Source organism: Ochotona princeps, chromosome 11 (assembly GCF_030435755.1).
Source record: "Ochotona princeps isolate mOchPri1 chromosome 11, mOchPri1.hap1, whole genome shotgun sequence".
NCBI lineage: Eukaryota > Metazoa > Chordata > Mammalia > Lagomorpha > Ochotonidae > Ochotona > Ochotona princeps.
In genome coordinates, this window is record NC_080842.1 from 32,063,385 (window position 1) to 32,207,563 (window position 144,179).

A 144,179-nucleotide genomic window follows, 5' to 3' on the forward strand; every position below is an offset into this window, starting at 1 on the left:
CCGCGTGGGTGCAGAGTCCTAAGGCTTTGGGCCATCCTTGGCCACTTTACCAGGCCACAAGCAGGGAGCTGCATGGGTAGTGGAGCAATTTGAACATGAACCAGAGCCCCAGTGGGAACCCAGTGCATGCAAGGCAAGGACTTTAGCCGCTAGGCTCTTATGCCAGGCTCCATGCTAAATCTTAAGTAATTTCCTACTCTAAGTCCATTTCGTCTTCCATAAAGTAGAATTGCCATGAGGATTAAATGAACTAAAATATTATAAATTTTCACAGTGATCAGTAGTAAATACTACTCTTCTGAAATTTAAAATGTGACATAATGTACCATTATCAATAAAATCAAATATTTATAGTTCCCTAATATACATAAAATACTATGTTCTCTACTAGAGCTAAAAAGCAATTAAGGCCATCTTTAAACTGGATTAGGACCTGCCAAACAGAGAAAGAAGGGAAGCTCTTGCTCCTAGGGGTGTACATACAAGACCAACTAGTTCCGATTTTCCTTATTTTGAGTTTGAGTGCTGGAGAATTTCAACACCAATAATTCTATGGATCCAGTTTTTAAAAGACAGGATAAAGCATTTAGCAAATTTGTGAAATTCTCTTTGCTATCTTTAGAAAAAGAAATACATATTAAAAAAAAAATCGAGTGTGATCAATTCACTTAAGATCCCTAGGGATTGATTATTGAGATGAATGATTAGGCTAGTGATTAAGATGTCTATGTCTGATATCAGAGTACCTGGATTCAGTGCCTGGTTCTGGCTCCTGACCCCAGCTTTCTGCTAATGCACACTCCGGGAGACCATGGTGATGGTTCAAGCGATTGTGTTCCTGCCACCAAGTGCAAGGCTTGTACTGAGTTTCCACCACACAGCTCCAGGTTAGACCAGGCGTGGTTGATACTTGAAAAGTGACTCAGAAAAAAGGAACAGTTATCCTGTGTCTTTGTGTCAGAAATAAAGGGAGAAGCAAAGAGCAAAGCCAGGAAGGAAGGGAAGAAGGAAAGATAAAAACCTGATAGGAATAACAAGCAAGAAGGGGAGAAACAAGACAGCAGAATAGGGTAAGGATACATTTAAACAGATGGAGAATCACAAGCCAGGGTGAAGCAGAGAGGCTGTGATCCCGGGAAGCAAGAGAGGACAAGCCTACAGCAGAGGGACAGCTGGAGACAGGGAGGCAGTAGGAATAGCAGGGGGATGTTGCAGTGACTAGATACCCCAACAGTGCTCAGCGATCAGTGATAGGAACTCCCCCAGAGGCCAAGTGGGAAGAGGAATTTCCCAGGAGTGCAGGAGGTGAACCCAGGCACAGAACTGCCCATCCTGCTGCTTTGCTACATTTGACCATGAGCAGTGTGGCAGAACCCCAGCAGGTGAGTGCAGAAACACGGTGCATTTCACAGCTCAGACCCCAACCAGTGCCACATTGGTTGTCATTTTGTGAACTGAAGAAAAGCTTGTGGGGCTGGAGGGACAGCAGTGAGCTGTATATGCACTAAGTCAGGAGCAAGCTCATTTTTGGCTCAGTGCATTGCACCAGTCCCACAGGGGAAACAGTGTCAACCTGGCATGCAAACAGGTCCAGGTAGCCCTCACACCTAACAGCAGCAGGTTCCAACGACACTGGCGCCGCTGATTTAGGACAGCTGTTGTCTCCCTAATCCTGCACACTGCTCCAACCAGGCATTGGAGAAAGGCTGTGCAGGCAACAGTTCGGTCACATCACAGGATTACAGGGGGTGGACAGTGTGAGCCAGGAGCTGGGACTAGAGAAACCATGATGGAAGCCTAACACAAGATCTAGGGACTGAATGAAATTCACTGCAGAGTGGCACAAGTTGCTGCAACTGAAGAACCTGGTACTGAATGTAATCAGTAAAATCGATCTGTAGATCTAGGGGCAAGGCAGATTAGAAGCTGGCCCTTAGGAGAAGAATCGGCTAACCAGATTTGCAATGACCAAGAACAAAGAAGAGACAGAGGCACCATAAATACTACCACTGCCTCCCCCACAAAAGAGCAAAAGCCTTTGTCAACCTCAGAGTAAACTGAGAAAGACATTGTGAAAATGGGAGATAAAGAATTAAAAAAAAAATGTCATAAAGCTTCTTAACAACAGTGAGAAGAACATTCAGAAGTCCAAGGAATTTAAGAAATGTTACACAGGAAATAGCAACAATGAGTCAAATGAAAGCTGATATATTACAAATGAAGGGCACAATGGAGCAAATCAAAAATTCAGAGCAAAGCCTCAATAATAGAATAAAGTCAGGCAAAAGAAAACCTCAGAATCGGAAGACATTTTCTTCGGCAATGGGGAAACAATTAAAAAGCTGGAAGTGGAACAGAGTCAAGTGAAAAAAGTATTCAAAAATTAAGGGACACTATTGAAAGGTCAAGTATCAAAGTCAAGGGAGTTCCAGAAGGCACAGAAAGAGAAGCTAGATCTTAAAATGTCTCCAATGAAATAATAAAGGAAAACTTCCTTAATTTGGAGAAAGAACTGGGAAACCGGAGGGGCACAGAACTGCCAACAGGGTTGACCAAAAGTGATCTTGACCAGGACATGCGATAATCAAGCTCTCTTCAGTTGAACACAGGGAAAAGATTCTTAAATATGTATGTGGAAGAAATCAATCACAAAAAGGATCCATTGAACAAGAAGGGCCCACCTTACTAGTTTCTTATTCTGTGTTTTTTTTTAATCTCCAGTTTTACTTGTTTTTTCTATCTTGCTTTTCCTTGCTAGTTTGGCCAAAATGTTCTTTTATTCATCTTCCTAAAAATGACTCTTGTTGCAATTTGTAGTTTTTAGCTTCAATGCTATTTATTTTGCTGTGATTTTTATTATTTATTGCTTCCAGCTGATTTTCTTTTTTAATAAGTCCTTGATGCATTATTAGAACACTTATTTGAGATATTTCTAGTTTTCATAAGCACCTTATATCATGAATGTCCCCCTCCCAATACTGTTCTTAGCTATATGAATCACTTCTTCCCTCGAAACATCCTATACTATCATCATTTTTTAAAAATCTAACAATATTGCACTGTTTCTCTTTTTCCTGTGATTCCTTTGATGTGTAATAGTTTGAAGAGAGTAACTCCTAGAATTTTGAGGCACACATGCTTTTTATGCCTGCATTTCTTTGTAGGATCAATTCCACTACAGCTGAGCCATTTCTTTAAGATTTATTTATTTTTATTGAAAAGGCAGATTTACAGAGAAAGAGAAAAAAAGATCAGTGATCATTTCACTCCCCAAATGTCACAATGCCAGACATAAGCCAATCCAAAGCCAGGAGCCAGGAGCCAGGAGCTTCTTCCTAGTCTCCCATGTGGACACAGGATCCCAGGGCTTTGGGCCATCTTCCCTTGTTTTCCCAGGTGATGAGCAGTGAACTGGATGGGAAGTTGAGTAGCCATGATATGAACCAGCACCCATATGGGATCCTGGCACCTACACAGCATACATTCAATGGGGCCATCACACCAGACCCTAACTGAGCCATTTTTAATATGAGAGGAAAAGTGAATTTTCTCTTTGGAGTAGTGTATACACTGAAACAGGGAACTCTCTAGGACACATCTAAAGCACCCTTCTATTCCTTTTGACCACTGAGATCACATCTCCTCCTCATGGAGAGTTGTGATGTACCAATAAGAGGAATATATGATTAGAACCAATTTGGAGGGAGATAGGATATAATTGGGTTCAAGACCCTATTATCCTGTGGAAACAAGTGAGTGCCAACAGCTTTTGGCATTATGAAAATAGTTTTTGGGTGTCTATACAATGCTTTATAATCCAAGTGCTCTCACACCAATTTAAAAAAGAGTAGAAAAATGCACACATCACTAAAGCTAAAAACATACTGGAATTTTTATAGTGGTTTGGTTTCATGAGAAGCTCTGGATAATTTTTTAAAATAGTATTGCCATTCTCTCAGGTAACATAAGAAATGGTTTCATGCAACGGACAACGTCCCCCAATACTATCATAGCATGTTCAGATGACACTGAAGTTACATATTGTTTCTTGTAATGTCATCACATGACAACCCACAGTTGAAGTTGCTCATTCATAGCGTTTATGCTGCTGGGTTGATCTGAACAAGGACCTCTCCCACACCTCCAGCATCAGCTCCAGAGACTTAGAAGGAGTCAGGGACAGGAAGCACGACTTTGGGCAGGACACATTTGGAGAAGGAGGAATTGAAAAACTGAAGTGGCCAAAATAAAAGATGTGAAACTGTTAGCGACTGGAAGAAACTTGTTCTCTGAGTTAAATTTAGCAAACACAACATCTGACTTTATGGCTTAAATTGCAAAGAACAGAACTGTAAATTGCAACTTTTAAAACATCTGTGTGAGAGAATTGTACAAAAATATTATTATGAGGTATCTCCACTGACAAAATACTGTATCCTCATGATCCCCAAGATAGTATTTTTATTTTTATTTTTTTCTGTTCTGAAAGTCGTGTTGGTGAGAGTAATGGATCTACTGGGATGCATTTGTCTTGGGAGAAGTCAAGGTTGAAATTATACCGGTGAACAAGGCAGATCTCGGATGTTACTTAGGTTTTAATTGAAGGAATTATACTGACGCTTTTAGTTAGACTTGTATAGGGGGAAAAATGCAATATCTTTTTCTCACCTATTACAAGGTTTATTTTTGGCATCTTTGTAATAGAACAAAAATTAGCAAGAGTAAATTCATTTAACCAAAGCTTTTTGTGACATAGACGCCTTTAGAAATGCAAATGCATGACTCAGGAGAAACTGTCTATTCTTACGATTAGGTTCGATGAAAACTGCGCAGTCATGTAGAAGTGTGATTGGACAAAAAGGATATAATCCAGTGGTAATACACAAGGAGAAACTTGGCGGCCTATTTGTTCAGGTTGTTTTATGAGGTTGTGTTTTTATTCTTCTCTGTGGACAGAAAAGTACCTAATCCATAGAATGCTCACATCTGAAGATGGAGAGTTATTTTTATGGCTTCAAAGTAGAAAGGTAAGGAAAGAACAGTGATCTTTGTGCCTATGCCATATTTGGAGGTATTGCATTCTGAGCCCTGAGATCATTTTTTGGAAATATTAAATTTTTAAGGTTTTTAAATTATTGGAAACAATCACCTAAAACTTGTGCAGGAACAAATTGTGAACTAATGCAGTCCAGGTCGGCTTAACTTGAACTGGTTAAGAAATAGTTCCTATTGGTGTTACTGAAGATCTATGCCAACCCACTCATAAGTATAACAGATTTTATTAATCACTGAAGAGGTGGGCGCTGCCCAGGTGGCAAAAGCCTGGTATTTATCTTGTCCTATCAATCAATAATCGAACAAAAGAGCTTTATTTGGGAGTCTTAAGCATTCTAATTCCAGTTACATAGACTCAGATGATGAACAGAGTGTTCTGAAGAGAGAGCAGAGGGCAGGGGTTTAAGGAGGCATACGTTATATTGAAAGAATTGTGATTGATGGCAGCATGCATCAAGGCCTATGAGGTAACATCTGACTGGTGAAGCTGCAGTTGCAGGCAACTCTGAGCCAGCCACGGTGTAGGCCATGAGGTGACCGCTAGTCTCCATTTAGAATATTTTCTCTCTGGTTAAAGTGATTCCATCTTGGGTAGAATTTTCCATAATTCAAAGTCCTGGACTATAAGTTCATTTATATCATTCACCATCAGAAGTTTCTCTCCTGGCTCTTTTTCTCTGTTATTTAGCTTCTTCCCTTTTTTCCAAAGTCCTTTTCAATAGTAGAAGAATACATTCCCTCTCTTCATTCATAGCTGCTTCTTGGTTCCTCTGAAGTCCCAAGCTGACAACTCCAGCATTCATAAATGTGATTCCTGTATAGAAATGGCTCAAAGAAGGAATGCTGAACCAAATATTAGAATAATACTTTCTGCTCTGTGATTGTATTTAAAGGAAGCAATCATTTTGAAAATCATTGGGATGGAAAACACAACTCCTCCGAAGTGCATCTCTCTTCATCTTTAACAAGCAAATGAGACATCTTATGCCCACTTTACAGATGATGGTTCTAAAGTAATAAAACATCAGGCAATTTCCTCCAGCTCCATAGAGAGTATCTGATGAGATTTCTTCTGGGTAAGAGTGGAGTTGGCAGTTCTGCTTTTGCTTCAGGGGCTGGTAGTGTAGCACATCAGACTAACCTGATGCTTGCTGTGCCAGCATCTCATACGGTCACCAGTTCAAGTCCCAGTTGCTCCACATCTGATTCAGCTCCCTGCTAGCGCCTTGGATTGCAACATTGGCTGACCTCAGGTCCTTGGACCCCTGCAGCAATGGAGCTGCCCACGCCAGCTGAGTGGACGAATGTGCAGGTCCACGTGGGGGTGGCTCTGCATCCTCACAGATGAGTGAGATCCGGCTGGGAACTTTGTCTGCAGGAATGTGGTGTAGACTGCAAATGTATGCTTTCTGCAGCCTTTGGTATAGTTTATTCAAGCACTAACATAGTTTTTAGTAAGTAAGTTTTTTTTTGGTTGCCAAACTAAAAAAAAAAAAAATCAGGCAATTTCCTCAAGATGATTCTGTGGGTAGAATCTATAAAAGTGTCAGTTTTATGGCCTCCTGCACATATGTGTCTCACAATACCGTCTATGCTAACAAAACCAAGATGAGTTTTCTGAGCATCGATATTGCAATTTTAAATTTGATATACCCTGTGTTATTTCTTAAAAATCTTTCTCCTTATCAAGATGATATGTTCTTCCAGGTCCTTCAAAATCTCTATGAATCTCCCCTCGGTACCCAAGATTAACAGCAAATCACCACACTTCATGCTTTCAGGATTCGTATATAGCTGTGTGAATGAGAGGGTAAAACCACCTTCTGTAGCTCTTAGGATAATTTAGTGAACAGAGTTAATTGATCTTGGCCCATGATCATTAACATCTAACTCCAGAGGACTTTGAAACTACCAATCCAATGTTCATATTTCATCAAGTTTTACCAACCTGTCACCAAAAGGTGAATCCTAATTATCCAGTAACAACTTCTCTGTGATAATCTCACATATGTTCATACAAAAGCCATCTGTACTGGGTTATATTAATTTACTTTAACATCTTTCCCTAGCATGCAATCCACAGAGTGAGATGCCTAGATTATCACACTGTGATTATCAAAATAATGCTTATGTTTTCTCTAATTAGTATGCTGCTACCAGCCAGAGGACATGTAACACAGTTGATGGAAAATAAATATGTGTTGAGCAAAATATGAATTAACACAGAAAAGCACAACCAGCTATAGATTTCAACATTATCACCTAGAGATACTAATAAGTATTGAGTTATAATAGCTAATCAATTAATCTATCATTAATGATTAAATTTAAAAGTCCATCAAAAGCCAGTCAAAATCTTTGATCAACTCTGCAGGAAAGAAATAAATATTTCTTTGAGTAACTTTCTTTCTTAAAACAAATAACAATAATAACAAAACCCTCACAACATCTCGCTCTTAATCTGGTCACTTCTCCCAGACTAAAATTTTAATTTTAGCCGTATTTTAAAATTTTACCTGTAGGCTTCTTGTACATGAACGTTTGTCAGTATGTCTCTCTCATAGGGAGATTTTATTACGTATTTTCTCCTTTATTCAACAGGGCAACTAACAACAGCTTGACCACTGAGATGGACCATAACATTCATGCAAATGAGATATCAAAAACTTATCCTTTACAACAACCTTGCATTTTTCCCCTTTTAAAAATTCTCTATTTATTTGTTTCCATTTTGTTTGAAAGGCAGAGAGAGAGAGAGAGAGAGAGAGATCACATACCTATAAATCCACTTCCCAAATCCTCGTAACAGCCAGGGCTGGACTCAGCTAAGCCTGAAACCTGACACTTGGTCCATATCTCCCACATGGATAACAGGGTTTCAAACACTTGAGCCATCAACTGCTGTGTTCCCAGGGCGTATTTTAGGTGGTTGGAAGCAGTGCCAAAAACCAAACCACAAATTCAGACTGGGGATGCTGCACCAAATGTCCACCCTTCCATCTCATTTTCTAAAAAAAATGAAAATAAAAAGAAAATGTCAAGTAGGCATTCATACATGCCATCCACAGCATGTGCAGTAAGGCATACTCTCCAATGTCACTGTCTTTCTCCACCAGGGTGGCCAGCTCTTTCCAGGGGCTCTCTGGGATAGCATTCCTCTCTGAAGACAACTCAGGACAAAGCAACCGTAGTAGGATTCTGACCCTGATCATGCTTATCAAGGAGTTCAATACTAGAAGAGACATCCCTGATGCAGGGATCAATTCTGCTTCCACGCACTTCTGTGGAGAAGGCACGTGCTACTCTCTTCCTTCCCACAGAGATAACTTCTCAGTCAGCCTCATCCCTACATCTGTTTTTTTAAGCACAGATGGAGGCCAATTGTTCTGCTGCCTCATATCATCACAGTGTCTGCAAGTACATCATTCCAATAGGCAACACTGAGAGCAAACATTTGGATACACTCAGAGAAGGTGAATTTACAATAGCTAATCAACAACTTGTGGCCAATGGCAGAGACTAACGAGCTCAAGAGCAGGACCTTGTGGTAGGATGAAGATCTGACTGCCTTTGAAAAAGAAAAAGAAAGAAAATTGTTAAGAGTCTGCAAGGAAAAATTGTTGCATTATATGGCCTCAGTGGCCCATTACAGCAGCTCAAGACATATGGGTAACACATCAAGCGCTCAAACAACTGGTCTCCAAATGTGTCCTCTCGGTAGAAACTGTGACTCAGAAAACTTCAGCTTTATGTGCATCTTTGAAAATAGATTCATGTTATCATCTTGAAGTGGAACATCAGAAACATATCAATTTTATGTCTCTCACTTACGTAGAGTTCAAAGTATTGCACCAGTTCTGTTTCTCTGCTGTAAAAGAAGACTAATACAGGGTGACCCTGAGGTTTCCCTACATGAAGTAAACTTGAAGGTTAGGGGTTTAAATTTGGCTCATGAACTAGATATTCTTGTTAACTAATCATTTTGTCGAGTTGGAGTTGCTTGCTTTTGGAAGATAAACTACTACAGCGTTAACACTAAAATATGTCAAAAATCTGTCATTTTCAATGACAATAAAAATCACATTGAGAAGGCACTCTGCTTCTGGGTTTGCAGACAAGGTTGGCTATATAGCACATGAAACAGATCTGTGAAATTCATCAAGGAAAATCAGATAAGCAATGATAAAAGAAGAGTCATTCAAAATCATTAATTGTTTTATTAGATATTAATCAAAAAAGCTTCAGACCCCTGTACTGGTAATCAAAGTATCCACTTTTTACTTTAATTTTTAAACTGTATTTATTAATTTTAAATGCAGAGAAAAGGAGAGATATCAAGAAGCAGAGAAAGACAGACCTTCCACCTGCTAATTCACTCTACAGGGAGCTGCAACAGTCAGGACTAAGGCCAGGAAGAAGCCAGGGACTCCATTCTACTCTCCCACATGGGTGGACAGAGGCCCAGGTGCCTGGACCATTCTCAGCTGTTTTCTCCCAAGAATTAGAATGGAGCTGGTTCCAAAGCAAAACAGCCAAGACTAGTCTTGGCACTTAGATATGAGGTGCAGGTGTCACAAGCAGTAGTTTGTATCTCTGTGTCACAATGCCAGCTCATGGCTGTTTTATACTTTTTTAACATCAAATGTGAGAGTGGGCTTTTAGTGTGGTGGTCGAGACACCATGCTGAACACTCACATCCCATCTGGGAGTACCTGAGTTCAAGTCTCGGTTCCACTCTTAATTTCAGCTTTCTGCCAGTGTACACCCCAGGAGGTAGCAGGTGATGAATCATGGGTTAAGTCCCAGCCACACATGTGGGAGACTCAGGTTGAGTTATAGGTTCCTGGGTTTGGCTTTACCCAGCCCAGATGCTGCAAGCATGTGGAGAGTTAGTCAACAGAGTTTTCTGTCTCTATCTCTTTTCCTTTCAAATGAAAAAAAAAAAAAAATGAATGAAAAGACAAAAGATTCTCTTTGTAAATGTGCAGTTATCTGTTGAAGCTGCTTTAATCTTCTAAGATAATGAATTAAATGTGGTGTTTTCACATAGCTATTTGCAAAACAGTCCTAAACCAGGTATGGGAACCAGAAGACCTATATGCCAGGTCAACAGAAATGGCAAAGTTACCCCAATCTGATCTCTAAAAAGCTCTCTCTCTCTCTCTCCCTGTCTCTCTCTCTCTCTCTCTCTCTCTTTCTCTCTCTCTTTCAAAACTGAAATGCTTTCCCACTTGGAGCAAACCTGAATCTTTTTAAATCTAATTAAATAAAAGAAAGGGGAAATGGCTATATTTTAGTGAATAAGACTGTTAAACAGAATTCTAGCCCTAATAATGTCCTTTGCTCAGTTCCTTCATTTCTTTAACAATGTTCTACTACCAAAGAATGGCAATCAAATTAAAATTTAAAAAAGCAAAAAACAGGAGAGGGAATTGAAATAGCTGCACTTAAGGCAATAGGATTTTTAAACAGTAGAAAGGAATCACCTGGGAAATATTATATCCTTGTCAGAATCTTGGGATCACAAAGGAAGTTCTATAAAAGAGCCTATAGAGAACATGGACAAAGAATTGGAATAACATATGGTGAGTGCATGCGAGGAATCACTTGGTCTTCTCAGATAACTACTGTCATTTTATGTACACAGGCAGAAACAAAAGTAACAAGAGATTGGCTGACATGCAAAATGCCTTTATTACAAAGTTGTAATATTTGGCAAACCACTTAATCACCTTTCTGGTATTGGGTTTGAGTATTTTACTTCAGAAATATTTTTCTGCTTTCTTAAATCTTTGGTGTAAAGAGAAACCAAAGAAAAAGAAAAGACAAGCAGAAATCCACAAACTAGATCAGTAATGATACAAAGATGAACAAGATCTAGCCTGCATACCAAGGAATTCATATTTACAATCAGGAGAAAATATTGCAGATGGAGACAAATTAAGCATCCTAAAGACTAACACAGATATACACGTAAAAACAGTAAAGGCAGATAATAAGTATGTCTCTTGAGGGATGCCAGAATTCTCACAGTGTTTTAGCAGTAATAGCAATTTACAAAGAAAAATGCAGATGTGGCTATCCAGCCTGGGAGAACCGTCCTAAAGCCTGCGTCTGCAGGAGGAAACTGTCGAACAGAAGGGTGTGAATCACATTAAAAACGCTAATAAAGGAGAGGTTGCATACTCCACAAGCAATCCTAGCTAAGGTAGTGATTTTTCCTACTTCCACATGAATCACAGTCCCTTAGAACAGAGCACCTTGTTCAAGCAGATCGCTGCACTCAACGGTTCAGTTTCTGAGAGTCTTGCTGGAGGCCCAAAAGTCAGCTTTGCAAACTAATTTCCAGGAAATGTTGATTCTCCTGAGCAAGAGACGCTCCTGGAAAACACTGGAATCAGAGATTTGATTTTCATCCCAGGAGCAATGCAGAGATGAAAGCAAACTCTATGGGAAAAATACCCTTCTTTTTGTCTTCAAGTGAGAGTGATGGAATATGGGTAACAACAACAAAAACAAAAAGAAGAAACTACAATTTGCAACAGAGTGGTCCCAACTAGAAACCATTATGCTCGGTAAAATAAGACAATCAAAAAATTACAAGTATTTTTTAGACACTGGAGTAGCTTAGAGAATAGAAAGCTTGGATTAGATTTACAATAAAGCATTGTTTCTTAGTAAAAAAGAGTGTCCCTCAATGGGAGAAAATAAACCTAGCTGTAATCGGAAACTGCAGGAGAGCTTGGAGGAAAAAAAAGTGGACGAACAAAGTGTGGCTGTAGTCTTAAGATATATGGCAAGGAAAATAACTTAATGTAATGGTTGGATTAGAAGTACTGCTCCTGTGGCTCCATTGGTCTTGCAGCTCCTCTGGGCTAAGGAATCCACTGTAAGACTGCCTGAGCCTCCTCAGTGCCCTTCAATTCCAGGCATTGCCACAAAGAATCCTGCACCAGGACTCACAATCCCACATCCTCCTCCCTCAGACTTGGGAACCGTCTTTGTATTCCCGAGGCGCATTTGTTCGCTTATATTTTTTCAAGACACTCTATCTCTGTCTTCAAGTTACACCCCATCCTTTTCCTGCTTCCTTCAAATCCTCTAAATTCTCTGAAGGCTGAGGCTTTGCAGAAATAAAAGACAGAATGATTTATAAGCCAGTTCCACTTTTGGTCCTGCCTTTAAATTGCTTAAGACTAGAGGTGGACAGAAAGAAAGCAAAAATATGGTGGAAAGAGTAGAAATACAAACACACTTGTACACACACACACACACACACACACACACACACACCATATGCCAAGCACAAATACCACACATTTTACACCTATCAACTCATTTCATTCCCCATCCAGCCATAGACAATAGTATTATCTCCATATTATAACTAAGAAAACTGAAATGTGTCCCATGTTTATTAAAACAGTACATGGTAGAACTAAGAATTCAGCCAAAAATCTCACTCCAAAGTTTAATTAATGACTTTACTAACCTCCACCAAACGATGATGTTTCTTTCCAGAGATCGAATGATACAGACCTTTATATACATTAATTGAAACGTCAAAAGCCTCAGAAAGATCATTATTCCTTTTATTTATATTAATAAAAATCTTAAAGAAATGAATTAGTTTTGGTTCTCAAGAAAATAACATATAAAATAAAATGTAATATGACATCATGGATGGGTATTTGGCTCCAGGATTCAAATGCCGCTTGCAATGCTCACATCTCACTTAGGAGTAAGTGAGTTCAAGTCCTGCCTCTGCTTCTGATGTTAGCCTTCTGTCAAAGCACATCCTGCGAGGCAGAGGTGCTGCTGAAGCACTCGAGTCCCTGTCCATTGAGACCTGGATTCATTTCTAGGCTCCTTGTTTCTGCCCGGCCCAGCCCTGAGAAATAAACCAAAGGATAGATCACTTTCTCTCTGTCTTGTTCTCTCTATGCCTTTCAAATAAATTAGCTCAATAAAAAATATATATAGTATCAGTAGTTTTAAAAATTATTTTCTTAAATTTAAACATTTTGGTGGTTGGGTGAATATTTACATCTTTCTAAAAATAGGTAAGGCATTGCCTATAACTAGAAAATAATGAACAGTAATTCCCACCTATAAATAGCTCTTGGGATTCCTTGTTGAGTCCCACACAGTTAGCCAGTGCTCAGAGGGCCAGACGTCACATGAGAGGCAAACAAACTCTCCTGGGAAAGAAGGTTTTAAAGCCAAGAAACGTGATTATTTTGACATGAGTGCTATTCAATTTTAGAGATACTATAAACTATGCTATGGATTCACAGTGTAGGAGGACAGTCAGTCTGTTAGCTTCTTCAAAAGTTAGAAGATATTGGGAAAGCAGAGTATGATGATCTTAGAGAAAAAAATTTGAAAATATACATCATTCTTTTCAACCAGTAGTGCTAGAACAACTGGACTTCTACATGGAAAAATAAAATAAAACAAAACTTACATACAAATCATATATCCATCTCAAGATAATTGAAAATATCATAGAATAAAAAGAAAGAAAATTATAAAATTTCTAGAAGGTAACATAGGAGAAAATATACATGACCTGGCAATGACTTTTTACGCAGGCTGTCAAAGGCAGCATCTATGAAAGAATTGGTAAGCTGATCTCAAAGATTTTTATTCTGTGAAATATATTGTCAAGAGGATCAAAAGTTAAGCCATAGACCTAGAAAGGATATTTGCAAAGCACATATCCAATAAAGATCTGCTGCACCAATTTAGGAAATATTCTTAAAATTCAAAACTATGAAAGCAAAGAAGTGAATGAAAAAATAGACAAAAACTTTCCGATGTCATAGAAGTAACAGAGATTTTATAGAGGAGAATAGTAAATACCAGAGGCTGAGGATAGTGGAACGGAGCTGGTGGCTGGAGAAAAGGCGGTTGGAAAGGAGCACCATGGCCTGCGTTGTGGAACAGTAGGTTAAGTCACCACCTTTAACCAGCATCAAATATGAGTACCTACGGCTCTATTTCCAATCCAGATCCTTGCTAACGTGCTTAACAAAACAGCACAAGATAGCTTGATTCCTCAGACATCTGCATTTATGTGAGAGACCCAGAAAGAGTACATGGCTTCTGACTCAGTTCTGGCCCAGCCCAGGCCATTGTGGTTTCTTGGTAGTGAACCTGTAGAAAGAGATTCTCTGTCCTTCCCTGTTTCTGTGTAACTCCGACTTCCAAGTAAGTTTTTAAAAATCAAAAGGAGGAATAGCTTTCTTAAAGGTTTAATTATTCATTGATTTGACTGCTTACGAAGGACTATATTATTATAATAATATGGGGAAAATCAGTCGAGACATGGGAATGTATGTGGGGGCAGGAAATCCCAGACCTTACGGAATTGTGCCATAAAATTCAAAAATTTTAAAAATAAAAGAAAAAAAAGAAAGGTATTAAGACAGACACAAAAAGATCTTCTATCTGCTGGTTGATTTCCCAGTGGCCACAGTGGCTGGAGCAAAGCTAGGATCAGCTGTTCCATACAGGTGGAACCGGATCTCCCACACGGTCGAAGGAACTGAAGTACTTGACACATTATCCACTGCTTCTCAGGTGCATTGGCAGGAAACAGATTTGAAGCAGAGCAGTCAAGAGTCAAACTGGCACTCCCATATGAGATGCAGGTAGGTATTCCAAGCAGAAACTTGACTGGCTGTACCGCAATGCCAACCCCAGGATATAATGTTTAATGTTCTATAACACAATAGGGTAACTGAGAGCAAAAACTGTGTACTTTAAAACTATCTCAGAGAGGATTTTTTTCATGTGCTGAATACAAAGAAACTATTTTAAATGTTTGCATTACCCTATTCTGGTCGTTACACAATGTATACATGTATTAAAACATGCCATACTCAATGAACATATACACTTCGGTGTCAATTAGAAATAACATACGTATGTTTTTAGGTGAACCAAATCTTGACATATCTCCAAAGATAAGCATATAAAAGTGCCCAGATTGTATATAATTTTTCGACAAACTGAAAACATTCTTACCATAAAATCCAGCAATTTTGCTTCTTGGCATTTCAAGCAGTTTAATCTATTGCCATCTAAAAACTTAAACACATGTGTGTATAAGAGCTTTATTAATGATTGTTCAAACCTGACAGCAACTGAATGCCTTTCAGTAGGTTGCTGGATAAATAAGCTGAAATATCCATATAAAGGGATATTATTTGGTACTAAAAGGAAATAAGCCATCGAGCATAAAAAGACATGGAAAAATTTAAATGCATACATGAAGTTAAATCAATCAGTCCAGAGATGCTTTATGCTTTATACTGTATGACTCCAAATATATGTCGTTTTGGAAGAGTCAAAATCAAGGAAACAGTACAAGATCAGCTCTTGCCAAGGCACAGGTGAGAGAGGATAAATGAGTGAAAGCACAGAGATGATGAAAGTATCTTTTGTGATGCTGTAGTAAAAAATGCATGCCATTTGTACATACATTTGCCCACACTCGCAGAATATAACACATGGAGAGTAATTCTTACTGTAAACTAATGATGATGATAGATCAAAGTAGACTCATCAGTTGTGTATGTACTACTTTGATGAAGGGTGTTAACAGTCAAAGAGCTGCACATGATGTGGGCCAAAGTATGTATATATTAAAATGCAAAGTGATGGAAAAGAATGAGTGAGAGGGAGAAATTTTCCATCCACCAATTTACTTCCAAAATGACCCAAACAGCTGGGCTTGGTCCAAACTGAAGACATGAGCCACAAATTTTGTCTTGATTTCTCAAATGGGTGACAGAGATTCAAGTAATTAAGCACCTTTAGCTACTTTCCCAGGGGACCTGGTACAGATGTGGAGCAGCTTGAACCAGCTTTCTAATCTAATGTGGGACAATGGTGTTATCAAGTGGCAACCTGACCCTCTGGACTGCAGAGGGAACAATTTTGCTATCCCTTTCTCAATCTGCTATGAATCTAAAACAGCTCTTTAAAAAACTAAACTGGTTGGGTTTTTTAAAATTATCCTTATTGGAAAGACAGATTTACAGAGAGGAGGAGAAGCAGAAAGTTAGTCCACCTTCTGGTTTACTTCATTTAAGGAATAAACAAGCAATGGCTTGAGCTGAGCTGATCCAAAGCTGGGAATCAGGAGCCTCTTCTGGGTCTCCCACATGGGTGCAGGGTCTCAACAACTTGTGCCATCCTCTGCTGCTTTTCCAGGTCATAAAAAAGCAGCTTGGTCAGAAGTGGAGCAGCTGGGATACAAACTAGTGTCCATATGGAATGCCAGCAGTGCTTGTGTGTGAAGGATTAGGCTATTGTGCCAACACGTCAGCCCCACCAAAAGTGTTTAATCTCAATAACCAGATTTTTTTTAAAGATTTTATTATTATTGGAAAGCCGTATATACAGAGAGGAGGAGAGACAGAGAGGAAGATCTTCCATCCAATGTTTCACTCCCCAAGTGAGCCACAACGGGCCGGTGCACGCCGATCCGATGCCAATAACCAGATTTTTATAAAAAAAAAAAACTTATCCCTTTTGATTAGTAATTCTGAGTATTTAACTGTGACCATCTTTGATGTGTCAACTTGCTAGACTACAGTTTCTAAAACTTAAGCAGGTGTCTCTATGACTGTGATTATGCCTGTAAACAGCTTACTCTAAGGTGGTTTTCTGAGATAACCTGAATGAATCTGAAGGGCTTGAACGCAGAGCCAGCCATGCTGGAAGAAATGCTGCCTGAACAGCAGTTTCAGCCTGTGCCCCACAGTGTTACGCTGTCTTTCCTGACCCCCGTCCTTACAGATGTCACACTCTAGTCCGCCATCCAGTCCTACCAGCCAGTTCCTTGCAATAAATCTCTTCAAGCACTAGAGTGCTTGAACTCTAAAAATTCTAACTAAAGGAAATAACCAGAAGTTGTGAAGGAGCTCCAGGTAGTATGATACTCCATTAGAGCATTTGTATAACAACTCAAGTATCCAATATTACAGCATTAACTACAGTTATTGTGGAATCGTCATTTGATGGTTCTTAAAGTTATGTTTATGTTTCTGTGTTTAATTCTAAGTTTAAAATATCTAGGATATAAACTGTCTGGAGAGTCATAGTAATGACTCTAATGTCTCTCTGTCTCTCTCTCACACACACACACACACACTCACTCACCAAAAAAAGTCATAGAACAAAACATGTATTAGGAGAGTTATCTTGGGGAAATATAACTGCTTATTATACCTTAAGCAAAAACAAATAAGTCAAACTTCATTTTTAAAAAGACTTATTGATTTTAATTTGAAAGGCAAATTTACAGAGCAAAGAGAGACAGAGCTCTTCTATCTGCTGGTCACTCACTCCCCAAATGGCCTAAACAGCTGGAGCTGGGCAGGACTAAAGCCAGGAGTCAGGAGCTTCTTCCGGGGCTACTACATGGATGAAGGGACACAAAGACTTGGAGCATCTTCCGCTACTTTCCCAGGCATATTAGCAGGGAGCTGGACCAGAAACAAAGCATCCAGAACTCACACTGGCACCCATATGGGATGTCGGTGCTGCAGGCAGAGGCTCATTCTGCATTTGAGGGAATGAATCAGCAATGACAACATGCTTTCTCAGTCTCATAAAAAAAAATCCACAGCTTCTGTTAGTACTGCACATTCTTTGAGGACACTCCCAAACACATATAACTTTCAGACTTTTGCTTTTAAATTCATTGCTGATTTTTTTTTCAAAGAAACTTCATGGTTAAAGATTTTACATAGTGAAAATGCATCTCTATATAATGTATAAACATAAATAATTCTGTAATTATAATTATATAAAAGCATATAATTCTTATCTTTATAATTTATGTATTTATAAGTATATAAACTCAATATAAATCATATATTAATACATAATTCTATTCTATTATATATAATTATATTACAATGTATTACATATTATAACTGTAATAATTACAATAGTATATTATAATTATAATGTAATAGATTGTGATGATATATAATACATTATAATTATACCATATAATCATATATGAACATATATACACTTTATAAACATAATTTGCCTATTGATGTAATTAGATTTTATAGAAATATATAATTTTATATGATTATGTATCATATGATTCTAATTATAAGCAAGCAAGTTTATTGAGCTACTCCAGAATAAGGACATAAATAAAATGAAGCTAAATATCATTATAAAGGAACATACGATTATTATATTTTTATTTGGATCTAATGCTTAACTACTTGCCTTTATTCAAGCCATATATTGTAATACTTAGAGTAACCAGTAAATGCTTAATATTAGTAGCACAATAACTCAGATAAATGAATACATAAAAACAAAAATAAGATAGTTAATATGATTCTGCTTGGTAGTAGCAGTAGTTACAATAGGCATATATTTCGATACATATGTATCTTGTTTTATGCAAAACATGTTTTCACCACCCTTTCTCTTTCATTACAACCCATTTGTGTTCTGACAAGTCTTTGCTTATTATCGAAATCCATTTCCCTCCTTTTCTAAGCTGCCTTTGTTTATCAAGATATTGTCAGAAACTTAGTTAGATTCAGAGAGAATAAGAACTAGACTACTTAAGTTCAATCACTGTAAGATGTTCATCTAAACAAGGTACAAAATGAACTTTCTAACTTGCAGAATTTGTCCAACAAGGATAAAAACTAAACAATATCTTTTAGTTCTAGCTGCCACACTGCTTTTTTGATAGCCACACCTTATATCTAAAGCAAATACTTCAACAGAAACCACTGCATTTAACAAGAATTATGCTGTATCACTTTCCATATTTATGCATACGTTTATTATTGACGTATGTCTACATATGCATTGCAATATTGAATATCCAATAGCTCTAATTGACAAACATATATTTTAAAATCACAAGAACTTGGATGCCAGATATAAGGCCGCTGTTTTATATCCGAATAATGAATTTTGTTTGTTTGTGTCTCCAGATCATGGAGTGTATGGGTTCTCAGAAATGCAAGGAGTGAAGCTGGGAAGATTCTGAGATCATCCAGCAGGGTGTGGGCTAGTAGTGCCCTGACATGCTTCTGTGCTGCTCCCTCCCCCAGCGCTCTGGGAGGGCACCAGCTCCTTTGAAGAAGCATCCTGGGAAGGTGCACTCTACCCAGCATCCTTGACTCTATGAAAAACCACCATTATAATTTCATACAGAGATTTTGGAAGAAGTCAATAAACAATGGCAATGTGCTGTGGGCCCATGAGCTAGTTAGAGGAAACGTGGAGTGCTCATGAAGGGTTGATGACAATTCTGGATCCTCTCCTTGAAGCCATCTGTTTCTGCTTATACTCAGTGGTTCATCTGTTATTCATTCAGCAAAGTTTATTAGTGGCCTGACATATTCAAACAGTTGGATTTTTGAAACAATATAAAAAGTTAATAACATATTCAATGGTTAGCCAAGATTTAGGGATGATTTCTTATTTTATATATATATATATATATATTTATTTATATTATATATACGTGTGTTATACAAACATATACATACATACACACACATATAGACTATAATAGCAACCACCTTACTAATTGTGGACTTTTTGTGTTGGGTCTTACTATCAATAATAATGTTAGTGACTATTCAACTCTTGACCAGAATTCTTGTGTTCTAAAGGCATCAGTACAGTGTTTTACAATAAACATGGGCCTTTACCCTGGAGCATCAGGTTGACCCACTCATACATAAATCATTACTATTATGTTAAAGCAATAAAGTTATTTCATTAAATAGAATGAAACATTCACATGAATTTCTAAAACAAAACAATTGTACAACTTTAGGCTATACACCCTTAAGGATTTAGTGCCACACTAGGACTCTTTTTAACCACTTTTCATTTGCTCATTCATTCTAAAATGGAACACCAGAAGAACAATACATGAAAATCAAAAATTAGCAAATTGAACTTTATTTATTTATTTATTTATTTATTTATTTATTTATTTATTTATTTTTTAAAGATTTTATTGTTATTGGAAAGCCAGATATAGAGAGGAGGAGAGACAGAGAGGAAGATCTTCCGTCCGATGATTCACTCCCCAAGTGAGCCGCAACAGGCTGGTACACGCCAATCCGATGCCGGGACCAGGAGCCTCTTCCAGGTCTCCCACGTGGGTGCAGGGTCCCAAAGCTTTGGGCCATCCTCAACTGCTTTCCCAGGCCACAAGCAGGGAGCTGAATGGGAAGTGGAGCTGCCGGGATTAGAACCGGCGCCCATATGGGATCCCGGGGCTTTCAAGGCGAGGACTTTAGCCGCTAGGCCATGCCACCGGGCCCGCAAATTGAACTTTATTAAGATAAAACGCTTTGTCCTTTCAAAATGACATTAAGAAAATTAAATAACAAGCTAAAAACTGGAAGAAAATATTCATAAATACTTACATCAGCCAAAAGGCTCATATCACAAATATATAACAATTTAATAACAAAACAAATCAAAATGTAGCAAAAAGATTTACAGACTCTTTAAAAAGGAAATAAATATTTGTTTCTTTACTTGAAAGACAGGGATACAGAACGAAAGAGGGAGAGACGAAGAGATCTTCCCTTGGTTGGTTCACTGCTCAGGTGGCCACAGTGGCCGAGGCTGGGTCAGGCTGAAGCCAGGAATCGCATGCATCAAGTACCTGGGCCGTCTTCCGCTGTTTTACCAGATCGTTAGCAGGGAGGTGAATTGCAACCGGAGCAGCTTGGACACAAATGAGTGCCCGTAATGAATGCTGGCATCACATGCAATGGCTTTACCTGTTACACCACAATGCCAGGAGCTGATACTCATCAGAAATGAATATGAATAGCCTGAGAGCAATTTAGCATTAATAGGCAATGAAAATGTGCTCGACACCACTAGTCATCAGAGAAATACAAATGAATACTACAATGTAAAAACACCAGTTACCAGAATGTGATTAAAATTTAAAAGACCAACCAAATTTTAAAATTCAAAAGAATTGATGAACATTATGGTCTGAACATGTCTCCCCAACATTCATATGCTGATCTTAATCACCAAAGTGATAAAAATTAGAGTTGGGTCCCTCGGGAGGTGGTGAAACCCTGAGGGTTCCACTCTTGTGAGAGGCATTAATGACTAGAAAGTTGAAGGAAGTGCCCTAGTCCCTTCAGACCTGCCATCCCTTGTGCTTTGTGAAGAAACACCCAGACGCAACTGAAGACGCAAAGGGCGAACCTTCACCAGGTACAAGGTTTCTGCACATGATGTTGGGCTTCTGGGGTACCGGACTGTGAGAAATAAACTTTTATTATTTTTAAGTCTATTCTGTATTTAATAGATCAACACAAACAAAGACCAATTGGCACAGAGAAGCAGGGTTCTACCACAACTAATACCTAAACATGTGGAAATGGCTGTGGAACTTGGTAATGAAAGTCTGAAAGCATTTGAGGTCTATGCCAAACAAAGCCTGCATTACTGTGAATGGAGCTTCGGTAGCAATTCTGGCAAAAGCCAGAGGAGCTGCACAGAGACCCTAAGTCTTCTTTGGAGCTTATCTGAGTGGTTAGAATGTTAGCAGAAAAAATGGATAGAAAAGGCAATCCTGATGAGACTTTATAAAAAGTGAGGTATGAGGAACACTGGAGGAGGAGAGGTCATCCCTATTTCAAAAATGGCAAAGAATTTATTAACTACAGCTGTGCTCAGTGATTTGCGGGAGCCATAATCTAAGAGTGACAAAGTCAAATATTTGGTGGAAAAAATATCTGGTGGCACTGAGGGTGCTGCTTAGTTTCTCTTTGTTTATAGTGAAATTATACAAGAGGTAATAGGGATAATGCTTGGCTAACAGCTCAGGTGCGAGTGTCTTTTATCACAGTGTCTAGACTGCAGTAGATATGGGATTCGACTTACTTAGGATCTGTTCGCTTTCTTATTCTTTCTTCACTTTCCAGTGAGAATGTCTATCCTAAGCGCACGCTACCACTGTATTTTGGAATCACATGACTTGTTTAGCTTTATAGGTTTGCACTGGAGTCTACTTGATGAGGTCACATTTAGAGAAGATTCTGGACCTTTGAGTTGGTGCTGGAAGAAATCAAGATTCTGAGGTTATTACATTTGAACAAATGTATTTTGCAGGTGATCACGACAAGGGTTTTGGAGCACCGATATAAAATAGACTGCTATGGTCTGAGTGAGTCTCCTAATTGTTCATGTGTTGAAACTCAATTGCTAGTAAAATAGTACTGAGAAGGGAGAGCTATAGGAGCTGTTCAGGTCATGAGGGATCCACTTTTGTGATGGGATTAATTTGTTCTACCCATTCTTTTTCCTTAGCCATGTAAGGATGTAGTATTTGACCCTTTTGCTCTTCTACCTTTATAGACTCTCTAAAAAACACATAAACAGGGCACTGCACAATAGCGCAATGGCTAAAGCGTAAAGCCTTGCATGTGCCGGGATCCCATATGGGTGCTGGTTCTAATCCCGGCAGCCCCTCTTCCCATGCAGCCCACTGCCTGTGGTCTTGGGACCCTGCACCCACATGACAGACCTGGAAGAGCTCCTGGTTCCTGGCTTCTGATTGACTCAGCTCCAGCTGTTGCAGCCACTTGGGGAGTGAATCATCACATGCAAGATCTTCCTCTCTGTCTCCCCTCCTCTCTGTATGTCTGACTTTCCAATAAAAATAAATAAATCTTAAAAAGAAATATACCTACACTGTCATGTCACACATAAAGAACAGAAAGCTGGAGTTGAGACTACAACTGAAGGGCTATATTATTGTAAAATATAGGGGACAATGGGGAGGAGGGAGGTTATGGGCAAAATGATAGGAAAATGGAAACCCTAACCATACAAAACTGTAAAATGAAAACTAAGAATTAAAATAGTTTTAAAAAACCATCTAAGATAGTGGATATGCCAAGTAACTGGGCCAATACAATGAATGTAAGTTTCCTATATGTTGTAGGTTTGTATTTTTCTCATTTAGAAATAAATGACCATATTTAAAATGTTTTTAAAGTTATCTTGGGGGCCCAGCACAGTAGCCTAGTGGCCAAGGTCCTTGCCTTGCATGTGCCAGGATCCCATATGGGCGCCGGTTCTAATCCCGGCAGCTCCACTTCCCATCCAGCTCCCTGCTTGTGGCCTGGGAAAGCAGCAGAGGATGGCCCAAAGCCTTGGGATACTGCGCCAGTGTGGGAGACCTGGAAGAGGCTCCTGGCTCCTAGATTCAGATCAGATTGGCTCTGGCCATTGTGGCCACCTGGGGAGTGAATGAGTGAATGGAAGATCTTCCTCTCTATCTCTTCTCCCCTCTGTATATCTGACTTTGCAATAAAAAATAAATCTTTTTTAAAAAGTTATCTTGTGCAAAGATTTGTATACTAATGTTCATAGAAGTTTAATTTCTAATAAAATTATTCAGTTCTAATAATCAAATGTCAACAAAGTTAAAGAATAAATAAATTATTGGACATTCCTTTGTGAAATATCATTGGAAAGCAAAAAAGCATTGTCCCTTGCACCAACAGGTGTAAATCTCAACATCACTCTGAGCACACACTAAATGGTTTCATTCATATACATTTCTAGAAAATGAAAAATAATTGCAGTGATAGGCCTACTGATTGCCTGGCCTATTGATTGCCAGGCCTACTGATTGCCTGGAGCATGAAAAATGGGTCTAGCACAGTAGCCTAGTGCTTAAAGTTCTCGCCTTGCACACACCAGGATCCCATGTGGGCTCTGCTTCTAATCCCAGCAGCCTTTGCTTCCCATCCAGCTCCCTGCTTGTGGCCTAGGAAAACAGTCGAGGACGGCCCAAGAGACCCTACACCCAGGTGGAAGACCCAGAGGAGGGGCCAGGCTCCTGGCTTCAGATCAGCTCAGCTCCGGCCATTGAGGTCACTTGGGGAGTGAATCAGCAGATGGAAGATCTTCTTCTCTGTTTCTCTTCCTCTTTGTATATCTGACTTTCCAATAAAAAATAAAATAAATCTTCTGAAAAAAGCATGAAAATGTGCAAGGAATCACGATTGTGGTTATGGAGCCAAAACTGATCACACTTTATACTTTAAATATCTAAAGTTGGAGTATACCTAATGAAGTCATTTTTTTAAAAGACTGCAAATTTAAATCCTATTGACTGAAAGAACTATAGTGCTATTTACAGAAATAAGGGGTAGGGATAGGGACAGGAGAACACTCAGTTTTCTTGGTGGAAAATTTATTTCCCATTATAAACATTATGCTTTGAGATTGATTGGTATACTCTGTGCAGGTATTGAAATATTGCACTCTACTTCATAAAATGTGCATCATAAAAACTTAAAGTATACAATAATTTTCAAAAGCAAATTTCATAAAACATTAACACATTTTTGAGTTGGAGGTGGACGTCTTCAGCAGATGAAGAGAAATCTGAATCCAGGGAATTTGAAAGACTTCAGAATTTAGGGGAAGCACTTGGCACCATTCCTTCCTGAGGTTTAAAAAACGTGCACAGCTGAGTGAACTTATCAGAAAGGAATTTGAAAAGATAAGTACAAATACTGGAATGTACAGTGAAGAGGGAAAAGGAAACAGTTGTTAAGAAACTGGCACATACAGAAGACCAATGGGAAAACAAGGAGAGCACGTTACGTCCTGAGCCACGGCTAAGTAGGAGGCACAGAGGTCCCACCTCAGTGACTTAACTGGATGTCAGCGAAGATGAGACCTGACCAGCAGACAGCGTGTTCGTTGCTAGAAAGTCAGCAATAGTTCCCCTAGGAAATTGCAAGCAGATAAAAAGCCATTCCAAAATACAGTTAATCTCAATATTATTTATAACCACCCCCCAAAATAAGCAGCAGTAGAAATGTCTGAGAAGAAATATCTTTAATACATAAGGGAGGGAATAAATTGTGCCGTATTTCACCATGGAATACTTTATAGCACTTAAAACATTAAGAATTTTTCACGAGATGGGATGCTATGGTGACAAATAGGAGTATGAACTCTGTGTGTGTGTGTACTGTGAGTATGTATATTCACGGCTTGTGTGTGTGTGCACTCACAAGCTTGCAAGTGTACTCTACACTTAATAGCACATAGAAGGGCCTGCCATAGTGGCCTGTGGATAAAGTCCTCTCCTCGCAAGTGCTGGGATCCCATATGGATGCTGGTTTGTGTTCCACAGGACCCGCTCCCCATCCAGCTCCCTGCCTGTGGCCTGGGAGAGCAATGAAGGACAGTACAGGCCCTGCTTCCTTGCACCCGTGTGGAAGACCCTGAAGAAGCCCCTGGCTCCTAACTTTGGATCAGCTCATCTCTGGCTGTTGTAGCCACTTGGAGAGTGAAATCATCGGATGAGAGATCTTCTTCTCTGTCATTCCTTCTCTCTATATATCTACTTTTCCAATAAAAATGAATAATCTCTTAAAAAAAGAAATAATACACAGAAAAGTGAATGTGAGGGGAAAAAGAGAAAATAATACTAATGTTTGCCATGAATCATCAGCTTTCAGATGATTGTTTCATTCATCTTGTTTTCTGTAATAAATGTTACAAAGATCTTATCTTCTTGATATACCATTAAGTCATTATTTCTAATACAAATATTTGACAGAACCACAGTTATCTAAAGTTGGTTTGATAATTTTGGTTTGGTCATTTTCAGTCAGCAAAATGTTACAGCAAAGAAAAGTTTTTTGAAAACTATGTATAAAACATGTCTTCTCACACCCCAGAGTCACTGCTAGGATACATTTACAGGCTTTTAGAATGCTATTCTGTACAAGGCAATACCCCACATTGTGAATTATTTATAGACATGATTTGAACAACTACACTTTCATTACCGCTGGATAGGAAGTTTTCCTTATTTCCTTGTGATCAATAGGTCTCCAAATCCTGGCATGTCCAATTATTTCCTTCTTTTCAGAATATTTGTTACACTGGGTCAGATTTTAGTGGAATGAGCATTTTAAGCTTACAATGCATGTGAATCACCTCATGTTCACTTTCTGTATCTAAGAACCATTTCTCCATGTGTAATAATAATCTGTGACACACTATTTATCTCCCCCTCCCAGAACCCAACACTTCTTCGTAGTGCCCTTCCACAAAACCAGGGCTTTCACGGTTTCCTATGCAAACTCAAAGAGGAGATACCCAATCTTTCACTGGACCATGCTCTCAACAGCCTCTCTTAAATGCAACCAAATTCCAATAGACAAAGGAAATGGACACAAATGAATTGTCAGGTCATGCTTTAAGCATCTAGAGGACTATCTTTAGCCAAACGAAACATGCAAGGCATCGATGGTAACTCCCTACCACATTGTCTCATTAAACTTCTGCATTGCATTTCTTCACAATATTTATCAATATTTGGAATTAGCAGTGATTTTTCCATTATATTCCATTAAATAGTACTATGAGCATTAATGCTCATTTAAGTGTGAGACTTCAGAATTTTTCTAATGAGTCCTCCCCAGGTACTGAAACGCCAACACATAAAAAATATACTCCTAAAAATTACGCTCTAAAAAATGCCTAAACCTATAAATGCTGACTAAACACTGACTTGTTTTAGGGGTTTTCTTGCATAATTTTCAATCTTTTTTTGCAAATTTTTCTCAGCAATACATTAACTGTTACTCCGTCATGTGTTAATGCAGTTTCTGTCTTTCCCGAAAGGACTATAAAGTTGCAAGGCTTTTAGATTTAAGACATGGATATAAATATTCGTCCCAGGTGTTTCTAAATCACCTTCCACAATCTCAAACAATGCAATGCTTGAATAGCTCTTGCAAAATGTTCTAAATTGTACTCTGTGTTTGTACCAAGTTATGTTACATTCAGAATTAATGTATAAAATAAAGCAAAGCCTGCTGACATATTTATTTTCTGGATAGTTCTGTCATATGAACTTTATAATCATATTTGAAAATCCAGCTGCAAAAAGGTATACATACCAGATAAATGACCATTGAACATTTGCCAAACCACAAAACTGAAGTCTATATGGCAAAGAAAAACTCTACCAATGTCATTGCAGTTCATTCTTTTATATTAGAACCCCCAATTAACCACCTAATTTTTGTCAGTATCAAGATACCAATCTTTTACACTCATTAAAAAAGATGTTACATTTTTCTGAAAATATGCCCTAAGTTGATTTATTTTCTGTCTTTTAAAAGTCTTGTCTTAAATGTTTCTATAAAAACAAATGTCGTCTGTGCCCAATGTAATTGGTTTTCCATTTTCAGTATATTCAAAGAACTCTGTCCTCAGAAGGAAATGTAGGCTAAATGTCCTACTTACCGTTAGCACACAGGTTAGTTAAAATGAACTGTCTCCATGTGTTCCAGACCTCAGTTCCGGGAAGGAAGTATGTTCAATTATCAGCATATTACCCCTTCAAGCAGGAACAAAATTGAGTTGATTACTCTAAAATGCATTGCTTGCTCCAGAGTCTATGGATATGTTCAATTTGAAGGCTCACTGTGATTCTAGTCATATGTACTTGAACAAGCATCTGAACCAGAAGAGTACCTAGTCATGATTAATGCATACTTTGCTTGCTATCTTTGGCAGTGCAAATGTGAAGTATATAAAATATCTGCTGCTCTGAGGCACAAACCATTCAGGAGGCTGTCTTCCTCTTTAGCCATGCTCATTAAAAAATTAAAATAAACTTTATTTGATGAAAATGATATGAAAAAAACCTGTATGTTAGCAATTGAGGAATAAATAGATGCAAAGAATGGAGCCAATACATAGAGGCCTATCACTTATGCCCATAGAAATGCATTTTACAAGACGTGGTTGATGTACTTAACAGAAGGCATGCAGCATTTTGTCAGTGTTTCTAATTCAAACAAGTGAATGTTAACCCTATTCTTTCCCCATTGTTTCCAATCCCACTCCCTCCCCTTACTCTATTTAAAGGATTTACCTTAGAATATATCATCAACACAAGCAAAAGGATCTTAGGTACCAGAAACTTACTGGCTTCATGTTTGTATGCAACTTTACCTTATCCAGGATGTTCCCTACTGGTTTCAGTGCTTGAACATAGGTTAATTCCTCCCTCCCTTGGCAAATGCTTATCTTTTTCATCATAATGAATTATAACATATAACATGTGTAGGCTAGTACTTTTATAACGAATTTTTCTCATATAGAAAATTGGTGAGCTTCTGGACTAAGTGGATGAACTCCACTAAAACATCAGCGTAAAGCAAGACTGGGAAGCTATGGACTTAAAAAGTAAAAAAAAAAAAAAAATCAATGCAGGAGAGAGACTAGGGGAAACTCAACAGTGAAAGGAATGAAAAAGATTGAGAGCAGCCAAGACTGGAAGAAGCGACAGAGTTCTCCATGTGAAATCATGCTTGGAATAAAGTAGAGTGAAAAACCTAGTTTCAGGATAAGAAACTAGCAATTCTAGCAGTGCCACAGTGATATTTCCTCTTCTTCTGTAATGCACAGTCCACGCATAATGCCAAGACTAAACTCAGGGAACAAAAACGTCTATATTTTACTAATATCAGAATACTTTAAAATGTTTGTGGGAAAATAGAATTTAAAAAAAGCTTTCCTCTAGTGGAAAAAATTCTGAGCTTTAAGCATTTTTAATTTTTAACATGCATTTCCCACAACTCTTAAAAATATCCATGCATGCAGATCCTAGCACAAATTACTAAAATGTCCAGTATTTTTCCTATGTAGTGAGAAGTAATACATGTAAGAGTCATACTTTAATAAAAAAATAAATACAACAAATAGAATGATTTATGTACTAATTAGCAGAGATTTAACCACAACAACATTCCATTGTGATCAATGTACATCTTAAGAAAAACTCATAAAAGTATGATTTTTACGGATATAAATTCACCAACAGAAAATAAGTGCCTTAACCATTATGTAACCTAAAGATCTATCATATGTTAATACATACCATAAAAGATTTATATAGAGAAATGCTTATTGTGGCAATTTTTATACTAAGGAACTTTACAGCCAGGAAAATACACAATAGTGAAACGATTTAAAAAATTACGATTTTATGGCTGGCACATTGAAAATAAAATTTTTGTTAAACTTCTAGGAGACAATATTTTGTAGCTATTGAATTCCTAATATTGTATCTAAAACCACATTTAATGGTGTGGAAATCGGTCATGTTTCCCTTAAAGGAAATAAAAACTACACTATAACATCCACTTACAATAATCTTACAACCCATACAAGAGCCACTTACATAGAGAGAAAAGCTAAAAATAAGTTACACCAAATTGTTAACAAAGATTATTTCTGGAACAACTTGCTCTTCACACTTCACAAATGTTTTCAAATGAAGATGAGCATGTCACTTTGAATATATTGACATTGCTTGCATTACAAATTATAAACATTTTCATAATAAAACATTTAAAGTGTTGTATACTCTTAGTTGTTTTAACAGAAATATGAGAGTTGAAACTATAATAAGTATTCTTATCTTAAAAATGTGGGTTTACATTTTCTTTTTGACCTAAGGGTAACGGATGTTATTTGTAACTCATCCAAACTCATCTCTAAAAAATATAACAAGACAGTTCAGTAGTCTATTTTTACCATAAATCTATCTTGAGTAAGAATGAAGATAACCTGAAGGTTACATATTCATTAGTTAAAAAAAAAACAAAAAACCTGAATCCGAGAACAGCAAATTCAAACAGTCTTACCCTTACTCTAAAGCTAAAAAAAAAAAGTCTTGGACTACCTTTTGAACTTTTTCCTTTGGTTTCTCAGAACATAACATTTTTAGTTCTCATAAGTAAACCACGTTCTTAAAGCTATAAAGTGTGAGAACATTGTTCTGGAAGCAAAACATTATCGCTAAACTACCAAATATATTTTAACATTGACTATTTTATAACTTCTATGGCTTTGAAGATATATCAAAACAATGTTAAAACATATGTCTCCTTTAGTTTTTACAACTTAAAATAACTAAAACTATACTAAGAGGAGAAAGGCTAACAACTTCTGAAAATACTTAATGACTAACTCATGGTAAAATGTGTGAATTTTTTTTTTATGTGTGTGTGTTTTAGCAAAGTGCTGCCCTGTAATATTTTCCCTAGTCATTCTGATTCATCTTCCTAATAAAACGACAAAGTAGATCAGCGTAACTCTGCACCTTAGACTTGGATGCTAATGGTTTGTTGTAACGTTCTCTGTATAAATTTAGATTAAAAATATTTCAGTTTACAAAATAAAAGACAATTCTAGCATGAGCGTTGTGGCATGGCAAGTTAAGCGGCCACTTCTAATGCTGGCATCTCCCTGATAGAGCGCTGGTTAGAGACCTGGCTTCTGTCGGATCCAGCACCGAGAGGCACAGAAAGGTGGCTTCAGAATTCCTGATGTGGTTCCTGGCTCCTGGCTCTGGCCTGAGCCAGTTGTGGCTATTACAGGCATTTGAAAGTGAATCAGTGGATGAAAACTCTTTCTCCACTACCTTCCTTTCAAATAAATAAATAAATAAATAAATGTTTAAAAAACAGAACTAATTTTCTAGCCCTCAATTCTCTGGCTAAAATGAACCAGGTGACATCTCTTTGAAAAGAAGTCCTATTAGATATCAGACACCATAGTATGTAGCGTGAAAAATAATGCTATTTACCTTGAGTCCTCCTTTCCCTCCAGACACGCTAATGGTTCCTTAACAAACGCCCATGCTTCTACAGTCAGCTTTAAGATTTAATTATAGAGACAGAAAGAGACTCTTTTATTCACTGGTTCACTCCAATAATGGCCACAATGGCTGGATTGGGGATGGGGCTAGCAGAAGCCAGGAGTCTGAAATTCCTTCCAGGTACCCGTATGGGTGACAGGGGCCCAAGTCCTTGGGCCAGCTTCCGCTGCTCTTCCAATCACATAGCAGGGAGTTGATTTGGAAGTGAGCATCCAGAACTGGAACCAGCATTCATACAGGATGCTGGTGCTACAGATAGTAGCTTAACTTGCTCTTCCACAATGCTGGGCCCCTTCTCATCCTTTTCTAGTTCACCCTAAATGCCAGTAGAGCAATCTATGCAAAGTGAAATTGTCTCCACCAAAGCATACCACTGTCACAAGGCCAATGCTAACCTAAGAAGACTACATTCTCAGTCTCATTCCTCAGCATGCACTGTGAACATGTGTAACAGAATGGCAAGGTCAGAGGCTGTCTAAAATGTGAGCCACCTCTTCCACACTGGTGTTAGCGCACAGGTCTGACTACAATACACTTTTGTGCTGAAATGACTCAACAGCAACAATTCGGCTGTGTTGTCCCATCCCTTCCTTCTTAGTGGGATTTCTGGGTTCTGCCATGCCTATTGTTTCCCTTCCTCATCAGATTGATGAACCAATAAATTCCCTTCTATGTTTAAGCTAACTCAAAATTTCTGCCACCTATTTGGCAACAGACGCAGAATGCTACGTATGCCGAAGTATCTGTCAGCCAAAGAGCTGCTGTCAGTGAAAAAAACAATTCATGAGATTGTTCTTTCTAAGCTGCAATTGAAGCATTTAAATTTTAAAGTAAAAACCACTTTCCTTTTATAATTTATGCATTCACAAAACTATTTCCCCATCCAAGTGTTATAATGATTTCTACCAATGATTCTGCAATTTCATATAATCATCCGAACATAGTTTAGAAATGTAAACTGAGTTTGCAGGTGCATTGCTATTGCTGCTCATGTATCTTGTTTTCATTTCTATTTTCATATTTATGGCTTTAATCCACCTGAAACTGCAAATAACGTAAGACAAGACTCTAAAAATCATTTTCCTCATATGAACAATTCCTAGAACTATTTGCCGAATAATCCACCCTTTCTCTAATTAGCAATACAATATTCATCATTTATCATTTATTTTTGAGAATGTTGATTTATGTGCAACACAGAGAGAGAGGTGGGGGAGGGGGCATCATTTATTCCCAAAATGCCCACCCAAGCCAGAAATTGGCCAGGTTGGAGCCAGTGGAGTCTGAAAGTGTCTCCTTTGTAAGTGGCAGAGATTCAGCCACTTGAGCCATCAACAGGGATGGTCTAACCCCCAACACCAGACAGATTAGAGAGATAATGGTGCTTTAGTTCAATGCACCTGCAGCGTGTGAGCAATCACTCAGCATGCAGGAAAACCTCTGGTGGTCTTGGGAACACTAAACTGGGGAGGGTGGAAGGCAGACTTTTTAAGATTTATTTACGTAATTTTTCTGTTGGAAAGGCAGCTCTACAGAGAGCGGAGGCAGAAAGATCTTCCATCTGCTGGTTCACTCCCCACGTGGCCACAACAACAGGGGCTAAGCCCATCTGAAGCCAGTAGATTCCTCCGGGTCTCCCAGGAAGTTGCAGGGTCCCAAGACTGGCCCATCCTCTACTGCTTTCCCAGGCCACAAGAAGGGAGCTGGATGGAAATGCAGCAGCCAGGATATGAATCAGTGCTCATATGGGATCCCAGCACATGCAACGTAAAGATTTAGCCTCTAGGCTACTGCGTTGGGCTGAAAGCAGACTTTCAAGTATTAGAGTGTGGGGTACCCCTGTTCCAGTAAAATGACTGATTTTTTTTGACTAATTGTGCGTAGAACTAAAATCCTCAGGGTTGAATACTTGATTCTCCCTGTTAAGGAGGGTCATTTGGCTATAGAACCTTATGCATGGATGTAGACTGGAGAGGAAATTTTGTGATTAGGCCATTTGAGGCCTTCTCAATTCTACCAGATGTCAAAGCAGCAGAGAATACTGAACCATTACATTTGGCTTTACATCATACATAGCTACTAAAATATTGATGAGATCAAGTGTTGGGTAGGGCACAGCAATAGAAATCTCCATACATTGATAATGACTAAAGCAAAACAGTATAGTGACTTTGGAAAACCAGTTTGGCAGTTGCTCATAAAGTTATACACATCACCATTGACCCAGCGTTCTCACTCCAAGAAATTTACCCAGAAAAGTGAAAATGTGTATTCAAAATATATTTTCCAAAACATCTAATTTTCATTGGAATGGAATAGCAACAGCATGAAAAGGATAGGAGTAAGAGGGGAGAGAAACAGGGATAGACAGAAATTTTTTATTCTGCATTGACTCCCCCCACCCCCCGCCCCAGTGGCCACAACAGCCAAGCCTGGGCCAGGATGAAGCCAGGAGCCCTGGATTTTTCAGAGGCCCAAGCACTCAGAACGCCTTCCATGATCATCTCAAGCATGCTGGCAGGAAGTTGAAATCAGAAGCATGACAGCTGGAACTTGTGCTGGTGCTGTAACATGGAATATTGGCATAACCAGCAGCTGCTTAACTTGCCATATGGCAACACTGCTTCCTTTCAAAATCTTGTGTTCCCTCTTTGTTTTATGCAAGATAGATAAACAGAGAAAGACTGACAGAAACACCAAGATTTCCCATCTGCTGGTTTAGTCCCCAAAAGCCCAGAAGCTGGGAACTTATCCAGGTCTTCTGTGTGAGAGGCAAGGACCCAGGAGCTACTGGAGTTATCTCCTGGCGGTTTTTAGAGTGCACATTGGCAGGAAACTGCAAGCAGGAGCAGAAACAGGATTAGAATGCAGGCCCTGTAACAGGGCTGTTGGAATCCCAAAGGGTATCTTAACTGCTTCACAAGCCCATCCCCAAAGCCTCGCATTCCAGGGTTCAAGCCGCTTTTATCCATGATACCCCCAAGCCAGAAATCACCAACCCAAGAAGCAGTGAATTGTGGCATAGTAACACAATGCAAAACTACACACACACATGCACACACACAACCCGACTGCATCCAACAACAGATATGACTCTCATAAACACTATACTAAATGGAAACCAGACACAAAAAACTAAATACATGTTAATATTAAATTCTGGAAATGGTGGGCAGCTTCTTGAGGTCAAGGACAGTGGAAGATAATTGATTAAAAAGACCATACTCCGTTATCTTGAAAATGGCGTGGACACATGAATCTATACCTCAAAGTGGTAACTTTTATTATATATGTTATACCACAATTAAGGTGAGGGGAAAAAAAAAAACGTGAGGGAAAACAATCCCTGAAGGCCTTAGGTTGCATTCCCAAAAATATCTCAAAAATATATCTCTCAGAATGTTAACACTAAATGAGTTGAAGAGCTCTATCAAATGGTTTATTAATGAACTACACTCCAAGTACAAAACAGCAAAGCTAAAAGGATGGACCTACAAGTTAGGACCTATTCCAAAATAGTTAGCCTTCTCCTCAGTCTGACTTCCAAGGCCTTCCAACTTCCCTACCTGAATGAAATGTGATTCTCTTTTTAAAGCCAATCTTTAACACAAAATTTACACCCGCTGAATAATCCCTCTGCTCTTCATTTTAAAACACCGAATTTAACATTTTACAGTTTAAGATTAAAAAGCAAAAGAAAATGAATGTTTTATTAGTGACTGAGTGGACTTCAAAAGGAAAAAGACACACAGTCTTACACAGTCTCCATTCCTGCAACTGTTAGAAATAAATCGAAACCATGGTAAAGTTCACATTGAATCTTTTAAATGTCCTAATAAGAAAAAAAGTTTGCACGCTCTCATGGTGCTGCTACTCAGTACTGTAGTGATTTTCCAGAATGTTTTTTTGTTTGAGCAGTATAAAACATTTGTTATTTTCATTACATATGTTAACACTTAAGTGATAGAAAAAGGAAAGTTTTAATTTTGTGCTTTAAAGTTCCTCCAATCTCCCTCTACATCTGTCAGTTTCAAAGGAAGGAACTAGACAAACCTGGGGAACGTTAAAAATAAATAAAAATTAAAGCTATGAAGTTACCTGAACTCCAAAAGGGCTGTAGTCTATAAAACTGACAAGGTTCTTTAGTCTTTAATGTTTCCCCAGTGCCTATCAGTTATATAAAGCTGTGAGTAATAAACAGCATAAAACATAGCTCCAAAGCCCCTGAAGTCTTATTTTTAGGGAATATACTGTATGTTGAAAACGTCACGTTCAAAATGGTAAAAAAACAAAAAACAAAAAAAAACTACTCTTTCCAACTTAACAGTCCTTAGCGCTTTACCTCCAATTTTCACACTGTTAATGTTAAATTTTTTTCAACCTTTTCTTAGTAATTTCCCTTATGCATCTTTTACAGTACTCTGCTCTGATCTCAATCCATTCTTGTTCCGATGATAGTGCAGCCAGGACAACACCCTGTGGCTAGTACATGACATTTTATATCCAGCTGATGCAAGAGTTAAGGGACAGAGTTAGCGAAAATTCCAGTCAACTAAGGATGAATTATTCCACTACAGATCATCTCTGGCTTCCCTGCCTGATCTATTCAAGGTTTTCAAGCTAATTTAACTGTCACAAATTACAAAATTATCTGAAAAATTTTCTCTACTGTTTCTAGAAGATAGAATAATCAGAATAATTTAAAAGATAGAATAATTTGGCCACCCCTCCAATGACTTTAATGAAATCAAATTTGCTTTATTTTTACAAAGACTATCTTGTCAAAATAGCATAGGGTAATTATTTGTAAGTATAAATGTGTGTGTGTGGTATTTTGAGTGATTTTATTCCCTTCCCTTCCAAAGTTACAGATGTAAGAAAATGTGGATTTTAATTTTCCACTTGATTACATACCTATGAAATGCTTTATTTCCAATAAATTTATATTGCTAGCGATATAAATTACACTAGAAATGTTTAAAAATCGCATTTTACATATATTTACACTAGATAGAGAAGATAGAAAGAGACAAAGAGACTTACCTTATCTTCTTTCTTCTATAATAAAACTTAAAAAAATGTTTTCAAGATGTGTAATGTTTCATAGGAAATCACTTTACCAGAAGAGAGAAAAACCGGTGTGTGAACCACCAGGTGGCGCTATCATTCTATGCCAGCCTTGGAGCTAACACTAGCAGCATCCTCTTGAAATTTACACGTGTGTATTTCTGATAATTTGAAATCAAAGCTAAAAGGATTCATTAATTTTGGAACTATTTAATGAAACTTTTAAATCCACAGTTCTATGATTCTGTTTGCCTACGCAAAGTCCAATTTCTGAACATCTATTAGTATACTAAAAATGTTTTCCTAAAAGTTAATACTTCTCATAAGTTAAAGCTTTACATTTGTCATTGAAAACTTACATAATATATATTATAAAGAAAAGGATAAATAGGGTAGAATCGATGACTTATACACTAAAAAAATCTTTCCTTAAAATAACAAAATACTCAGATTTTTCACAGTGAGCCCTTCTAATCTACTTTGAAATACAAGGAAAAAAAATCACATCCTTAACTTTCTGAGTTAACTGAAAAAAAAATGTTACTGCCTTTTACTGAGCATAAAATGCTGTATTTTGTTTTATTTAATTTTCAGTGAACATTTTTAACTTTTCATTACAACTTATTCGCAGTACAGATGGCAAGACAGTATGCATGAGAGCCTCCTGGGTACAATATGCAAGTCTGTTGGAGTGTTTCCAACAGGATGTAAACCATGGCCCTCGAGCCTGTACTTTAAAAAACATATTACTTAGCACACTGCCAACAAATGTCAACATAAAAATACAGTGCTGTAATGATTTCACTCTGTAAAAGAAATGTACTAGGGTGTAAGTTTTTTCTAAGAAAGGTGAAACAGAAAATAGCAATGTAATCACAGCTCAAAAAAATGAAACTATTTATTCATTAAGAAATGAAGAAACTCTAAGAAAGGGAATTCAAATTATTAACCAAACAGTATATTAAAAATTTAAAGGGAATTCTCAAATATACAACATGTACAATAGCAAAATTTTAGAGAAGTTCATGCAGAAAATACTATAGCTAGTGATTTGGGCATTTCAGCAACTCTGCAGTCTCTTCAAACCTGAAACAGAATAAATGAAAACTCTATCAAGAAAATACTAATAAGATCTGTTGCTGAAATTACATTTTTGTGTCTAAAATATTTTTGGATATCTTATTTGTGGGTGAAATTGTGATTACTAAACATAAGCACAGTATGGTCAGGGAGGAAGACCAACTAAAGCCAAACACAAGTTTTTAATTCTTGCAGTGCAAAGTATTTTAGCATGTTTAAAACTTCAAAGAAGGATACTATAGTTTTTAAAAGTTTGTGTAACAGTCTTACGTGATTTTATTTTGGGCTTCCTTTGAGCCTCTCTTTAAAAAATCATGTACAATGTTATTTGTCCTAGATAAAAATATCACTTTTAGTATTATCAATAACTCAGTGAAAAGACAAGCAATGTTTTAATAATACTGAAAATTTCTTCAAATCACCCATCTACGTTATTTAATATTTTGATATACCAATTATGAAATTCTACAATAGTTCTGATTAACTACCAACCAATATATCTTTGCACTCTTTAATTCACAATTAATTACATTAACAATATTTTACATCACTTGTTGGAAATCAAAACAGTGACTCATCTTACAAACATAACTGTAGGTGGATTTATTGTCCACTGGAGTCCTAAAGGAAATTCCACACGTGATTGAGAGCCCTTTCAGGTCTGAAACACACATGTACATTTTATATACTGCAATCCAATACAATTCCCTGCAGAGAAATGAAGTTCTGTTGCCCCTTTCTGTTACTTACATTTTTTTCATCCTTTCCATTTTCTGGATTGTTGTTTCCTTTAATTTAAAAAGCAACAAATTTAGGAGATTTCTTAAAGTAAACCATCATCAAAGATGGACCATGAATACAAAAATAGTCTGAAACATTGCATTAATTACTGTTCATCCATCACTAATGATTTCTGAGATTTATACAGTTGCGCTATTTCTCTGGCCAATGTGTAGACAGCTAAAACCAACAGCTGCTTATTTTCCTGACCTCAGAGAGGAAGTTATCTCAGCAGCTGACGTTTTCTTACCTCTGAAAAGTCCTTTAACCCGCAGTAGTTCACAGTCGAGGCTCTGGGAGTGGAGTCTGAAGATGCTGTGCTGTAACCAGAGGACAGAGGGACATGGGCTTGCCCTTCCATTTTGTTTTTCTTATCTGTGAAGAAATGGTTAGGTTAGCTTTTCTATTCACAGCAATGACACCCACCTAAAACTTGTTTACAAATGGAAGAAAAATATTATTTTAATATGTCTGCTGACATACATAAAGCATGAGATTCTGGCATTTTTTAAAGAGACCACAAAAACATTATAAAAAGCCACATAATTGTTTGATAACAATCACTGAATAAATAGGAAAGGGAGTAAGGTGGATATTTTCAAATAACAAGTGTCAATTAATTTGTCATGATGCTTTTACTTAGTAATGTTTAAACATTTCACAATTTGTTTAACTATTATTCTATGGCAAATGCCAGCTATTATTAGAACTGAATATATAAGCATTTTCAAACAAAACAGCCCTTTCTAAGTTGCCACATATAGAAAGAAAAAAACAAAAAAAATTTAAAACCCACACAGACTTATCTAAGCAAATGAAATCCGCATTTTAGGTATCCTGGTATTACTAATTTAACAAAATGACAGTCCATCTTGCCTATTAGATACAGGACCTCATGGATAAGATATGTTCTTGTCAAATTGCTCTAAGCTCTACACTTAAGTTAGAGTAATGACAAAGACTGAATTTTTCTTGCTCATATTTTGTATCTAAGCACTGGATTTAAAAGAAAAAAAAGCCATTCTCCCAAAGGAAAGTGTTTTTGTCATCACATTCATCTGATTCACATGTACTTGATTCACTGGAATATTTCTCTGTTTCTGCGTGTTTCAAAAAATCTGTGAAATACAGGACTTGATAAACATTTTCAAGGCAGGAAAAACCCAAGCTGCTTCTTTGAGAGTTATAACTTTCAGATACAGAAAAATTACCATTTGAAAATTTGACAAGTTTTGATTTTTATTGGTATGGCTAAAAATTGATAAAAAAGGTATTAAATATATAGAAAAAAAAAAAAGAGTACAGTGGCAGATAAGACGAGGCACACAGGGGCCAGTCGTGTCTGGACCAGCTAGTCCTCTGCCTCAGAGTGCCAGCATCCGACCTGGGCACCAGTTCGTGTGGTGGCTGCTCCACTTCCATCCAGCCTACCCAATTCCACTCAACCAGGGAACAAAGTAAAAGAGCACATCAAGAAGCTCATGGAAAAGTGGAATTAAGATGTATGTTTAAAACTGTCTGAAATCCATGCATGGCTGTATCAGAACTAATACTTCCATGAACCTTTTTAAGACCCTTCATTTTAATACACATGGAATGAACCACTAGAAAACTCATCCCAGGGAGCCACACGCTGTCTTTTGTGTAGTTTTCTTTCCACCTGCTCCATGCCTGTTTTTCTGTACAGAACTGCTTTCTTTCCTTAATCATTAGCATGAATTTGAGCAAACCGACTGGTCAATCTCAAGCCTGAACATTCAAGTCAAAATATCAAAAGACCAAGTTTTGCAAATAACAGGCATTCAGAGTTTTTTTTCCCAGTGTTTGAATATCTGAGCCTTGCTATCACAGACATTGGACACAGGAACAGAGGCATACTTTCTCTCTGCTGGACAGACCATAAGACAAAGCTTTCTCTCTCCAGGCTCTTGGGGTTGAACTTTGTTGAACAAATGCATGAATGATACATAGAAAAAAGCCGGGCCCGGCGGCGTGGCCTAGCGGCTAAAGTCCTCGCCTTGAAAGCCCCGGGATCCCATATGGGCGCCAGTTCTAATCCCGGCAGCTCCACTTCCCATCCAGCTCCCTGCTTGTGGCCTGGGAAAGCAGTTGAGGACGGCCCAATGCATTGGGACCCTGCACCCGCGTGGGAGACCCGGAAGAGGTTCCAGGTTCCCGGCTTCGGATCGGCGCGTACCGGCCCGTTGCGGCTCACTTGGGGAGTGAATCATCGGATGGAAGATCTTCCTCTCTGTCTCTCCTCCTCTCTGTATATCTGGCTGTAATAAAATGAATAAATCTTTAAAAAAAAAAAAAAAGAAAAAAGCCAACATCCTATCAATTTCTCAATTCACAATCTATAATAAATTTAATACATGAGGCAACACCTCAAATACTTAGAATAAGTAATTGGAAGTGTTTCATGTACAATACCAACGTGTGCACTATGAGAAACCATCAGAACCAGTTTCCTGAATTCAAATCTACTGTGGCAATACCAACAGCCCATTCTGGAGTGCCAGTTTGTGTCCCATTTGTTCCACTTTTATTCATCTCCTTGCCAAAGGACCTGCCAAAGCAGTGCAAAATAGCCCAAGTGCTTGGAACCCTGCCATGCACGGAGGAGACCTGAATGGTGCTGTAGACTCCTGGTTTTGAACTGGCCCAAGCCCACACTGTTTTGGTCATGTACAGGGTGACTCAGCAGACAGATTTCTGTCTTTCCATCTTGTCACTCTGTGTTTCAAATGAAATAAACATATATGTATTTATTGTACTGTTCAATAACTGAGTGAAGTTGATATTATTGCTTAATCTCATTGTCCCTTCATTCATCATCTGTAACACAGGGATAACAATAGTACTTACCACTCATGGTTGCTATGAGAACAAAATGAGTTAACCCAGTTAGAACAGTGCCAGATAAACAATGAGCACTATACTGTATTGTTACTATTACCGTTGTAATGGAAGTAAAAGCTGAAAGATTTAACGACGTTCAGTGTCCACAGATATTTAACTTCATGGTGAATCCTGAATTGGACATATGATTTAATATACATGGGACAAACTGTAGTCCTTTTCTTTTACAAAAATGCAAGAATCCAAAGAACAAAAACTTGGTTCACTTTCAATATGGCTTCAATGTTGGGCTGGGTCAGGATGAAACCAGGTCTTCCAGGTAGGTGGCAGGGGCCCAAGTACTTGTGCCATCCTCCACTGCTTTCCCACCCAAAAAAAAGTAGGGAGCTAAATTAAAAGTGAAGCAGTTGGAATTCAAACTGGCACCTATACAAGATACTGGAGCTGCACACGGCAGCAGCCAGCCCCAAAAGTCAGCAATTTGAAACAGTAGAATTTATTCACCTTCAATAAAACACATAAACTCATTTCTTGACCAAGCCTTGAGTTTAGCAATCTGTAGGGTCAACATTTTCTTTGCTCTAGGAGGAAAGTAACTTACTTCTAAAAATTAAGTCTTGAGTATTAAAACAACCAAGTAGCTTTACAAATTTTCTTAAATAACGTTGTATTTTGTATCCAATACTAGTGCCATCAATAACTTACCAGGATTCATGCTACTGGTAGAAGCATGGTCCTCATTTATTTCATTAAGCTCTATGTAGTTATCATTCTGGAATAATACAGTTACATATTTAGAATGATATAAAAAAATCTTGTTTCCTATGCTTATCACCAAGCAAAACATAAACATTTAAATATTTTAATCATGTTGTCTATGCAGTAATACATATAAAATTAGTATGTATAAGAAATATTTTTATGATACTAACACACTACCTACTGTGCTAACGAGGCACATTAAGAAATAACCCATTAATTATAGCAGCAGACAGTAGGCTTCCTGAAGCCAACGTTTTCACTCTCCAATAAGACAAACCACAAATACAAATTCTGAATACATGAAACAGATTTCCAAAATTTGAAAAAGTTAACAGCAAATTTATTATTTTTACAGATTAAGAGTAGACTGAAGGAAATGAGTAATAAGTGAAAGGAAGGGTCATTATTTTGATTGTTTTCCCTCTGCAAAATTTTCACTTTTCTACCTTGTGAAAATAGATGCCATTTGTACTTTTTAAAAAAATACATAAAATAGGGGCAGATATCCAGTCTGGCGGTGAGGACACTAATTAAGACATTCACTTCCCAAGTCAGTACCTGGGTTTGAACCTCAGCTCTGTTCCTGCTTTTAGCTTCCTGATAATCCAGACCCTCAGAGACGGCAGTTCTCCCAAGCAATGGGGTTCCTGCCACATTCCTATGAGATCCAGAGATTCCCGACTCCCAGCTTCAGCATGTCAGGCACTGGCTACATTGGACACTGGGGTGAGATGATTGGGCTTTCTCAACGTGTGTGTGTGTGTGTGTGTGTGTGTGCGTGTGTGTGTTTACCTCGCAAATAAATATACAAATACTTAGTAAATCATATAAAAATCAAAATTTTTATCAGCAAAATCAAATATATTCTCATTTGGCATACTAGCAAGCAGTATCAACAGCTTTAAAATCTCAATTTATAGCAATACATAAATATTCTCATATGTAAGAAATCACCTTTTAAATATGGAAGCAGAGAGTAAGTTGTTTGAATCTACCAACCTCACTTTCTGAGAAGAAAAGAAAGACTATCCTTTCGGACTACCTTATTTGATGAACAGAAAATACTCACAACAATACAATCTATGTTCATACAAGATTTCATTCTAACAAAATATTTCCTATCCAATTATTCTCGTAATTGGTATTCCCAAGAGAATAAAAAGACATGTTTTATTTTATATTATATAAATGTCAAGGAAAGAAAAATACCTTTTTTGATAAAAGCATTTCTGTTTCAAGAAGAGTGACGCGACTTAGGAGGTTAATCCAGGTCTTTTCATTTACCATCACTTTTCCTTTCATTTTTTCTTCTAAATAGTCTAACCTGTTCTCCAAGAAAGTAAGTTTCTTAAGCTTTTCTTGGCATTCAGCAAGCATAGTCTGTAGTACAGTAATCTCAGGAGTAATATTTATATCCTAAAATTATTAGAGATTAGAAATATTATTACACAAACCAAAACTCTAAAATCAGTGTGTTCTTATTTGTACTGTGTTATTTCGAACTGGGAGCATCAGGATCAGAACTGCTGTCTGAGGAGGTAGACCGCCTGCACCCTAAACCAGTTCATCTGTATAACACACAGTCGTCATGTTTCCATTTCTTCATCGACACAAAAGACACAACAAGTGATAACAGAATTACCTACTTCACACTGCTTTATAGAGTAAATGAATTTACATCATGCTTTTAAATAATTCTAGGTAATACAATAAAACTGCCACTAACTAGATTCTTGTAATAACAGCCAGCACAAAGCTAAGACCAAAACGATACTTCGTTAGAACAGTGAGATTGCTCAATGGGCCTTCCAGCAGCTATCTGGGCTTTTTATAAATGTACAGAACTCCTAAGACAGCGAGAGGCTAGGAAAAGATTTAGTAGAAACAGTGAGGCTTGACATAGAAGTATTACAGAGTCCAACTAAATAAGGAATAGTACAAATCACATTCTGATAAGAAAGGATAACATGAAAAGCTATGAAGTATTAATCCTTTTCATTCCAAGTTCAGGAACGGGTGGCAGAGAACATTCACTACGCAAAGCCATATATCTACCAATTACTACTGGTAGCTTTATCTTATCCAGTGCCTTACACAAAAGCAGCAAATGGATATGCTGAACTGTATTAAGTAAGATTCACTGGTTCTTTTGTAATAACATAGATAACACATCATGGCTAGTGACTCTAAAGGCTAGAAATATTCCAAAGCCTCTATGATGAAATAATCAGGTATACAAAGTAAGAAATCCTAGCTTCTGTTTAGAAAGTTCAAAATTCTTACTTGCTGCTCAGCCTTGACTTCAGGGTCCTTTACTTCAGGAATGTCTATTTCAGTAGTATTTATGTCATTCACATCAAATGTTTCTTTAACCTCTGTCACTGTACTTGATGCATCTTCAGGAATTTCAACATTATCTTCATCATACAGATGACGGATCACCACCACTTTTTTCTGCATAGAGAAAAAAAATGTATCAAGTGCTCTAATGCCTTCATGTTTTTATTTTAAACACACACAGAAATTCTGGAAATGAGCATCAGGGCTGGACCAGACCAAAACTAGGAGCCAGGTGCTTTATTCATTTCTGTTGGTGGCAGTCCAAGAACGGGGGCATCTCCTGCTGCTCTTCCCAATGCATGAACCGGGAGGTGGACGGGAAAAGGAGCAGGCAGAATTGCAACTAGAAATCATATGGGATTTCTGCATTGAAGGCAGTAGTTTAATGTATTATGCCGCAATGCCAGCCCCCATAAACTATTAATAGTAAAACCACTTATACATTACTATAACTTGTGGTTATGATTTTAAAACACTTTTATATTTTAAAAATATTGCTTTATTTGTTTAACGATGTCTAAGATTTGTTTCAAAATATTCTAGTTTATGAAGGAAGAGATGTAGGGAAAAGTGGTTGCAATGAAGATGAAATCAGAGCAGCAGAGCTGATAAATTGCTGAATATGCATGTAAGATTTTTTAAGTGACATATTTTACAATCAAAAGTTGTTTTTTAAAAAGATCATCAAGAACAGGTTTTATGAGTAGCACTCATTACAATTTTTCTTTATTAAACAAACCACAACATATTAGACCTTCAACCAACAATTAAACTTAACAATAACAAAAGATAATCATGGCAAAAAGGTACTAGTCCATTAAATTAAGTACTACTCCTAATAAGGTGTGAACTTATATAAGTCTCTTCTACTTATTTCCTTTTCTACAAGCAGTATGCATACGCAGTTTCTAGAAAAAAATGACTTGTTTATTTGTAAGATAGTTAAAGAAGGTTGGAGAAGACACAGAAAGAAATCTTCAATCTATTGATTCATTTTCTAAAATGGCCACAACAGCCAGAACTGGGCCACCTCAAAGGCAAAATCTGGGAGCTTCTTCCTGGTCTCTCACGTGGGAGGCATGAACCCAAGCAGTGGGCCATCCTCTGCTGCCTTCCCAGGCACATTAGCAAGGAGCTAGATTAGAAGTGGAGCAACCAGGACTCGAGCTGGTGCCCACATGAGATGCTGGCATTGCAGGCACAATGCTGATTCTGCATAATTACACCCTAATTATTCAGTATTCCATCCTTTAATCTTAAAGTATTTTCCTCAGAGGGAAGACAGTTGAAATATATGTATCATTATAAAATAACATTTGGCTCAAACCACTCTGGGAGTTGAAAAATTTGTACCTATAACTTTACTAGACCCATTTAACCACAGGTGCTCAAAGCACACAAAAGAAGTAGAGACGATATCTATGCACAGATAATATTCAAAACACTAACCCAAAATGAGATTCCACGTTTAGGGACTGTTAGTCATTACATAATTTAAATTATTGACTATGGCAATATGAACATACATAAATGGAGCATCATTAGCTTATTACTAATAGTATACTCCTCACATGCCCCCAAGGTTTAGAACACCAGATATATATTAGGAATAAATATAGATAACTATAGAATAATCTTAAATTACCACTATTTTAGCTGGGAAATGAGCCAAAATTAGAAATCATAAACAAAAAGAGAAAGCTTATTATTCACTTTCTTCTTATAACTTTATGAATGTTCCCCAAAATATATATAGTATATGCTATTAGAAATCTCAATATATTAATGTCTGACTAGAAAGTTTTACCACTTACTAGAAATTATATATTAGATTAACTAGATAGATAACTTCTAAAAATATATTCACATTCATTTTTACATTCATACCTTTCCTGAAGTCAGAAACTTGCCAGTAATATCAACACCAACAGGTTCTTCAGATGTTTTCTCACTGCTTGAAGAAGGTTCTGACTTAAAAACAATTTTCTCTCTTTGTTGTGATGGAGCCTAAAAAAAGAGTTGCTAGACATAGTTTTGAGTAAAAGCATCATGTATATTTTAGTTTGATTATCATAAAATATTTTGAGATATAATGAGTAAATAATGAAGCTATCTTTCAAAAAAAAAGATTTACTTGTTTTTATTGGAATGTCAGATTTATAGAGAGGAGACAGATAGAATCATCCGTCTGCTGGTTCACTTCCTGAAGCTGAGCCAATCTGAAGTCAAGAGTTTCTTCTGGGTCTTCATGCGGGTGCAGGGTCCCAAGGTTTTGGGTCATGCTCGACTACTTTCCCAGGCCACAGGCAGGGAAATGGATGGGAAATGGAGCAGTCGGGATACGATCTGGTGCCCACATGGGATCCCAATGCAAGTAAGGGGAGGACTTCAGCCACTAAGCTACTGTGCTGGGCTGGAAGTTATCTTTAAAAAAAAAAAAAACTGATTTAGTTTTATTAAAAGAGACAGGGAAAAAGTCAGTGAAAGACAAAAAGAGATCTTCTATTTGCATTCACTCTTCAAATGCCTGCTATCTGTTCCGGACTGGGCCAGGCCAAAATCAAGTGCTTAGTACTCAATCTAAGCTAGCAGGAACCCACATACTTGAATTTACCTGCTGCTTCCCATGGTGAAATCAGAAACTGAGCCAAGACCTGAACCCAGGAATCCTGATACTGAATGCAGATGACTTACCAATGGCATCCTAACCACAAAACCAAATGTCCTCCCAACTACATAATTTTTAAAAACTGACAAGTAATGAAAATTTGTTAGGTTTGAACTGTTAGTTTAGGACTGGCATTTTGAAGTCATAGTTATGTAAAGCTCAGTAACTAAACATCAATCTTTATAAGATTATCCAAACATGAATAATTCAGCAATTGTACTATGCAAATAATTTACAATCTAGGGCACCGATTTTACACACACACAATAATAAGTTAGCATTAAAACCTATCCATTCTGGGCCCAGTGTCGTAGCATAGTGACTAAAGTCCTCACCTTGCATGCCTGGGTGGGATCCCATATGGGGGCACCTGTTATGTCCCAGCTGCTCCACTTCCCTTGCAGCTCCCTGGCTGTGGCCTGGGAAAGATGAGGAAACTTCAAAGCCTCGGGTCCCTGCACCCATGTGGGAGACCTGGAAGAAGCTCCTAGCTCCTGGCTTCGAATCAGCTCAGCTCTGGGTACTGCGGTCACTTGGGGAGTGAATCAACAGGCGGAAGATCTTCCTCTCTGTCTCCCCTCCCATCTATATATATGACTTTGCAATAAAAATAAAACTTTAAAAAAACAAACCATTATTTCTTTCCCTTCTCTCTATTGTAGTTCCCTTCTCTCTATTGTCTTTCAAATAAAGAAAACATATATCTAAAAAAAATTTATAAAAGTACCTTCTGCTGACCACTCAACTCCTTGTGCTTTTTCATAACAAAATTCAAAATATCACAAGTTATTTGGATTTTCCATTCAGCAAATCCACACTGGATGAACTGCTTTTTTGTCAGAATTGGTTTATAGTTAAATTGATCACGAAGAAGCTGTAATGAGGAAAGGGACAGATGTAATAATTAGGAGCATTTTCTTTCTAAAATCCAAAACAGTAAGTAGTCATCTGGTCAGGAGAGCAATGGCTACCTTTGAGAGGAGAATCAAGCCATTAGCTAAAGACAGTGCTGGTTTGAGACATAACCAGGTAGAAGAGGTATCCAGGAAGAAACAAGGAGCTAGAGATGTTCCACAGAAGAGATAGCTGTCCAGAGAGATGAAAACATAATATTCAATGATCACAGGAAAATCAAATATCCTCAGTTAGTAGAAAAACTCATTTGCGCTGCAAAATATGCCATCTGTTCAGAAAAATAATAATTTATTCTTCCTGCATTACATGAATTTTAGACAAGTCAGTGAGCTCCTCAGCCACTTCGCACTTGAAAACAGAAACACTAGCTTCTGCTGGTTTCAAAACTGTACTGTTTCTAACCCTGTAATTTCTGAGCAGTGCCTCTTCACCCTCCGCTTTCTAGGATTAGAGGTAAAGTACAGGAATATTTAATACAGAAACCACATCGAACAGTCTCTCTCAACAAATGTACTTGGATTAGACAAGCAGTCTTTATCGTTAAAAAAAGAAAATGGTACAAATTAATATTGCTTTCCTGAACTATACCATTTTAAAGACAAAGACTCTTCTTTCCCTACTTAAGATCATTGTCACAAATCTCATACTTTAGTGATATCAGTATCCTTATTTTTAAGAAAAAGAGTTTATATATATATATATGAATGTGTCAAAATGTTAAAACTCTAAATGTTAAAAATACAGTTATGGAAAAAGCTGTGGTTCACAGCAAAAATTGATGATTTTTTTTAAAATTAAATAAAATTACATTCAACACACACACACACATATACATATATATATATACATACGAACTACAAGGGTAGACAAACGGCACAGTCTGAGACCTCAATGAACACAATACCTCAAACTTTCAGTTACTTCTTAAAATGTAATTAACTCATAACTCAATGAACCACAATTTGCATTGAATCTAATCACATTTATTCCCAATTTCTGTCAACATATCGAATTTACTAACATTTGATAGAAAAGGAACAAATGACAGCCATTGAGAACTATTTACCAGCTATCTTTAGAGTAAGAAACATTCACTACACAAAGCGTAACTGCATCTTGACTTCAACAGGAATCCCACTTAAACGCCATAACAGCATGTGAACACACTGTGGACTTCCCTCAGCTGTATCTACACTCACGCACTGCACAATGCTGTACTGATGAAGACCATGCATGTGACAGACTGCATACAGGAAGATGACCTCAAAAGATAGTAATGAAGCAGAAAAACGTCTGTTGCCTCCTACTTCCACTGCATCATTTTTACGGTTAAACACTTTGTTTTATAAATGCTATAGTACTGAGCCCAGTAACATGTTACACAGATGCGCAGCCTAGAAGCAAACAAATATACTACACAGCCCAGGCCGGTCATACTTAAAGCTCCTAAGTCATACATAAGCTCACTGCATCATGTGTACCCAGTGAGAAAATGGCCAATGATACATTTCTCAGAAATGTTAAGTAATGTATAACTACATGTAAGGAGTGATTACTATTACTAAACATTTTCTTTTTTAAATGACAGTAACATCTAAAATATTTGTGTCATAAACTCCAAATACCTTATAGACAGTATCTACAAAGCGCACGTCATTCTTTGCTATGAGTTCTACATTGGAATCCATCAGGAGTTCCGTTACATAAGGTGAGTACGAGGTAAGGGAATAGCTGATGATGGGCAAAGAAGCTGCTGCATCTCCTTTCATCAAACTGTTAGGGAAAAAGAAAAAGACTTTTACTGAGTATAATCCCACAAAGCTGGAACATGCAGGAAATACTAGAAATGATGTAACTTATAACTAAGCACTACAGCCATAATAATTAGGGGATACACAACCGTCCAGATTCCATCTCCCACCCAGAAGCCAGCCTGATCAAATTATGAAATACTGTTGCATATCTGTTCTACAACTTCTCACAGTTCTCTAATACCAACAGTCTATTTGCCACAATATTAATTGATTTTTCTAAAGTTTAATCTCTCATCTTCTAATAAAACAAAATGCTTTGCCTTTCAAAAAACTGCTATCTCTTTTGTTTTCCAGCACATATTGGAAAAGGTAAATGTAGCACATTTACATTACACATGAGAAATGCCAGGATGGAAAAAGCACGTACTGTCATGAAGGGAAGTCATCTATTCCAAGTGTCTTTCACTTACATTTAAAGCCTGCGCCTTCTTTGCTAAACGGACTTCTTACATTGGAAACGTATCTGCATCATTTCTACTGAACTAATATCAATCTTTCCTGAAGCACCTGGCACAGCTCAAACCTTCAGTGAAGCCCTTGTGATCTTTCCAATCCATATTTCTCTCTCAGGGAACTCAATATGTGATGTTTCACACTTTTTTTTAAGATTTATTTTTATTTACTTGAAATTAGTTACAGGAAAAGGAGGAGCCACACACACAAGAGGAAACAACCTACATATGGAATTCAGTGCAGGGGCACTGTATGTGCACACATGTGTACGTGACAGGCAGAGGAATATCTGAGTCTGTGGAAGAAGCAGTAGACCCAGCAGATGATACTCCATTACAGAATAATCTGAACACGACTGTTCTTGATGGAATCATTAGAAAATTAGACGTTTAAACATCACACTCTGAAAACAGGAGAATATTGGCTATTGCAAGCTATTCCAAGCATCTTGTTAAAACGTGCAACAAAAAGCATATTGTTAAACCTTAAAATGTGTTAAAAAGTAGTAAGCAGAAAATGTGGCTACATAAACTATCTAAATCTTTGTAAGTTTTACATAATCAAAATGTTCACGTTTTGGGAAAATAGGACAATTAGCTTATACAACAGGATACATTTGTTTCCCTCCTTCTGCTTTTCATATATACTCTAATAACAGTAACAAGAAATAAATTTTGTCCTTACTGTGTGAGTTATCCTTCTAGCTTCAGCGCTCTCTTGAGGGTACTTCTTCCTAGTCTATTATTAGATTAACCCACTCTTACATGTAAAGACTATGACTATTATTTGAGGATTTACTTGGAGTTGGTTTATTAGTTTTACTCTACTACTTGAATCTAACCTACACATGTCCCTTCTAAGCCATTCATTTAACAAATGTTTCATCAGCTCTTAATATGTGCCAGGCACAACTTTCGATTTAGGAATAATAAGGCAATGGACAAAACAAAGTCTGAGAATTTAGCTTATATTCTGATGGGGAAACAGGTAATCAATTAATCAAGGAAAATAGGGAAGAACAGGTGCTGTGAAGAAGCATAAGTATTAGGAGATAAATAGAAATATATTAGATTGCATCATTATAGAAGAGGGCTTTGCTACTTTATTCTACAATAGTAAACAGGTCATAGTTAGAAAATGAAGTTTCAAACTGGGATGTGTTAAATGGAACAGTTCAATAACAATCCTCAAGCATGGTGGTGGCTGCCATAAGCAACTGCTTAATCAGAATTTCTCTCATCAAAAAGAAAATGTTTAAATGTATAAATAGCCAATCAATTGAATATCTTTGAAAGGGTAGTAGTTTATGTAACTAATGAAAGCAACTTTATACCCAGTTTAAAAGTTATACAGAGATGGTGCCTTGTTTCAATACATGCTTTTATGAAATTGTTTTACATCTCTTTAGTTGAAATAGTTCATTGATTCATATTTAGAAACAAATTCCTATAATTCCCTCTTTCACAAATAGCTGAATCATTTCAAAGTAAACTTAAGTAGGACCTAAATAAAAACTATTTTTCTTTATGTACTTTTCTCGTGTCAAATGTTATTTTAAGCTATTAGCAAAAATTTTGATGTTATAACTTACCCTGCAGAATCCACCTCGTTAGGATAATTTAGTGTGCGTAATACTTGCTCTAGGTTCCGTAAGCTTCTTTTTAAGTCACCTGGTGCCATTTTAACATTGGATGCAGCTCCAACTCTTTAAATATTCTAGCTTTTCACCTTAAAATAAAAATCCACGAAACTGATAAGAATGTATTTTCTTATTTTTGTGAGATCTACTTATTTGAAAGGCATTTACACAGTGAACAAGAGAAAGAAAGGGAGAGAATCATTCAGTTTACTCCCTAAATGGCTACAGTGGCCATTCTCCCAGGCCTTTCCCCTAATTTATATTTTCTACTGGCCAAGGACCACACTGTACCTACTACAGATCCCTGAATGTGAGGTGAGGTTCTCCTTCCAAGAGTTTGCTTCATAGTCATGTTCCTACAATATGTCTTAACAACATGCTCATAAATACTTTATTTTTCAATAGTTAAGTAAAACTTTGGGAAAACAACACGTTGAAATAAATTTGAATAAAGACTATTTTGAATGCTTGTCAAGGCTACGTTCTACAATCATGAAGGAAAACAAAAAAACAGATTTGGCAAAGATTCACTCACAATTTCCAAGACTCTCATCTCAGTTACTAGTCATATACTTTTACTTAAAAATAAAAATGGGCGAGTTATAAAATGAAGGGTCCACCAGCTCAAATATGACAAATAAATATATGCATTACCTTCATTTCTATTTTTCTAAACATGACTAAAATTAAATAATTAAAACTCATTCATGCCCACTAGAAGAAAGAGACCTTAAATAGATTCCACATGACACAAGAGGTACCAAGAAATTTTAGAAAATGAAAAATGAGTGAGTGATAACTAAGACAGTAGAACTTAAACAGATCAATCCCATCTTTGTATGTGAGAGGAAATCAGCAGAAACAAAATAGGTTCACAAATGAGGAACAACTGATTTCTTTTGAAAGGATGAAAAGGCTAAGTAAGGCTAGAAAGAATGAAATGGCGTGATTACTTAGAAGTTTACCAAAGGGGTTGCAAATGGCCAGGGAAGTGCAGAGCAAATTGGTGCACATACATAAGTAAATCTTTAACAAAATCTATATCAGGGGCTGGCATGGTGACACAGCAAGCTAAGCCTCCACCTGTAATGCTGGCATCCCATATTGGCACCAGTTCTAGGTTCCAGTCCCAGCTGCTCCACTTCCAATCCAGTTCCCTGTTGGAGGCCTGGGAAAGCAGTGGAGGATGGCCCAAAGCCTTTGCCCCCTGCACTCACATGGGAGACCTGGAAGAAGCTTCTGGTTTCTGGCTTCGGCTTCTGAACAGCCCAAATCTGGCCATTGTGGCTATTTGGGAAATGAACCAGTAGATAAAAGTTCTTTCTCTCTCTCTCTCTCTCTCTCTCTCTCTCTCTTACTCTCTCTTTCTCCCTTTCTTTCTGTCTCTCCCTGTCTATAACTCTTCCTTTCCAATAAAAATAAATCTTTGGGGGAAAAAAGTCACAGACAGGCATCAATACCAACAACAAAAAAATCTATATCAGTATGAAAAGTAGAGATAAATACAAAATTTAAATTTAATGTTTGCTAGTTACATGATTAAGGCATAAAACACAGTACAATTTCAAGATGAATTATATAATACAGATGCTCTTATACTTGAGAGTTACGTCCAAATATACCTATTATGAATTGAAAATGTATTTAATGGAAAACGCACTTTACACTCCAATAAACCCACCCTGATGTTGAAAACTCTTAAGTCAAATATCATGTACCCATATGCTCCTTGACATATATTACAACTTTACAATCCTACTGCGAAACTTAAAAACCTAAGTCAAACCATTAAGTGAAGATTGTATTCTCATTAACACAGGAAAAACATTAAAAGCCAAAACAAGACTGAAAAAAAAAAAACCACAAAAAAGCTATGCAAATTTAAAACGAGGCAGAAGAGTGGTTAAAATGTTGCTCAGGAAAACCATATCTCCTATTGGAATGCCTGGTTAGTGTTGACTCAATTTCTGATACAGTTTCTTAACTGGGGCCTCTGAAAGACCCAGACTCAATTTCTGGCTCCTGACTTTAGCTGGGCCCTCAGAGTGGCAGGGACATGGGCAGAGAAACAGTGGATGGATACCTCTGTCTCCGTCTTTCAAACAGAATGAAAATGCACATTCACATATTCACTCACACACACACACACACACACACACACACATACACACATGCCAAAGATTGTTCCCGTTCATCAAAAGCCAAGATCAATGTATATGTTCTTCATAAGAAACTCACTTCATATATAAAGGCATGTTTAAATTAAAAGTTAATGGATACAGAAAAATATGATAGCAGTGACAAACTAGAGTAGAAGCTGAAATAGTTTCAACTGGAAAACCATTGTGCATAGTGAACTAAGCTAATCCCCAAAGCACAAAAACCATATATTCTTTCTGATTGAAGACAGCCATCAATGCAAGGTACAGAATAGATACAGTTAAGTATATACATCTACTCTCAAATATGAACTGTATAATGGAGACTAGCATACTGAAAAGTAAAGATATTGCAGTACATGTCTTTACTATTGAATAAAAGTGAGACTTCCAATGAAACATTTAACCTACCTTTACAAGATGATACTAGATTTTCTACCTTTGTCTCTACCTACTGTGCCATGATACATTTAAATAACAGAAAAGTTGAATTTATTTTACTAAACTATACTGTTGTGATCATTTGGGGAATAATGGCAGGAGCAGAAAACAGGAGGTGAGAGGGAGACAGGAATCCGTATACCTATAAAACTGCTTCAAGGAAGACAATAATTTTAAAAATTGAGTATCAAAACTTCATAAAACTAAATTTGGGGGCCAATGGTGTCGCTCAGCAAGTAACATCAACATTCCACTTCTTTCAAAGATTGATTTACTTGTGTGAAAAGTAGAATTACACAGAGAAAGAGGAAGAGATAGAGATCTTCCACCCATGAGTTGGGATGGGTTGAAGCCAGGAGCTTCTTGCAGGTCTCCTACAACGATGCAGCGGCCCATGGCCTTAGTCCACCATTTTCTGTTTACCCAGCCAGGCATATTAGCAAGGAGATGGAACAGAAATGGGGCTGGGACAAGAACCAGTGCCATATGGGATTGGTGTAGTTTTATTGGCTACACTACAGTGTAGTAGAAATTTCATCTCTTCCAACAGACTTCCTTTAGTCTTTCCAGACGTATAATCTATCTACCCAGCACATGTACTTTCATTTTATGCAGTTCATTGTGGTAGGTTTTTCTATGTCCTGAAACACAGTTCAGTGTCTCTTACATTATTTCTGTTCTGGTAATGGAGTTTCCGACAAACACATTCCTGAAACATATCTTTTTCAGTATCACCAGAACACACATTTCGAAGAATGCACCTGTTAGTGATCCCAAGAGCTAGAATGGGTGTAGGACAGGACATATTAGGCCGCAGCCCCACCAGGTCACACAGCAGCCTGGTGTGGGGGTAGGCCAGGCCGGGCTAGGCTGTAGCACCAATCAGCTGAAACGAGTGCAGGCCAATTGGGCTGGACCACGGTCCACATTGGTGAGTGCCAGGACTGGGGAATGGCCATGTCAGTCTGGCAGCAGCACCCACCGGCACAGGAGCAATCTGGGGCTGGGAACAGGCCTGTTAGGGGAACCTGGGTAATTCCCAAGCTGCATACAGCTCCCACTGATGAGAACAAGCCAGGACTGGGAGCAGACTAGATGAGGCTGAGCTGCAGCACCTGTTGTAGGGTCTGGGAGCAGGCTAGCAGGGTCAGTCCCCAACGCACACTGGCACAAGCTGAGAGTCAGAACAGGGTACAGGCCAGGCCAGGAGGAACTGTAACACCTACCAGTTCACAGGAGAGCTTGGGTAGGCCAGGCTGGGCTAGGCTGCTAAACCCACAGCTGAAAGCTGAGACTAGGGGCAGACTGGGCTAAGCCAGGCTGTGGCACCTGCTAGCAAATGCTGAGACTAGGGATGGTCACCTCAGATTGGGCCGCAGTACCTGCTGGCACATGAAAGACCTGGGGCTAGCAGTAGGCATGGTAAGTGAATCTCAGGGACTCCCTTGCTGGACAGCTGCTTCCACTGGTGAGCAAAAGAGCTGGGACTGAGGGCAGGCCAGGCTGGGTTAGGCTGCTGCACCCACTGTTGAGCACGAAAGCCACAATGGGTCAGGGCCAGCTGGGTTGAGCCACAATATCAGCTGGCATGTACTGGGACTGGCTGTAAGCTATGTCAGGATGGACCACAACAACACTTGGCAAGCACAAGATCCAAGGCTGGGAACATGTCTGGAGTGGAAACGTGGGCATTCCCATGCTAGGCTGTACCTTCTGTTGGTGAGTACAAGAACCAGGGCTGGGGTCAGGCCAAGCTGGGCATGGTGACAGCATGTGTCAGCACACTGGTGGGCCAGGTCTGGGGCAGGTTGGGCTGAAATAAGCTGTAGTACCCATGGGTGTGCACAAGAGCCAGATGGGATATTGGCTGAGCAACTAGGCCACAACACCGCTGGTATGTGTGACGACCAGATCTGCGGTGGGTTGGCTGGACTGGGCAGTAGCACCTGTCAGTTCATGTAATATACGGGACTGGGGGTGGAACTAACCAAGCAGTTGCACCCACCAGATTGTGTTGGCTGGTACAGGAGATGGACTAAACCTGACCCTACACTGGCTGGCACACAATCCAGGTGAGGTTTCTTGGGGGACTCTGCCACTAGACTGCAGGTCTCAGACCCTGGCCACAGTAAAAACCACAAGATGTATGGACCAACCTTGGAAAGCATGTATGGGGACTGGGCCTCCTCAGTTGCTGATGCCTGTGTCGTGGATAGCATGTCTAGATGCACACAGGGGAAATCATGTCCCCTCAAATAGGCCAGCAGGGTACATCAACTGCCTCATCAGAGAATGGAAAACAGAGCAGATTGGACAATTCTCCCAGCCAAGTTTTGCATCATGTATCTGGGTCCACTGTCATCCAATAAACTTGGGAAAGATTTTCTCAAGCTTGGAGCAACACAACCAACAACTTCTAAGAACTATCACAACCACACAAGCAACATCCTCGAATACCCTTCCCCCTATGGGGGTCTCTAAGGGATGGACAAATGACCATCCCAACCCTGGGGCACTGATAAGTTTGACAACAAGGTGTGATTCTCTCCCCTTCCTTCTCTGCAGACACAGGAGGGAGAAACAAAACTGAAACAGGTGACCCCCCCACTCTAATCAGAGGCCCACATGGATGTGCATCCCTCTAATCTACGTAAAAAATGTTAAAATGAAAATTAAATATTTAAAAAGTACAACCTGGATCTGGAGGTGATGGAAGTAACTGACAGAGCACACTCAAAATGGAGTTATTAAAATATGACTATGGGGGCCAACATGACTCAATGGACTAATCCTTTCCCTGCAAGCGCCAGGATCTCCTATGGGCACTGGTTCATGTCCCTGCTGTTCTACCTTTCCAGCTCCCTGATTTGGGCCGAGAAAGCAGTAGAGGATGACCCAAAGCCTTGGGACCCTGTACCCACATGGGAGACCCAAGAGAATCTGACTCCTGGCTTCAGATCAGCTCAGCTCCAGCCACTGTGGCCATTTGGGGAGTGAGCCAACAGGTGGAAGATCTTTTCTCTGTCTCCTCTCCATAAACCTGGTCTGCGTTTCTAACAAAAATAAATATTTTTTAAAAATGAATATTGGGAAAAAATCTACTGCTATACACTTTCACTGAAGACTTTAGTAAGTCCATTACAGAGTTGAAAAACACTAAAATCAGGATATTAAAAGAAACAAACCTAAAAAGTTTAACAGTACTTCCAGATATTAAAACAATGGGGAGGGGCTGAATAAAGGTAAGTATAGAGCTCAGTAGGACTGCTATGCTCACTTGTAAAACCACTGAAAGGTCTAAAGACAACTTTAGTACAATCTGCAATAGTCTTAATTCCTGAATTTTCACAGTCAGGGAAAGTCTGCAGGCCTTGGGGAAAAGACGTGAACACATTGTGAAGACGTAAGCTCGGAAATCCGCTAGGAACCGGGTCGGTCTGTGATTTCCCAATCCTATCACAATCCGATGCCAAGGACACCTCCTACAATTCTTCCTCCTTCATCCTTACTAACAGCATAGGCCAGCGAGGCACCTCTCGGGCTCCCCTCCCCTCTCGACTTGCAAGAGGATAAAAGGCCCTCCTTCTTGTTCGCTCCTGCCAGAGCCTTACCAAGGGCAGCGGGTGGAGGAGGCTATGCCCAGGCGCCGCCTCACCTGCTCCCCGGGCTCCCCTCACCTGCTCCCCGGGCTCCCTCACCTGCTCGCCAGGCTCCCTCACCTGCTCCCCGGGCTCCCCGTCGGCTGCTCTGGAACCCGGGCCCCGGCCGGCGTCCCCACCGTTGGGAGCCCGCGCTCAGCCCGGCCGCTCGCGCCGACCGTTTGTAAAGGGAACCCTGCGATCTCCGGAGCGCTCCGTGATTCCTCGCCGCAGATTCCACACCACGCTCCTCCCGAATCCTGAGGACAGTGAGACCGAGTAGAGGATCATCTCAATGGTTCTTCAATGCCACTTTGATTTTTAGAGATGGATGCAATATGGATGTTCAAAATATCTCGGGCGGCATGGATAAGCGTGAAGAATCTGTAGCGAATCGTCAACGTCTGGAACAAAAAATGCTTCCTTGGCCGCGGCCAGAAACCGGACGTCACTTCCGGCAACAATAGGAAACGTCAAAGCCGGGGGAGTCGGCTGCTGTGTCCGCCGCGGCTTCCAGGGCCGTGGGCGCCGAGGGCTGGAGCGCGGTTCTCGCCGGCTGGCCGCCCCAGGGCCGCGGGGCAGTGCCCGCAGGCTCCTCTATGGCCCAGGCACCAGTTCCCGGCTGAACCGCTTTCTCCTTTGGCACCGGGCCCCCGCGCAGAGGCCGGTTCGTCGCGGCGGCGGTGGAGGTCGCAGGTCTCTCAGGTACGAGCCTCAGCCCAGCGCTTCCAGAACTCTTAGCTGCTTTGCGGGTGTGGACTCCCGACTTTCCCACTGGGAAAACAGAAATGCACAGCCCACACCTGCCGGAGTGTGACCCCGATGACGGCGCCGAGCGTCCGGAGTGGCTGCAGGGCTGGCATGGCGCGGCGGGAAGGGTTCGTGTCTCTCCCTCATCCGGCCCATTGCAGTTGGATGCAGGTCGCTCTGGGACCCCAGGCTGGGACCCGGCGTCATCCTAAAAGAAAGCGGCCAGAGGGGCCAGAGGCTTTCCTTTCAGGTAGCCGGGCAGGCGGGTGCTCAGGCTCATGGATCTCTGCTTCTTGCCAGTAATCCCGAATGTGAAAGTTCAAAGTTGGAAGCATGGCAGACTGCCGGTCGCTGCACTGGGCTTTGGGGGGAGGCACTTTGCGTTTCTCTGGTTTCTGTGACGTCAGTAAGCTCTTACCCAGCAGGTGATCCTGTTGTTCAGGTGCACAGCCACTTCTGACATGGGGGAGGGGGGTCCCTCTCCTGCTCCCCACCGTGGAAATGGTTCGTAAAAATAGAGCAAGTCTACAAATAGAGTTAAGTTTTGTATTTCCAGATTTGGGTCAAACTTTGTCGTTTTCAGCCTGCAAAACTGTTTGTTGAAACACTTCTGGGCTGATGAATTCTCTGCTGCTTCCCAAAGGCACGTTAGCAGGGAGCTAGTGGGAAGAGGGGCAGCCCGGACCCCAGCAGGCTCCCAGCTGGGGGACCCCCAGCCCCCCCGCCTCCGTGTTTGAGACTACCTAAGCACAAGTTAATGGCTGCGATTAACTAAAAAAAAATTTTTTTTCTTTGTTTTTATTTTATTTTATTTTTTTAATTATTTATTATTTTAATTCATTAATTACATTGTATTATGTGACACAGTTACATAGGTACTTGGGTTCTCCCCACCCCTCCCCAAACCCTCCCACCATGGTGGATTCCTCCACCTTGTTGCATAACCACAGTTCAAGTTCAGTTGAGATTCCCCCATTGCAAGCATATACCAAACATAGAGTCCAGCATCTTATTGTCCAGTCAAGTTCAACGGCTTCTTAGGTATACCCTCTCTGGTCTGAAGACAGAGCCAGCAGAGTATCATCCCAGTCAATTGAAAGCTCCAACATACCATCAGCAAAAATTTACATCATTATGGAATTAATTGACATAGTAATGAGTAACCAATATGTTAAAAGTAAATGCGAGTTCTTCACCACCTTCTGTGACCACCTCATTGACATTTCAATTTTAGTTTATACACAACATACATTTTTAAAAATACATCCATGAAAAGTGCAGTCAGACAATAAAACATGCCAGATTGTTAAAAAAAAAAAAAAAAAAAAAAAACTTAGACTAGCATTGTCTCTTTCAGAAGTTTCTATCTTTTGGGTGTCCCTCGGCAGAGCCTGTCACATCTGGTGATTGTGTTTGTCTTGCTTGCTCACTGCCGTTTTGTGTTTGAAACTGAATCAAAAAAATTAATTACAAGTGAAGCGTCTTTTAAAGGAGACCAGTAGAGCAGTGGCTGCAGATAAGCACAGGACGCAGGCCTCTGATGGCCTTTCTCGTGGTGGCTCAGCAGGGATGACACAGGTGTGTTTTGGAAGTGTATCTTGGCTGTCTCCTGACCATTATGAGGGGCAGGTCAGGCCTCATTTCTGTCTCAACACACTTCACATTGTTACCACGGCTTTTGACAGCAAAGCGTATATAACCTTATTGGAAACTCGTCAGACTGGCTGGTGACACTGTTTGGCTGTGACCCAGTGCTTGCCTGAGCTTCTTTCGGCTTTGAAAGATGTTGTAAATCCTTATCTGTGGGTTAAAGGTTCAAATTTACCTCTTGTTCCTCCAGTACTTAGCACCAACCTGCATTCTGAAATTGTAAATTTAACTCTCAGATGGGGACTCTCGAAGATATACATACGTCATGGGTAGTGCATTACAGCCAACTAATACAGTTTGGGGCCCTTAAATGTATATAAACACTAAAAAAGGTGCTGGAGAAAATAACACAGTTGAAGTGCTCATGTTTGCAAAACGTTTCATGGTAGTAACTTACAGATTAAGCTGAAATGTTAGTCATTGTATTTAACTTAGACTTGATGGAAAATATTTTGTGTTTATAGTGTTTGTCCTACCTGCCTTCCTCATTTCACAACATAAAAACAGTAAGGTCATCACAGCGTATTGAATTAGTCATCCAGACTTATGGCTTTATAATCCATTGCATAAGTAACTATTAATGTACAGCTATCGCTTTTTTTAATATCTTGGTTCATATTTGGAAACTGTGACCATCTCATTAAATGTCATGTAATCACCCAAAATCATTTCTGCTAGGAAGTGTCCATATAACTCACTGCTTTTGCATTCAGTTATGTTACCTAAGCAATGCTTTTATATATTTTCATGAAAGATACCTATTTCCAGAAATTATCTTCCCTGCTTATTTTTCTCCTTTCCCATTTTGTTTCTTGAAAATTTGCTATAGATTCTGTAAGAAGCTGGAACATGCATTGCTGAATTCAGTAAATTTATATCATATTTCAGGAAAGTACTTTAGTGATGGAGAGGTAATATTGTTTGTAGCTCCCAGTTTAGGCAGTGGGCTTATAGAGTTTAACTCTGTATGTGTGTTTATTATTCACGGATGCTACACTGGATCTTATAAGCTGTTTTATGAGGGAAATGGCCTGATCTAATAAAGCCAAGCTTGGAGAGACTCCAGCAGTTCGTTCTGGGTAGTGATTTATGCAAATCATGATCTTGGTAGGAAAAGAGATGGCAAAATAGGAAAAGCAGATTGTAAATACAAGTATACACGCAGCCCTATCTGCATCGCCAGTTTGGTATTTTTATTGTTGTTGTTTAGGATTCACCCCCTCTTTTATTTTTATGGAAATGTAGAATTGTTTCTCCATTTTAAAAAAAGATGTATGTATTTATTTGAAAGGCAGAGTAACAGGGGAGAGAATTGTCTTCTCTTTGCTGATTTGCTCTCCATGTCATGTCAACAGCCTGAATCCGAGAACCTGCAGCTCCATCTCCGTATGCTTTGTGGTTGGCGTCTGTGCAGGCCCTGGCTGGGTTCACTGCTTCTTTCTTAGTGCCTTAGCAGGGAGCTGGACTGTCTAATGTGGAGAGGGATGAGAGGGTCTCTGCCTTCACAAGTGATGCTGACATTCCAGGCCACAGATTGAGCCACTATGCCACAATCCTAGCCCACCAACCCAGTCACTTACATAACTGAAACTATACCTGTTAAACAATAACACCCTTTGCCCCATCTCCACCCCCAATTCACTGGCCCTGGTAGTTGTCACCATTCTGCGTCCAGTCTCTGTGATTTAGATGACTTTGATATCAAATTCAAGTGGGATCATATATTATTTGTTGTGTTGCAAATAGTTATTGTCCTTGTAATGTCCTCAGGATTCATCCAAGTCACAGGATATCTTAAAATGTTCTGGGGTTTCGAAGTTGCATAACATCTCATGCTGTTTATGTACCACATTATGCTCATTGATTCATACATTCATGAACACTTGCGGCATCACTTTAGCTATTGTAAGTAATACTTCTATGAAACATCTCTTCCAGACCATGCTTCAGTTCTTTTGGATCTATACCAAGAAGTAGGGATTTTCTAGACAATATGGTATTTGACTTTAAAAAAAAAAAACACTTTTTTTTTTTTCGGAGTGACCGTATCATTTTGCATTCCCACAAACAGCAGACAAAAGTTGTAAAAGCTCAGGGTCAGTGTTGTGGCATCGTGAGTTGAGCTTCCAAATGTAACACTTCACGTCACAATGGTGATTCAAGTCTAGCTCTTCCAGACTCGGATCCAGCTTCCTGCTGATGCATCCTGGAGGCGGGAGATGATGGCCCAAGTGCTTGTGCCCCTGCCAGCCACATGAGAGATTGATGGAGTTGAGTTCTTGGCTGCTGCCTTCTGTCTGCCTCAGCCCTGGCTTTGCAGCCATTTGAGGAGTGAATCAGAAGAGTTCACATTCTCTGTCTACCTCGAGCTTTCCCTTTCTTGTCATTCTACCTTTCAAATGAATAAATCTTAGGAAGAGTTCTAATTTCTCCACTTCCTCATCAATACTTGTTATTTTCCCTCTCTCTCTCTCTCCCTCCCTCTCCCTCTCCCTCTCCCTCTCCCTCTTCCCTTTCCTCTCTCCCTCCCCTTCCCTCTGTCCCCCTCCCCTTCCTTCTCTCTCCTCTCTCTCCCACTTCCTCCTCCTTTGATAGATGCCACCATAGTGTGAGATTGTAACACTGTAATTTCGTTTTATATTTCACCGATCTTTAGTATTAAGAGTAATGTACAATGGAATTGAGATTTTTTGATAGCTCTTTAATTTTAAATTAGTATTTCACAAATTGAATATTATTTGCATATGCAATTCTAAGAACGCAATGATATTTCTTGGGATTGAGATTTTGCGTACTGCTTGGATGGTGCTGAAATAATAATAGTGAATTTTCCAATTCGTGAATGTGTGATGTGTTTATTTTTCTTCATTCATTACTTTGAGCAGTACTTTTTACCTTTCTTTTGTCTCCTTGATTAATTCATCAATTAATTCATTAACTGATTAATTCATACGTTTTGTTTTTTGGATGCTATTGTGAGTGGAATTGTTTTCTTAATTTCCTTTGCAGATGGCTCTGTTGGTTTATGTCCTGCTATTTCGTTGAGTTCATTTATTAGTTCTAAAGGACTTTTTTGTGGAATCTCTAAGGGTTTCTTTCCATAAAATCACAGCATCTGTGAACAGAGATAATTTTATTTCTTTCTAATTTGGATATCTTCTATTTTTCTTTCTCTTACCTGCATATTCTTGGAACTGTTGCAGTTTATAACTAAGAGAGACCCTGAAGATCCTAAGCCCTTGTTTTACAAGTCAGGAAACTACAACATCAAAATGTAAATGGTTTGCCCAGTGCACTTAAGTAGCTAAAGCAGTCTGAGTCAAATTTCTATATTCTGTTCATCTCTTTTGACCACCAGCTGTCATCTCATCCCGCTTCTAAATACCTTTCTGCTTCAGACTGCCCTCATTATTTCTTTTAAAGGCAGTTCAGTGAGCTTTATCCTTTCTGTTTTGTTTTTGCTTCTGCAGTGCCCATGGGATGGCCATTTTGGTTGGTGGCCATGGAAGCATGATGAGAGTGTTAGCTGCCACATGCTGCCATGGTGGCTGCTGTTTACAGTCATGCTGAGTGACTGGTAGAACGAAGGAATTCGAAATAATGCTGGAGAGAAGTATGTTAACTATACTTTGTATATAAATCATAATAGACTGCTTATCTTGAGAGCTTGTTTGGAGGTTCTAGCAGGGGAGCGCAGCTACTCGTATACCCTTGACCAAAGACCGGTCCTCCTCTCGCGGGGATGGTCATCCTGTTCGAGCCGGCGCGCAGCTTGGGGAGGGACGCACATGGAGCGGTGAGGGAGGATGGGGACACCCGCCTAGCCAGCCGGATCAGCCGGATCAACCCTGGCGATCAATGGGGTGACAGATGTCGCAGCCAGATCGCCCTCACATCCTAGACTGCATATCTTGCAAAATAAATGAGAATAAGCCTAAAATTCTCAGTTTGTTTCCTGTGTTTAAATAGTGCATCTTAATTTTTGTGTTTATTTAGATAGCATTTTATTGACACTCATTATAATATGAAATAAAAGAGCAGGGAAAAACCCTGCAGAAAACAAAGTAAAATTGTAAGTCTTTTCGAATTAAAAAAAAGAGAGGTGGGGACAACTATAAAGGGTATGCCTTTTAGTAGCAAACCGGCTCTTGCAGGACCAGATCTTTAAATTTAATGAGTAGGTGCTTTTTTTATGTGTTTAAGTGTACCTTGTGACCTCTGAGTACTTAGCTATTTCCCTTTTCTTCTAGAAAGACCTCCTTGTGGACTCACCCTTCTTTCATTTTCCTACAGTTGTTGCCTTTAAATTTTAGGAGTGTGATTGGTTATCACATTTTTTTCCTTTTCTTTTTAAAATTTCTGTATGCAGCCTGTTCTAAACTACTTTGGTGGTCTTTTCTTTTGGAAATGGAGAAATAAAAGCTGCCCTGCCACTCTGATTCTAAATCTCTCATAGAACACGTTTTCTCCCACTCTTCCACTTTCTTTAGGAACAGAATAATATTACGAGAGATCCTAAATGAAAAAAAAAAAAAAAAAAACCTAGTTGTTCTCTACTTGAAAAACATTGAACATTTCTAAAAATATATAAGTAAGTGAATATCCTTAAGTCTTAATAGAATTTCTGCTGTAGGATAAACTATTTTGTACATTTAGAGCTTTATTTAAGATAGAACATTTATTTATAAATTCCATCCTTTGGAGTTTGGGCAAGATAAACATTAAAGGAAGCCATTTATAATGTGTATTTAAATGAGGCCATTTATGTATCTCTTTCATACAGTTTATTTAACATTGTTTGCTCACAAAGAACTTTGTAGATTTGATTTGCTTCAAACAAAGGTAGTTAAAAACCTCTATACTTCGCTATTTTCCCATATCTAGTTTCTGTAAACCTTAGTGGTATAGAGATAATAGATTATTATATGAATACATGACTGTATGTTAGAATTAAAAGATGTTTATTTTGGTGTGTAAACATTTTGAAATCCATGCAAGGTTTTTTTTGAGTGCTTACTACTATGAAAGTACTGAAAGTTTTAATAAAGGTGCTCTTTTATTATACAAATATTTTACTGTTTAATTACATATGGACATTTTGAGTAAACTGCTTAATATTTTACTAATAGACTTCATGTTTGATACAGCAACAACTATTAATAATTTCTATCTTTTGTGGAAATGTATCCTTTTCTAAAAAGGAAACAAAACATTACAAATATAGTAAAACTAACATCATTTCTGCAAAATTAGCCATCCATGCAATTATATAGTATAAATGTCACTTCATTCTAATAAGCCTTAATAAATTATTAACCTCTATAATTGTTGTGATTAATGTTTATAATGTTTTCTAGACAGTTTCTTTTTACTGTGCTTCAACAGATTTGTTTAGACAAAACTGAGAAGCAGAACCTCAGAATACTATTTGAAATACCTTAATATCACAGCAAGTGATTACAAGGTAAGAGCTTCAGAAATCATACTCTACAAGTGCGAAGAAATTGCTGTGTGTTTCTCTCAAGCAGACAGCATAGCACTTACTATGTAGGAAGTTGGGCATTTTTCAGCATAGTATGATTAGAGTTATTTGAAAATATTTTTGAAAAATAAATTGTTGCATCTAAATATTAGAACTATAATATTTAAGCAATCCAAATCAGTGCACAATAGCTTATGTATTTGTTTAAGGTGTAATTATGCCAATTTTCTAATTAATTCACTTAGTATTACATTTTTAGACCAAGTAAGAGACACACAAATATCAGTATTCTTTGTGCTTCAACCTAATCCAATCATCTGGCGTTCTGCATAGTCAAAACAGCGTTATGGGATCCTTATTGATACACGTTTGTGTTCCTTGATTGTATCTTCTTTTGATCTTTTTGGTGAAATCTGAAGTCAAGAGATAATTTATAGGTTGTATATTTCTAACAGTTATTTGAATTTCTAAAATTTAAAATAGCTGCTATTTGTCTAGTGACACTAAATTTGCTTTGTCTTTAGTCATCCTCATTAGAATTGTTCTCCAGTTCTTTTAATAAAAAAATAACCTTTTTAGATACTTTTATACCATAAAAAGCACCTATTTTAAATGTACAGTTCCCTATTTTTTTTTTCAGATCATTGTAGATACACATTGAGTTGAACAAAATTTACACCGGGATCTCTACTGCGGTTTGCCTATTTGCCCCGTGACCTTCTCCAGAACAGTAGCGTTATATCACGGCCAGAACGCTGGGCTTGGTGCGAACACTCAGCCAGCCGGCTGCAGTTTTCTTGTTACATAATATGCATGCACATGTGAATGCAGTTCTGTGCAGGTGTCCATACCCAGCCCCACAGTCAGGATACTGACCAGGTATGACCGCTTATGACACAAAATCCACGTTACTGCCCTTTTGTAACTTCACTTCCCTCTGTCCTGGTTAACGTGGAATATCTGACAATGTGCATATTTGTCATTCGTATATCTTCACTCTTGAAGTAGCTTTTGCTCCTTTTTTTTTTAAATTATATTGCTTGGTTTCTTATTGTTACGTTTTAAGAATTATTTATATGTTTTAGATACTTACCCTTTGCAAGATGAGTGCTGTCCAGGTAATTTGCTCAGTCTACTGTCTGCTTTAATCAGCTAAATTTTTCGTTTTGATGAGATCTACTCAAGTTTCATTTAATTTAGTTTTTTTATTGATGATTACCGTTTATTCAGTCAACAAACATTCACTAAGCAATCTTTATCTTCAAGATACTATGTTTGATATAGGATTGTTCATTTAACCTATTAAGTGGGATTAATTCCTTGTGCTTTTACAGTTAGTGTAGTAAGCTCCAAAATTATCATTATTATTATTATCTTAATGATTGGGTGAATGGAAAATGTTTTTTTCTTATTAATTGACAGATACTTTTTGTGATGCTTCAAAGGACCTTTTACTTATTTAATCATGCCATGAACTTTTGGATTTATTTCTAGAAATATGTTACTAATGATTAAAAAGTATAATACAGTGGTAATACTTAACTGCCTAAAAAGTATCTCTGTTATCAGTAACTGTTGACTAAATACTTACCTTATTAGCCAAAATGTATCCTATATATATAGAATAGCAAAATTACTCATTGATATTTTTGTGTGCCAGAAAAAAATGGCATAAATGGCATATCTAAAAATTTATAGGTCTTAAATTAATGAAGTTTGAGACCAGGATTATAATTCCTTAGGTAATTGAGTCCATAATAATCAGGTGTACACTGAAATGGAAGAACCAAATAAGAGCTATCATTTAAAGGTGGTAGAAGGACAGATACAACGCTACCTTTTATTGTAAACTACCTACTAAGGAAAGCTAGATCATGTTAGCTCTTCTAAGTCCATAGGGTAAGCATTACGTGTTACCTAACTAATGAGAAAAAGGATTTTAATCCAGATCGTATTTCAAGTTGGTGTGCTTTCCACAAGAACAGTGCCCAAAAGAGCAGCTATGCCTCAGAGCCACAGTGGAGGTTGTAAAAGGTGACAGGTCAAAAAAAAAAAAAACAGAAAAATTTTGCTGGTTCTCACTGGTGATAAAGAAACATCCATGAATTCTGACAGCTCTGAGCATATAGTTTGGTTTGAACTCAAATGGATTTGAGCTTGACTTCTAATTCTATTTACTACATATGTGGTCACAATCAAATTTGCTTACCCTCCCTGAACCACTCCTCTCAGCTAGAAAGAAAAAAAAATGCTTACCTTTTAGGGCTATTGTTTGGATTAAAAAGTAATAAAATATAAGTATAAATATGTGTTGATATTATGAACAAAAGGAAGGAAACCTGCCCGGAATTCGAGAGAGTAAATCTACACACACACAAAGTTCAAGGAGTGTTTCAACTCTATAGAGAAAGAATTTCTCTTTTAAAATAAGAAATCCTTATTAAAAATCACACAAAAAATAATTCTTTGAGTATTTTGACATTGACAGGATTCCCTACATTTTTTTCCCTCAAGATTTGCTTATTTATTTGAAGACAGAATTGCATACAGAGCAGGAGAGCTCTCCCATCTGTCCACTAATGTGCTCCCTAAATGGCCACATCCACCAGCACTGGACCAGACTGAATCCAGGAGCCAAGAGCTTCAGCTGAATCTCCCACGTGGGTGCAGAAGCCCCAAAGACTTGAACCATGTTCTACTGCTTTTCCAAGGAGATTAGCAGAGAAGTGGAACAGCCAGTGCTTGTGTCCTTTTGGGTACTGGCATGGCAGACTGCAGCCTAACCAGCTGCACCACAGAGCCAGTGCCTCCTACTACTATTATGCAATAATGCTGAATATTTGTCTCCTTGTTCTGTGTTATATGAACTCTAGGGCAGTAAGTCTTAAACTGAATACAGAAACTTAAACCTAGGCTTAGGATATTTAATATTGTTGCGGTAGGTCTTCAGCCCAGGTATCTAATTTCTCAGTTATCCTAATATATCTTCTAGAACATCTATTTTTTTCCAACACAGGATCCTGTTTACATATTGTATTTAGAGATAATATTTTATATTTTAGTCTCTCTGAGCCTTGAACTGTTGCTCAGTTTACTTTCCCAGCATTGGTACTTTGGAATTAATAAGTATGTTTGGGAGACACTTTGAGATTTAGTGAACACTGCATTCTTTAGCATTCTCAAAATTGAGCATCCACTAGTAATAATTATTGTTTTCTGCTGATCCTCCAAATTATTTGTTTTCTACTTCTGTTGTCCTTTAGTTGGAATTCCTGTTTTGAAAAGGACATATTTACAATTTGAAGGGCAGAGTTACAGAGAGATGGAGAAAGAGAAGAAAAAGATGTTCACTGCACTGTGGCAGCAGCAGCTAGAGCTGTTCCAGGCACAAGCTGGCAGCTGTTAGCAGTGCAAGGGATGGGAAGTAGAGCAAGCAGAAATCAAGCCAGCAATCCAGTATGGCATAGAGGCATCTCAAGCAGTGATGTAATCCACTGTGCAGCAACTCTGGCTCCGCATTCTTCTCTCAATTCATCTATTTATGCATAACTTTAAATTTTTTCATTTGCCTGAAAAGCAAATACAGAGAGAAGTCAAAGATCTTCACCTGCTAGTTCACTCCAGCAGTGCTCACAACAGCCTAGGATGGACCAGGTAAAGCTAGGAGCCCAGAATGCAATCTGGGTATGCACATGGAGAACAGGAACCCAAGTAATTAAATGCTTGCTGTGGCTTCCTGACTTGCATATTTGCAGGGAGTAGGAATTGTAAGCAGAACTGAAACTTGAACCTAGGGATTCCTATAGAGGGTAGAGGTGCCCCAAGAGTTATCCTAATGTGCCAGTCACTCGCCCCAGAGAGGTTTCTTGATAGGCAGTAACTGAATCATAAGTAGATCAAAAGATGCACTTTATTCAAGTATAGAAATGCTTCAGAGGCTACCTGGCACAAACTCAAAAAAAAAATATGCACCATATAGAACATAAAATTTTATTTCTATTGGAATAAAGATTAAAATTACTTTTTAACTTTTATTGGAGAGTCATTGAATTAAATCATGATAAAATCAAGTGGTTGCTGTGTGGCTGTTTCACCCACACTTTAATGATTGAACATTGGACCTATGAGGCAATAAAAAGTTGATTTATGAATGCTTTTGTGCTATACAGCTGGGGACTTTTGCTTTGAAATGATTGGTTTGGTAGACATTTTGCTGGACAACTTATGAAAATTAGGAAAGCGGTGGAGTGCAGTTTTTTCTTGAGGGTCATTCAGTTTCTTGACAGATGCTACTTCATTTTACCTGCAAGAGGGGAGTAGTCTGACGTAAAAAGTGTCAGCTTACTATACGTGTGATGTGTTTGGGGGAAGGGAAGTGGAAGGTTGTAATCTATTGCTACATATACACATTATTTTGTCTTTACAAAAATAAGAGAAGAGACATGTTTTTATCATTTTGTGTAGGGAAGGAAACATGACTCACTGATGTTACAACCCTGTTTTTCATTGCTCATTTTGTTTCCAAGGATAAGTGCTAAAATCCAGAACCTCTTAAAGGTTCTACCAGGTACCTAAGTTTCTGTACTATTCTAATACTGTCCTTTTGCCTCTGCTTAGCTTTTTAGTACCTTTTACTCTTGGTGTTGTACTCCACACCCTGGGTTTGTTTTTTGGATTTTGTTTTTGTTGTTGTTGTTGTTTGTTTTTGGTTTTGTTTTGTTTTTTGTCTTTTAAGTAGAGTTTCTACCTTTTTATTCCTTTTCTGTCATTTTAATAGGAGGGAATGGTAGTAATATATGTGTTCCACCTCACAAGAAGTCAAGAGTTGACCATAAAAGATATTTTTGAAAGTGAGTCAGGACATTGTTCTTTTTGCCTGTCAACCTGATGTCTTGCAAATCACAAATCATGTTAATGAAACAGTATCCTACCATTTATACTTACCCAATTCTGTCTTAAAACCTTTTCCTAAAAATATTGTAGCAAACATGAATCAGAGTAGTTTTAAACTATAGAATATTATAGTTAAGCTATGTAATACAAAAAAAAAAGTGTTTTTAAGCAGGAATAGTACTACATGGACATGGTAACATCATAAAAAAGTAATTCTTTAGACCTATTCATTACCTGTTTGGCCATTGTTTAATTTGAACCTTACCCGACTTTAAAAAGAGTTCTATGGTCTGTTTTATTTTATGCTTATCATTCCTACTAGGGGTACATTTAAATTTACTAAATATTATCCAAATCTTTGGTCATACATATTAATTTTAATACTCTTATGACAGAAAATATAATGTACAAATCACCTTCATTTTTCCCTCATAATTTTGGCTTTATTGATACGAGTATTTTCAACATTGAATGTAGAGAATATTTGTTAGCATTATTTTCCTCTGTGACCTAAGTAATAGGTATGTATTTGTATGTATTTGTGTCATAAGAATAGTAATGATAAAGGTGTCTACCTATGAAAGCTAAGAGAAAATATCTTTGGTTTCTATTTGAAGTTGCTTAGAAAGTGTCTTGGATCCTTTAAACATAATCAAAGAAGCATTAGACATAACACAGAAGAAAAGATGGAATGTTTCATAGCATAAACTTATAGTTGATCCTCATTATTTTTATATTATTTTACATGTTTTATTTGTGAGCTTACCTACTCACAAGAGTGTATCAAATCAATACTTCTCACATTTTTGTCACCGTTAGTGGATGTCCATGTATCTGTGTAGTCCACAGTACATGTACAGAGCCATCAAACAATTGGGTATACAAGCCAGATGAGGTTGAGGTCTACCTCGTTGTTTTAACTCTTTTATGCAAGTGTCTGTTTCATGGCCTCCTGAGTGCCACATTTTTCACATTTTTTGCTTTTTATTGACAGTTCTAAAATTTAGTATGACCTCAGTCATAAACCGATATCAAATGTTCCTAAGTGGTGTGTCCTACAGAGGGAAAAGGAGTGCTAAGATAAGCTTCCATCAGTGTTTTAAGTATTTATTTTACTGCTATTCTAACTAATATGCTACTGAACATGAGCTTAATGTTAATTAATTAATTAATAATACATGTTAGATGAGGTGTCTTCCAACAAAAATGAGCATACAACAAGGCTGTGTATTAATTGGTTCTCAAAACCATTCTAAAAAGGCCTGACAGGAACTTACCCTTTATTTTTCCTATGGTTTGGTGTTCACTGCGTGCTGCATATAGCGACTTTATAGACCATATCTACTATGAATAAAGAGAATCAATGGATTTATATTTGTGCATGAAAAGGATTAACGTTGCTTTTATAAAAGCTTTTTTATTGTTATTATTTTTCATGACATGGTTTTATAGACATAGGGGACTAACTCCTCCACCTCTCCCTCCCATTCTCCCTGCCACCACCATTGTCCCCTGTATTATTACAGCAGTATAGTCCTCCAGCAGTAGCCGTGAGCCCAGCATGCTGCTATCTAAGTGCATCGTGGCATTGTAGGTATTGGCAGTGGTGGAAGATCTAGTGTGCTATTGTCAAGGTATGTTGGACAGTTTCACCGGGAGTCCTCCTTTTATTTGCAAGTGGAATTAGGTACTGCAACATGTCTTCACTTCCCAGGATAAACAGAAGTTGTTATTAAATGCCTTGATTCTTAAGTGTTCCAAACACCATACTTACCACATTTGATTACTTTAGTGACATGGATAAAAATAAGAATAAATTTAATTACTTGATATGACTAGATTAGCTCAGCAGTTAATACTATTATTACTAGGCATTTTTTACTTGGCTAAACAAATACCCATAATGAAAATCGAGTTGTACTTATTGTAATGTGCCATGGCATAGTCAATGTTAAGACTCCTCAGACTTGCTGACATTCTTTTTTTTGTGTTAAGTATTTTTACTATTTCCAGAGGTTTGCCTTTTCCAGAATGTCACATAATTGGAATCATGATATGCAGTCTTTCAGATTGGTCTCATTCAGTTGATGATTTGCACTTAAGTTTCCCTATATCTTGTCATGGTTCAATAGTTCTTTTTTTTTAAGTATTAAGTAATTGTCCATCATATGGGTTATACCAGTTCATGGTCATTCACCTACTGAAATACATCTTAGTTGCCTACAGATTTTGGTAATTATAGTTGAAACTTTTAACATTCATCTGTGTATTTTTGAGTGAACCCACATTTTTAGCTTATTTAAATAAATATTAAGGAGTGTGGATACTAAATCATATTATAAGAATATGTTTAATTTTAAAGATGTGTTTATTTGAAGTGTAAATTTAGTAAGAAACAGAGAGAGAGAGAGAGAGAGAGAGAGAGAGGTTGGGGAGGAGGGGGAAGTGTCTGCCAGCTCACTCCCCAAATGCCTACAACAGCCAGGGTTGGATGAGGCCAAAGCCAGGACCTTCTGGATCTCCCGTGTGGGTAGAGGGGCCCAACCAGTTGGCTCTCTTCCTCTGCTTTCCCAGGCTTTTTAACAGGGAGCTGGATGCAAGTAGAGTAGCCAGGGTGACTGTAACAGTCATGCATTTGGAATGTCAGCTTGCAGGTACTAGCTTAACGTGCTGCACCACAGCTCAGCCCTCAGTATGTTTGATTTTACAAGAAACTGATGAACTACTAAGTGACTGTATCCTTTTGAATTCCTGCATCCTTGCCAGCATTTGGTGTTGTAGATGTCTGTTCCATACTTAAGTATGCACTAGAACCTCTTTGTTCTCTATTTGCAATGGCTTAAGCTACTTGGCATTTTCCCATATGCCCATTTGCTATATCTGTACATCTTGAATAAGGCGTCTTCCAGCTTTTGCCCATTTAATAGGTTTTTTTTCCTTATTGTTGAACTTTAAGAGCTCATTGTTATTTTTGGATAACAATTATTTATGATAGTGTGTTTTGCAAAGATTTTCTGCTCATCTATGGCTTGTCTCTTCATTTTATTAATATGCTGTACTTTTTAGTGATTTATTTTTAGTGGTCAATCTCTAATTTAGGAATTGATCCCATTGTCGCCAGTATGTGTCACAGGGAGTAGTGAAAATGTGTCTTTTATATCTTCTTTGCAGATGACATTGAAATAGCCCTGCCTTTGCACTGCCTCCTCTCTCCACCACATTACACCCTGCACCTTTGTTTTTATACCTTAAATTACTTCTGTTTCTAGCACTGAAGTATACAGAGGGACTATGAATTGTCCTGAAGTTTTTTCTATTGTGATCAATGAATGACTTAATCTAGTAGCCGTCATGCAAACAACAAACTAATTCAGCAAATGTGCATGTGGATCACTCCTGTTCAAATATTGAAAAGTCTGTGACATGGGCACTGGTGGGTTCCTGGCAGAATATGGTCCAAGTGTTTGGGCTTCTGCCACTCAGATGGGAGACCCAGTGAATCAGCCCTGGCCACTGTGGCCTTTTAAGAAGTGAACCACCTCATGGAAATCTGTCTCCCTCCCTCTCTCTGTAATTCTGATTTTCAAAATAAATAAATACATCTAAAAAATGTTATGGCATCCTTTGAAGTTCAGAGCAGTTTTAAGATTACTCCCAATACTTTTCAAAGTTTCTGGTCACCACTTCTTGTTTCTTCACTTTCATTTTTGTTAGTCATATTGTTAAATTAAGACAATGTATTTCTAGTTCTGAGTATGCTATAAAAAGGTGTTTTTGCTTTTCACTGTTTTAAGAAAACAGTAATTTTTGCAAAATGTTTGAAACACAAGTAGTCAACCTGGGTTAATAAAATGAAACTTTTTTTAAGGTGATCATAGATGTACTTTTATTTATATTACTTTAAAACTCTTCCGCATTTACTCAGTGAATTTATTTGCTCAAGAAAAGCTACTTATTCTAATGGCAAAAACAAAACGTCAGGCCAGTTTTTTCCCTAAGTATCTTTTTATGTGATCTTCCAGTGTGTATGCGACTTCCAGTCTGTAAGGTATATAAACATATTGCTGCTTTGGTTGAATGTCAGATAGAAGTGGAAAAGGCTGGAGTCCCCCTTCTTCTTGTGCCTCTCTTCCTGTACCTCTGAGGAATCCATTGACTAAATAGACAAGAATAGGAAAATTAGTCTGAATTATGATGTTTAATTTAAAGCAACCACAAAGCCAAATAGTCAGCTATTACGGAGGTATTTATCGTGGAGTTGAAGGTGTCTAATTTATAAGGTTTCTGAATTAGACTTCAGGGCCTATGTTACATTTTATTACAGTCTACAACATAAGTGTAGACTGGCAAGAATTAAACTAAAAGCCTGTTTCACAGCTGTTATGCATCTGGGAGTTTGGTTAAAAGGGGCTAGCTTAGTTTAGCCTGAATTGTGATAAAAAGCAGGGTCTGGAGGCCTTTTAACTGAAGCCTGTGCTCTGATCAGAGCTGTGTTTGATACAGGGCTTTAAGTCCACATAATTATAATTTGTAAGAGTCTTTAGGATATCAATAACTTTTAAACCTCACCATGTGAAAAATGATTATGTCACCTTTGGACTTCAGAAGCAGTTAGCAAGTTGGAATAAAGGTGAAGATAAAGGTGATATTTCTAAACTGCCCAGAATTTTTGCTTTCACAATGTTCTGCTTTTTTTTTTTTATCGTATCTTACTGTTTCTAATAGCCTTTAATGAGGACTTTTAATTCTGATAAATGAATGTTTCATGTCAGATTTGTTTTACCACTGGGAAAGATGGGTTGCATTTTTAATGTCTCCCTTGTTACATTCTTGGATTTTTCCCAGGCTTGCAGATGGGTCAGGGGCTGTGGAGAGTGGCCAGAAACCAGCAGCTCCAACAGGAAGGCTACAGTGAGCAAGGCTACCTCAGCAGAGAGCAGGGCAGGAGAACGGCTGGGAGCAACATTTCTAACGCCAGCCACCGTAAGCAAGTCCAAGGAGGAATCGATCTATATCATCTTTTGAAGGCAAGGAAATCTAAAGAACAGGAAGGATTCATTAATTTGGAAATGTTGCCTCCCGAACTAAGCTTCACCATCTTGTCCTACCTGAATGCAACTGACCTCTGCTTGGCTTCGTGTGTCTGGCAGGACCTCGCTAATGATGAGCTTCTCTGGCAAGGGTAAGTTAAACCCACTAATATTTCATTCAGATATCTGTAAACATAATCATAGCTTTTTGTAATGTATGTGTTATGAAGTGTGTTTAACTTGGGCTTGTACTTTTGTTGTTATTGAAACCTAGAAAAATAAAAAATGCAAAAAGCTTTTTTAATTTTAGAAACAAAAGTAAAAATGCAGTTATCACAAGTCAGATTTGATACTGGGAAAAGAAGAAACAACTATGGTATTGATTTTGCAGTTAAAACAGAGGTTATAAATTGAAATGTGTTATTTTATTATAAAGAAGGAATTGCCAACTTATTTTAAAAATGAGACAAAGCTGTAATGTGATAATTCACTGTCCAAAATTTGTGTTCTTCACTTTGCTGGCATAGTTTGTTCCTCCCATGGTATCCCATCTAAAAAATAAGCCTAACTTTAAAGTCATTAAGTAGTCTCGAAATGTTTTGTTTAGTTGGAAAAGTACATCTTAGCATAAATTTTAACTTGTGAAAATTTTCCCTACTTTTTATTTTTTCTACTCAGCGATTCATCAGTGAAGTAGACAAATAATTAGAAAGCAAGGAGATAAACAATCTGAATCTTGAATTTAAATTAGGTTACAGAAATTTCAGCAGTTATACCAGTTTAAATAGAAACTACCAGTCTAAGAATGTTTAAGAATGATTTCTTCGACAGTATCACATGTTTACATAAAATTATTATTACATGATTACTTTTTCTTTTTGGGTCATGATAATGTTATAATGTAGAGGAATCATTAAATCTGAAGATTTCCTAATTTATTTACCAAAGCTTAAGTCTCTATTTTAAAATGACACTACATTAAGATACAGATATGTAGAAATAAGCATCTTTTGAGACTTTAAGTAATTTTTAACTGGACATCTAATTGAGAGAATTAATACATTAATCAAATTGCCAATCTTTAGTAAAAATATTTCCAATAGTAACATTTCTGACAGGCTTGCTATTATCACAAAATCATGCTATAAATTAATTGGTCATTATTAGTATCTATATTAAAATTATTAGTATCTTCTTATTCAATTTCTTAACTTATATTGAGGATACTATAAGAAAAAAAGTGTTACTTTAGTCATAGGATATAAGAAAAGAGCTTTAAAATTGGCTCATGCTTTATAATCTTTTTTCTATACTTTGGTAGTCCCCACCAAATTAGCTTGTTCTCATAAACTTATTATACAAAAATACTTATTTCTAAACTTTATTCAGTAAAAACCTGTTTTCACTTGAGGTTTAAATCTAGATTTTGCATCTCTGAAAGAAATGTTTTCTTTATTATTTATCACATAATTATGCTCCTTTTTTATAATACTGGGATTTTTTTCTTGATGTTAAATTGCTTATATTTGAAATTCTGGAGGGCTTTTATATAATAATTTTGGATATATTGATTACCTACTGATATCTAGAGAATGTAGCTTTCACAGCACGTAACAGTATAGCTGAAAACTTCTAAAATACTAATTTCAAATAATAATTAGCAACTGCTGCCCCTGTACAAAATTACAAACCACTATCCCAATCTCCAGAGAATGTTGAAAATATGAATGTTAGCATTTAACTATTTTTTAGAATTCTAATTTTTTCAAACTCACCTTTTTGTGGTTTTAATTTTTTAAAAACTTACTTGTTTGAGAGGCAAAGAAAGAAACAGAAAAAGCTCCCATCCACTGGTTCAGTAACCAGATGCTGACAGTGGCTGTGATGGAAGCTATGCAGCAGGCTCTCCATCGAGGTCTTTGACGTGGGTAGCAGGAACCAATTTGCGTGGACTACCAATGTTGCCTCCAGAGGTCTGCGTTAGTGGGAAGTTAGAATCAGTAGACAGAGAGGGTTGGGGTTTTTTTTTTGTTTGTTTGTTTTGTTTTGTTTTTAAGATTTATTTACTTTTATTAGAAAGGCAGATTTACAGAGAGAAGGAGAGACAGAAAAATCTTACATCTGCTAATTCATTCTCCAAGTGGCCACAATGGCCAGAGCTAAACTGATCCAAAGCCAGGATCCAGGAGCCTCTTCGAGGTCTCTCACATGGGTGCAAGGTCCCGAGGCTTTGGGCCATCTTCTGCTGCTTTCCCAGACCACAAGCAGGGAGTTAGTGAGGTAGCAGGACACGAAACATCACACATATGGGATTCTGGAGCATGTAAGGCAAAGACGTTAGCTGCTGGACTACGGTGCTGGGCCCCATAGAGGGCCTGAATACTGTGAGGCGTGCCTGTCCCTGAAGCAGAGGCTTAAAAACAACTTTCCCTAACTTCACAGCCTTTGATCTACGGATTCAGGTTGTGGCATTACAATTTCTTTTTATTTTTTCTGTAAATAAATGTTTTATGAAAAAGATTGCTTCAAACCAGCAGATATGTTTCCCCGTTTAGTTTTATTTCACAATACTTAATAGATCCAGTTGTAAGCTCTTTAGTTAAGATTATTCATTGGGTTCAAATCCTGACTCTAGCACCAACATCCGAGATCCACTGAAGAGTAAACAAGTTAATACAATCAAAATGATTAAAATGATACCTATGATCTAGTTAGCATTCAGTAACTGTTAGCTTTTTTTTCCCTGTGGCTTTTAACTTTGTATGGCAGTAACCTTGACATACATGTAATCCCCTGCTGACCTCATTGAGGTAACTGTTGGTTACATTGTATAAGTGAAGAGTACAAATTTTTGATAAACACATATGTTATCGTGTTTAACTTTATGTCATACTCATAAATATATATAATATTTGTAACCATTAATTAAATGTTATTAAAGTTCCTAAATTTAGGTTTCTGTAATACAAAAAATAAGCACAAAATTAAAATTTTAAAACTTAGATATACAAAATGTACTTTAATGTCACTTCATGCTACTGTTTTATCATGTGCATGCATGTTTAACTTTAAAAATTAAGGATAGCAATGTTTTCCTGTTTCTTTGCTTTCTGTTTTACAGGTTGTGCAAATCCACTTGGGGTCACTGTTCCATATACAATAAGAACCCACCTCTAGGATTTTCATTCAGAAAATTATATATGCAGCTGGATGAAGGCAGTCTCACCTTTAATGCTAACCCAGATGAGGTAGGTGAAGAATTTGAATGTTTTTATCAGGTAGACTTTATTATTTTACTGCAGCTTTCCAACATAATAAACTTGAAGGTATAAGTGCAAAACCATGAAAAATGCCTTTTCAGTTGCTGAGAAGCCCAGTCTGTTTTATTTTTGCTGTGTATCACTTCATCATTGTTTTCAGCCTTCCGATGTCTGATCTTTTGTATGCTCACTCTGTATAGCAGCTTCCATGACACAGGTGCAGTCCTCTGCTGACCTGATTGAAATACATCCTAGAACATCGTTAAGTGGAGAACACAAAATTTTTGAGAACCCAGAATATGGCCATTAAATTTTATATGCAGTATTTTCTTACTATATATTGCTTCTGTTTTCAGATTTATTTTGCCACAGATGATCACATACACCTGATACATCAAATAATGCCTTTAACAATATAGTTCCAGATGGATATGGAAATTAATTATAAATCTGTTATGAAATTGAATGATTTTTTAATTTAATTTTTTCTTTACTTAATAAGTGAAAGTGATCTAAATGGAAAGATAATTCTTTCACTGACTTTCTAGTCTCATTTATCCTGAAAAAGCTTAGATTTTCAGAAATGTTTAAATATCAGGTAGACTTATTCTTAGAAACCTAAGTAGAAATTATGCAACACCTAGAATTACTCTTTCTGAGTATAATTTATGGTAGAATTTCCTGGCAGGGTTATTTTAATTTACTTAATTTTCAGAAACCAACTTTTTCATTTATTATAGATGTATAAAGGAATATTTAAATCATGAAGACAGACTTTTTAAAGTTTTGGTCCCTTTTGTTATAATCCAATAAATCCATGTAAAATATTTGCATCTTAAGCAGAAACACTAACTTTATAAATATGCATGTAATACCAATGGCATTTTTTAAATTGCTATCTACTTTTATATAACGAATAAAAAATCATTACAAAGTATATTACTGAGAAACACATAAGTTAACTCATCCCCACAACATGAGAATAAGCCTTATAAACTGTGATATACGTAAATTCAGAGATTTTTATCTGTACTCAACATGTTATCCAATAGAACACCAAAACTTCGTATTCCTGTCAGGCCTAACTTGGATCCCATTAATCAACCTTTCCTTACAAGAATGACTTGTAAGGGGTTAAATATAGAAACCAGTTTGTTGTTCCATTTCAGAATCTAAAGATCATTTTTTAAAATGCAGACGAATGTATTAAACTATCATAAATTTAGTTTCATAATCTGTCCATTTCAAAATTCCAAAGAATGGCCTGATCTCAGAGACTTCTTTATTCTTAATTCATTACTACTTGATGCTAACTGATAAACATTATCAATGGGGTCATTAAATGATGATGACTTGAGAAGAACTGGGGCAGAGTAGAGCATAGTATTTGACTTCAAGTGTGTGAGAATCAGAAAAGGCAGCTCTTGCCAGATTGGTGTTAACTATGCCCATCTATAAAGGCTTATTGGCCTCTCATGAATTATACCGAATTTAACAGTCATCTTTAATTCACCTTCCTTGAAAATATTGCATTCTAAGGAAAATGTAACTTGGTGAGTACTAAATTACTGATTTACAAAATCAGGAAAGTTGAATATCTGCAAGTATCAGTTATACTAACTGGTAATTCTTATTTTAAAATATCAATTTTTTGAAGAAAATTAAATCATCCTTCTTTTGCAAAAATAAACATATATGGATGTAGGCCTTTACATAGTAGAATATGATATGAATAGTTTTAAATTGTAGAAACTAGATTTGAAAATGTTTCTATCGGGCCCGGTGCGATAGCATAGTGGTTAAAAGTCCTCACCTTGAACGCGCCAGGATCCCATATGGGCACCGGTTTTAACCCAAGCAACCCAGCTTCCCATCCAGCTCCATGCCTATGGCCAAGGAATGCAGTCAAGGATGGCCCAAAGCCCTGGGACCCTGTACCCACATGGGAGACCCGGAGGAAGCTCCTGGCTCCTGGCTCCTGGCTTCGGATTGGCTCAGTTCCAGCCGTTGCGGTCACTTGGGGAATGAACCATTGGACGGAAATCTTCCTCTCTGTCTCTCCTCTTCTCTGTATGCCTGACTTTCCAATAAAAATAAATAAATCCAAAATAAATAAATAAATATGAAAATGTTTCTATCTTTGCAACCGTATATATTATTAGACTTTTAACTTCTTGTTAGTTTTCTAAATGTTTGGAGAGGCAGAGGGAAAAAAATGTATAATTCAAGTCTGCTATATAATTTGCCCAGAAATCTCATTTCCTAATCAAATGTTTACTAAGAGAGGAGATTTGAGTTGTTAATAGAAATGAGATTTTTAGATCTTTAGAATTTAACTTATCCATCCTACCTTCATTGTTTCATTGTTGTTGAGAGTTGGCTGTATTTTTTTTTTTTTTTTTTTTTTTGTTCACTGGCCTGATTTTAAGGACATACTGGAGCATTCTAGAAGTATTGATTCTCACCAATTTGAAAAGGCCAGAGAGTGCTGCCAAGAGGCATAGAGCTGAACCACTCAACATGTCTGTGGTTCTAGAATTCTGTTTTATGAGTAGTTTGGCAAGTATCACCTAAACCGAAATTCTATCTTTACCAAAAGTTGGGTGATAAATTAGACCAAAAAAGTGCATTTAACAGTTTTGGGATTATTTTATGGCTATATATATGCTTTCTTTTATTGACAACATGAATGATGTCCATTTGGTTACTTACCAAATCAGTTCTTCAAAACTGAAATCATGTTGGTGGGAGAGTTCTAGATGTTCTTATGGAGATGATCTGTATGAGCCACACTTTAGGCAGATCGTTAGAGAGACTCTCTCTAGGTTTTTGGAGTACTAGAAATCAGGAATAATTCCTAGAAGTTGATTTTTCCCCCCCACTCACTGGAACACTGTCATCAGACATTATTTTGGGTTCATTCAATTTGAAGCAATAAAATAGTTTTGATGATATGTTTAAATGTAAGTGGTATTTATTACAAATGCCTGAAATAAGATGTATGTAATTGTTCAGTGTAACATTTTAATAGCAAGCATCATTAAAACATTATAAAAATAAGAATACTTACAGCCACAGGGAACAAGATTCTCCAAGGACACCGTTCATGTCAAGGATATGGGTAACCAAACTCCACAGCAGCTGCTGGCAGTGGCTCATGGGGTGGGGGAGACCATCTGCACAGTTTGTGGTACGGTTACCAGCACGCTGTTGTTGTATGCATGATGTTGTGGTTTCAGCTGTATGTGACGTCTTGATATGGTGCATGAGCTTGTGTATTTTGTGGAAGGTGACCACAGTCTAGTAAAGGAATGTGCTGAAAACCATCTGTTTATATTAAGTTATATTTCCCTTGCATGTAAAATTTGTGTGTATCAATTTTAGTTCACCAGCAGTATTACAATAAAGTAATATTTCCTACCAACTAGTAAGCTGCATTGTTTACCTCTGCTTCCTATTAAATCATTTTCTTGACATAATTTTTCTTAAATTTAGAGTTCTAAAAATTGGTAGTGAACATGGTTTAACCTTAATGTATTATTGGCTTATTTTTGATTGTATAAATATGCTTTTAAAATATAGTATCTTGACTGGTGCCAGGTAATAAAACAATTGGAATTAAAGGCACAACTTGTATTCATACAGAAATACCACATGCATATACCTTTTATGCATTTTATTAGATTGATCTTAGGTAGAAATCCTTTATAAAAATATTTTAAGTTTAACAATTATAAATTATTTATTTGAGAGAAGAGAGAGAAAGAGATTGTTAGGAAAGAGAAGAGTCCATGCAGTGAACCACTTTGTAAAAGCCTGCCTTGGCTAGAACTGAACCATCCCAGGTTGGGTATTCGGTCCAGATCGCCCATGAGAGTGGCAGAGACTCAACTACTTAAGCAGTCACCACTGCCTGCCTAGAGCTGCAGTAGCAGAAAGATGCAATCAGGAGAGAGAGCTGAGTATCAAACAGAGGTTCTCCAGCTTGGCACATGGACATGTTAACCTGTTCCAAATGCTCACCCCTGTACACACTGTGTTAGAGGGAAATTCATGTTGTTGGACCAGCTGAAGTGTAACTAAGAAATTTTCAACTGGAGTTCATGCTCAGTTCTTTGATTAATGGTACCCCAAGTATTGATTTTTGCTGTTATTTTTATTGATTTATTTTATTATTTGATGATATAGTTCCATAGGATCTGGGATTTCTCTTCCTCCCTTCCCAACCCCCCCTACACACACATATGCATTGATTTCTTATATCATTGCAATAGTATATACCTGCATAAACGTCGTAAGTCCATCATTCAGCTATGTAAGTGTGTTCTGACATTGTAGGTACGGACAATGCCAGAGTTATTTTTACTCCGGTATATAGCAAAAAAGTGTTTATTACTTCTACTTCATTTATTACTTTCTACTTCACCCATATAACTACACTGGTGATTATCTTATATGCTTTTGGCTTAATTTTTCAAATTATAATGTTTGTTCATACAATAATGTTTATTAATTTATTCATGCAGATTGAATTTCTAACAGGGAGTGTTACATACAGTATTACTCAAATTTATTTGACATTGTGCTCCTCCATCTTTTTATGGCAAAAGAACATTACAGAGAACACAGTTGAGCAATATAGTAATGTTTTATATATTTATAATTTTACCATGTTTAAATAAATGTTAGAATGAACCAAATGCCCCGTTACTCTTTCGTAAGTTTTTTAAGACTTATTTATTTTTTTATGGGGGGAAGACAAATTGCAGAGGGAGAGACAGAAGAATCTTCCATCCTTTGGTTCACTCCCCAGATGGCTGCAATTGCCAGAACTAGACTAGTCCGAAACCAGGAGCCAGAGGTGTCTTCCAGGTCTTCCGTGTGGGTGCAGGGGCCTGAGGACTTGATCCATCCTCCACTGCTTTCCCAGGTCATAAGCAGGGAGCTGAACTGGAAGTGAAGGAGCTGGGACTCGAACTGGCACTCCTATCAGATGCTGGTAGTGCAGAGGCTTACCGTGCTAGGCCACAGCACAGCCCTTTTGCAAGTTTTCTGATGTTACTTCTAAAAGTCAGTAAACATGTGATTACTTTCCTTCCCCTCACTCCTGACCCCTTTAGTACTTGTTACCAAAAAAATCTGAGCGTTAAATTGATTGTTGACAAACTGGATAGATTTTTCCATGCTCCGTATTTTTATTGCTATCTAAAGTGTTAAAACGGTTCTCTAAAAAAACAATGATAAGTATAGGACAGTGAAAGCATAGGCAATGTTGATTTCAGATAGCAGCATATGGATATTGGTGTGTCTGTGCCAAATAATTTGGACCTTATAGAATATACATAATTATCTTTAGTATCTCATTTTCTCCACAGACTATTAGGTCTCATTGTTTCCTACATTACAGTATTCTCAGTGAAGGATGACAGACTACTTATATGCTGTTTATTTTGGAAAATGTACTGTCTTTTGAGTTTTTTCCTGTAGCTGTGTAGCTCTAAAGATTTAACTTTGTTTCTTTTGAAAATGGATTAGTCCGGAACAAACAAGTAACAAATTACAGAATGCAGATTTTGAGCCAAATTGATGGATTCTTTTTTTTTTTTAACAATGCCTTATAGCATAAAGAAAAAGATAAATTCAGGTCCCTGTTTCTTGGTTGTGATTGAACTAAATCTGTCTAGGAATAAATGAGATCTCAGGTCCCTTAATTACACTGTTCTGTTCAGTTTCACATGTTGAGGTCAGCTTCTTGGAATACCCACTTCTTCCTCCATGTATCAGGTATTGGGTCTGCCAGCTGTTACTTTACAGCTGTGAAGGATTTAGCAACACATTGAGGACAGTAGATGAAAGAAAAAAAATGAGCCTGCAATTTCATTCGTAAGGCTAACCATCCTGGAGCCATATTAAATTGGAACTCATTATACAAGAAGATTTCATTTTTAAAGTAAATCCGTCTCCCTATTATGGAGTTTCTGTTATTCACAACCAAGTCATCTTGATGTCTTATTATTATTACTATTCAAACTCATAGGTGGCTGGCATATAATCCTGGATGCAAAATATTTTAAAATAGTTGTTAATCCATATTAACAAGTCAACTGGTTCCCCCTTAAAGTTCTTTGAGAATGTAATCAGAGCAAAAGGAGCCAGTTGACAATCGGAAGACCCACAATGAATGCAGCTGGACTGGCCTCTTCCTCTATTAGAATTAGTTAACTCCTGTAGGGCTAAATGCTAATAGTAAATCCCCTCCTCTGGATCAGCGTTGGAATAGCAGTGCAGATTTATACCATCATCTGTCTAGGTAAATCAAGATGGTCATGCTACTAGATAAGTCATGTTATTAGATAAGTCATGCTAAAATGAAAGCCATTCACTTTTTTGAGAGTAATGTGGAATGTGTGGATTTGTATACATCTTGTGTTGTGTGCCTATATGTATATATATATATCATATCTTTATAATCTGATCTGATCTGTCAGGTGATTTTATAATTAAGAAAACCACTTTATCCTGTGTTTATTAAGTGAATTTTATTTTGCACTTTTTCCTAACTATGTTTTCTCCTGGCAGCCTATTCCCTCCCTTGTCTGTAAGACTCAAACCAACATAGGATCTTAAATCAGCCATAAAATCTTTGTACACAGTAGGCCTCTTAGAAGCTTCATAAGGAAATATATTTCCTAGGCTATGCTCTATATTTCATTGCATGAGAAAATAACATTTAAGCCCTGGAGTTTTCGATAAAGTATTCATTAGATCACCTATTCATTTTATTTTCCTCTTTTAAAATTTGAACTGCTAAAAGGAACATTTTCTTCATTTGAATTTTATTTTTGTTAGCATAAACATACCTTGGGATTTTATAATATTTTTATTCTATTTCAAAGAAAAATCTGTTTTTCTTCAATTATCTTTCTATGCCTTATATGACCACCTTGATTCATCCAAAAATTTTCCTTTCTTCTGTTATCACTTTTTTTTTCAGTAAACTTGATATCAGTTTCTAGATTTAAGTTCCTTTTTGTTTGTTTGTTTTTTCTCGTTCTTTTTTTTCTTTTTTTTTGTTTTTTTGTTTTGTTTTTTGTTTTTGTCTTTTTGTTTTTTGTTTTGTTTTGTTTTATCTTTTTTGTTTTTTCCTTTTTTTGTTTTTTTTCTTGTTTGTTTTCTTTTTTTGTTTTTTTTTTGTTGTTTTTTTATTTTTTTATTTTTTTTGCTTTTTGTTTTCTTTTTTTTTGTTTGTTTTATTTTTAAATTTAAGTTCTTAACCTTAATGTCTCTTCCACACATCTTTCCTGAATTAAGGAATTACTACTTCCACTACCACAATAGAAGACTTAAGGAACACAAGTGCTTTGTCAGAAATTTAAGAAACAATATTATCTCAGTTCTTGGATTCCACCATTATGATAATTTCTGGCTGGACCAGAAATGAGACCTCTAATTTCATCTTACTTAAAAAAAAAAATCTTTCCTAGGCAGATGGGGAATATCAGATAGAAAAACTACTGCCAGCCAGCATCTATTGTTTACTTGTATATGTAGATATACATTTCTTTCTACAAAATAACAGTTTTTAAGTCATTCTACATCCAGCCACTCTGAATAGCCATCTGGGACAGTGATAAATTAGTAGACTTTGGGGTTCTTAGTCTTGCTCAGAAGCAATGTGTAGCACTTATAAATTAAGTGAAAGAAATCAGCATTAAACATAGGAGAGGGCATGAAGAGAAAATATTGCACACTTAGTAATAAGAATGAAGTAAAATGACAAAAAAGCCATAGCCATGTAGTTTTATACTTGCTCATGAATAAATCATCTCCATTTATTTTACTGCAACTGAAAACCAAGGTTTTGATTTTTCGACTTGTTCATTCTGTTGTTAAAATATGTACATGAAATTTGTATCAGTTACCAAAAGAATGGAAAGTCAGAAATCTAGATTGAACTTTTTTGTTTTATAGAGATTTATTGCTAACATTTAAAGGTTGTTAGTTTTGAAAATTTCAAACATCCTGTAAAAGGTAAATTTGAGGTGTCAGCTGGGATGCTACAGCTTTTTGCTGGTGCCTACCCTGGGTTAGCAGGTAAAGGCTCTAGTAGTTGGGTCCCTGCTAATTGCTTGGGAGATGGCTGGACTTCACCACTTCTGACTGAAGCTGCATTTGAGGAGTGAAATAGCAGATTGAAGATACCTCTTTCTCTTTCTTCCCCAAACTCACCCCCCGGCCTCTCCCTCTTCCTTTCCAAATAAATAAAAATCTAACTTTATAGCTGCAATAATGAAATTCAGTATCCAGTTTTATCCTATCATATTATGTACTAAGAATAGGTTTTTATCATGGTATTGAAGTTTATGTAGTATATAAGACAAATGTGAAAAAAGCAGCTAAGTCATTTTTCTCCAAAGTTTCTTTAGAAGGAATTCTCCCGTAAGATCCGCTGTTAGATAGTGTTCCTAGCACGTATTTGTGCCATAGCTAGTACTTGCTTTTTAAAAAAGATTTGTTTTTATTGGAAAGGCAGATTCACAGAGAGAAGGAGAGGCAAAGATTTTCTGCCCGCTGGTTCACTCTCCAAGCGGGCAGAATGGCAAGAGCTGAGCTGATGCAAAGCATCTTTCAGGTCTCCCACGCAGGTGCAGGGCCCCATGACTTTAGTCAGTCCACTGCTTTCCCAGGCCACAAACTGGAAGCTGGGTGGGAAGTGGAGCAGCCAGGATATGAACTGACGCCCATATAGGATCTTGGCACATGCAAGGTGAGGACTTTAGCCTAGACTACTGTGCTGCCCTCCCCCCCCCTTTTTTTTTTCTTGTGTAAGACCTATATGTTTGAAAGAGTTACAGAGAGAGGTGAGACAAAGGGCTCTTTTATTTCCTGGTATTTCACCCCAAATGGACATATTGTCCAGAGGTGGGCCAAGCCAAAACCAGGAGCTTGGAACTCCAACTGAATTTCCCACATGGGTGCGGGGGCCTGGGACTTGGACCATATTCCACTGCTTGCCCAGGTGTATTAACAGGAAACGTGCTGAAATAGAGCATCTGGGACTTGAACAAGCGCTTACATGAGATGCCACTGTCACAGACAGTGGCTTATCCCACACTCCCAGTCCCAATAGCCAATACATTCTTTGTGAGTACTTTTTCCTGTGACTTTGCATGCCTAGTTTGCTATGACTGTTCTCAAACATATATTGACTTGTTCTGAACACATACATGCTGGGTTTTCCTGAACTTTAACGTGAAATAGGATAAATGAACAGTATCTTCACCAGGGTTCTCGTCACCACTTGACTCCTTTAATTCATTCCTAGTAGTTTGCAGTTACATCAGCACCAGTGCTGACAGAAAGCTTCCGCTTCACCTGGGGATCCAACTCAGCACTCTCCTTGCCAAGTCTTCCCTAGTAGTCTTGCCCAAGGGGGAAGCCAGCATGTGCTTTGGTTTCTGCTTTTCACTGTTCTTGATGGATGTCTGAGCCAGTACTATTTTTATGCTTCATTTTTATGTGTTTAAGGCTTTTGCAGTGAAATCTTTCTCCTTTATTTTGGCATTTCCTCTTTCTGTTCAGACTCTTCCCTTATTTCTGACATAGCTTAGTTCAAAATTATCTTAGAAAATTTTCATTTTCTCTCTGTACCCCTTAATTTTGCCATTTGTGCGCTCTCGTTCTCTCTCTACTAATAAATTTTTCAGGTTTTATTACCTTGAGCTCATTCCTTAACTTTCCAGTTGGAATTGAGCCTCCACTACTCTTGTCAAAACAGATCTTTTGAAAATCACCAGTTTGATTTCTGCCAGTCACCAAAACCTGCTTTGCTATTTCAGGCCTCGTGACCTATTGAAAAGGGAATGGAAAGCAGTGATGCTCCTTTTGCTACACACTTTCATATCTTCAAAATAACTAACCAAATTGTTTACCAATTAAGAAATTGAATCTCAGAAAGTTTGAATAAATTATGTTCACATCATCATTAAGTGGCACAGCCATAGTTTATTCCGTCCTCTGAATGTGCTATTTCAACTATACTGGGTAGTGTGTTCTCTTCTTCAAGTTTCAAAGACTCTTCTACTTTTAACTTAATGGTGCACTTAAACTTCTTAGTTAAAAGATGCATTTTTATTGCTTCTCTTGGGAATTTCTGAATTTTATCATTACTCTTTTTCCTTTGGGGCCATTAATAAGTAGAATGAAGGTTACTTGAACACAAGCACTGTGATACTGCAGCAGTCAACCTGTTTGCTGAGATGACTATCAAGTAATTTTTAGATCCTGTCATACAGTGTGGTTCTGAGACAGGATGGTGGAAGGTTTTATCTAGCTACTTGTATACTTGTCTCTCACCACAGAGAAACGTTACTTTTTCTTAGGAAAAAACTCTTGCTCAGTATCTATCTCTAAATACCATGTATATTGACATAGTGTTTATATGAATGTATGTATAGGCATATATGTATGTAGGTTTTCATTTTAATGGAAGGCAAAGAGATAGAACTCTTCATTCTGCTAGCTGACCCCTAAAGTGCCCTTAGCTGCCAGGACTGGTACAAACCAAAGCAGGAGATGGAAACTCAATCCAGATCTCTATTTGTGACCAGGAGACAAGTATTTAAGTATCACCTATTGCCTCTCAGGGACCTCATTAGCAGTAATTTGAGTGGAGAGCAAACCTGAGAAGACGCAAACCCAGGCACTCCCATAAGGGATAAAGAGGTCCAAAGCCGGCACCCTAACCACTGCTCTTTTTAAATGTGTTCCATATATTTTGAATGAAGCTTGAGACCATCTTAAAGTATTTGTTTCAGTTTAATCAGAGAGCTTTAAATGGTGGAGAACTTCAAAAACTTCATGGAAAATGAAATTAAGATACTTTGGTGCAAAATACAAATGTTAGAATACATACTATTTGTCTCCTAATGCACATTTTCCATGAACTTTTTGAAGATTTCAGATGAATCCATTTCAGAACTTCTTTTTTTTTTCTTCGTCCTTCGGGACCAGGGAGGAGAGCTTTCTCTGGTCCGAGCCTGGCTCCACCTCTGGACCCCCCCTCCCTCGCAATGACCATCGGGATCGCTTCGAAAACCCCTCACAGCAAACAAACAATCATACAAACTAAAAAAAAAAAAAAAAAAAAAAAAAAACCTAAAATAAATAAACAACAGAAAGTAGAACTTGAAATCTGACAGGAAAGAGCTGGCATGGATTGGCTCATGCCTCGCTGGGTGGGTCACAAAGATTAGTTACTCCTCACCATGGTGTTGAGGATTTTCCTGCACACCTCCCCCCCCCAAAAAAAAAAAAATGTTCTGCACCTAAAATGTTAACATATATCTTGTTAGAGTTACAAGCCAGTCTGGATTATCCTAAAATCTGCCAAGATCAGCAAAATTTTACTTCAACACAACAACTGGCTAAATACTAAGATGAAATGGACACAAAACAGCTGAATGGTGCCTTATGGCCATTTTAAGGTATAGAGCAGCCGGTCCTGTATAAGAACTTCTTGCACAAGTAAACTTCATTTCATTTCTGGGATATATGTATATCTGTTGTATAAAATAGTGTTTATCCTTACTAGCGTCTTCTAGCAGTTGATAGAAAATGTGCATTTTGAAAAAACTGTGGGGCCAGCATTGGGGCCAAGAACATAAACCTGCCACCTGTGATGGCTGCCATCCCATTTGAGTGCCAGTGCAGTTCCTGGCCACTCCACTTTTGGTATAGCTGCCTGCCAGTGGCCTGAGAAAAGGAGAGGAAGATTTGCCAAGATTGCTAAGAAATTTAAGATGTATTGCATGAACATTTTTTACCCAGTTTTGTTGTTTTCAAGATATATAAGATGTAATATTTTCTTTTTTTGGTAATATTTATTTTCACAATAGAAACCTTGTTTACTGATCTTTCACTTTTCATTAAATTTATTTTTCAGTCTCTTTTGGCCAAAAGTTTTTTTTTCTTTTTCCACTGACAAAAGTTTATCTTATACTGTGGAGCTAGCTAGTTATAGGACTGACAGCATCATGGTTTATCTGTTATTGGCAGAAGTGCCCTGGCATAAGACCACGTGAGGAAAAGGAACTGTGTTATAATTCTAACAGTTCAGTTTAAAAAATAGATTTTATGTAACAGAATTGACATTTATAGAATAATCTAATAGTGATCACTTTGAAGCTTAAACTTGTTTCAAAATATTAAAAATTAAATCAAGCAAATGACAATCTATTTGTCTTTGAAAACACAACTGTTGTTGCAAGCATGCCCTATATTCTGTGCTTTGTTGCATATGATTGACCTCCAGTGACTATATTCCTTCACTCATGTGAAATAAGGATTCCTAAAATGCAGTCCTTTGACTTCAGATACTCAATTTCTGTTTTGAAAATATGAGTGTGTGTTGTTCTTAGAAGAGGTTCTGTGGCTTTCATTATCCTCAAGAGAGTCTAAGACCCTAGAAGAGCTAAAGATCTTCACCAGAACTACACACAAAATAAATGTTTCTTGGGCCTAAAAACCCTACACTCCTAAACTCTTCCTTACATAATGTGAGTTCTGCACCCTTCAGCAGTCTCACCATATCCTGATTTCCTTTAAGATAAAATCTAACTTGTCAATATTCTTTATAAAACAGGATATCCAAAATTGACTACTTTTAGAATGACTGGCATACAGTATCCCAAGCTACAATTCTCCTCTTCTTGGAAACTATGTAATGTAGACTGATACTAATGCTCCTGACTTATTTTCCATGAGAGACCCCCACAGCCCAGTGTGTATATGTAGTGTGCACACATGCATACTTCTCAGAGCTTTAGTTCTGGCAGATTAACAACAGCTATGTGGTATAGGGATTCCTCTGTACCATTATTATTCAAAATTTTATTGAAATTCAGGACTATTAATGCCACATTTTAAGAAATTTCTATTTATCCAACAGATGCTATGCTGTGACCTTTATTTTATTTTATCGATAGGTTTTAAAAAAAAAAAGGAATTTGGGTGTTTTCTATTCCCTTATTTGAGGCTATAATAATCAGGTCCAGTGCCTTTTTCTGATAACTATCCCCTTCACATTCACTTTGGTAGCCTTCTCAAGTAATATTCCTCTCCAGAGGAATCCTCTGTTTAATACACTCCTCATAAAACCAACAGAGTTAGCTTATTTCAGGCTGTGTTTCCTGTGTAAAATGAGATTACAATAATTTGTATACATGTATTCTTCTGTGTATTTCATTGATTTTGAAGAGCGCAAATTGAATTAGATATAGAATTCTCAAAATATATTTTCTTTTAAATGAAATTAATCAACAGTGCATTTTACCATGTTTATATGAGGTAAATGCTAGTTTCGTTTTGTAAATAGAGGCAACAAATGATGTTCAAAGGACATGCATCATGTATTTAAAGAATTATATATAATGTACCATGTTAGTGGGTTTGTTTATTTGCATAATTTTTAAGATCAATTTTTATGTCTTAAATATTGACTTAAGTATGAGTAATTATCTATTAAATAATGTTTAATTGATATTCCTTTGTCTTTAAATCATTTTGATTAAAATTAGACACTGGAAATTGGTTCTGGAATATTGTTATTCTTTTAAACCAAGGAAGTTTGGAAATAGTTGAATCTGGCTTAACTTTTGCCAAGCAGATTAAATTTACAGTCAACTCTTGATTATTCTAATGGAGGAGAGGATGGAAAAAGTACTAATATTTCTCTAATTCTTCCCCAGACAATTGCTGAGATATTCATCTGAAATAGGTTGAGCTTTCTATCTTTCTAACATAATTGCTAAGTTTTCTAGTCTTTGTATACAGCATTCAGTCTAAAATATTGCTTATAGTTGACAAAAAAAGTTTTATATTAACACACTGTGCACTAACTGTATTCCTAAAATCAGTGCCTTAGTATTGCTTTTGCAATTTTCAAATCTGCATGAAAATTTGATAACTTGGATATTATCCTGATGGCTCATAAAAATAATTTTTACATAAAAAGCTTTACCTTCGTATTGTAACTTATACGTAATTAAAACTCTTCAAAAGCATTACCTCATGGTACCACACTGCTTTTAAAATTTTTAATGTAAAATTTTACGAGAAAGTTTTATCTCTGAGAGTTCTTTATAGAAATCATTCCAACTTCCAAGTTCTTAATATGTGCAGTATTTCTAAGTACTATTTAAGTATTTGTAAAGTAAAGAAATGCTGAAGGAATTTATGTGTGAAAACACTATGTTGTGTGTATATAATACATCATTTTCTCTACCAATTAGCGGCACACAATGTGCTAGTGTCCAGACATACACATCCATGGGAATGCCTGTGTCTGGGTAACTGCAAGCTGAAGTCAACACACCTGTCTTTTATTTTACTAACTGCACATTCAAATCCACCTGAAACAATTATTTGAATGTGACCCCCTTAGACATGAGTGAACCCTGGTTTTAGTATTTGATTTTGTATTGTGTTGTCATTGATTTAAATAGCTACAGACTGATGCATAATGTTTCTCTGGAAATATCTGCATGCAGAGAAAAGGAAATTCAAAGATAAGTCCTATTAAAAAATTGAAACTATTTTTGCATTATTATGGTTTTCCTTCAGGTGTATTATAGTTAGATTCCTCAAGAATATAACAGTTCTTAAAGCCAAAGTAATATTCATAAACTGACCTGGAGTTGGATATATCTTCCATTAAATTAAATAATTTTCTTTCCAGAATAAAATTGCTAGTTGAGTATTTTGTTTTGTTGTAACATTTTTTTGCATCAAGAAGCTGCTTCCTTTAAAAGTATATTATTGTATGTATTTTAGCCATAAAAATCATGCTTTCTGTTAAACAGAGGAAGTGATTGTTATGAGGTTTATTTAAAGTCTATATTGTGATTTTTTTCCTCACATCCTTCTTATGCTGTATTTCTTTAGATTTAGTTTTACCTAATATGAGCCAGAAAATTAGATTACGATTTCTTTAAGAGTATTGGCTTTGAATTTCCTACTTTTTGTTGCATGTAAGCTATCAACTACAAATGATAGTTTCAGTTCAAGTTCTAGCTTGTATTTTGCATGATAAAGCTATAAAAAGTCTATTAATGCTGGAAAGAATTTACAGCTGCTGCTCTGCTATTGCCTAATTGTTAAAATTTATAAATAAAGGCTGATTTTATTTATGTAGACTTGTCTTTCTGCTTCAGGGAGTGAACTACTTTATGTCAAAGGGTATCCTAGATGATTCACCAAAGGAAATAGCGAAGTTTATCTTCTGTACAAGAACATTAAATTGGAAAAAGCTGAGAATCTATCTTGATGAAAGGTAAAACAATTTTTTTTAAGTTTTCATCAGTAGTGAGTTGTACTTTTGATAAATTAATTTTTACTTTAGGACATTTATTTTAGCAAGCATTTAGATACAAAGTTGAGTAAAAACAGGAAAACAATTACTGTATCTTACGCCTTTGTGTAGAATTTAACTTGATGATAAGGGAGTTGCCATTGTGACAGTTAAATACAGACGCACACACATATACACACAACGCTAACACACTAACACCTTTGTAATAGCAAACAAAAATCAAATATTTTTGAGAAACTGGGCAGTCCTGCGATATCTAGTAAGTCAGATTCTATTTATAAGGCCTACAAATTCTAGGAATATAAAATATGTATGTATTTGCAGATAAATATCATTCAGAAATGTCATGTGCAACTTTAAAAATTCTGAAAATGTGACATTAAGTAATTTGTGGTACACAAATAGAGAGGATGACTAACACGCTGTTCTGGTAAATTATTTCTCAGTATTTAATAATCTGCAAATGTTCATTATATTCTTCCAAAATTTACCAGATAGTGTGGGTACATAGATAAAATATAATCTCTGAGAAGTTTAAAGTTCAGAAAACTGGTCATTAAAGAAATGTCTTACATAATGAAGTTATCATTAACTTTTTGACTTCATACCAGTCACTCCCAGATTTTTCTTTTTTAGGCTTTGCCTACTCAATAATCACTGTAACACCTACTCGAAATTCTACCATTGAGTCATGACTGGACAGGCTAAATGTAAACAAATTAATGTGGGTTTTTAAAAAAAGCTGAATTTGTCTTGTCATAAGTAATTGGTAGAGAGTAAATATTATAATAGCTTAAGCATGATTGAGTTCAGTAAGGAATTGAGGGTTGTTGTATCAGAAATTGTAAGTATACATGTATAGCAGTATAGTTGCTACATCCATAGATAGGATACCAGGAAGCCATTTAAAGAATGAGGTACATCTATGTGAGATAATACAGAAAGCTGTTCCCAACATACTATGTGAAAAAAGCAGATTCTAAAACAATAGATAGTCTTTGTGTGCACTTTTAAAAGTCCACATAAATATTACCTTTGGAGATGTAAATCTGTGTATTAGAGATTCTCATTATTGTCATGATATTCAAGTGCTTTTTGGATTGAGCAGAAAGAAAAAAAATTAGAAAAGAAATTGTCCTTTGTAAAACTGAAACTTCTTTTTCACTTTTTTTTTTTTTTGGCAGGGTAATATTTAATTATCAAAGTTAGTGCCAATAGACAAAAAAAGTGTTGCTTCTTATTCTCTAATTTGCTTAGTGAACAAGGGACAGCACTATATACCTAACTCAGAGCAGGTGTCACTTCAGCACAATGCAACAAAGTGGCATTTCCTAGACATGGTATTGGCTTGACAGTGTGAAATTCTACCCATGAAAAACTTACAGGGACAACACCACATTAGCTTGCTGCGTTGTGAAGCAGACCTGCCAATAACACCTGGCCTGTTGTCAGCCAGTGGCTCTGAGTGATTGGAGGGAAAATGGATAAGTACAATTATTTATCTTATATGGTTTATTGTAACCTATTTGTAAAAAAATTTGAGAATTGCTAAGCTCCTTAAGTAATTATGCATAGAGTTTTTAAAACACAATTATGTGTATTTTTATAAGGTTAGCTAATACAGTAATTAGTAATTCAGAATCTTATCCAAAAAATAGAAGTGTATGGCTCTTCTTTCTTGACAGAGAAGTTAGCTAAAGCTGTATCTTTTTCTGTTTTTCTAGGAGAGATGTCTTGGATGACCTCGTGACACTTCATAATTTTAGAAATCAGTTCTTGCCAAATGCACTGAGAGAATTTTTTCGCCACATCCATGCCCCTGAAGAGCGTGGGGAGTATCTTGAAACTCTTATAACAAAATTCTCACACAGGTTCTGTGCCTGTAACCCTGACCTAATGAGAGAGCTTGGCCTTAGTCCTGGTAAGAGTATGTTACTGCATCCACCTTGTCTCCTGCTCACCCCAAAGAAAAATAGTAGTATTTGAGACTTTTTTTTTCCTAATGCAGTGAGGGGGGAATGTTTAAATTTTAAATACATAAGATGTTTTTGAAAAGTGATCTTGTCATAGGCACTGTTTGTGTACAGTAAATTCACTGTTAGGGAGAAAATTTAATACATAAAATCTTTAAAATGGTTTTGTTCAATTTTCAAATAGCTTTACTAGTCTACTTGGAAATTCAGATATTAAAAAAGTTCTAATAACTCACATATTGCATGTGTATCCCCATTTTCTAGTGGACTGTATTTTGTGCGTAGGTTCTTTATTTACTTAGTTACTTTGATAGAGTTACAGAGGGAGAGACAGGTCTTCCAAAATGCTGATTCTCTTCCTAGATAGCCACAGCAGCCATTGCTTATTCAGGCCAAAGACAGGAATCAGAAGACAGGAGCTGCATCCAGGTCTCCAACTGGGTGCCAAGGCCAAGAACTTGTGACATCTGACACTGCTTCCACAGTCCATTATCAGGGAGCTACATCAGAGGTAGAATGCTGACAAACCAGCACGGCAGTGGGATGCCAGTATCACATGCAGCAGCTTTCCCCACTATGCCACAACACTAGCCCTCTTTTACCTCCTTGTATTTGTTTGACAGACTGACAGTCTAGACAGAGGGAGGTCTTCCATCGACTTATTCATTCTCCAAAAGGCTGCAGCAACCAGGGCTAGACCAACCTAAATCTCAAAGCATGGAACTCGAAATTCCAAATTGTTTGAACCCTCAACCTGCTTTCTCCCAGGGTACATGTATATCCAGGAGGCTGGATCGTAGCTGTGTGAAGACTCAAACGCAGACATTCCATATGCAGTCCTCATTCTCTAAACAACATTCTAACCCCACCCCAAATGCCTGCTCCTAAAATATACTTGTGTTTTAAAAATGTATTTATTTGTTTATTTGAATACTCAGAGATAGAGAAAGATGGCGAGGCAGAGAGATGGTCTGTTCATTCATTTGCAGCCAGCACTGGGCCAGGCTAAAGGAACGTCCTCTGGGTCTGCCATGTGGGTGGCAGGGACCCAAACACTTAAGTCATCTTTGGCTACTTTTCACAGGCCGTTAAATAAGGGCTGGATCGGAAGCAGAATAGCTGGGATATGAACCAGGTGTGTGCGTGTGTAAAGAAAAATTTACTTTGTTGAATAGTGCATGGGGTAGCAGTATTTTTACTAAAGATCTACTTTTGAAATTAGTAAATGAAATTTCAGAGGTCTTTAAATTATATGTTCAATAAATATTAATTTTGTGTAAGAATTTTTACATTTTATTTGCTAGTACTAAGATAACACAATTTTTGTCATTAAAAATAGTTTAAAATTAAATTAGGTATTTTTAAAACATTCATTGTAAATATTGTGTGCTGCTTTGATGTTTTTTTAATCGTAAGGTAAATATGCTTAGTGTAAAATTTACTTTTTGGAAAGTTGAGTAAAAATACCACATTTGAAACAAATATGAAAATAAAAACTCTTAAATCTGAAGTGACTTTAAGATACAAACTTCTAAACTATTGTGAAGTTCCTTAGAATGAAGAATTAGCTCACTAAGTTGATGATCAGTTAAGGTAATGGTAGTTGCATGTTACCCAGAGCTGAGTAGTTTCTGAGAATGCCCAAGAGTCCAGGCCGACTGCAATCATTGGTCACCTTTTGTTTATCTGTGAGGTAGTCTTGAGCTCCTGGAATTAGGACTGTTTTTGCCGTACACTTTTGGGATCACATCTTCTAAATTGGTTAATAATGTAATATGCTTCTTTTCCTTCCAGATGCTGTCTATGTACTGTGCTACTCTTTGATTCTACTTTCCATTGACCTCAGTAGCCCTCATGTGAAGAATAAAATGTCAAAAAGAGAATTTATCCGAAATACCCGCCGTGCTGCTCAAAACATTAGTGAAGATTTTGTGGGGCACCTTTATGACAACATCTACCTTATTGGCCATGTGGCTGCATAAAAGCACAATTGCTAGGACTTACACTTTTAACTTCAGACTAAAGCTATCCAGTGACTTACTTAGCCGACATGGAGGTTGCAGCAGCGCTGGTCATTCTAGCCTCTCTATACAATCAAGCTCGATTGATTGTACACTTTTTTTTTTCCTTTTACTATTTTCTTTTTTAGTAATTTTCCTGGGAAACTAAATAATTTTGCAGACTTTTCCTTAATTTTGCTTATCATGTTTTGCACCAAGCAGAGCCATTGTCTGACACAGCTGTTAAAGATTTTTGAACTGACATGTATTACTCTGGAAGGTGGTATTTTGTGCATTAGATTTGCCTTAGAGAGGTTCTTCATTTCCATCCTTTTTTAAAATTAATGTTATGTGTATATATTTAACTAAAGAGATTTATAATCATAATTATTTTATTGTAAAAATTTTGACTAAAGTTTTTCCTTTTCTCTCAAACTGAGTTCTGAAATTTGAGTTTGATCTGAGATTTATTTTGTTCTTCACAAAAATTGGATTTGCCTGTGGAAAAAAACAATACTTGCTTTCCATTGCTTTGAATTTCAAAAAGAATGTTGATTTATTGCCATATTTTACTATGCAAGACTTGCAGTTATTTTTATAATATAAATTTATCATTTGATCCATTTTTAATAAGTTCTTTAAACCATTTAGGATACAAAAAGTGTCAAAATTTAAGATTTACCTGTAGAGGAACAGAATAAAATGTTTTTGGAACTCTGTTAAATCTTTGCTTTCTTTGTATGTGAATTAAGTAAGTGAAATGACTGTTTCTCTACTTTTGATGATCTCTTTTCAGAACCCAATTATGAAGAAATATGAGTGAAAGTGAACTCTCTTCAATCATTTCAGTAAATATTTATCAAGGTCCTTCCATTTAAGAACTCTGTTAAGCATTAGTACTAGAACGAATGACAAGAAGTACTACTTCAGGGAAAATTAACATATGAAGTATATTTTAATTAACAATTATTTAACAATTAAAATAGAACAGTGTATTTATGTGTGGAGTTCAAATTAGCCTTAATGTAGGGATCAGCACCGTGATATAACAAGTTAACCCTTGCATGCACTGGCATCCTAGAGGGGCACCAGTTCAAGTCCCAGCTGCTCTGCTGCCAACTCAACTCCCTGCTAATGTGCCTGGGAAAGCAGTGGAAGATGGCCCAAGCCCTGGAACCCAGGCACCCACTTGGGAGACCCAGAAAAAAATGTACATGGCTTCTGGCTTCAGACTGCTCAACTCCAACCATTGCGGCCATTTGGGGTGTGAACCAATGGACATGAAATTTCTCTCTCCTTCTCGCTCTCTCTTTCACTCTGCCTCTGTAACTCTGCCTTTCAAATAAAAATAAATCTTTTTAAAAAAGCCATAATAAAAAGCAAAAGTTTTGCAATGATACAGTATATGATGGGTGGAGCTGGAAGTTTACCAATGAATTGGTGAAGTAGAAACTTGTGAATAGAGTTGGAACACTAATTTTCTTCAAAATCTGACACTTCAGTCAATAGTGATCATTCATACTACAACTGGATCCTTGAACAGTTTTGCAATGCCAACACACATTTAGTAAGTTTTAGATTGTAAAGCAGATATCTAAATCATTTTCTTATGCATAACTCAGAATTCTGTGGCAAAGTGATTATTTTTTTAAAAGGCTGTAACATTAGTAATATTTCTATTTTCCAATGAATGACTCCTTCCTGAATTTATTTTCTATGCCTCTATTTTTTAAAGTTGTATTAAGTTGAAGTTGTGATCGGCCATCTGGATTGTTCATACTCCCAAAATGACCATAACAGCCAGTTCTGGGCCAAGTTGAAGCCAGGGACCAGGAACTCCAAACTCTTCTGCAGAGACCTAAATACTTAGGCCATCCTCCATTGCCTTCCCAGGCATGTTAGCAAGAAGTTATATGGGAAACGGAGCAGTTACAACTTGAACCAGCACTCAAATGTGGAATGATGCCATTGCAAATTGTGGCTTTAACCCTCTGTAACATGAGGCCGGGCCTTAATACCTTTCTCTTTATTTCCAGTCATGTCTTTGTTTTTATTTAATTGTCTCTTTGTTTTTTGAATCTTTTATTTCTCAGTATTATTTTATTTTCCCTATTTTCTTTTCTACCCTGATTGTATATATGACTTATGTACATATGGTTTGACAATATTTTTCCAACATTTCCTTTTGGAAAATTTCGAATATGTGGAAAAACTGAAATACTTTACAGAGAATGCCTGTATACATACCTGGATTCTCCAAGTAAAATTTTATTGTCTTCCCTCACCACATATTTATCTGGCCCTGTATCTTTCAGTCAAGCCATTTTATTGGCTTGATACATGTGATAATATGTACCAGACATGACTACACTTACACTTCATATTGTTAACTGGAGGTTTCTTATTTATTAGCCATTTTTTAATGTGAGGTAACAGTTACATTCAAATAATGCATGAATCTTATATTTACTAATCACTAAGTCTTCACAAACCTATACACTACAGACTGTACCCCTATCAAGAAATACAACATGGTCTATTTACAATTAATACTGTAGAAGTTCACATACAATGTGGAAACGTTGAAACTATACAGACTGATGTTCCCCATACTCTCATCCATTTTCTTACAAATTTATATATATTTCATATAGCTTACATTGTGAGATTCACAGTAAAAATATTATTTAGTATTTACCCAATTATTATTGCATGATACTTAATCCTTCCCTAAGGTTCAAGTTTCCTTATAGTATTTTTTTCAAGAGGGAAAGATTTGTTTAACAATTATTGCTGTTCAGGTCTTCTGGAAACTAATGAATTACTATGATTTTCTTTAATCTGAAGATGTCCTTATTCTGTTTGCCTTCCTGAACAATGTTTTCCCTGAGAATATAATTCTGGGTTGAGAGGAATTTTTTTCCTCCGTGGGTGCTTTGAAGACGTAATCCCAGTGTCTCTCAGTCTCCTGTTTTAGATGGAAAGTTAGTAGTAGCCAAATCAGTGTTCCCCCTGTGTGATGTCAGCCTCCTCTGCAAGTTTTATTTCATCACATGTTCTATTTCAACCTTTTTCCTTTTGTCGAGCTCCATTTACATGTATATTAGATTTCTGATATTTTCTTATTTTTGAGGTTCAATTTTTGTGTTGTTTTTACTTTGACTAGATTTTTTTTCTCTAGATCTGTATTCCAGTTTATTGACTCTTCTGTAGTCACTCTTTTTTTTCTTTTAAGATTTATTTATCTATTGGAAAGGCAATATAGAGAGAGGAGAGAGGCAGAGAGGAAGATCTCCCGTCCAACAAATCACTCTCCAAGCAGCCACAACAGCTGGACCTGAGCCAATCTGAAACCAGGAGCCAGGAGCCTCGAGCCTCTTCTGGATCTCCCACACAGGTGAAGGGTCCCAAGGTTTTTTGGGCCGTCCTCGACTGCTTTCCCAGGTCACAAACAGGGAGCTGGATGGGAAATGGGGCCTCCAGGACGAGAACCGGCGCCCACATGGGATCCCAGCACGTTCAAGGTGAGGACGCTGGCTGCTAGGCTATCGTACTGGACCCATCTTTTTCTTTTTTAAATCCCACTGAATGAACTGATTTAGTTTCCATTAGTGTAATTCTATGGTGTCCTTTTTTTTTGCAAGTTACATTTCTGTGCTGAACTTTTCTACCTTTTCGTTCATTGCAAGTACGTGTTCTCTTACATCCTTGAGCACAGTTATAAAAGTTGCACTCAGCTCCTTTCTGCTCATCCCACTATTCTGGGTCAGCTTGGCATCAGTTTTCTGGATGATATGCTGGGCATTGGAAATGAAATGTTACAACAACACACTATTCCAATGGTTTTGGTTCTTTGCTTTTTTTTTTTTTTTTTTGAAGCAGTTAGTTAATTTGAATGAACTCCGGTAGCTCTGGCTCCCTTACAGTTAATGGCAGATCAAATTTCAATTCAGTTCAGTTATTTATCCTGGCTGCTCTGCTGAGATCCTTTTCACTGAGCATATACTTCCTACAGCAGCCAGAATTTGGAAGGGAGTTCACATCCAGAATCGGAGTACTTCACCACGATTTCCCTTGGTGTTTTTCAGAAGCTGTAATTGCCCTAAATTCTGTCCCAGATTCTTCAAGACAAGTAAAGGGTAGTCTCCAAACAAGAGTGAGAACTGCCCTCAGGCCAAGGGCAGTCTATAAATAAGTGGGGAAGCTTAGCCAGCCTGATTCACTGCTTCCAAGTGCGCTCTCTGTGTGGGAGCAGCCTGCTCTGGACTGCTTTCCTTTTCTTTCAAGAATGTGATGTTTAAATGTTTGCACAGACTCTGTACAGGTATCTTTTGTAGGATTGAAGTCTTGTCATTTATTTCAATAATGAACATTTACCGAATTGTTAATTCACTGTGGCCTGGTAGAGATCCAATTGCCCTTGGCAGGATCAATATGAGGAACTCCTGCATGTGGTAGAGGTCCAAATACACTTGTTTTTTGTTTGTTGGATACCAGTAGCATGTCCCAGTCATTGCGATGTGCAAGTTATGTTCCCAAGTTTCCAAGGGGCAACCCTATATTTGAAGACTACAGCTTCTTTGAGATCTTATGGATTTATCTCTAACAAACCTGATGACAGACACCTTTTCATCTAAACTTTTTGAGTGTTTCCCTTTGCTCTACAAGAAGAAGGTAACCTCCTTTAGGATGCTACGGAAAGGCCAGTCTGGCCTCAGGTTACCTTTGGAGCTTTCCCTGTTCTGGCCTGTATGTTTGTTTTTAAATTGCTTTCCTTCTCTGATCCCTTTTTGCTCTGTTTCTACAGTTCCTCTACTCATCTAAGGTTTACCGGAAATACAAACCAATCAAAACTTCCAGACTGTCTCTATCACACATACCACCACTGTTATTTGTTCTTTCTTCTGTACAGAAAATGTTGTATGTATCTTTATTATACCATGCTTTTCTACATGCTAAGCTTTTTCATTTATCAAATATAATATGCTTGAGGACTGTTCTCAGCTTGTTGGGTCTTGAAGTCCTGAACTAGGGAAGTATGAAAGGTTCAGAAGAAGGAATGAATGTTTAAATGTGGAATATAATAGAATTAGTTGTTTTTATCAGGAGCATGTCTAATAATTTGAGTCTAGTTGTCCTATTTTAGGTAGTCATTAGGAACTGCAACTGGTGGAGTGAAATGGGGGAAAATGATTCCGATTTTTGTGTATGTGGAACTTGAAAGTCTTAAAAACATTAACTGCAACTAGAGAATAGACCAGAATTTTAAAGGAAGGAGAGATAGGTGTCTAAATCTTGGTCAATGAGTATTTAAAATGTACTTAGTGAAACAAGAGAAAAGGCAACTATTGGGAAGCATGTGGAGTAAAAACAAGTGAAAAACAGCATTTTAGGTTTTGGGAGAGAAAAATTCAGAAAAAAACAATTCATGAAAACTTGAGAAGGTCCAGAATCAAGAGCTGAAAAAGGAAAGTTTCTGGAAGGATGCGAAGCTTTACTTTTTTTTTTTTTTTTTTTTTTTTTTTTTTTTGCAGATTAAGTATTTTTTTCCTTATCTATGAGGGCACATCACAAATTAATGAAAAAATGGAATCAAACGTAAGCTTTCTTGCTGCAGAAAAGTTTGGAATCCATGGATAGTTTTTGTGTGGTACTTTTTTGTTTTGGTTTACTTGTTGATGATGCACATTTTACATGAACTTTTTGAGCACTCCTTGTATGCTTAACCATTTTGAATCAGTCTTTTCCACTTGGAGCTCAGTTGTGTTTTTTTCTTGTTCTTTCCCTCAAAATACAAAAAATATTCTTTTTTAATTTCTATAAGGGGACGGGATTGAGTTATTTGAGGCCAGAAAAATCACAGAACTGTTATTGGCCTTTCTATTGTCATTAATCAGATAATTCCTTTACCCTGGGGGTCATCTGAGCTCTGCCGAGAACACCAGAGGGTTTTTGGTCCGTTGCATTTCAGATCTGTCTACGTATCCCTCCCTCTCTAAGGGCTGTGTTGTTTTGAACCCAGAATATAACATACCAAGTAAATACTGCTGGTGAATCTTTCCACAGGCAGCAGAAATGCATTCTAAGACACAGGTTATTTGTAAAATAAAAGAGAACAGAAAAGAATAAGGCAAGAACATAGGGAAGGGAGGAGAGGAGAGAGAACAGGAAAAACGAATGCTTGGAGTTCTCGAAATGTGTCTTCCACAGGGTTTTTGCCTGAGCATTCTGTTCAAAGCAGTGCTAATCTTCATGAACTCCTCATTGTTCCATTTGCTTTTTCTCTTTTCGATAACACTGCATATATGCCCTCCCCATATTTGTTGATTGAAATGCTATCCTTCAAACTTTCTCACATCCTTTCTCCTCCAGGACAAGGTCTTAATTGTTTTAATTGGGAATTTTGTTCATTCATACCTCATTTGGTACATCTTCCATACATTGCCCAGAGCAGCTTCTTGTTAAATTCAATTAAGTCATTTGAGTTCTCACTCAGTTTCTATGAAAAGCATATAGAGAAATTGACTATTTCCATTGTTACTACATAAAAGAATCATGTTCCTGTGCTTGTTAGACACATCATAGAATGTGTATGTTCTTTTAAAAATATATTCACAGCTTTCAGGTGTGCAAATCTTACAAATCAGAATATACTAATCTTTTAAAATATTAATATGTCTTCAACCTATGTATAATCCTACACATGAATTTTTCCTTTCAGGACTTCTACACTTATCAAAATGTAATTTGCTACTTCAAGATTGTATACTATTTTTTTAACTTTGAGAATTTAGGTCATTAATCTTGTTCTATTATTATGCTTTTCAAACTTCTGACAATATTATGAATATGGTGCTCAATGAGAATAATTTGAAAGTCTTAACGTTTAAAAATAACCTGTTCCAATTGGCCTTCATTTTCCTTGGCCTAAAGTGAATTTTCTTTTAAATAGCACCGATAATAGCAAAATTACCTACGGTTTCTATCCAAGCATTCATAATATGATCTCCTTTGCTAGAAAGTCAGTTTTGGGAAGTGAACCAAAATAGGGAAAAGGCAATATGCACACTCTCAATTACACTGTTGTTTGTGAAGAATGAACAGATGGCAATACCAGGAGTGCCCCCAAACTTCAGGTAATCATAACAAATAACTAGCAAATACGGGACTGTGTCTCACATCCCAGACACAATGCTAGACACTAGTCAAGTAGATCCAACTGCATCCTGGGCATGTGTTATCAAGCCAGGCTATTTATTAACAATATAGGAAATTACTCATAAATACTAAAAAGAACATGAAATTGCACATAGATGTAAACCAAAAACCTGTAAACAGAAGAAACTGGAATATACCCAAATTGTATGGGTAAGTTTTTCATTTCTTTAAAAATATTAAGGATCCTATAATTTAGAACGAAATAAATGCCTAACTATTCAGAAAATAAGGGTAAATAATCTCCCTAATTCCCTTGTAGTTTTACAGTTTCCTCTCAGAATGTTTTTATTCAAAAATACTTTGTTTTTGAAAGACACTTGGTTAATCTGTTAAATCATATCTGGACAAATGTTTTGTTTTCAAGCTTAGACACATGGATTGTTTTATTTTTGTCTAACTGAATTAAAGATCAACCAGGAAAGGACCCCAAATCTTTACGGAGGAAATTTTCATTTGCTTAGAAAAAAAAAAGGTTTTCTTGGCATAGTTGGACAGGAAGGTTGGATTTAATTTAAAATGATTAATGAGATTTTGTCAGGCTCCCTGACTTTACCACCACTGCAGTTTGTCAGTACAACAACCTGGGAAGCCCGGACGCCACTCTGTCGCCCAAAACCACTCTCCAGGGGGAAAATTAGCTGGAAGGCCTGGTGCCAGGTACACGGCAGTGGCATTGTCTCTCAGTCGTGACAGTTTAAAAGTCTAAATCAGAAATATGTATGTATGGGAGCACACATACCCAAGACATTGTTTTCAGTTTCCTTGTAAGTAGTTAATCGCTTTAAAAATATTTAAGTTGTTAACCTTTTCCAAAGGAAACTATTTAAGGACCAAATTTTTACTAATGATCCTCCCTTCTCTCTAATTTGCTTGAAGAAATCAATGAAAAATTTCAGATCTCAGGTTACTGTTTTTCTTTTACTGAACTAAAATGAAGTATTTTTAGAGATTGAGTTTTTTTAACTTTTGAAAACTTTTTTTAGATGAAAGCATTACATAATTTTCTAATAAAAAGCAATCCGTACAGAATTAGCTGAAGCCAGATCACTGAAGGCACCTAGTAATTCGGTGAAAAATGTGTTATGCTTGTAAACTTTTACTTCAGGATTGGTATTTTGTCCTATAAATTTATTCTATTTGATACTCGGATTTAATAGTCAAACCAATGTGCATATATTAAGCGTATACCGAGTATGAACAAATAATACTACCTGTGATGTCAACACCAAATTATAATAAAATTGTACAAATTCTTATTTGTGTTTGTGGAAATTATCAACACCAATATTTAGCAACTTATTATTTTTATCCTTTTATAATCTTATTTTAAAATATTTGCAAAACAGCTCAAGCAAGAGGAAATTGTTAAAATTACCACAGTACAGGTCTTCAGGGTATGATAGACACACAAACGCAATTTCTTTAGAAACTTACAATCCTGGCTCTGACAACTTATCCACACACGATGAACAGTGTGCCTTCATGCTGACCGATGTCAGGGAGGCGGTCTCTTTAAAGTTGCATGACTGTTGGCTGAGAAGACTTTTCCAGACCAGCCTTCCCATGGATACCTGCTTCAGTTATCTGCAACAACTAGCCTGATAAAAGTGCCCTGAAAAGTGGGGCTGGGCAACATAAGAAAGATCACCGAGGCAGTTGTTCTTTTTGACAGAATATTAACAGGGGCAAAATAAAGTATGTATGTCTGTACACACACAATATGGCAACACAGTTCATATATATATATATATATATATATATATATATATACATATATATATATATTGCTTTGAGGTTTCCTTAAAGTATTTCCGTTCTTGATGGTGTCAAATCATTTATTGCATTTCTAAAATTCTGAAAAAATTATATGCCCTATTTTCAAGGTGTATGGATTTTAGTGTTATTAGAATTTAGATACTGTATTACATACCCTCCCTCCTTAAAAAGGTATTACAAAATTTAGTGTAATCATGTTTTCAAAGTATTCAGAGATACTCATTTCCCTGTAGTTATTTTTGTTATATACCCCTAAATTATAATTTCTCCCTCCCTTAATCGTGCAAAGGTAAAATAGTATGCACTTTCTCATAATTCCTTCTTAGTAAAAAAAAAAAAAAAAGATTGTGGCCACAATGAACATTAAATCAGAAACGCAGTGCTCTCCCAGGGTGGTGTTGGCAACGTGATGGAGCTGTGTTAGTTCTGGGTCTGGTTCTCAGCCTCAGAAATTCCGTTATCAACACACCTCATGTCTGCATGTGTTTTAAAGATATTTATTTGGAACATGCAGCAACAGATCAAGTTAGAGAGAAGATCTTCAGGCCACTGATGCATTCCCCAAATGCACACAGCAGCCAGGGCTTCACTGGACTGAAACATAGGAGTCCAGCTCGTTTTCTTCCTACATGGGTGACAGGGACCCAAGTAGATGGACTATCATCTGCTGCTAGGTAGGAAATAGAGTCGCCCTAGATTTTGGAGTGGACACTTAACCCACTGTGCCACAAAGTCCATGCATGTGCGTTTTTCATGACCTTGATTTTCAATCTAAAACTAATGTTAGTGGTTGCTTACCAACTGGGATCAGCACCTTCTCTCTTTACCAGACTATGCTAAGTTGATGATTATGGAAATCTGAGAAAGACATTATTTATGCATTACAGTGAAGTTTTAACTTAAATATTCAAATACATGCTTAAAAGTGACCCCTTTTGTACAAAGAAGGCGTTTACTAGGTGCTGTGACGAAGGAGAAAACTAAACCCTGCCATCACAGGCTTCAGTGGCGGAAACAGCCATGATCACACACACTTCTAAAATGCTGCGTGTGTATTAGAACAAGGTTTGCAGAGGTCTGGAGGAGTGATGTGACGGAGAAGCACACCACCTTTTAGATTCTACAAAACACTCTTTTGCAAGTTAGTAACCTGTTGCACAGCTGAAGAAAACGGCCTTTTAAAATGTAGTATTTTTTTATAAAAAGAGTAGATGATGCCAAGTGGATGTGTGTGAATGGATGAGTATTATTGCAATACATGTGCCACCAGCTGAGGGAATTGCATGATCAAAGGCTCAGAGACAAAACTGGGCAGGGGAGAAGGGGAGAGGAACAGCAGCTAGAGTTTGACCCAGTTAGGACATCCGTGTTCCATGGCTGAGCATTTGGGTTCAAAACTCATGTTGCCCACTAAGCAGACCCTGGGAAGCATTAGTGATGCTTCAGTTGGATGATCCCTACCACACAGGTGGAAGAGCTGGATTGAGTTCCAGCTCCCAGTTTGCAGGAGTTTAGGGTGTGAACTAGTGGACTGTTCCATTTTCTATGTCTTCTCTCTCACTGCCTTTCAAATTATTACTGTTATTATTTTAGTGTATGTATGTCCTGGAATAGTGAATAGAGCTTAAGCAAAGGTTTAAATAATGATTTACTGGAGGGAAAAGTGTGAAAAATAAAAGCTGTATGGCAAGTTGAAATAGAGTTGGCACTTTATTTTGTAGGCATTAGATATTTTCAAGCAGAAAGATACAATTTCTGACCTCTGTTTTTTAAAGATTTATTTTGAAAGACAGATTTACAGAGAAAAAACAAACATAGAAAGATCTTCCATCCATTGGTTCACTCCCCAAATGGCCACAAATGCAGCAACTGAGCTGATCTGAAGCCAGGAGCCAGGAGACTTTTCTGGGTCTCTCACACGGATTCAGGGTCCCAAGGCTTTGGGTCACTGTCTAGTGCTTTCCCAGGCCACAAGCAGAGAGCTGGATGGGAAGTGGAGCAGCCAGAACACAGAGCGGAGTGTATATAGAATGTGGCATTGCAGGCAGTGGTTTACCCTACTATGCCACAAGTCCATCCCAATACCTGAATTTTAGCACTCTAACAATGGGAGTAATAGACGAATTTCAGAGAAATTTTCTTTCTTTTTCAAAGAAAAATGGATCAACCTGCTATATCCCTTTGTGGATTCCAAAGTTTACATTCCAACACATACAAATAGCATAATCTTATCAAATCAGGCAATCATCAGCCTCACCTTCCCAAAGCATCCTCAATGTCTTGAGTTTACCAGTTCCTTTCCTTTAGCTGTTTATACAGAACGCAATGCGTGTTTATTGTCTATGGTGGCGCACCTGCTTACATCACTAGACGCTATTGTTTTGCCTGTATTTCAGTATCCTTTATCTACCTTCCTTACCCCACCCTTCTCAGTCTCTAATAACCAATATTCCAAGTTTGGAACCACATATGGAAGAGGACATGCAGTAGTAGTCTTTCTTCAACTGGCTTATTTTTTTTAGCAATGTTATCTTCATTTTTATTCATTTTACTAAAAATTTCTAGATTTAATTCACTTTATGGTGGAATAATTCCTGTGTGTGTGTGTGTGTGTGCACGCGCATGTGTGCAGAGAGAGCACATTCTATTTTTTTCATTCATTCATCAAGGAACATCTAAGTTGGTTCCGTTCTTGGCCAATATGAACAGTGCCACAGTGACCCTGGGGCTGCAGGTATCCCTTGATTTCATTTCCTTTGGGTATATGCCTGGAAGTGACTACGATAGATTTCTTTTTTAGTGTTTTGGCCAACCTCCATATTGTTGTCCATATTAATTTGTATTCTACCCAAGAAGTACATAAGGGTTCTTTTTTAAAAGACATTTTCAAAGTAGACCATCTTAGTAATCACATGATTTTAGGCATAAAAAATGTAAAAATTAAACATGATAAGAATACATGTTCTGATAGAGAGAACATAGACCTATGGCAAACTTTCTTGGGCTGGAAAGAAGCTGTCAGGGAGAGTATAAACTGAAATGAACAAATGCACTTTTGCCTAGTTGAAGTTCAGCACAGGACAATTATGTAAAGTATTCAGCTGATAGTTTGAAACTGTATTGTTGAGCTGATATGGAAGATACAGCCTAAGTTAACATTTTGGGAAAGCTTTCAGTATTGAAGTGATAAAAGAGGGCCAGTGCAATGGCCTAGAAGCTAAGTCCTTGCTTTGCGTGCACCAAGATCCCATATGGGCACCGTTTCTATCCCAGCTGCTCTGCTTCCCACTCAGCCCCCTGTTTGTGTCCTAGGAAGGCAGTAGAGGATGCTCCAAAGCCTTGGGATCCTGCACGCATGTGGGAGACCTGGAAGAAGCTCCTGGCTCCTGGCTTGCAATGGGCTCAACTCCAGTCATTGTGACCACTTGGAGAGCGAACCAACGTACAAAATATCCTTATCTCTGTCTCTCCTCTTCTCTGTAAATTTGCCTTTTCAATAAAAAAATTTAAAAATTTAATGTTTAAAAAAAGAAAGAAATGGTAGAATAGACCATAGAAATAGACACATACATTGACATTGTAATAAGCATTTAGTACAATGCATGTTATTCACAGGGGTTGAATCAGTATTTGTTGAATGAAGAAATTCATTTTGACAGGTATTCTGAAGTCAAACATTTTAAAATATCAAAATATTTTGATAGCAAAACTGGGATATAAAATGTAATATCTTAGTTCAATTAAAATAATTTTCACAATAAAAAAATTTAATTATATAAGAAAGGCATTTTGTTTAGAAAAGATTCTTCTTGCTAGTCCGTCTCCTTGCCAAAACAAGAAGTGTTCTACCTAACACGTCTTTTTCAGATGATAAACTGTAGCTGACTCTATAACTGGAATATTCAAAGCTAAAACTACAGTAAACCAAATTAAATTTTAGACTGATGATTAAGATGAATGCAAATACAACCCCCTCTTTAAAAATATTTCTCAGGGTGCCTAGAAACCACTTACTTTCACTCTTCACTGAGGTTTATGGTTCCAAAGTATCTTGAGGGATGTGTTTCCGTTTTCCTGCATTCCTTTACCAGGGCTGCTTCTCATACTGACCTCACAACCTCAAGTCCTAAAACAGCCAAAATGGTGATGTTCTCCCCAGTTCTCCCTGTAGGACACACAGCATTCTGAGTGGAAATGGACAGAACTCTCTCCCTGCAAGGCTCAGCCAGCCTGTTCTACTCTCTACCATCCATCAATTTTTAGCCCTCAATGTCTAAGTTTCTCCTCAAAGCAACTTTCTGCATTCCAATCAACCAGCTGTCTGTGGACCATCAGTGCTACCAATTTATTCAACAGGCCACACTCAGCGTAGGACCACCCTCATGCTCCTCAGCCTTTTCCAACAGGCACCTGCCTCTAATTGGAGGATTATAGAGTTTATCGTCTAACCCGTGACATTTTTGAGAGTGCTAAAATGATAAACCAGATGGTACTTCAGAGCAACAGGCATAAACCAAAGATGTAGGGTCAACCTAGTCATGGCTATAGTACAATTTGATCTTGTAAGAATAAAAGTTTAAACACCACAATGGGAACATGTTGAATGTAACAAACTGAGGTGTCGAGTTTTGTTTCTAATGTGAAACATTTCTAAATTTATTTCCCAATTGCCATCCACTCTCTTAGGCTGGGGGAAATATTTTGTCATGCTCTCCAGTCCTCTTTATCATCTTAGAAATGTATTTTATAACTCAGGATTTCTATAAAGGATCTCATTTTGAAGTTAGTTCAACCATAAAGAATCGCATCTCATATATCTCTTTAAAAATGTGGAAAAACATAATTGACAAAAATCATGATAATATGGACATAAAAGATGTAGATCTTATTCTTTTACTAAACTTATTATAGTAAGGGTTGTGTATTCCTTAATTCACTTAACCTGTATAAGTGTATTGTTTGTGGATAACTGGTTTACTTATTCACGATGTAAAGGCCTTAGTGAATGCCAAAAGCCCTTCTTCAAACCAAATATATACCAGTTTCTTGTTCTGTGAACCCATGGTAAAGTAACATTTTCTCTTAAGTGAATTGCCTTCATATTTGATATATTTATCAAAATTGTGATCTAGTGTTAATCTTAGCTGCACTATCAGTGTTGTGGATAAGAAATCATTAAATAGGAAAAACAAAGCACAAAAAGCAGATTTCATATGTCAAATGGCATTCAAGAGCAGTTAAGATGTCACTTAATTAATGTCCTACTAATTACTTCCTTAAGAAAAGAACAGAGATCAGAGGTTGCACATTACTGAAAAGAAATATTGGTCTCTAACAACTCATTTTTAGAATTAAAGAACATTGAGCTGGCAACAAAGATCCTAATTTCACATGATAAATAAGTACAGGAAAACCTCACTTTCTACAATTAAACAACTACACAAGTTTTTCTGCATCCTGTGGAAACCATTTATCAAACAAGAGAGAAAGGAATGTTCTGAATTTCTTCAATAGTAGATGGTGGAGTCCCTGTTCTCCTGTTAGAGGGATATCCACAACTCATTAAGAACCACAGATGTCACTCTTTCTCTATGTGGATAGATAATAAAGCTACTCTAATTTTGATAGTAATATACTCTCTCTCATCCCTAATGCCCCAAGTAAAATAAAAGCTTCCCTAGAAAGTGCTTTCTCACTTATTTAAAAAGCCATTACAAGGAGCTGATGCTGCAGGCTTGCTGCCAAAGCCACCCTCAACACCAGCATCACATATGAGCCCCAGTTCATGACCTGGCTGCTTCACAACTGGTCCACGATTCTGACCATAGCCTGGTAGGCAATGGAATACGGGTCCTGCCACCCATTCCTGGCTTCCACTTGACTCAGCCCTGATTGGTTCATTTACTTGGGAAGTGAACCAGTGGATGAAAAATCTCTGTCTCTCCTTTTCGTTCTTTCTCTCTATAAATATAACTTCAATATAAATGAATAAATCATTTATTTGTTTTACTTTTGTATTTTATTTGTTTATTTGATGGGGTGGAGAAAAGAAGAAAGAGCTACACAGCCACAGAGAGAAAATTCTGATGCCTTGATTTACTACCCTGAATACCTGTCATGGAGGGACTGGGTCAAGCTAAAACCAGGAGCCCAAACTCAATACACACCCCTGACACATGAGGCAGGGACCTACCTGCTTGAGCCATCACCCGCTGCCTCTCAGGTCTTCATTAGCAGGAACCTAGAAGTAGAGCTGGGTGTCAAACCCCAGCACTTGTGTACAACGTGGTGGCATCTTTCTGCTAACTAACCACCAGGCCAACTGCCCACACCCTTTATCAGTTTTATTATTACCTTGAAATTTTCTTTTTGCGCTAGTCAGAATCATGAAACCCTTTTGATTTAATTTTGAATGAGAATACATAAACTTAAGCATGAAATTTTTTTCTTTTTTTTTTTTCAGAATAGCATTCATGTTTCTACTTTAATGGGTCTAAAGGTCTTAACAACGTTAAAGAATATTTTTCCTGGGGCTGGCATTTTATTATAGCAGGTTAAGTTGGGTCAAGACTCCACCTGTGACGTGGATACTGGCATCCTATATGGGTGTTGGTACCAGAGTTGGATGTTCCACTTCTGATCCAGCCCCCTGCTAATTGTGCCTGGGAAAGCACTGGAAGATAGCTCAAGCCCTTCAGCCCCTGCGCTCCTGTGGGAGACCATGAAGTCCTGACTCCGGACTTCATCCTGGCCTAACTCTAGCCCTTGTGGTCATTTAGGGAGTGAGCCAGCAGATGGAAGATTCTCTCACTGTCTCTCTTTGTCTCTCTTTCTCTCTCCTCCTCTCCTCTTTTTGTAATTCTGCCCTTCAAATAAATAAAAAAATAAATCTTTCAAAAAACATTTTCCTAGCTTTAAGCTTGTTAATGAAGCAGAGTAATGATCTTAATTTTTAATTTTCTTTTGAAAATGGTATTTTAAGGAGCAAAAAACATGACTGTGTCAGCACCCCAAAACTTAGGCCGGAAAAACTCACTAATAATCCAACTCAAACAACCTTGGTCAGAATTACTTTATGTTTTGAAATATGTAGCTCATTGAAACAACTTGTCCTTGTTTCCACATCAAGACGATCTTTGAGAATATACCAACATACTTTAGTATTTGTGAGAGCTAAATTTTATATTTTATTAGCTAAAAATTCACCTACTAGTTTTACACAACTGATTTATGTTGCATAGAATTTCAACAAATATGCACACAAATCTAAACAAATATCACATTCAAAATAAAATGAATTTATGAAGATATAGTCAATGGGAAATGTACCTTTCCTTTATACTCTATAAAGCTAAAATATTTAAAATCCCTGCCATGAGGAAGCCAAAAGATTTTATGGCTGAGGAGGATCTAATATGCAATGAAAAAATCCAATCTTCAAAGAGTTTGAAAATGGGAGTTGAAATGTGAATGCTTTCTGTAATTTTTGCCTGGCTGAAATTATGAGGTTTAAGGAAGCTTTTTATAAACATAATCCTTTCTCATTTATCTTTGTTACTGAATATAGAATGAATGTGCACATATAAAGTAATAAATTTCCAAATATCAAAGTTTAGGATAACATTTTGATTACACTTTAGGATGTAAGAAATAATTTTTCCTCAAATTTATGGTAGAAAGTCCACAGAAGTCATTTGAATAAGTGATATATCTCAATTTCATAAGGGTCCCAGGAGTCCAGAGTCAGACAGTGTTACTGCAGCCTTCACAGAGGCAATGCGATACAGAACCCTGCACTGTAACAGGCAACACAGAACAGTCACAGCTTCAGTTCCTATTACATTGACAAGGCTTTCAGGTAAGGGATTAAAGCATTTCTTTAGTTTTATAAGGATCATGACCATTTTGATGGAATAAACGGATTATTGCTGCCACACTGGGGATATTGAAAGTCTGGGGTGTGAACATGTGGGAGACATCTTCATCCTCCGAAGTTTGTAATGTTCAGAAGCTCAGTTTCATTGAAAGAAACCAAGTCTGCATTCTCAGTGTTATTTCTGAGGGGACTTGCAAAGTTTCTGGAAAAATGCAATGAAAATACAATGCACATTTCCCATGTGTTTTTGGATTCCTCATCATACTATAAAAGCTATTAAGAACACACATTAAACAGACAGCCTTATCAGAGAATTCAACACACATCTTTTCAAAAGTCAAGACAGGTAGATGATCGTCTTCGGCTACAAGGTTGGCCCTTTAACATTAATAACACCAAATGACATATTTATTTCCTCTATCACCATAATTAAAAAATTAACCACATTTGGCTCCTTTAACACAATGTCTTCTATCACTTTAAAAATAAACAGGAGTTTTCAAATTATTTTTTCTTGCCTCATATGCATGATTTGGGTGGGAAAAGATACTGAAGATCACTCAAATATTCACACATGTAAATTAAGAAGGTAAGAGAGAGAGAGAGAGAGAGAGAGAACTCAGGAAATATAATCTCTGAAGTTGCGAAGACTTTTAAATGGTTAGTATCTTTAGATTTTAAATCAGTACACTCTATTTAAAAAAAAAAACTATCTCATTTAAAAGAAAAAATTAGGGTAAGTGATCTTACACTTTTCTATTTTGCTGTTAAGTGCAAAATGTCCAAGTGAATTTTTTAAACCTAACTGAATTTTGATTCAAAAAGTGCAATATTTATAAATGACAGTTCTAAACTATTAGATGAAATATGAAATGTATGCATATAGTGTTTACTAGGAAAACCATGCAACATTTTATCTTGATGTTTAACGATTCCTAAGCAGTGTGTATTTATTACTTTGCAATCTGTACCTGGGAATTAAGAATAAAAAGTTATTTAACCAAGAGTTAGTCATTCCAGCTCAATTGGATTATTATGTCAAAGGGATGAATGCGTTAAAATTTCCAAAAAGTAAGGTTTTTTTTTTAAACCGTGTGTACTGCCAGGCGGTTAACATTTTGCTTCATAATAGCTGTATATTTTGAAAACAGACACACTATTCACCTCCCTGCTGTTATAATTTAATAGGGATACCTTGTTTTCTTCTATAAGGTACATTTTTTATAAGCAAATGCCCTCGGTTTAGAAAAACGACAAATGATCAAGAGAACTAAATTTTATGATATGGAAATGTAATTTCTTAGTTGTAAATACTCTAATAAAAGTTATGGGGGGGCATTTTGGACGCGGTTATCCTGAAGTCTTAGCGTGTTGTACACACACTCCGCTCCTTCTCCTTTCACTTTCACAATGCTCGGGGGCTGCGTCCCCACGGACTCTACCTGGTCCCTTGGTGTCTGAAGCGCAGCGCCAGGGGTTCCAGAAGAATGAATACCATTTAGTCTTGAGCAACGCCTGTACTCAATGGAAGCTTCTGCTCTTCCAGCTCGATTCCGTGGGATTACTGATACATTTTCTCCGTAAGTCTCCTGTGGCTTTCACCAGAACTAAGTGTACCCTGTGGCTTTAGAAGGGTCTGCCCGTGGGGGAGGATTTGGGAGAAGCGTCTTCCCCAAGCACCTGATGCACGGGCTCTCCCACCAGGTGAGTCAGAAGTGAGCAGGGTGCGGGTGTAAATATAAACCAGTGGCTGCAGTAGGAAACCCAGTCTAAATTCCTTCAAAACACCTTATCTCCAAGAAGCGCTCAAGGCCTTTACTGTCTCATGGTTCATCTCACAGTCTTCACTGGTGCCAGGATTTGGGTGGCTTTTCCTGCATCTCAGTAGCGCCTGAGTGAGGGGTATGGGCCTAGGGAGGTGGAGAAGGGCGAGAGTGGAGAATTGGAAGGAAAGGCACCGCGCTCCCAGGCTCTGTCCCACATCCCTGTCTGTGCGCTCTCTGGAACCTAGTGAGTGCAGGAGGAAGACACTGCGGATTGGAAGGGTGTGGGAGTAACATCCTCCCCTAGTCTCCAGGGAAAACCTTTCCAAAGTTTATGTATCTGCCCATCTGTGTGTGCTTTCTCTTAGCCTTGGGTTTTGGTCTGGAGATGGGCGGTGCTATTAGTTGTGGAACTGCTGAATTGAGAGATGAACTCAAGGGACCTGTAAAAGTCAAGTCAGGTCCACGGACCAAATGGAAGCCTAAACAGCAGCTAAGGCCCCACCTGAGGTCTGCCGGGAGGAGGCGTTTGCTTGGAAGAGCTGGTGATGCTCAGGTGAGCTCCGACAGGCAGCCAGCCAAGAACTGTGAAGGGAGAGAAAAGGACTTCTAAGCCTGATGTTTTAAAAACAAACAAACAAACAAAACAAAGAAAGAAACAAGTAACGGGATGGAACCCGTTTCTAGGGACTTTGGTCTATTAGCAAGCTCTCAGGCTACTGCTGGAGCCGTAGCTGGTTTCTGAGGGTTCCGTTCTTTAACAGTCCTGGCTTCTTTCCGCCTGCCAGCAGCCCGTCCCCTCCCACCCCTACGTCAGGGCAATCCACGTGCAACGGTGGGGCGTATGGTTCCCAAGCTCTGCTCGCGGGGACTGGTCAGGCTGGTGGCTTTGAGGGCCATGGTGATCCGCGCCACACTCACCCAAGCGCCCCTGGGGGCTTGGCGTTTAGCTAAGAAGGGGTTGGTGTTTAGCACCGTGCAGAGGGCACGCTGGCATCCCTGCCCCCAGGAGCGATAGAGCTTGGGCGGGGAGCAGCATCAGGACCGCGGTGCTGGTGGTCCTGCTGGGTGCACGGGGTGGTCCTGCGTGGACTCTGCAGCGTCGCCGTCAGTCGGCTAGCTGGGCACGAGGCACCGGGCTCACCCTGACCACCCCAGCGGGTACGGCGCCGTATTTCCCATTCCGAAATCTCTCCCACACGTCTCCAAACGCTAGGTCGGTCACAGTTTTAACAAATATACGAGGGGACGAGGGGTGGGCGCCTCCAGAAAGGGAGCGCATCGGCTCCTGAGGGCCTCAGCACTGTGCAAGCAGTGACCGCAACCGCGTCCGACCTCGTTCAGCGTGCGGGAACCCTGCGCCCAGCCGTGGCTGACGCGGCAAGTCTACAAGAGCTCTGGAACAAGCTTTTCGCTTCCACGGCCCTGTTTTCCTCTCTGCCTCTCTGCACGGGTCGCACCGGGATCTGAGGATGGCCACCCGACATTCAATATTGGCTGTCTTTGCCTCACTTCTAGGCAAAATACTCAATATAAGCATTTCCAGTCTCCTTCCCGGACGTGTATTTGATTCATTCGACCTCACAAAGCCAGTCGGAGAGCTAGACAACCAGCAGCTAGCCGGTTGGTTACCTGCCCCTTACCTAGCCGGGGAAGGGAGCCCCGCGCTCAGCTCCGGCGCGGGGAGATGGGGTGCCGGCTCCCAGAGCTGCGGTAGCCAGCCCAGCGGTCAGGGGAGCAACTTTCACCTTCCCTAAAGCCCTCAGGAAAGGGACTGGTTTTTGTCCAGCGGACTCCCCCTTGGGGTTTCAGGGCGTGTTGGTATGGTGGTTGTGTAGGATGTTCATGCTGTTTTAGCGCAGCTCGTGTAGACACGTTAGGAGCGATCCAGAGTTAGTCCCAGCGGTTCCTTGTGTTTAAGTCTGGGGTAGAAAATTGGCAAACCCCAAATTATTGATTTCTAAAGTGAGAAGGCCCCAGAATGCTCTCCTTCACTTTGAAATGATACTCTCTCTCTCCCTCCCTCCCTCCCTCCCTCCCTCCAGAGAGAAACCTCAACCTTCAACTGTCAACTCTTTTCAAAACACCAGACCAATGTTCCCCAGGACCCGGTAGTCACGTGCGCTTTCTGTTTTCAGCCGTTCTTTCCAACATGTAATCGCTTGTTTGTTATGTCTCTCAGTTAAGGAACAGGAAAGCCGAGGGAGGGGGGCTCCCGTGTTGCTGCAGGGAGAAAGAAAATAGATGTGGAGACTGATTTGTTGTCTCTTCCAAAGGCTCGAAGCATTTTGTTTATAATTTCAAGAAAATGCCACCCAGGGAGAAAACCCACCAAGGCAGCAATGAAAAGAAATCCAACATAGAAGCAACTATCTAAATATCAACATCCCCAATAAAAACATATTAGATGATTTTAAAAAAATCTTCTGCAGTTGAGCGGCTGGGGGGGGGGGGGCTGGTTGTTCCTCATCCAGGTGACTGAACGACGTGCAGTATTTTTCATAATTTGTCAAACCTTTCCGTTATGATTTATACCTCTTTCCCAAACTGTTACAAATAGAAACTTCTAAAACGAAAGGCAAGTTCTGATGTGTGTGTAGCTCGCCATCAGCTAAAACTGCTATAATACAATATCAAACCAGTGTATCAGTTACACTGCATTGAGAATTGCGGCGCCGGCTTGCCTTCTGCAGGAGCAGGTCCTAAATCCAATGGAAAGACAGTAAAATGACAAACACGTCAAAAGATTTCAAAGGTTGTTTTAAACAATACCCTAAGAAACAACTATTTGATTAAAAAAAGAAAACCTTTATGTTTTTTTAAACCTGCTTAATTATTTAAAATGAACGCCTATGAGAGTGTTTTCATTTCAAAGAAGAATTTGAACAAATCCAAATCAAAGTGAATTTCTGCCACCAGAAGGATGCCAGTTCGAAACGTTTCTCTCTCCATAAAATATTACGAGGCCGCTTTCACGGTGACTAAGTAACTGACGAAGCAACCCAGTTCCGAGTTGCTCTCCGCATTTAATCCGCGGCTTCGCCCACGGGCCGCAATGTCCCGGGGTTCCGAGCACGGCCGCCCATCCCCGGCCGGGAAGCCCGGGAGCCGCGGCCATCGCTGGTCCACGAGGTGACTTCCGGCGCCCAGCTTTACGGCCCTCGGCTTCTCCAGGCGTCCCTACCCGGCGGCTTCGCTGCGGCTGGCTGCACTTTATAGGCCCTTCCGCGGCTTTTATGACGGGCCGCTGCGGTCGGAATGTTTATAGAGAATAAACAACTAATCCGTTTCTGGCCTAATGAACGGCCCCACCCGCGTACCCGCTTCACGCCCGTCACCGAGCTTCGGCGTCGGCTCGAGCCGGCAGCCGGGCCGGGCCGGGGAAGCGGGCCGCGGCCGACCCCGCGCTCCTCGGGTGGACTCCCTTCCCGCAGCAGTTCCTACGTCCAGCACCGCCCGCCGGCACCGCCGGGAGCCCCCCGTCGTCGGCTCGGCCGGCCCAAGGGCCCCGTCCCCAACCCGGGCGCTCTCTGGCGGCGACTGAGGAGCGCGAGGGCCCGGGCGCCCGCGGGGGGTCGGCGGCCTGCAGCGGCGCACGCCCGGGAGGGAGGCCGGGAGGGAGGCCGGGTGGGCCCTCCCGGCTCCGCCAGCTGGAGGGAGATCAAAAAGGGCTGACAGTCCCGCGGTGACCGCGGGAAAGGCAGAGCCCCGAGCCGGGGTGGGGGCGGGGGGCACACGCTCGGGTTAACACTTAAGACTCCCATCTGAAGTCAAGAAGAAGAAGAAGAAAAAAAGCGTGTTCCAGCTCCCGGGAGACGCGGGGGATCTGCCAAAAGTCTTCCAAGAACAGAGGGAAGCCAAGCCTGGAAGAGATCCTTTAATACACGTTCTGGCAGCTGCACACGGCCTCCGTCGGTAGCTGGGGCTGTAGGGTGTGGGGACTGGGACTGGGGCGACCTGGAGACTTGGGGTGCTCTCCCAGGGCCTCCCCTTTCGGCAAGGACCCCGAACCAATGGGAATAGTGGCTGGAAGGTCCCAGGCTGGTCCTGCTCTTTCTAGAGAGCCCCTTCCGACTTGCATTGAACAGTCAAACATTGCAGGGGAAGACTTCCCTGGCTGTTACCGAGCTCTTAGATTTCCTTGTGGCATTTAGAAGCCTCCCTGCAGGAAGGCAGCCTTGAGTCACCTTCCCACAGAGCCCCCAGGGCCAGGATCTCTACCCAGAGTTGAAGGAAGCCTCCTTACAGATCGGCTCAGCACTTTATTACAAAGAGAGATGCAAGTGGCTTTGTAGATATCCAGGGCACAGCAGTTTAAACACACAGGCATTCAAACACACGCTGGCTCCTAAAACGTCTGTCCTTGGGGAGATCGGGGATATGTTAAGATTCACTTGGGGATGCACAGAAGAGGTTGATTTTTAAAGTATTGTAAGGCTACCTGGTTGGAACTTCTTGTCACCTACATATGTCTTCAGTTTTGTGTCCTTTAACTCATACTACTTTGCTTTCTCCAGAATGTAAGGATGCCCTCTGTAGCCAGCAAAGGCCCCGTTCTGTCCCTCAGGCTGCTAGAAGGACACTCTGGGGCCACTGCCAACTGGGGTTTTTGATTGTCCAGCTCTAGGACCCAACAGCTCAGTCTTTCCAATGCTTTAGAATCTTGGTCCTGCTGAGTCTTTCGCCTCCCCAGGTCTTGTTCTCCTGTGTCTCTCTTGGGAAAGACAGTTGAGTTGGCTGCTCCTGAATGGCAGTCACACTTGCTCTTCCCAACCACTGATTTTGCTGGAAGGAGATTCATATTCTCTCTCTCTCTCTCTCTCTCTCTCTCTCTCTCTCTCTCCTCTCTCCTCTCTCCTCTCTCCTCTCTCCTCTCTCCTCTCTCTAGCCTCCTCCACTCTGCACTGAACACCAAAACAAGAAAATCTTCAGGCCTGAGTGGCTTTGCTTGGCTGAGTAGGAGCTATCGCTCTCATGGCCCTGGGATGAGAATAGACTCTTTAAACGATCTGCAAAGGAGAGCTAGAATAAAAATAAAGGCGAGATCCCGCAGCCGAGCTGTTTGATGACTTTCTCCGACTTTGTTTTCATTTGCACTTGCCTCATCAGAAAAATAAATAAATAAAAACACAAAACGTTGACTGGTTCTTCAGCACTGAGTGTGTGCAAAGTTGACACCGAGAGAAAAGAAAATAAATCCTGGCTGCTTAATGAAACGAAGAAGAAAGTCATTTGTATAAATAGAGCTTTAGGAAAAGGGAAAACGGAGTGCAGAGGGGGCCACGGGACCTTCCCGAGCTGGCTGAGACTGGGAGGCCAGCACTCAGTGAGTCATTGCGGGCAGCCCACGGGAAACTGGACTGAGCCGCACAGCAGCACATCAAACGGCCGGAGCTGGGCTGCATTTTATTTGATCATCAAAGGAAGGGATAACTCAGCAAGACATCTATGTCTGCATCCTAGGAAGCCGGTGAAACTTTAAGAAGGTCGATGGACTTTGCAGAGGCTTTTTCTTTTTTTTTTTTTTTTTTTTTAAAGATTTATTTTATTTTCATTACAAAGTCAGATATACTGAGAGGAGGAGAGATAGAGAGGAAGTGGAGCTGCCAGGATTAGAACCAGCGGCCATATGGGATCAAGGCGAGGACCTTAGCCATCAGGCCACGCTGCCAAGCCCAAGAGGCTTTTTCAAAAAGCAAAGGACCGAAGGGAAGTTTCTTACCTGTAGTCAGGTACCATGCTGCATGCTGTAGGCAACGTGTAGCCGAGCTCACGCACTGGCCCAGGGCTCGGAGAAGGTGTGCGCGCAGGCGGGCCACTTCCAGGAGACCAGGTGCCTGCTGAGGGGACCTGGAGCAATGTTCTTACAGCCCCTAGTAAGCTCCTGGATGTCTCCCTGGGTTTGAGCATGCGGGGATCACAGTTTGCAGAAAAGAGAAAATGCACATGAAAGCCTTTTATTCACTGCAAAGAACTGGAGGGCAGCGTTCCTCTGATGTGTATTTTAAAATTTCAGACACAAATGCAGAGGCTATTGATGAGAAAATGCCAGGCAGAGCTCTAGTATCCTTTCATGAAAGATCTCTGTCATCCCTTCTGCTCTCCCCAAAGTTGGCCTCCACTGAAACTACCCTTATAAAATACACAGTCTTGTTTTCTTCTTCCTTTGTAAATCGAAGCTGACCTCAAACTTGGCTTTTGGAATCAACTAGGGATCGCCCTATTTCAATAAAGAAGCACAAAATTCCTGTGTGTGCAGAGGAATGCTTCAGGAGTCTCCTCCAGTGCAGATCTGGGGATGTGGAAAACCAATTTGCACATAGTGAGTCATGACTATAACTCAATCCTACTTCCACTTTAATATAATGCAAAAACTAGCCCCAGCCTCACCTCCACTAAAACACTGTGGAAGTTAAACACTCTATTCACAGCTTGCTATAGAAAGAATATAATTAGGAAAATACTGTTGTTACATTTAACTCTAACAATCTGGGGGACCACTTATCAATTAATGTCCTGCACAAAAAGATAAGGGACTTCAAAAAGTTAAAAGAACATGAAATTAAAAGGTAGCTTCTTTTGGTGAAATAAAAATGAAAGCCCACTCACCCATGATTTTTCCTGGTATACGTTTTCCAAGGACCATTTGAAGACCTCTCATAGGTCTCCAAATGAATGTAACAAAATCTGTGAGAGATTTGAGAACTTCCCTTCCCTGAACTTGAGAAACAGTGAAGATGGTTTATGACAGAGATAGCCCAGTATGAATATATATTAGGAATTATTAATGATACTGATGGCTACAGACCTTCAGAGTGAAATTCTGTAGAAGCAATCTATAGTTGACAAGTTCTTGTATCAAGAAACAAATAAAAAAAACCCATCTGTGTTGGTGTGGAAGCAGTTGTCCTGTCTGAGGCTGGAGCACAGGTGGGGAGCACACTTATCCTTTACCAGGCATCAGTCCTCGACCTTGCACACCTGCCTCAGTGATCATGCCTGGGACTCTTACCACGCTCCTCTATTGAGCAGAGGGACTTTTCTCCACATCCTCACCTTACTCCACAGCCCCAGAGTAGCTTACAATTCTCTGAAGTAAATCTAGAAAACATTTTTCAATCCCTTCCTCTGCCATCAAAGCATTTCAGGTTTTCTACTAGGGCAGTAGTCTCTTGAGCTGGAAGAATAACTTCATCTTATAGTGCTGATGGATGGGTTCAGGCATTCTCTGGTGCAGCCTATTGCAGCTGCCCTAAATATTTTCCAATCTTGAAAACAAGTGGCAGTAAAGGTAGAAATGTTAGGGCTCTTTATTTAGAAAACGAGATCTTTAGGGGGAATATGTTGCTTCTTATAAAGATCCTTCTACGTATAATAATATATTGTCAATAGGAACTTGCCCTAGGACCCCCAAATAGTGAGTCCCATTATCCTCTAATTTAGTAGTGTGCACGCTTCTTTACTTCGAATTCTACTTGAAAGTCTCAAACATGAAGTTGATAGAAAAGAGCTGCCCTGAGGGGCAGGCATTGCAAGTGCAGCAAGTTTAGCCACTACTCACAGAACCCTCATTGCATATTGGAGCGCCAGTTCAAGCCCTGGCTTCTTTGCTTGAGATCCAGCTTCCTGCTAATGCATCCTGGGACACAGCAAGGGATGGTGCAAATACTCGGGCCCTGTTACCCACCTGGGAGACCTTGGTGCAGTTTCAGGATGGATGGCTCAAGTTTGGTTGTTTTAAGCACTTAGGCAGTGAACCAGCAGATGGAGTATCCATCTCTACCTCTTGTTCCCGCTGTCCCCATGCCTTTCAAGTAGCTGAAAATACATTTCTAAGCATAAAAAAGAGGACTAGCCTAAGTGAAAAGAAAGGAAAGGACCCTGAACACTAGGTCAGTAGCCCGTTGCCAACTGACTTCTTTCCCCTGAGCTCCTTGGAGTACAGTTTGAAGGCTCTCTTGCATGAAGTAAAAAAAGAAGCTGCATACATCTTTATGGGCATGAGAAACAACTAGCTGGAGGTACTCTATACAATTAGAATCATTATTAACAGCTCTAATGAGATCGTATATGTTTGTGTGTGGATGTAGGTTTCATACGCACAGATTCATAAGTTTATTTATACGCAGTGATTACTGGAAAAAGTGCACTTTCGTATCTGCCGTGAACGCGAACCCAGGTCTAGCCGTGTCAGCATCTGGGAAGAGAGCCACAGGAATAAAGTGCTGTGAAAGTTGTGGAGATATTTTCCTCTGCTATCCCCCTTCAAAACAGGTCATCCTGCGCTGATAACAGCTGCAGAAATAATCGGGGACTTTATTCATAAAATCAAAGGCAAAATGCCAGATGGCAGGCAACCAAAGGAACTGGATGGAGAGGATTACAAAACACTGGTGAAACAGGGAACAAATCCTTTGGGGGATAAACTTCCCTGCATTTTTGTTAAAATCTTGGACTCATACGTATATATATTTTTTCAAACGTATCATCAATAGATTGTAAAGTAAAAATACTAAGTCAGTAAGTATTTATTATTAGGAAGTTTACGCAAAGAAAAAAAAATGTTTTCTTAGTTGAAAATTTGATGGGCTGTTTAGCCTGCCTTGTCATTTTTCTTGTCTCTCTTCATAATCTCTATGGAATCCAGAAACAGCCAGTAAAAGACGAGAATCTCTACTTCCTTAATTACTTCCTGTAAATTTGACAAGTACTGCCTCACTCTCATTGGCTATTTGCCTTATAAATAAGCCCCTCTTTCAAAGACTGTGTAATTATTCGGGTACACTTACTTCCCTAGCTATATATCATGCCTATCAAAACTAAGTGCTTCCAACTACTTCCACAGGGTTTTAACATCTTCCTTGAGCAATGTGTTCAATCATTTAATGTTACTGAATTTCTTTGTTGGTAAATATTCAAACCACTTGAAACAATATGTCTGCCAATTCTGAAGTAAAATTTGAAACAAATATATCAAAATTGGGAATTAAAAAATAAACTCCATCTTTGGATGAGAATAAAAAAGAAAGTCATGAATTACCTAATTTATAAATTTCGTATTTACGAGTATTTTCCAGACAAAGGGCTAATAAAACTAAGGATGAATTCATGCAAATGTTTTGTGCATTATAGTTGGGAAGGAAACAGTCATTGACTAAATTAGCAAACTGGATTTATATTGCAAGTTTGATCATCTAATTAGCCACTAAACCTCTAACTCCAAAATGTTAGTGTTTTTCACAGAGTCTGAAGAAAAAAAATATTTCTATGTTTCTAAAATTTTATGTAGTAGTATAGATAAAATCATTCTAAATCAGGTTTTTAAGTAGAATTTGCTTACTGATTTTTCTTCAAAAACATTTGGCCTTTTTAATTAATCTTTAAACATTGGATATTAATTTAAATACAAGATTAATCATAAAGAAGGATCCTAATCCAAATGACAAATATGGAGTATTCATGACACATATGGAGTATTCATGACACATATGGAGTATTCATGATGGATATGGAGTATTCATGCCAGTTCTGTTTTGTGTGGTGTGAAGCAAAGGGAATATCTGGCATCTACCCAGTTAGTTTGATTCATCAGAGCAAGTCAATTGGATAGTTAAAGTTTCTTCAACTAATGGATTTTGAAGAATTCTAACTTCCCACATTTAGCTTTCTGCTGTTGAAATAAACTGTTTGGTTCTAAACATCTCTTTATTATGTATTGTGTAATACTTGAGTAAGTACTGCTAGGTACAATGTTCAACTATGAATGAAACCTACTTTACTTCCACTACTTGAATCCTAGTTATTTCTTTATATGAAAAATAATTTTGAAAATCTTTTTGAAGCTTTACCATTTTACAGTTTGGTATACATGTTTAAAATAATAGGAAACTGTCAGGTATTTAAGAACCAGTAACAGGGTGGGTGGGCTGGCATGTCATTTTCAATATGTCCAATGTGAAATGGAGATGGACGCAATTATGAAAAAAGTTTCAATGCAAACACAGTTTCAGTGAATTTGAATGTTGCAGAAATGGAAGATTTCTTGAATGAAACCGAATTATACATTGCAAATCAGTGGATTTGTTAATCTTTGTATCAGCATATGTATCAGAACCAGAGGAAATATGGTAATGTGTATGTTCCAATCTGGAACATATTAAACTATAGCAGTAAAACAATGCACATCTGAATATGTAATTAGTCATGCTTTAATTTCTCTTTAATGGCTGTGGATGGGGAGGAAGTGTTTTAAAAGACTGCTGCTTACTTTTTTTTTTATCCTTCTTAATTGAAGGGAAGAGTGGTGGAGATTCAGTCTTACAAATAGTCTATCGCAAATTTGAGAGAAATGCACAATCAACAGATATTGATGTGCTATTCTATGAAGAGGCCAACACACAGTCTCCAAATGGAGAGTAATTTGTGAGTATGCAAATTGTTAAATTTCAACAGAGAAGGTAAGGGATACATAGTTATTTGGTTCAACATGTAAAACATTAAAGGGCAGTCACTTCTACTTGTTTATATTGAAATATTTCTGGAAAAATACATGATAATGCAGTTGTGTCAAGGGGAAAATCTAGTGGTTGAAGAACAAGGTTGGATGGGATACAGTTTGTATGTGTGTGTGTGTTTGTATACTTTTCTACCCTTTGAAGTTTGAACACTTGAGAACATTCTGCAAAACTATTTTTAAATTAACAAAATAAAAACAATTAAGTGCATGACCAGGCCTTAATGAGGAAACAGAAATCTGAACAGAATATTAACAGATGGTTCATATTTGGATAGATTTGAAACTAAGAGGAAGCATTCTGGGCAAGAACACTGATATTAAGCAAAAGTCAGAGAGAGGAAAATATTAAGGCATTTATGGTGTTACTAAGTAGAACTGATGACAAGTAATTTAGGAAGTATGGCTGGAGACATTAGGGTATGGATTATGAAGGAGCTCAGATGTCAGGGTAAGGAGTCTAGGCTTTAAATAATATAAGTTGCAAGAAATTTTGAAAATTTTTGAAATAAGGGAAATTAGTCTAGCAATACTCAAATGAGTTGGAAGGGGAGAGGTTGAAGTCTAATAGAATGTTTCAATTCAGAGAGCAGAGGAAGAGTTTGTAAAGGTTCTAGGAGTGAGACTGATGTGAAGAGGTTAGAAAATGGCAGCACTCAGTACTTAGGAGGGTCCCCGCAGAGAGAGGCTATCAGCAACATCTGATGCTCAAGGGCCAAAAACAAAATAGAGATCGATGCAATATTTTTCTTAAAAATTTTATATGCCTAATTTATTATATCTATGTACATCATATGTAGTGCATACATATGTACATATATACACACACACACACATCTGCTGGTATTCTGTTCATTCAGAGAGAGAAAGAGAGAGAAAGAGAGAGAGACTCTTCCACTCACTGGTTCACTTCTCCAAATGCCTACAACAGCCAATTGTGATCCAGATCCATGCAAGGAGTCCAAAACCAAATCCGCATCTCTCATATGAGCGGCATGGATACAAGTACTTGAACCGTGAGCACAACCCTCTAGGGCATACATGAGCCAAAAGTTGGATCAAAAGTGTGGGATGTTGGTGTCCCAAATGGCAAGTTAGCTGTTGTGCCTGTCCAGTGTCCGTCCCAGATGGCCTTTTATTTACTGACTTGTAGTCAGTTGTTAAGAAAGTATGTAACATGCTTTTGGTGAATGTACATTTTCATCAAAATGCAGGGGGTGGACAGAAGATTTTTGGGAATTACAGTGGACATGATATGACATAATCTGATGTACCTGTTATTTTTTAATGTCTAATATGAAGGTGCACTGAAAAATTTGTGGACCAATGGAACTAAAGGATAAGCGTGCTTTGCTGTAAAAAAATCTTGTGATCTACATATAGTTTATTCATAATAGAAATTTCTCATGAACTTTTTGAAAATCTCCATATGCATGGATGTCATTTTTTTGCATCAACATAAACATATTTCAGTTTAGTTTTTATAAATTTTTTGAGGTACCCTTTCAGGAACTGATAATGTATTATACACATGTAATACTTCTTTTTTCAACTAGGTCCAGGTGTCTTGGAAAGCAAACTGGAAAGAGTCTGTGATGAGGAAAGACAGGTGATTGATGCAAATTCTTAGGAAGCCAAATGAAGGGAGAATTAATCACAAGGGAAGAGATTAACTGATGGAAAAGAGGGAGAATAAAGAAAAGAAAAAAGAAAGAAAAATTTACAGCATAACGGTGATGATGTTCAGAGATTGTGAGAAGGGGAGCTGAAAATGTGCAAAACTTAGAGCATGTTCAGGCTGCAGGAATGAGTTTATAGTAGTCAATAAGGGAAAATGTCAAGACTAATTGTCTTCATTCTGTCTCAAGGTTACAGGTTGCACTATTAACCTCATGTCAACTCACAGCCATGGTGTTGCAAATGCATGGTATGGTTACACAGAGCCTGCAGTTGTGGAATAGTTTACTATGTATCAACAAAAGTAGATCATTGCTAATTTGAAAACCCATACAAGGCATGATCTAAACGGAAATCCTTGAAATCAATAGAAAGGTGAAAGACATTTATCTCTTTTTTTCCCATATTATTGGAAAAGCAGATATATTATTTACTTATGTAATGTTATTACATGGTCATTAATCCTTGTGAGGCAAAAAGTAGTAATTCTGAAAGGGTCGACTGAGGTGAAAAGTAATTTTCCATTGGCCTGAACCTCTCCTTGAAATTATGTGAAGTAGTGCTCAGATCACAGCGGCTACAGACCTCCTGATCAGAAGATAGTTAGGAATTCATTCCATGGCTCTATTTGATGTGTTATAGATGACTAAGAAATCAAGAGATGTAGCCCTGTTGGGATCTGAGATGGAGCGCAGTACACAAGTTTCTGTTTCCGAGGCCAGTTGTAGATTAAAAATGATTGGAAATGGGAAAAAGCCTTTGTGACGGATCTTTCTTGGTGATCAGCAAGACTGATGTCACTGGGAGGCCAGAATTAATGTCTGCCTTGGGGCAGCTGTGCACCAAGGGCAGAGAGGCAGCCAGAAGCTTGCAGGGAGGAGGGAGGCAAATGCAAACCTGTGGAGGTGGGAATCAGGATTTATACTTCTACATTTAGGTATTTAATAGTTTGGGGAGTTTAATTCAGATTTGAGTAACCTGAAAAAGAGTAACTTCAGGCTAGACACTGGGCAATATAAATCAAGACGTTCACTGGAGACATAGTGTTGATAGGGCCCCTGTAATTCACAAATAGATGCTTGAAGGAGAAAAAAACCACACATTATGTTGTCCTACACTCTGTGAAGAAATGTCTCTTTGTCTTTTAGCTGTAAATGCATTTCCATTTCATTAAACAACGTTGCTATTACTTCAATTCATGTAATAAATTGCAGCGAAATATGTAAGATTTATTCAAATTTAAAAATTTATATCATTCCATTATTGCTACATTTTCCAGGGTATAAGAATTCAGTGTGTCCTCATTTTTTTTTTTTTGTTAAAATTGAATCTGATAACCTAAGCCTTTAAAGCCATATATCCTATTTTAATTAAAAAAATTTTCTGGTTGTGATCATGGCATAGAATTAAATTTCCATGTAAAATATGGGAAGAAGGGAGGTAAGGGGAGGTCATATAGTGTTACCTGATAAAAGGAGACAGTAATATTTAAAATGAGGTAAGTGTTGTGCCGATTTATGATGTATTTTATCTGCAGGAGGAACCATAGTTTATCGTGGTGTCATTCAGCTTGAATGGTCAGCTGTATATCTTTGACTTTTTGAATGTAACTGTTGAAAGGAAAAGACATTCAGCGATGTGAGCTATGAGACAGATCAAAAGCTTAAGGCAATTGTGCTCTGCTAGTTCAAATATATTTTTATTGAAACATATTTTGTTGTCATGCATGCATAAATATTCTATAGTACCAGTCAAGGAGGACGAGGGTCCCAGAGTCACTGGGTGTTGTTCATAGAAAGCCAGGAATTCAAATATTTTTATAATTTTGAAACTGTTTCCTATAGGCTTCTTTTTTTGAAGATCTGAGTTTGCAGAAGCCATACTATCCCATAGGCCATTTCTGTTGTAGAATGTAGAAACAAAGTCACAATGTTAGGCTCACTGATGAATGTAACAGTGAATTTAAGGAACATAAATTCTCATGAGAAGATGGGAAACACTGTGCTGATTATACAGGCTACTCTATATACTTTAAAACACAACCTCCTAATCCATCCTTAGATTTTTAGTTTTATGTTTTTTGTTGTTGTGTTTGTATGTTTGTTGTTTTCAACTAGCAGTACTGTAAACACTCATGAACAGTTTAATGATTGTTACTTCTGCTTTAACAACATTTTATTATACTTCGATAATAATTCATTGAATCAGGTCTGTGTTCTTCAGCTTCAGAAGGAAACCATATTAGCATTTCTTCCAATTCAAGTGTTTTGGAAACAAAACCTATTTTCAAATAATTATTGTAATAAGCTTTATGCTTCTTAAACATTTTATTTTCTGGGAGTTGATTTTAGTACAGATTGTAGCATAAAAACAAGCTAATGGAAAGAGTTAGTAGATTTTTGGCAACAGGACTGAACCAGAAGCAGTATAGTGTGATGACTGTAAACAGTCCGTAGAGATTGATTTTAAAGGTTTTAAATTGTTTAATTTAAAAATATTAGAAAAGACAAGTGAGACCAAGACAAAGTGTTCTCTTCTTCATCTTACACATTCAAAATCTTAGTGTCTCTTCCCTGTAGTTTCTAAAGACTACAGTTAATAAAGTAAGGAGAAGATAATTAGATTTTCGGGGTGACTTTCCCTTTACTAATTCTTTCATAAAGACGAATGCCTAAGATAGGCTCTGTTCATGTCATCTTTGTTATCCTCTACAGTTAATTATTTGAGGTTTTTGGGGGTGGGGAAACAGCTTGTAATCTACCTGTACTGGCCCATTTATCCAAAAAGCATGGACATGTGCTAAAAGGCAGATTCTTCATTGCTAGGATCACACCTCTTTGTAAAGCAGAAGAATAGTACATGTTTTCTGAAAAGGGTTTAATACATGATAAAGCAGCCTGGTGTTTTAACTTGGTGTAGCAATTGAGACAAGGAACTCAGAGACTCGGGTCATTCTCACTATTTAAAGAACAGCAGCTTGAAGGGGTTTGATGCCTTGTATATCTTATCCAGGCTTTATTAGAATGTTTACAAAAGGCCTCACTTCATAACTCACATCCTTTCGTAGAGCAGTAACTATAAAGCAGTAAACGTATGACAGATGTGTGTCTGTGTGTCTTTTCTGTCTTGTTCAGTCCCTACAGAAAGCTTCATTCTTTTAAGAAAATCATTAGTGCAGGATTGGTTCACATTAACATACGTTCTTTTATTTGTGTTCTTTAAAGAACGTGCTTAAATATTATATTTTCATTAGGCTCATCTGAGAAAATGTTATGAAAGTTTCTGTATTTAATTTAGGCCACTCCTTGCTAAATTCACATTTATGGCGGCTTATGGTAATAAAATGCCTTTAAACATTTTCACCATATTTTATACTTAGCTATTTCAAAGCCTTTTCCTTCAAAGTCTCTTTGCCCTCGTCTACCCACCCCCTTTCTTGTTTTAGTGCTTCACTAGGGTGAACATCTTATTGAAGAGAAGCTTAAAAAACCAGGAAACATGTTATAAAAACCTTTTAAGAGGTACCAGAATTTCTTACTTTTTAGCAGAATAATTATAATTGATATACATATTCAGAAGATATAAGGAATGAAAACAATATATGAGTAAGTACTAAAATAAATGCTGAAAGCTAAACATTGCAAACAAAAATCCACTTATATACCCACGATATTTCTTAAATATGTTGTATGTGGTAGATGCTATATTAAGTGTTTTAATTTTCATGTTTTCTGATCTAAGCAACACTACCAGTGATTTGATTTCTTGCTTTTCAGAAAGAAATAGAATACACCACACAGAACAAAATTGCACAAATTCACATTCTACTTTTTTCTGCAATTATTGATTCAAATGACAAGTACCTTGCTCTGCTAATTAACATGATTGGTGGGAGTAATAATTTTGAGCAGAAGTTTACTAATGCGACTGAAATATTTTAAAAATTTTTTGAAAATGTTGAAGTCTTGAGTGAAAATTAAAAAAAGCAGAAATTTAACATGAGAGTTTTCTACCTTGTGATGTTTATGTTGGGATTCAGTCTGTATTCTTTCTCTGTAAAACCTTTCCTGTTAATTATACAAGCTATGTGTTAAGTTCTAATGTGAGTGATCATGCTTCATTATAGCGTAGCGATTATGATATCATATTAAGTATTTTATTATTGATTTTAGTACTTTAATCATTAACAAAGCAATTTAATATCTTCAGTATTTGGGAATAGCAATCATCTCTTACAAAATGATACAGTATTTGAGACAATTTAACTGATGTGTTTAGCTCTGCCCCATCACGTTCACCAAACTAAATGTCCTCTTACTATCCCATCATTACCTACTGTCAAGGAAGAACAATTTTTCATCAATCATTTTTATAATTGTATTTTTATTTATAGGCATTTGCGTCTCATATAAATTTTAAGATCCTCTCTCAGTAAATTCTGAGTTAGCACTATGCAAAATATTTGTTTTTGCCTTTTCTGGAGCTGCTTTATTCTTTATTAAAAGTAAAAAACATTGCCATTTAAATAGTTAACTATCTTAATCAATATGAAAATTGTTATAATAGTTTCAGCGACAATCTGAATGCACTACTAATTTAAAATTCTTTATGAGTTTTTCTTAGAAATTTTGTTCCAGTTGTTTAGAATACATACATCTTTTATAAACATAGGTATTGATATTTATATACTAAAATACGTAACATGTATTGATTACTACTGTGCTAGACTTGTTTCTGATCATTAATTGAGTTTAAATTCTATCAACAAAAGTGATTTCTCATTTTATGTTTTACGTCTTTGTGAATAACCAAAGGAAAATACAGATGGTCATGTAGTCTCATGAAATTGATCCAAAATAATTGTGACCCATATCCTGCAAAGCTTATTTTGAATAGACTTAAACCTTAAAGCCATTGTGCTCTAGAAAGAAATAAAAAGCAAGGAAGCATTTCCATCTTCATCTATATGTATGTATCATCTTTATCTACCCATTTACTCATCCACTGGTCACCTACTTTTCCATGTATCAAAATCATTTGTTTACTAACATAAAAAATTATTTAAGACTTTCAAATGTCCTGAAATACTAAATTATTAGTTGCATTTTACTTTAGTAGTATTACATTTGAGATAAATCTCATTATGACTTTATATGCCAATTATATAAAAGCAAAATGCTCCCATATCTTGTCACATTAAAATTGCATTTTAATAATTAGTAAGTATTTACAGTAACAAAGTATAGCTCACATTAAATGACATTTACATTTTTAGTTACTATCTGATATCAAAATAAAAAATCAATTTTAAACAACATATAAGCTATCTGCAAATAATCAGTTGATTACTGATTGATGATTATGGAACTTATCTTTTTCTGGAAGCCAAAACTCACCATGTTGACTATGTTATTTTATTATTTTGTCCACTTTTCTAATCAGTAAACATATATGTGTATAAAAGATTGCATTTTGTGAACTGGAATAAATCATTAGTCAAAAGTAAAAGATATTGCCAGCTTTCAGTCTGTAAGATACTAAGAATAATTCAAAAACTATTATCATTTTGATTTTTGATCATGTGTCTTTTTATCACTATTTAAAAACTAAAGCTTTCTGCTTGTTACGTTGCTACAATTCTTCCATCAGAAGACAGGACTGTGAAAATCTGCAATAGCTTTCAATGTGACTTGATGAATAGCAAGAGAGCTTAGTGGAAATGTTGAACCCCTTCATGATTAAAACGCAAACCTTTAATGTAGTTTTTGTTTACCATGTCATAAGTGCAGCGTTGGAAGTTACTGCCAAACAGTCATTGGAACAGGCATCAGTAAGGCAGTGTCAGCCAGCCAATGCTTTGAAAATGATTCAGTTCCTCTAGCCTTATGACTAAAATAATATCCAGTGGCTCCAGCCCCAAGCCTGGTTAATGCATCTGTCCAGAACACATAATTACTCGGTCATAACATTCCCCCGGCCACCAGCCAACAAACCAATCAGCATTTCTTCCTAACTCACCAGAATTTTTGCTGTGTCAAACTGTTTGATCTCTAGGTAGTAAAAATGCAAAAAATGGAAGGACACTGCACTGGAAGGTTTTAATTTAAAATAGTTTCTCATGGAAATTAAATTTGAAGAGAAACATGTTTTTGTTGTCAAGACTGAAGTTAAATTTTTAATTTGGTATCCCCTTGCATGTTATGTAGTTTATCTTTTCATCACAAGCTAGCTTTTTAGTTGTTTTAATGATAATATATTCTAAGAACAAAAAATGATTACGTCTCAGTTACTTTATGCTCTCAAAATATTTATTTTATTTTTTAAATATGCATCTCTATTCTGAGTAAAGGATGGACTCCCAATGAAACTGTTAAGTATATTTTGACAATAGAATGCTGGGCTTTCTACCATTGTTTAGTCCTATGATACCATGATACACTTAAATAGCAGAATGATGGACTTATGGCTGTTTATGAAGAAGTATACTATTGTTATAATATAGTGGAAAATAGTGGGGAGGGAAAAAGGGATGGAGAGGGCAGAAGGGGAAATTTCTGAACCTAAGGAACTATATCATAGAAAATAAAAATTAAAAAACAATTTATTTACTTATTTGAAAGTCAGTTACTGAGGGAATGGCACAGAGAGATGTCCTCCACCTGCTAGTTTATCCCCAAGATATCCACAATGGCCAGGATAGGCCAGGCTGAAGCCAGGATCCACATCTGGGTGTCCCACATGGATAGAAGGGGGCCAAACCATTGAGCCATACTCCTCTCCTTTCCCCAGGCTATTCTCAGGGATCTAGATCGTAAGTGGAATAGATGGGACATGAACTGACATACTGGATGGCAGCATCCCAGGCAGCTTTATTTACTAAGCCACAATACTGGTTCCTAAGTTTCCAAAATGCTGACGTATAGTGGCAAAAGCATTATCCTTTAATTAAAATAAACATCCTGTATGAAAATTACTTATGTACATTTGTATATACAGAATTCAGAAAGAGAGGGAGAGAGAAAGAATTCCCTAAATGACCACAGCAAATGGGGTTGATCCAAGCTGAGGTAGGAGTCAAGAGTTTCTTTTAAATCTCCCACATTACTGCAGGGGACCGGACACTTGGGGCACCTTTCATTGCTTTATCAGCCACATTAATAGGGAGCTGGATGGGAAGTAGAGCAGTTGGGTTTGGGACCAGCACCCTTACTGGATGCTGGTGTCACATGTGGTGGATTTACGTGTTGTGTTACAACACTGGTCCCTAAAATTGTTGCAAAGGGGATTTTAAATGTGTTTTTTTTTAATGAAACAAAGTTTCAATAAGCATGTGAAATTTGCCTTTAGATATAAAAAACAAATTAGTTTAAGCCACCAGAAGAAATAAGAAAGAACACTTCAAATAGCAAGACATGTTGAAAGAAGTATAAGTGTGAAAGAAAGTGGCATGCTTGGGACAGTGTAAGACATCTTAGGAGGGTAACATGAGATTCTTGATATGGAGACACTGATTGGGCTGTGAACAACTTAGTATGTACAGTATAAATACAGATATGAAGCCTGATAAGTTGCAAAAATGAAATAGAAATGCTTTAAGGGATTATTTTAGGAATACATAAAAACGTTTCCTCAGATGTTTATTTCTCCAAAACTTCATGTCATTCTGTCAGGTTGAGATGGCAGCAGGTCCCTTGCATCGTATTTCTAGCTCCTAGAAAATGAAAGTGTAGAACTAATTTGATCTCACAGATAGCTGGTAAAATTTTCAAAGCGCTGACTATCTCAGGCACACACTGACCTTCGGGAAAATAGGGCTTGGAATGAAAACAACAGATGATGTCACAAAACAACTTTTATCTTCTAAGAACTGGTCACTGAACATTCATAAGCAAGAAAGAGCACAGCAATTGTCCTTTAAGCTCATATACCTACCTACATATGCAACAGGATTTTTTTTTTTGCCACATTTGCCTTGACATTGTATTATCATTCATATTTTTGTCTGGACATTGACAAATTGGCTTATACACTGTTCAGGAAATGGCTTAATCTCTGCCATTAACAAATTGTGCAGTGAGTACAGGGCATATTCTTGTATTTCACGGAACTTTTCATTTCAAGGTAATGGAATACATGCTCTAGGGTGCTACTTGTCAATGTTAACAGAGTGAGGACCAGCACAATGCCTGAACTGGCTAATCCTCCACCTCCAAGTGCCAGCAATCACATATGGGCAGTGGTTCATGTCCTTGCTGCTTTACTTCCCACCCAATTCCCTGTTTGTGTCCTGGGAAAGCAATGGAGGATGATCTCAAATCTAGGACCCCACGTATGTGGGAGACCTGGAAGAAGATCCTGACTCTTGGGTTCACTCTGGCTTCGCTCTGGCTGTTTGAGGCTGTTTCGGGAATGAACCACCATATGGCAATTTTTTCTCTCTCTCGCCTTCTCTATGTAAATCTGACTTTCCAACAAAAATAAATATTTTAAAATAATAACAGAGTTAGAGTCATATGTAATTTTGAGATTTGCACTAATTAAAAAAAATATTTATTTTTATTCATGAGTTTGTGTTAGAGAGAGACAGACACACAAAGCGTTCACCTGCTGGTTCACTTCCCAAACTCCTGCAGAAGCCAGAAATCATCCAGGCCAAAACCATGAATCAGCAACTACATCCGTGTCTCCCAGATGGACAGCAGGGGCTCAAGTGCTAGAATTATCTGTTGCATTAGCAGGAAGCTGCGTTCAAAGTGAAATGGGTACTTAAACCCAGACACACGGAATTAAAACATCCCAAGTAGTATATTAGGCATTGCACCACAAAGCTTACCACAGAGATTTATGTTGGTTTAATAACTACCTTTGAATAAGGAAAGGACACTGAGGATGTCTGAAATTAATACTTTCTTTAATATGCTGTTAATATAACTCCAGTAGTTAGTAAAACATACTAAGAAAACATTTTTTCTTGAAAGTTGAGTTCTTCAAAGCAAGTGTGTAATCTTTATAGTGTAGCTCAATTTAAACTAGTCATATTTCAGGTGTACAATAGCCGACGGTGGCTAGTGGCCTGAGTTAGACAACAGAGCTCTCATTATAGTGAGAGCAGCTGAATTCATGACTGAAGTATGCTAACTTGGAGGCACATTTAACTGGTGTCTACTTCCATGTTTCAGTTCTTGGATAACCACGTCACAAAGACATTTATCATGAAAGCTTTTAGTAGATACTTCACTTAGATTACTCACATACTTATTAAATTTTGTACTCTATTTCTTCTTGAATCTCTGAATTTGCCTGGGTGATAAATTTCCTTTAGCTTGAAAAATATTTTAAAGGCAAGGCAGCTGGAAATGAGTTGTCCCACTTTTTTTCCCTGAAAAAAATCTTAACTGTATTCCTATCTGGGGGGAATATTTTTTTGCTTTGCATATACTCATTATTTAGAGAATTATTTTATTTAAATACATATTTGATCATTTAAAAAAATTACATTCATAGAAATGGATACAGGGAAAGAGCAGCAATGAGACAGAGAGGGCACACTTAACTGTCAGTTCACTTCCAAACACCTGCAATGTTGGGTCTAGACTGGGCTAAGGGTCGGAGACAAGAATTCAAATCAGGTCTCCCACATGGATGGCAGGAGCTTGGGAACATTATTACATGTTGCTTTGGCTGATTTTTGTTTCTGTCCATTTCAGTGTAATTGTTGCTCTTTTGAAAGTCATAGTTCCCTTTTTTTAAAAAAAAAAAAAACTAGTATTGTTAAAGAAGGTAATATCTCTTCTTCTAGTTTGCTCCTGAAATGCCCTCTGCATACAGGATTGGGCTCTGCCAAAGCCAGGAGCTGAGGAATAATTCCAGGTCTCCCACATGGAGAGCTGGTCTCAACTGTTCTACTCAACACTTGCTGCTTCCCTAAACTTACACTGACTGGAAGCTGAAATCAGGAAGCAGCTGAGTACTGAGTCCCAGTACTCCAAGTACTCCAAGTGCTGCAGTGCTAAGTGTGGACATCTGAACTGTTCTAATGTGCATCTCAATTTCTTTTCCTTAAATTGCTTTAAAAATTTTTTGTTTGTTTTGCAGCATGACATTCAACATCAGTTTTACTCTGACATGAGGTAGATTTTTTAAATTTTGTTTTCGTGCTCAAGGGCGCTTTTTTTTGCACTTATGACTTAATTTATTCTGACAATTTGCAACTTTCTCAGCCAGTTTTCTTTAGACATATCTTCTCTTTCATTCTTTTCACATTCTTCTTTTGGGAGTCACACTATATTAAAGTTAGATTCTTATGATATATCCTTTTATCATTTTTATTTCCTCTTCTGTATTTTTGCACTTTATCCTCTATATGTTTTATTCTGGAAATTGTCTTCTGTCATCCAAGTCCACAATTTCTATCTTTGGACATCTTTCATGGATAAAATCTTCATTGAGCTTTGATTTGTAGTAATTGTATTTTTTATCATGATTTTTTTTAAAGAATAGGTTTTTATTCTCTATTGAAATTTAACATCTTCTCTGTTATGAATTACAACATAATATACATCAGCTCAAACTTTGGAGTTATTGCTGGTTGGTTTCTACTGTTTATTGTTGTTATTTTTAATTTTGTTGCTCAGTGTGTCTGATATGCCAAAAGTTGCTTTGTAGACACTGAATTTTCAAAATTGTTCTTAAATTTTCTAGAAAAAGAGGGTAAGATTATACTTTACAAAGACATTTTCTTTTTTCATCAGACACCTGCTAGCACCAAGTGGATGGGATCATTTTGTTTTATTTTCATGTATTGATATGATGATTTTATGCTTAAGCAATAGATTCTTATTTTATTTATTTATTTGAAGGAGTTACAGAGGGAGAGAGGAAGAGGCTGAGAGAGGGAAAGATCTTTCATCATCTGGCTCATTCCATAGATGACTTCAAGGACCAAACCCAAAGCCTGAGCTTCACTCAGGTCTCCCTTGTGGATGTCAGGATCCAAAGCACTTAGGTCATCTTCTACTGGTTTTTTCAGGCCATTGGCAAGGAGCTGGATCACAATTGGAACAGCCAGAACTTGAATTGGTGCCCATATGGGATGCCAGTGTCTAGGCAGCAGCTTTACCACCACGTTACAATGCTGACCCCTAAGTAATGACTTCCACATATGCTGTGTACTTCATAACCACTTCTGTGTTACACATCACCCTTAACGTTAGAAGTTGAGACCTACTCGATTCCCACACACTGCGAAGGTAATACAACTGGGAACTCCCTTTGGTAGCTGCGGTGCTCTTTTGGTTTTCTGCATTAAAACACCACCCTTTTCGTCACTATTCCCCTCTGCAACTAACAGTGAAAACCCCCGTAGAAGAGTGAAAATAAAAACTGGTTATAGAGCTGAGCTTACTTTTCTGTTCTTCATATTTCAAGATCCTGAATTAATAACTTTTCCACTATCATGCTATCCTTGTCTTTACACACACATTTTGCATATTTTGTGTAGTTCACTATTACTTGGTACAGACCTGCTCCAGATAATCCAGTTTGTTATTCTTCCTCTAAAACTTCATCATTTCTAAAGCTGATATTATTTTTTGTGCCTTGTATGACCAAACTTACATTATTATAATGGAATTTATATAAATTTTGGTCATATTTTTCATCCCCCTCACTTATTTTTTCATTAAGATTTAAGCAAAATGCACACTAAAAGCTTTCCAATTGTGTTAGATTTTCTTTTGAGATACAGGAGATATTTGTCAGTCCTGTGACATACCCCCAAGTAGTTCTGGTTTGCATCCAAGGATCATAATACTGCAGTAAAATGTATGTTAAATAAATATACTTTTGTAGAAATATCATCCTGTATGATCAATATTTAGCATAATGCATGCAAGCAATAATGATAAAAGTCATTTCTATGTAGTATGTTTTCTTTTTTTTATTTAAAAAAATTTTTAAGATTTTTTATTATTATTGGAAAGCCAGATATACAGAGAGGAGTAGAGACAGAGAGGAAGATCTTCCATCCGATGTTTCACTCCCCAAGTGAGCCGCAACGGGCCGGTGCACGCCGATCCGATGCCGGGAACCTGGAACCTCTTCCAGGTCTCCCACGCGGGTGCTGTGTCCCAAAGCTTTGGGCCGTCCTCGACTGCTTTCCCAGGCCACAAGCAGGGAGCTGGATGGGAAGTGGAGCTGCCAGGATTAGAACCGGCGCCCATATGGGATCCCGGGGCGTTCAAGGTGAGGACTTTAGCTGCTAGGCCATGCTGCCGGGCCCGAAGTATGTTTTCTTAATGTACTACTATTTCTGTTACAACTACTTTTATTTGCAACTTGCAGCTGATTTTTGTTGATTTGATCATTCACATTCTACAGAATGAAATGTAAATTGAAAATCCTGAAGACTGAATATGGTATTAGATTTCATGCAGTCTAATGGAGATTCTCATAGAGTCCGTTTATGAGTGCTTCAGGTGTTCAGAGAAACAGTATGTCCCAGGCTCAACTAATTTAAAGCATAAAAAGATATGATTTGATTAATCTACGAAGCCTCCATCTCTCACTTCCCTTAATTCGGAGCTGCCTTAGCATGTATGGATTGGAGTTAGTTAATGCACCACATCAGGTTTATGCACTTACCTTGCTGACAGGAAGTCTTCTTGCTTTTGTAGAAGAATGGGACCACTGGACCAGGTGCTCTCAACTTCCTTGTGCTGTCCACGGGCATACTCACAAAGCATCAGCTCATTTTCCTCAGTGGGCTCCTATGGTTCTGATCCTGTGGCTAACTTGCTGTTAAGTGGCCAGATGCTAACCCATCCAAAGGGCCATATAGGCGCATGACTTTCAAGGGTCAATGCCTGTGGGGAAAAGTTTGGACACTTGCAGGTCAGATAGATAGGTCTTCTTCTACTTTAAAAAGACTTTGGGGGATCCAAAAGCTTCAGAACTGTGCATTCAAGATATCTTGTGAAAATGAATAAGTAGCTCACTATGGAACTGAATCCGGTTGTACGCAATAATGTACAATATTGTGTTCAAGCTCCTCTTTTTCCCCTTCACACCTGTTTCTGGATTGCACTGTTCAATAGCAATCATCTTTTCCCTTGGGCTCTGTTTCTAGGGAACGTGACTAACAGAAACCATATCTGCAGCAAAATGAATATGTAAGACTGATCCTGTTAACTTTGTCTGTCTTTGGTACTCCCATGCACACTATTTATAAGATTTATGTTTCTGGGCCCGGCGGCGTGGCCTGGTGGCTGGAGTCCTCGCCTTGAAAGCCCCGGGATCCCATATGGGGGCCGGTTCTAGTCCTGGCAGCTCCACTTCCCATCCAGCTCCCTGCTTGTGGCCTGGGAAAGCAGTCGAGGATGGCCCGGGGACTTGGGACCCTGCACCCGCTTGGGAGACCTGGAGGAAGTTCCTGGCTCCTGGCTTTGGATTGGCGCAGTACCGGCCGTTGCACTCACTTGGGGAGTGATTTGTTGGACGGAACATCTTCCTCTCTATCTCTCCTCCTCTCTGCATATCTTTGTAATAAAAATAAATAAATCTTTAAAAAAAAAGATTTACATTTCCTACAGAAAACATTCTATGAAATTGATATGTTCAAGGGTAGAAACAGAATTATGTCCCCATGCATGCAGTACAAGGATGAACTCACAGAAAAATGTCTGATAATTTCCTACATTGTTGGGAGACACCTCAATGGCAGCACACTGGACTTGTAAAAATTCATGAAAGACACTCATTGTAAGACTGGAGGGCAGAACAGTGGAGAGGGGGGGAACCTGGTGAGGAGGAAGGGAGCACACAGTGCTAATTAAACTGCATCATAAAACAAAAAAAATTTATGTATTTCTTTTAGAAAGGCAAATATACAGAGAGAAGAAGATACAGACAGAAAGATCTTCTGTCCACTGGTCCACTCCCCAAGTGGCTGCAATAGGCGGAGCAGAGCCAATCTAAAGCCAGGAACCAGGAGCTTCTTCCTGTTTCCCATTTGGGTGTGGGGTTCCAAGACTTTGAGCCAACCTCTACTGCTTTCCCAGGCCACAAGAGGTGAGTTTGATGGGAAGTAGAGCAACCTGTATATGAAACCCAAATGGGATCCCAGCAGCTCATGCAGGGTGAGAATTTAGTCACTAGGCTATAGCCTGAGACATCCAATGATACATTTTTTAAAGTACTAATGAACTTAAAATTAATTTGAGGGCCCAGCGCCGTGGCCTAGCGGCTGGAGTCCTCGCCTTGAAAGCCCCGGGATCCCATATGGGGGCCGGTTCTAATCCCGGCAGCTCCGCTTCCCATCCGGCTCCCTGCTTGTGTCCTGGGAAAGCAGTCGAGGATGGCCCGGGTACTTGGGACCCTGCACCCGCATGGGAGACCTGGAAGGAGGTTCCTGGTTCCCGGCATCGGATTGGTGCAGTACCAGCCGTTGCGCTCACTTGGGTAGTGGGTCATCGGACGGAAGATCTTCCTCTCTGTCTCTCCTCCTCTCTGTATATCTGACTTTGAATAAAATAAATAAATCTTTAAAAAAAATAAAATTAATTTGAACTAATTTTTTAACATATTGCATCTTTTAAACACTGAAATGTGATTTAATATGATATGACATTAGCAAAATGCCTCTGGATCAGAAAAGGAAGAATAAATTTATAAATAGAAATATTGTCATACTCCATTCGATCTAAAAACATATTGGAAGTATGCAGTCATTCATATCAGTAAGAATTCTCACAAATTGGGTGTTAAAACACAACATTGAATACATATGTTTTTGTCTTCTATCAGCTGGGTACAATATTAGATGGAAGGAGTCTGGAATGCAAATCCATATTTTCTTGAAGTTTAGACTAAACCCTTGGACCCCTGCACTTGTGTGGGAGAACTGGAAGAAGCTCCTGGCTCCTGGTTTTGGATTGGATCAGCTCTGACCGATGTGGCCATTCGTGGAGTGAATCAACAGACAGAAGATCTCTCTCTCTCTCCTCCTCTCTGTAAATTTGCCATTCCAATACAAAGAAATAAATATTCTAAAAAAATCAACAGAAAAAGGATATTCCAGAGTGAGGGCATCCTGAGTTGGATTATGCTGTAGAGGTTGGAGACAGGCTCAACAAGAGTTCACCAAGAGCTCATTTCTTTTTCCTCTGTGACATATCCCTCTGCAGAATTCACCCACTTTAAATTCTGCAAACAGTGCCACTATGATGATCATTTCTGAAACTGCAACTGTAACACTGCTGCTTGTTGGATATGTCCTTCTTAAACATTAGCAGTATTCGCACGTAATAACTTTTTTAGAAAAAGATTTATTTATTTGAAAGGCTGAGTTATTTGCAAAGATCTTTTATCCACTGGTTCACTCCCCAACTAGCCACAACGTCCACATCTGGGCTTGTTGGAAGTTAGGAGCAAAGGGCTTCTTTTGGGTCTTCCTCTTGGGTGCAGAAACCCAAGAACTTGAGCCATCTTCTGCATTAGCAGTGAGCT

General features: G+C 37.9%; 2 protein-coding genes across 2 annotated transcripts; one reads left to right on the forward strand and one right to left on the reverse strand.

The window, feature by feature from the left end:
* Positions 1-36,441: 36,441 nt before the first annotated feature.
* Positions 36,442-51,295, reverse strand: CEP44 (centrosomal protein 44). Its single transcript, XM_058669981.1, has 10 exons — positions 51,159-51,295; positions 48,926-49,073; positions 47,113-47,259; positions 45,605-45,724; positions 43,661-43,831; positions 42,587-42,793; positions 41,321-41,387; positions 38,004-38,128; positions 37,724-37,761; positions 36,442-36,979 (listed from the first exon to the last, which is right to left on the reverse strand). The coding sequence occupies exons 1-10, from the start codon at positions 51,245-51,247 to the stop codon at positions 36,937-36,939; spliced, it is 1,155 nt and encodes a 384-aa protein (XP_058525964.1). The 5' UTR covers positions 51,248-51,295; the 3' UTR covers positions 36,442-36,936.
* Positions 51,296-57,965: 6,670 nt separating this feature from the next.
* Positions 57,966-98,576, forward strand: FBXO8 (F-box protein 8). The gene is made up of 6 exons (XM_004579037.4): positions 57,966-58,149; positions 75,065-75,401; positions 78,371-78,497; positions 93,722-93,840; positions 95,604-95,800; positions 97,647-98,576. Exons 2-6 carry the CDS (start codon positions 75,073-75,075, stop codon positions 97,832-97,834), a joined length of 960 nt encoding a protein of 319 aa, XP_004579094.1. The 5' UTR covers positions 57,966-58,149; positions 75,065-75,072; the 3' UTR covers positions 97,835-98,576.
* The last annotated feature ends 45,603 nt before the right edge of the window (positions 98,577-144,179 follow it).

Bases quoted from the DNA above. Each gene is read 5' to 3' on its own strand.
- CEP44 (XM_058669981.1), bottom strand. From the start codon at position 51,247: ATGGCACCAGGTGACTTAAAAAGAAGCTTACGGAACCTAGAGCAAGTA. The intron at 43,832-45,604 runs GTATGAATGTAA...TTCTCTATGCAG, and splicing joins AGTTTCTGACTTCAGGAAAG to AAAAAAGTGGTGGTGATCCG. The intron at 37,762-38,003 runs GTAAGAAAACGT...TTTAAATTAAAG, and splicing joins GGTTAAAGGACTTTTCAGAG to GAAACAACAATCCAGAAAAT.
- FBXO8 (XM_004579037.4), top strand. From the start codon at position 75,073: ATGGGTCAGGGGCTGTGGAGAGTGGCCAGAAACCAGCAGCTCCAACAG. The intron at 75,402-78,370 runs GTAAGTTAAACC...TCTGTTTTACAG, and splicing joins GATGAGCTTCTCTGGCAAGG to GTTGTGCAAATCCACTTGGG. The intron at 95,801-97,646 runs GTAAGAGTATGT...TTTTCCTTCCAG, and splicing joins AGAGCTTGGCCTTAGTCCTG to ATGCTGTCTATGTACTGTGC.